Source organism: Canis lupus, chromosome 7 (assembly GCF_011100685.1).
Source record: "Canis lupus familiaris isolate Mischka breed German Shepherd chromosome 7, alternate assembly UU_Cfam_GSD_1.0, whole genome shotgun sequence".
Lineage (NCBI taxonomy): Eukaryota > Metazoa > Chordata > Mammalia > Carnivora > Canidae > Canis > Canis lupus.
This window is the reverse complement of record NC_049228.1, coordinates 51,448,162-51,592,340: the sequence shown is the minus strand read 5'-3', so window position 1 is coordinate 51,592,340 and position 144,179 is coordinate 51,448,162. Positions and strand designations below refer to the sequence as shown.

General features: G+C 36.9%; 2 long non-coding RNA genes across 2 annotated transcripts; one reads left to right on the top strand and one right to left on the bottom strand.

Moving 5' to 3' along the window:
- The first annotated feature begins 41,329 nt into the window (after positions 1-41,329).
- On the top strand, positions 41,330-137,094 carry LOC119872587. The gene is made up of 5 exons (XR_005362473.1): positions 41,330-41,362; positions 41,539-41,784; positions 131,972-132,072; positions 132,919-133,038; positions 136,455-137,094. It is a non-coding gene; the product is annotated as an uncharacterized LOC119872587 (long non-coding RNA).
- LOC102153737 lies at positions 82,305-127,882 on the bottom strand. The gene is made up of 5 exons (XR_005362474.1): positions 127,714-127,882; positions 114,567-114,718; positions 113,941-114,067; positions 106,432-106,514; positions 82,305-82,687 (listed from the first exon to the last, which is right to left on the bottom strand). It is a non-coding gene; the product is annotated as an uncharacterized LOC102153737 (long non-coding RNA).
- Positions 137,095-144,179: the final 7,085 nt, after the last annotated feature.

The window sequence follows — 144,179 nt, the reverse complement described above, 5'->3', positions numbered from 1 at the left end:
AGATGTCAGGGAGAAAAAAAAATTCAATGAAACTGAACGCATATTGGAAATGTACAGGTATTCTGTAGAACTAAACTGTTCAGGATTAATAATAAGAAAATTATCTTCTACTTGCAGTCATTCAATTACTGTGTGTGCAAATATTTTGGATTGGATGTTTCCTATTCAAATATATTATTATCTACCTAAGGAGTCCTGTTGGGAGTCAAGGCAGAACTAGGATATGAGTTGCACAATGCAGTCCAATCTGAAAACAATATCTTAAGTTGCTATAGAGCCTTTCATAAGCGAAACCACAGATGACTTGTGTCATTCAAATCTACAGCACTGTGATGGAGCAATGAAAAGGGAATATATAACTTAGTAATGGGCTCAGGCAGCTGAAAGAAGCCAAGTTTATGTAGAGCATTTGATTGAAAATAGATGAAATTCAAGAGTGTGTCAACTCAGCCAGCACCTACACAAACCAAAAAGCAAATAAGCCATTTGCCATTTTATTATGAGGCAGTATGAATGTGGATAGGGTAGTGCACCAGGGACAGGGGCCATACAACATTTTTATCATTTTCCAATGTTATTATATAAAATAATTCATTGTAATTACATGCAATGGAAGACAATTTGTCTCTTAGGACTAGTATTTTTTAAGTGGTGACTCTTGGCTTCATAACATACTAAAATGGTCAGAAGTGACCATGCCAGGGAAAATATCAATTTATCATAGAAAACTTGTAATTCACTTCTTAAAAATTGCCATGATGTAGGTCTACAAGCATTGTCTCACAAACATCCATAGTTCTGTAACTCCTGAAATTGCTTAAAGAATACAATCTCATTGTTTCTGTAATCTTCACACATATAGGAAAGGAATACAATATGTTAAACCAATTCACTTGCTTACATAAATGTTATATGTCAATTCTGTCTAGAAAATAAGAGAATGAAAAGAGGAAATGTGCTGTGGGATGGGGTTTAATATTGGATGAAATTACATAGGTAGAAGAAGATACAGAATAGAGAGGTTACCTTCCTAGAGAAAAAAAAAAAAAAAAAAAAAAACAAGAGAAAAACAAAACCTGTCATTTAGAAATAGATATATTAAAATAAATATTAAGACTTCTGACCAGAACACTGAAAAAGGAGCAGATGTATCAGTAATGTATCAGGCAAGAGGCAATGCAACATTTCAAAGTGATGAGCCACAGATTCAAGAGTAGAGATCAAGACAAAAAAAAACAGAAGGCTGAGGCATTGGGATAGGCATGATGCAAAAGTGGAATATGAAGACTAGACTACATTTTAAAAGTTACCCAAATGTGCACTTTTATTTTTCCTGAAGAATATCATGAGCAAAAGATTGGTAGATACAAGTAGATAGATGATGACATATGATAGCTGACAGATAGATAGAATTTTTAAAATATAAATCACTAAGAAAAATATACAAATAAAATAAATCAGCAGGGGGCAGTTTTAGGCATCCAACCATCCAATAAACATATGTAACAATACTCAACCTCATTAGTAAACAAAGAAATACTAAATAAACTATACTAAATTTTAATCCATCAAATTGGTTAATATATTTTTTTTAAAGTAGGCTCCAAGCCTAGCATGGAGCCCAATGTGGGACTCAAACTCATGACTATGAGATCAAGACCTGAGCAGAGATCAAGAGTCATATGCTTAACCAGCTGAGCCACCCTGGTGCTCTGGTTAATAGTAACACATTAAAAAAGACATATCACTGTAGCAAGCCTGTGATGATACAGGCACTTTTTCTATCAGTATGATGCTTTAAAAATTTTTAGGAGAAATCTTAGAATATTGCATTCCTATTAACAATTTCAAGAAATTCATTCTATATAAATAATTATGGGTTTATGCAAATATTTAATCATATATATTTATTTTAACATATACACAAACACACCCTAAGACATAAGCCCATTCACACATATTTATCAGAGTGGTTCAGAGAGGTTTAACCCAAGATTTAAGTCTTTTCTCAGGGAATTGGTGAAATAACATCTGTTCCTGATCATAGTCTTCACAGGGTTTTGAGGACATAGAGAAATAGGAGTTGGAGAATGTGGCCCCATGGGCCAGGTTGAAGAGCTGAGAGAAAGTAGTCTATAAAGAAATGTCAAGACATTGATTTGAAGGAGTTTGTGAGACCCTGACTTTACATGACACTGTTTTGGGTCCCTAGAGACAAAATCCAGTAAACATTTAGAGTGACTCTGAGAACTGCATGTAACACACTGGTGCTTTTGCACAGCTTGAAGTTTTAGAAATGTTGAGAGATCCAGGAGAAAGGCGGCCCCCAGAAAACAGGGGCCATGTTACAGCAGAGGACTGGTAGTAATGGCAGCACTAAGGCATTACCCCCATGAGGCCATCAAGAAATATATACCATTTGGAATGAAATCATGAAAGAACTTTCATGTGGCCATGTGCGATACACCTGGCAATCCAGGGACAACTGGAGAGACTTGAAGGTAATGGTGCTAAAAGACATTGGCCAAAAACATTGTCAAGATCAGCAAAGAAATCCCCTCATGGCAACCCCAAAGAAGGAGCACAGCCAAATAGCATTTAACTCCTAAACTGAGGCCTGGAAAGAAATGGAAGATTCTGGAATAAAGTAGAAGTAGTAACTTTGAGAATTCTCATGAATGTCCTTAATTATGGAGCACACTGACTATATGTTAATCTTTTCTCTCTTTTAACTGACATGTTGTAGCAACAGCTACTAGAAAAATTAGGGAGCATGAATGATAAGGCTGTGTCTCTAAAGGAAATGAATGCTTTGGCTCCAAACATTCAGTGGGAGAAACAACTCAGTCTGTAGAAATTGTGAGCTCCTACTAAGTAGGTGAAATGAATCTTCCTATAGGACAGATAAAGCCAGTCAAAAACATTAGCATCAAAGGCAGAGGAGGAGTTGAATCAGGAATGCTGGTAAACCTACTGAAGTTGGGTGCCTGGAATGGGGCCAGGGCTAGAATAAAATCCCAGTAAAGATTTTTAGCAAGTTTACTCCTGCTAATATTTACATTTTTCCCAGCTACAGGAACCAGGTATTAGTGCCCTGAAGAACAAACTGAACACCATTTTATCAGAACTCACACCCAACCCTAGATATATCCTCAAGGTATACAAAAGATAGGTAAGAAAATAAATACCCCCAATTCAAATTATAGCTCAGAAAGGAAAGCAACTAGATTTTAGATCTTATGGGAAGGCATAAGAAGTCCCTCCCTCTCTCTCCTTCTCACAAACACAGGCACATACACACACCATATGAGAGAAAAACAGAAAGTCTAGACATGCTGCCCAAGTAAGAGTTTATAAAAGAACAGAAGCAGAAGGAAAAGGGAGCTGGGGAATTAAGAAATAATACAAAATCAGTAAGGAGATGGATATGCATTTCAGAAGTTCATATTACAGACATGGAAAGAAAGATTGAGAAACTCCCAGTGATAGCAAGTAGGTAAAACAAAACATAAGGAGATTAAAGCAGAGCAAGAGGGAGTACTTGATATACAGGTGAGAAAGATGAGGATATTGTGTATCCTTAAGGTAGGGGACTCAACAAAAGTGACAAAGGACACTCTGAGATGACAGCAAACTACTTCCTCAGCATAAGAAATAAAGAAATCCTTAAATCGAAATATGCATTGAGTTGTAGGAAGAATTGAAATAGAGTATTCAACACTGAAAAATACTTTGAGTTAATAATTTTTGAAATTTAAGGATAAAGGTAGAAATATTTGAGCTATTCAGAGAAGAGAAGCAAATTGCAGGCTAGGAAGGCAGTGTGGGGCTGGTCTGACACAGCTCCACAGTCACACATTTGAGATGAGAAGTCCGTGAAACAGCACTTCCAAGTTGTGAAGGAAAGAAAGCAATATTAGATGCCAAGATCTGGTTTCAGTAGGAAAGCAACAGGCAGCTTTTAGAAAATGAAGGAATTCAGGGAGCTTAATGCTCAGGAGCCCTTCTTGAAAACGAAAAGAAGGACAGAAACAACAATGAAATTCCCTCAATATTAATTCCAACAAGAGACATATCAAGACAAATATTTCAGTATTTATAGTGGCTGTGATTTTTTTAAAAGTATGTTGGTTTGACTAAAGCTAGTTAACTATAGAAATAATACTAGAAGCTTTTTTGAATTATTTTTTTCAAAAACAAAGTAATTATTCTAAATCTTAATAAATATAAAATAATCAAAATTTAAAAAAACAAAATTAAAATAGTACATGCACGGGTACAAGCAGGTGAAGGGAAGTGTGATAAATGAGAATGTTAGTGCCCTTTTCTTTGTTGGCATGGAGCAAACCAATACTACCATAAAATGAAACATGGAATTCAAAAATCTCTGTTTTTTTTTTTAACCTTAATAGCACCTTTTAGAAAAATAGTATCTTTTCATTAAAGATTTTTTTTTAAAATCCAGCTATACTTGCAGTTCAAGTAAGTTCACTTGAACTGCAAGTATAGCTTCACTTCTGCTAAATTCTTGAAAAAGTGAGATTTAATCCTTTTAATTGAAAGAATTGTAGGTATTAGGGATGCCTGCGTGGCTCAGTAGGTTCAGTGTCTGCCCTCAGCTCAGGTCATGATCTCAGGGTCCTGGGACCAAGTCCTGCATCCAGCTGTCTGCTCAGCAGGGAGTCTACTTCTCCCTTTCTTTCTACCCCTCCCCTCACTGGTACTCTCTCTCTCTCTCTTTCTCATATAAAGAAATAACATCTTAATTTTTTTTAATTGTAGGTATTTATGAGGACCCAGATTAATGAAGCCAGTACTGTCTCATCTATTCTCTCTCTCTCTCTCTCTGTTTCTCTTGCCTTCTCCTTCCCTCACTGCCTGCCTGCCTTCCTCCCTCCATCACTGTACATATTAGGTGATTACTTTTAAGACAGTTGCTGTTATTTCTATTAATTTCTCATTTTTGTATTATTTGACATTTATAGTACATACATATTTATATATATATGTCTGCATGATACGTGTTTGAGTATTGTCAAATAAAAAACAGATTTGCCTAGGAATATAGTCAATAATATCATAGTAACATTGTATGGTGACAGATGGTGACTATGCTTATCATGATCAGCATGGAGTAATGTACAGACTTGTCAAATCACTATGTTGTACACCTGAAACTAATATAACAGTGTATGTCAACTACAATTAAAAACCCAGAAAACAAAAACTATACTTAGTAAGTAGAGACTTTATTCAAAATGATTATTGGTGGGTGGAGGGAGACCAAAGGAATGGAGACTATTGCAATGCAGAGAGCTCTGATGCTGAGATCTGAAAGTATCTCAAGGGTTAGGCCAAAATAGGTTTTCTTTTTTAAAGAGGCACAAACAGGGTAGAAAGAACTGGCTGTGAGCAAGTGGCTGGATTGGGCAGTGGATCAGAGAATGTTTTACCTTGAGAACAGCTTACTTCAGAACATATTGTACGTGCTGCTCACAGGGTGAGGGGGTGTTAAAGTTCAAGAGACTGGGAGGAAGGAGAAAATCTTAACCAAAGTTTGCTTAACAAGCAGTGTGTTCAGAATGATCAGTGGGTACAAGCAGTTCAGCTAAATCTTTTATGAGGCAAAGAATGGGAATTTGGAAGATCTATATCTGTCCTACTGATAGGTAAGCAAGTGGGGCCATCCATGAGTCTGATCAAGTCATATAAGGAAGGGTGGCCCATTGTAGTAAGCCATTTTTCTGAAGTACAAAAGGATGAGGGTATTTCTTGACCTTTCCTGTTTTCCTGGATCACCGAGCTCAAGAAAAATCCAACATTTTCTATGTATGTGTGTCTGTGCATGTGTGTGGTGGGGGTAGATGTGTATAATTTACATTTGTATATATATTTTTATATATATAAAATTTTATACTAGAACAAAGGTACAGGATATGAGGTACTTTAAAACAGCCAATATGAGAATAAATCAAACAAATAATCAGTCATTAAACCAAAGCAGACTCCTTTGTTTGGGGGCACATTTTGAGCGTTGTAATATCCAATCACCATTCTCACAGGTCGAATTCAAAGGAGTTAATATAGACATTGCTTCAATATTTCTAACTTCTTTGTGAAGGTATAACTAAAATAGTTGCAACATTAAGTTCTCAGTGTCCAAAACATGGGCTCTGGTGCAGTTGAGAAGTAGAGCCGTCCCCCCTCGCTGTTTCCATGTAGGTTACCTTGGGAGTTGAGCGCACATAGATAGAAGTTATCATCCTGCTCCATAGTGAAGAATGAAATATTTTCATTTCCTCATTTAGTCTTTCAGTCTTTGAAGAAATACTTATGAAATAACTTTTTTTTTTTTACAATACATGCTGTTTGCTCTAGGGCTCTCTTACCTCCCCGAAGACTATAAACTCCTGTGTGTTAATGATTTAAATAACAATACAAGAAAACAACATTAAAATGCCAGAAGATAATACAGGACACACTAAGTATGTAGAACGTATATACTATTAGGTAAGGGTAATAAAGAGAAGAGTGCAATGTGAGACAAGCCAAGATAGATTCTGTATCATTTACCTAAATGCATGGATGGATTTGGTTGATAGAAGAAATAGATATGTAACTCTAGGTTGGTGGGAGGTAGAGTAAAAAATCATGGTAAATGTAATAGTTAAGGGATCTCTCTTATGTACAAGAAGGGGTTTCAGACTATGACCCATCTCGGTTCACACGTTTCCTGACACCGTAGTGCCATTTCCTTTCTTTGACTCACACGTGCCTTCATGGCTCTCCATAGTTAGAGGCAACTGCCTGCCCATTCATCTCACCCAGTTATTTTCTTTCTCCTACTTCAAAGGTCCAGGATAGACTCATTATCAAGTGGTAGCCACAGATATTTTATCACAATATGGCCCTGCCAATTCCTGCCTGGCTCTAGGATGAAATAGCCATCATATTCATTGTGTAACTATCTTCATTTCAAGGCAAGTTGAAGCTGTTATTCTTTACTTTGTCATTTGGCTGAGTCTTGATGCCTTTTACCTTGGCGTTCCAACTAATCCATTCTTCACCTTCATGGTAAGACCTCTTACTTTCATTTATGGATGCAACTATGTGCATGCTCACAAGGCAAATTAGAGTTAACTGCAAATAGAAATACACAACTTCTATAAGGTCAGATAAAGGCTCTATAACTTAATCAATATCTAATTAAACATATCTCCTTACACTTGTTACTCATTTATATAGGATTTTATATCAACCAAAGTATTTACAATCATGCTTTTTTCTACTTTCCAGCATTGCCTCATGGGTAATTAACCCAAAGCACAGAGAGGTTTGATGACTGAGCCCAAGTCACACAGAAAAAAAAAAAATCATGTGTCATCCATCTTTCCAACAAATCTCTCTTTACCCTTTTACATTTTTACTACTCCTGTCTTGACCCCAGAATGTTTCTGCCCTACCAGCTTATGAATATACCAGTTTTCCTCAACTTTAAAACATTGTTGTTTAAATGCTGAATAAGTTTAAATATAGCTTTTTGAAGCTAATAGGAGATAGAAATATATTTCCTGAGTTAAATGTACACTCTTATTAGTCATGCACATGTGATCTAGATAACGTTAAATGTTGAAAACCCAACACAGAAAATGAAAAATATGGTATATATCCTCATCCCTCTAACTACCAATCTTTCAAGGCCAAGTTCAAATGTCAGCATATCCAGGAAGCATTTCCTATTTGCCTTACCTGGAAATAACTGCTCCCTCCCTAAAAATCCAATCATACTTGTTTGTTCATTCCTCACATGACATTTAAGTGTACTGCTTATCTAGCCAGGCTATGCTCTTTTCATAGGAACTTTGGCATAGAATATGTTAGAATTTCTTACATTCCCAAGCACTTTTATGTGAATGCAATAGGTACTCAATAAATAATTTCTTGCTTGTCTACCTAGAACCAAAATGACAGATGAATTTCCATCAGTTAAGTAAAAAACAATTACACAATGTCATAGATCTTTTCTACTAATGTGATTTTTTGGGGTGCTGTAAAGATTTGGTCATGCCAAAGTTTTTTTAATTGGTTATTGTTCATTATGTTCTCATAAGACTTCTGGATCCTCACAGGTAAGTGGGAATTATAAGCTTAGAGCTAGCTCTAATTAGATTCCTCTTCATCAGACAGTCTTTCTTTCAGATGGCCTCACTGTCCTCTAATCCCAAGGAATAGTGGACAGAGGGAAAGCTTTGGGCCTTCTGCAGCAGCCTCAGATGGGTAGTGAAAGTAGAGACATAAAGGTTCATAGTCCTGATTCACAGGACACTATCTGCGTGGGAAAAAAGTGCTTGGCACATCCTTTAGGAGGCTTATCTTACTTTAGCCCCACAAATGGCCCATACCAGTGATTTTCCAAGTGTTCACATCTGGTTTTAGTAGTTGTGTTGTATTTGTTTTCTCTTTCCATGATCCTACTGGTTGCCATTTCCTACAGGTGTAACTGTACCTTTCTCTAGCATTATCCTTTCACATACACAGTCTGCGTGGAAACAAGATAATCAAACTTTTTAAATGAGCAAAGTAAGAAGCAATCTAAGAGGATTCTGAAGCTTGAAGCGGGGAGATGGACTTCTCCCCTAAGGGTAGTAGTGCACTGAGATGATGACATTTGTAATATCTGGTAATTGCTTCCCCTCACCTTTTTTTTTTTTTTTTTGATACTTTTTGTACCACATCAGCCCAATCCCTACCATTCTGAGTGTTCCTACTGTACCTAACACTCTCAGCACCTCTGGTGACCCTGTTGTTTACTAATCTAAATGGGAATCTTCTGCTAAGTATCTTGGTCTGTTTTGGTTTACTGATTGTGATTTGTGTTTGTTACAGATTTTTATCCCCTTCTCATGAATCATTATGTCCCTACCCTGTGTCCCAGCCCTTTTGCAACCCTAGCTATCTGATATGATGAATATATTCTTGCAAACGATACTGATTTATTAATGCAATAACACATGGAATGCATCGTGGAAGGTCTTCAGTGCATTCACATAAGGATAGAATTCAGACTGAATCATTTTGGATAAGGAGTGAATTATCTGCCCTTTGGTTCCCACCTTATCCAGCAGTCCATGAATCCGTCCCGTTATGAATGTGATAGAAGAGAAACTCCAGATCAAACACAATCTAGGTGAACCAGCAGAGAAGCTGTTAACTTCATGCAATGACATGTGCACAAGTCTTTATGTGTAGAGAGGAAAATCAAGTTTATTATTTTTTGGCAAGTCTTTATTTTTTTACTTTTTAGATTTTATTTATTTATTCATGAGAGACTCAGACAGGCAGAGACACAGACAGAGGGAGAAGCAGGCTCCATGCAGGGAGCCCCATGTGGGACTCAATCCTGGACCCGGGATCATGCCCTGCGCTGAAGGCAGATGCTCAACCGCTAAGCCACCCAGGTGTCCCTTGGCAAGTCTTTAAAAGAGTTATTTATAAAGTTATAAATTTATTTTACCCTGTTAATTAAACACTGCCCTGTTCTCTCTTGGAACCACAGGTGCCCACTCCACAATCCTCTAGCACAAAATGCTCCCCATACAATCCCGATTTACTATTTTTTTTAAATGAATCCTGATTTCTGATTGCTGTCCTTTTAGTGTTTCATGGGTCTTACTTTCATTTGTATTCATTAACTCATGGAATTTTAAAGCTGAAAGGAACCTATAGACCATTTGGTTCAACATCTTTCTTTCACAAACCAGGAGAACAGACATATTAGGTGGTAATGTTAAGGTCACCTACTAATCAAATAACCAAATCGGGATGAAAACTAGTGGATACAGTACTGGGTCCTATAAATTACTGGATGTCATTTTCTTTTGAATTATGTTTTCCTTAAGCAGTTGCCTTTAATGATTCCATATACAACATTACCTCAAGTATTTGAATAACTCTCTGCTTCTTATCCTTCTAAAATTTACAGGTTATTGCAAATATTAATGGAAAAGAATTCCAAACTTGGGTACCAACTTTTTCGAAGGCAAAATCATCTACATATTCATGCTGACTTTGATAGCCTGGCATGTCTCCAGCACACAGTAAACAGACAGATAGAGAAGACCTTTATTCCAGATGCTGCATTTAGCAGGGTGGTATCTAATACATTAGAGATGTTTTCCCAAGTTTCTCCCTGTTAAAATAATTCATAATGATACCAAGGTCAGTGCAAGCTGAGGCTATTTGTTCTGTAGATACCAGACATGCAAGGTAAACCTCCTAGGAGACTATTACAAGCCATCAACAAAACACCCGCTAAGGATGTAAATTTTCATTCTCTCTGTAAATCTTCAGCTTACATCTCTCATGGCAACTTCTGCCCATTCATACCCAATACTTCCTGATTCAGTCCTTGCATGGACTTTAGCAAAGAACATTAACTATATAATTTACAAAGCTGTTTAGGACTCGGATCCGCCTAGGAATTTCTGCAAAGCTAGAAAATAAATGTTTCTTCCATTAAACAAGTATGAGATGCCAGACTCAAGGATTCTTTTCAATCAGAAGGTTCAAAGCAAAGGATATGCTAGTAATTGGAGTATATGTACTAACACTTGTTATCCATCCTCCTTGAGATTAATTTTATTGTGCCTATAAACTGGAGAGAATTAAACCCATTTGATAAACTTCATATGATATGCCTTTTCTCCAGAGTCTGATCCTCCAGAGCTGTACCTACTATAAAATTTTAAAATCAAATGTAACCAGTGGGAATTTAATAAGCATCTGACACTGAATGTGGCAGTATACATTTGGGGAATGAAAATATATGCATAGCTCCTTTAACTATCATATATGTATAGGCTGGCTATATATGGATTAAATGTATTATGCATATACGATAGCATTTTCTATCCAGTCATCTATTTACATGAGACCATATACATGGCACTAAGTTATCTGTGGGCTCTGAGAGGAGAGCCAGGAATGTTTGAACGGTGGTGAGGGTGGCCTAGTATCTAGTCCATGGCCAGCCTTTCTCAGAAAACAGGCCAGCTATAATTAACTATAAGTAGCAGGTAAAATAATTGTTTTTATGAGTTGTGTGAGACCAGAGGGACTCCAGGTGACAAAGTGTAGCATAAAGTTTCTGTTCCAGAAGGCTCTGCTGCCCCCTGGGTCTGTGGCATGATGACTACAGAATTAGTAGTGAGTGAACTGCCACACTGTTGGGGGGCAAAGATGCACCCCAGGCAGGAAAAAGGTAGACAAAGGCAGCCCTGCTGAGGCTCCGTCTCCAGCGAGGGGGGCAAGAAGATGCATACATAAGAATCAAAGGCAGAAATTTGAGGGAGAAGCTTGTGACTATATTTAAATCATCCCTGAGGACCTCCCAACATGGCTGAGGAACATTTCCACTTTGGTAGGCCATGTATCTATGATCTAATTCATAATCCACTGACAGTGCAAGAGTACTAGATAAATTATTTCCAATTATTTCAGTCTTCACTCTTCCTTCTCTTGATTAATGCCTGGATCTATAAGACTAGTGACATTTGACACACTCTGAGACGCCTCCCAGTTGTTTCCCCACAAATAAAACTTTACCCTTAAGTCATTTTTTAAGTTGTCGTTTTTAGTTTTGTTTTAAATTAGGTAAATCGGGCTCCTGGGTGGCTAAGTTGGCTAAGCATGCAGTCTTGGTTTCAACGCAGGTCATGATTTTAGGATTGTGAGATTGAGCTCCGTGTGGCGCTCTGCGCTCAGTGCAGAGTCTACTTGAGATTCTTTTCTCCTCCTTTTCCCTTCCCCTCTGCTCTTCAACAACCCCCTCACTCATGCTCTCACTTTCTGAAATAAATAAATGAAATAAATAAAAAAACAAAAAACAAACAAAATAGGTAAATCAATCACATGTACAAGTTCAAATGGTATCAAAAGATAAATAGTGAAAAGTAATCCTTTCCTTTTTCCCCTTTACCTCCTCAGAGGTATCTACTATCACCAGTTTCTTATGTTTCATTCCAGAGAAATCCTATGAATATCATAAGCTTTACAACCTCTCTTAAGAACATCAATCATATGTCATAGTCCTTAAAAACAGCCTGAACACATATATGGTGCTCAACAAATATGTATTATGTATTGATTAATTGAAAAGATACATTATTTCAGTGTTTGTCAGAATCCTAGAATCCCAAGGATGGATGAAAATGCACAGGTAGGCTCTCAGGGACTACACAATCATATGCTTTGATACACAGTTCCCATGCTACAGAATGTAAAGAGTTAACACTGCTGGGGAATTTAAGATAAATTATGCTATGGAGAGTAACAGACCCTGAAAAAGGAAGCTGAGCTCTGGCATTTTACACCTTGCAAAGACAAATGCTTTGCAATGTGTATTAAAAGCACTCTTTGCGATCAAAAGATTTGGCAAGTCACCCAGAATTCTTAACTTTCCCACCACGGCAGAAATCTCATTATGTATAACCTTTTAAATGGGACCAGAGAAACATTTTCAACTTGATTCTCATTGAGCACAACCTCTACCTGGAAGTACAGTCCAAATGGAGACAAAATGTGTATTATTTTTGCATTGGACATGTCGTGCCAAGCGCACTATTCCACTGTCTCCTTTTATTTAAGAGCCAAGTAGCTCTGTCTCTCTGCCTCAGTCCCTCCCTCATAGGTATGCACTTGCATACACACACACACACACACAACAGATCTAGAGGTTCTTTATACACTAGTTGGGCAATAGTTCTTACAAATTTGACCCTGGTAGAAGGGTCCACCACTCAGTCTGACTACCGTAGATGTGGTAAATTTTAGTTCTTATCTCCTGTGAGCCTAAAACATATTACTTAAAAATATACAAGGCCAGCCCCAAGATATTTTCTGGTGATAGTTTTTGTGATTGTTTGTGAATTTATACTGTCTATATCCTAGATCATCTCACACTCTTATGGTAATTTATAGATAGGCCTATACTTCTGTTCTAAAGTTGAGTTTGTTGTTGTATTCTTTCACTGTAATAGTCTTACAAACCACCACCGCTACTTTGTCCAGGCCTTTTTCTAGGTGTTGTGAATTAATGTTGAAATAATCACCACAAAAGTCCCAGATATGAGAGATAGGGTTATGGCCATTTTACAGATGGGGAAAACAAAAAAGATAAGACTACTTGATATGATGTAGCATTTGTTAGGATTTGCACACAATTCTTCTAATTCCTAGAAGGAAAAAGAACTAATGAAGTCAAACCCTTATTGTATAGAAAGCACTATATGTGTGAGTATATCTCTTTATGCACAAAGACAGGCGTGCACATGCTGCTTCATTTAATATATGTAAAATTAGGGATTCCTGGGTGGCTCAGCCTTCAGCTCAGGGCATGATCTTGGAGTCTTGGGATTGAGTCCCACATAGGGCTCCCTGCATGGAGCCTGCTTCTCCCTCTGCCTATGTCTCTGCTTCTCTCTCTCTGTGTCTTTCATGAATAAAAAAATAAAATATTTTTTAAAATAATATGTGTAAAATTAGTCCTCATCACACCTTACAATTTTGTACTGATTCACCATGAACAGATAATTAGATGTGTTTACTTGCTTGTTGTTTTCTTAGGTAACCATTTGAGTTAGTAGATAAAGAATTAAAGATTTCCTAGATTGGTTGATTTTAGAATTATTTAATCACTTCAGGAAATTTTTAATCAGTATGTACCATTTACTAGACAGTTAGTAGTGGGACGGGCTAGGGATTCAGTGATGAAAAAAGAAAAATATCCAGCCATCATCAAGCTTATGGTCAGGACTAGACCAGGAATTGGCAAACATTTTCTATAAAAGGCCAGATAAATATTTTTGGATTTGTTGACCATATGGTTTCTGCCACAAGTACTCAACTCTGCCCTTGTAGTATAAAAGCAGCCTTATACAACGTGGGAAGGAATGAGCATGGTTGGGTTCCAATAAAAAGGTAGTTATGAACATTGAATTTAATTTCATATAATGTTCATATGTCATAAAACATTATTTTCCTTTTGATTTTTTCAGACATTTTAAAATATAAAAAGCAAGGGCACTTTCTCAACATGATAAAGTCCATTTATGAAAACCTCATAGCTAATAACACCATTCTCAATGGTGAAAGAGGGAAAGATTTTCCACTAAGATCAGGAGCAAGACAGTGATGCTCATTTCACCACTGCTATTTAACATTGTACTGAAAGTTCTAGCCAGAACAATTAGGCAATGTAAAGAAATAGAAGGTATCCAAATTGGAAAGGAAGAGGTAAAACTATCTTTATTCCCAGATGCCATGATTCTATATATAGAAAATCCCAAAGAATACATATACAGAAAGCTACATATTCAGCTGTTTCAGGATACAAGATCAACACACTCAAACCAATAATGTTTCTACACATTAACAATCTGAATGGAACTAAAGGAAATAATTTCATTTATAATAGCATTCAAAAGAATAAAATACCTAAGAATAAATTTAACCAGGAGGGTTAAAGACTTGTGCAATGAAAACTGCTGACAGAAAGTAAAGAAGACCTAAATCAGTGGCAAGTTCACTGGCAAGTGGCAAGAGATCCTGTATTCATGGATTAGAAGACTTAATAGTAAGATGTCAAAACTACATAAAGTGATCTGTAGATTTGAAACTATTTATCCAAATTCCAATGACTGGGTGTTGTTGTTTTTTCAGAATTGGAAAACCCAGTCCTCAAATTCATATAGAATTGCAAGTGGCCCTGGATTGCCAAAACATTATTGAAAAAGAAGAACCAAATCACACTTCCCTGTTTCAAAACTTACCACAAACCATAGTAATCAGAACAGTGTGGTACTGGCTGTAGGATAGATATGTAGACCAGACCAATAAAATGGAAATGAGAGTTCAAAGATAAACCCACATATCTATGGCCAATTGCCCCAACACCTCAACAACAAAATGGTAAACAATCCAACCAAAAACAGGCAAAGAACTTGAAGAAGCAAAGCCTTCTTTATCCAAAAAAGGTATACAAAGGGCCAAGAAGCACATGAAAAAATGCCATCATCATTAGTCATTTGGGTAATGCAAAACAAAACCACAGTGAAGTACCCCTTCACACCTATAAAAATGGCTATCATATTTTTTTAATAAATCAGAAATATTGGAGAGTATGTGGAGAAATGAGAACTATTTTACTTTGCTGCTGGGAATATAAAATGGTTCAGCTACTGTGGAAAACAATTTGGCAGTTCCTCAAAAAGTTAAATATAGAATTACCATATGAGCCCATAATTCTACTGCTAGGCATGCGCGTGAAAAAATTAAAAACAGATATTCAAACAAATTTATTTATATAGATGTTTATAATAGCATTTTCACAATAGCTAAAAGGTGGAAACAACTCAAATATCTGTGAATGGATGAATGGGTAAATAGATTGTGACATTTATTTATTTATGCATATATATGATATTTTATTTAAATATATTTTATATTTAATATAAATATAAATATTATACATACATAAATAATATTCCAATGTGTGTGTGTGTATACACACATACACAGAGTGATAATTACAAAGGCACTGAAATGTACCAGATCACCTGGCCTTCTTGGAAAGAAGGGTCAGTGCAGCTCTCAGGCAGTGCTTTATCTTTTTTATTGATTGGTAAGCTTTTAGTGTATGGTAATCACAGTACAGGTATGTAATTAAATCACAGGCTTTCAAAATTAGAAAAAATGAGTTCCTTGTCAAGGAGAAAAAGAAAGTTTAAATATATCTGTGAGTATGAATGTATGTATGTGTGTGCATCTTAAATATATACACAAACATTATTAAAATCATCCCAACTTATAGATGGGTACAAAAACTTAGTATGGACCAATGGGTTTCAACCTCAGCCTTTATGCTCAATTGTGGCACGTTTAAAACATATTGAAACAGATATTCCAGGCAAATGCATTTGGGCCTAAGCTTGGTTTATTTTTTACACATTTGTCAGCTGATTCTCATGTGTCTTAGGTAGAGACTCCTGGTAAAGTCCAGGACACTCTCAGGAGTGTGAATGGACATGGTGAGGAAGGTGTACCAAAGCCCAGGAACAATGAGCTAACCTTCAAAGTCTGGGAAGTCACACAGAGCACAGGAAAGAAGAGAGAAACATGAGAGACTCCTAACTCTAAGAAACGAACTAGGGGTGGTGGAAGGGGAAGTGGGAGGAGGATGGGAGTGACTGGGTGACGGGCACTGAGGTGGGCACTTGACGGGGTGAGCACTGGGTGTTATTCTATATGTTGGCAAATTGAACACCAATAAAAAATAAATTTATAAAGAAAAAAATGAAAGAAGAGAGAATCTGAACAAAGGAACAGATCTGGCAATATACAAGATTAATTTGAAGGATGAAGTCAGTGGGTCTGACCAAAGGACAGCAATAGCATAGGGAAGAAACACAGGTTTTAAATGGGAAATAGGGGAGGTATATTTTAAACAGCACTTTGAGAATACAGTCATAATACAACTGTCTTCAAAGGCCTGTGCTATGAAATGTCTGTGGAACAACACTTCTGCCATTGGAACCTCTGATTTCCATTTTCTTCCGATGTTTTTGACAGAGCCAGGAGGCTGTAGATGACTTTCCTCCAGTCCCGTGGTGATTTAGGAACTTGAGATAAACACAGGGCTTTAGTTTCCCATCTAGCGCTTTTCATAGGCATGACACTCATTTTGAGATCTGAAAAGAAAAACAAAATAACAGAAGCTATAAATTAAACTCCCCAGAAAACCAGCTTGAAAGGAGCATATAACTGATAAATTGTCAAGACATAAACCCTTTTTTGCCTTCAAATTAAGTGAATATTACAGAATATTTTTCAGTAATTTCTAAAATTAGATTAATTCAATTTTTTTGTGTGTCATGGATTTCAGTAATCTAAGTAGCTCCCACAGAATTAAAATAGAAGAAGATATGATTTGGGATGTCTGGGTGTCTCAGTCAGTTGAACATCTGACTCTTGACCTCATACTTCTGAGTTTGACTCCCATGTTGGGCTCTGTACTGGGTATGGAGCCTACTTTAAAAAAAATAGTAATAGAATTTAAACAAAATTCACTCTTATTTTGTTAAGTGCTTATTGATTCTCTAAGTGAGAGCCTCTGGAGCCTTTTAGATATTTCTGTCATAAGGGACATGGGGAGGATCCTACTTTCAAAAAGTTTAACAGGTATCATACTCATGATGGAGCTACACAGAATTAGCATATTTTAGTTACTTTTATTTTAGGCTGAGATTTTATCATTTCATTGTCTAAGTAAATGCATTTGAGAGTTCAGAAATAAATCCATATATCTAAAGGGCAATTGTCTGAACAACAAAATGATAAATTGCAATTACAATGTGTATTTTTAAGCTAGACAGAAGATCTTGTTAGTTGTTGATGACATCTCAGATATAAGGGGTCATATGGAAATAAAATAAGGAGAGGTAGGTGTCCTTGCTATTTAAAATGTGTGGATAATGATATAAATCAATGTAGATTTCTTTGAAAAATTTTATATGTAAATGGTTAATTTATTTATTTTTTTATTATTTTTTATTTTTTTTTTAATTTATGATAGTCACACAGAGAGAGAGAGAGAGGCAAAGACATAGGCAGAGGGAGAAGCAGGCTCCATGCACTGGGAGCCCGACGTGGGATTCGATCCCGGGTCTCCAGGATCGCGCCCTGGGCCAAGGGCAGGCTCCAAACCGCTGCGCCACCCAGGGATCCCATATGTAAATGGTTAAATTTACAAAAAATAAATATTGACTCTATTTTTAAAATTTGATCCTTTTTGGAAATGGGGAGATGGCTTAATGACAACTCAGTGATCCTTTCAAATCTGAGAACCTATCTCCTAAATTTTCTAATAATGAATGCTGCTGAAAAATTATGTGCTAGTCACAGGATAATGGAATCATAGGAAATTTACCATTGAAGATACCCATGGACACAATGAGAATCACAGGAAATGTATGCCACAGAACTCCTTTCTTCAGTACTCACTCGTCCGCCCATCCATTCATTCCTAATGAATGCTCCCAGTGAGTACAAAGATTGCAAGACACGTTGAATTTACTTGGGTTCACAACCTGCTGGAAGCCTGATATTGTTCATTTAGTTTACACATAACGTGCTTCAAGTCTTATTGGCATCAATTACTAGAGCTTAAGGATGGTAAGATTAACTAGAGCAAAACAGGATTTGAGTCTTGAAGGAAATGGGGGAACTAGGAAACCAATTGGAGTACAACCTCCTACAGGAGGGTCAACAAGATGGGATTCACCAGAAAGAATGAACCAAGAATTTCCACATCCTAGAACTCACATATCATATCTGTATCTAACTAGCAATATCTCTGACACTGCTTAGATTTTGACTTTTGGTTTGTTGCTCTAAAGCTGTTTCTTGTTGGGGACAGCATTTATCTAGAATCTGGGGTGGAGTGAGTACTAACACCATTGGCTAACCAAAAAACAGGTCATTGCAAAGTTTGATATAGTAGGATACCGGGTAATAGAGGAGAGACATTTGCAGTGTTAGCTTTGTGCTGTGATCGGGTAACTTTACCCTGCATGGCTTGAATTGGAATTTAGTTTAACTAAGTGTTCTCTAAAATTGCATGTTATTTAGCCAGTAAAGATAGAAAACGGTGGGAAAAGTCGACTCATTATCACTAGCCCAAACCTGGTTGCACGGTGGATGTTAAAAAAATATGCGTCATCATCACGTAGTTGTGAATGTATTTAGAAGAATTGTATCAGATTCATTATGGAAGCTGTATGAACAAGATTTTCCAGTTCTGGCCCTCAAATCCAGTCAAAGTAAATAAACAATAAAATAACATTGTCCATCAAATTCTAGTAAGTCAGGAAAATGGCTTTGAATTCTTTAGAAATATTTGAAAGAGCGAAGATAAATTTTCGGTTTTGAGGCATAGTTATATTTGAATGTAATTAACCAGAAGTCCCATTTCTTGGACATTCTAATTATTTGCATTTCAGTTTATATAGGTAACTTACACTTAACTATGCCCTGATAAATAGGGAATATTAGTTCCCTTTTTAGTTAGTTACTGAGAGAAGTTTACTTTAGTTAGTTTACTGAGTTTAGTTTAGTTAAACTTTAGTAACTAAAGTTTACTTTAGTCAGTTACTGAGAGAAGGCAAAGTAGTTGATAGAAGTATGACTTGATGTCCTAATTGTATAAGCAAATTCTGCAGTAGAGAGTTCAACGTGTCTCCTGTTTGTCAAGGCAGATGAGGCATTTGGGTAAGTTATCAGTTCTCTATTTCATCAGGTATTTTTTTTAAAGCTAGGAACATTTTCTTTCATAGCTATGAGAATTCATAAGAGGTGCTGTGAATGTTTGCACTGGTTGGGAATGTATTTCTAAAGACCGCTCCAGTATGCCTCTCAATTCAGCAGCAGTTCCATCCTGCTTGAGGACCACAGGAGAAAAGAATGTCTTCTGCTGGCCTGGGGTTTAGAGGTACCAGAGCAGACAGACACAGGCGCCAGGCCTGTTCCCTTGCATCAGATCAGAAGAGTTGCCGGTCCCCCCCCCCATCTTTCACTTTGACAATGTAGAGGGCAGTTTTCACTTGAGCCTTGAAGAAAATTCAGTTGGCATATCCTCCCTCTGGTTCTCTCTCCTAGTGCTTTGCCCATGACCTCCAACATCCCGCAAATTGGAAGGACTAGAAGTGTGTCAGCTCACCTAACACATAGTGATGGAGAAACGTAAACAAACAAACAAAGAAAACCTTTCATCGCCATCCCAAGAAGTGAAGAGGAGAACAAAAGCTATAGGCATTTCCTACTATGGCAAGAGCAAAGCCAGGTGAAGGTCACTCCTCAGATCTTACTTTTGCTTTAAAAGCAGTGTTTAATTGTTAGTCATGATGCACTGTGGGCAGAACAATTAGTTGTATCTATATTAGATCTAAGCTGTAATTATTTGTTACATTAATCATGACTAGAGTGAGAATTTAATTAGTCACGAACATTAAGTGAATTTTTCTGAAGCAAGGAAAAAATGTTTTCTGTTGTTTGGTGCATCTGATTAAAGAGAGGGCACCACAGCTGGCTGGAAAGCTGGAAGGGGCAGGACCTTTAAGCTTTGCTATCTATGGACTAAGAAATCTGGATCCATCACCACGTTTGTGTTTTGTATCCAAATGGCAATACTGTGGGCAGGTTCCTCAACACATGTAAGGGAAGATTCTGGAAATTGACTGTCATCTAGTAATTCAGAAGGGCCATCTGATGTCAGTTTTACCTAATTCTTCTGTGTTTCCCTTATTTATTCTATATCTCTGTTTTCCTGATGGCAAAGATGTTACTAGAAAAATCCTAAGAGTTGGGGAAGGCAATGCCCAGGGAGAAGTTCACATAGAGTTAGATTAGTATTTATCTCTGTGTAGTGTTTTGAAAGGAGCAAGAGACATTTGGCATTCATCTAATCACATGCAGCTAACATCCAGTGCCTCAAAGCTCTGCAATCTGTACTCTTTTCAAATTAGAAATATAAAGATTTTGGGGGGTACTTGGGGGAGGAAACAAAGCATAAATGTGGTGGCTGCGATAGTGTGGGCCACAATGTTTGATAATGTGACACATTAAATGAGTCACATACGTAGAGCTGTTATCGCCCCAAACAGCTCTACCCTGCTGATTCGAGTGAAAACTTTTAGACAAACTCAGCGTTCTTTTGCTCATTACACTGACCTGTCAGAAATGACAACTTGGCCCAGTCTGGTTATTCCATGCTGACAAGGTACCATTCAGGCTTTGCGGCAATAATGTCAGCTTTTAAAGGTGCAATGTACTTAAGGAAGCTCATTTCTATGATTTGGCCAAAAAGAGCCATTTTCCTTGTCAGTGGTGAGGAATGCCTTAGTTTTCTTTAAATTAGGAGTCGTTTTCATGGAGATTGTTCCTAGGAAAACCTGCAGAAAGGAGAGAAGCTATTTTTTGAAAGGTTTAAAATAATTTAGCCTACTGAGCAATGGTGTGATTACCTGGTGTGTTGAAGACAGCCCGGGATGCTTTGCTCTGTCCAAAGCATACTTCAAAACTACCAATAATGCAACAAATAAAACTTCAATTCGGTCATGAACAGTATGCACCATCCCCTGCAAGCAAAGAGCAGTGAGTTGGAAAGTTTTTTTCTATGTAGTTTGGGACCACAATATGCAGAATCTGGGGTAAGGACAAAGTAACAATGTGACAAGGTACAATACCTGATCCAGAAGCAAATTTCTCCTTTGCCTAGGGTAGTGGAACAGAAAAAATACTAAAGCTAGCATTGGGCTTTACAATAGATTCTGCAGTAATGTAAATAAAACTAGTTATGAGCTAGTAAAATGGGACAGAAGACAGGAAAACAGGAATAAACTAACACTTCCTTCTTTGACTTTTCCTATTAATACAGTAGTATAGTTGAGTCCACTCAATACCATGTTCTTGGCAGGACTGGGATTACGTTTTGATGCTTAAATCTGAGTTTTCTACACTCCATTATTTTAATATACTACCTCCAAAATCAGATAAATTAGATAGATAGATGATAGATAGATGAAAATAGTTTTGTATCAACTATGAGGATGCCTAAGCTCTATTCACCAAGGCTAGAGGTTTCAAATCCAATCCTACTAGGCTCCTGGGTTTCTGCTCCCTGTTTCAAGCTCCCTGGTACATTCTAGTACTGACTATTGACAATATCTAATGAACTCCATAGCAAGCTACACTAAAAGCTCATAGAAGATCATGGAAACATGTTTTTATAATTTATTTATTATTATTTTTAAAATATTTACTCTCTATTTTAACATAAGAGCCCTTTGTATGGGCTTTAGATTAGATTCATGTCATACTGAGAGTCTAAGTTTCTGAGTATTGCCAATCAACTGTTTCCAAGTGAGGAAATGCAGGATGACCAAAAACACAGTTTGTCTATCCTTTTTTCTATTTTCTGTTCTTATGTTAAGGACCTAGAATCTTTCCAAAATATTCAACACCTAAATATAGGAGTTAAAATTTCCACAAATACACATCCCAAGGTTAAATTACCTGAGTAACTGAAGCTAGATTTAATTTGAAAAATAAGGTGCTGTGATTGTACTTCTAAAAGTTATCCTCTGGACCTAGTCATCAATTGACCAGTGGGTTTTGATTAAACAGTTAGGATACTTGTGCTATAGTAAAAGTATCTTATCCTCAAAGACCTTGCAAATGAGCAGTGAGGACACACTGAAACATCAAAATCTAAGGGATAACACAATATATGTTTTTTGTTTCTTTGTTTTAGAGAAAGAGGGGTAGAGAGCAGGGGGGAGGGGCAGAGAGAGAGAACCTTAAGCCGATTTCATGTGGGGCTTGATCTCACAGCCCTGAGATCATGACATGAGCTGAAATCAAGAGTAGAATGCTTGACCAACGGAGCCATCCAAACACCTCATGTTTTTGATAACACAATACTTGAAGAATATGTGTCTACATATGCTATAAACTTCTGAGAACCAGAGGAGGTTAAAAACAAACAAAAAGAAAAACGACCTAGGTAATCATAATGGTGTTAGTGACTGCCCTAGAAAGCAAAGAGATCTGAATACAGGTACTCAGGAAGCCATTATAAGAGTGAGTTTTCATGAGAAAAAAATTAAGCAAAAATGTTTGAGGAGAGAGTGAACTTTGGTTAAGAGGTCTACTGCAGTTGTGAAATAGATCATTTTGAGAGGAAAATTTGGAACCTCACCGTAAGGAGCTTTGAATGACAGGTGAAGGAGGTTAGTAGGGATATTTCCCTGTACTTATTCTCCATTTACCATCTCCTACATTGCTGAGAGTAATGAGAGTTTATGCTTAATTATTTTTAACACATCACCACTGCAAATTTATAATTCTTGTGGCTCAACACACAATAGCAACTTTCATTTTCTGTATTTGTTTCTGTTTAATTTCATTAATTTCAGTTCACTCTTTTTTCATTCAATATCGCTAAATGTTTAGTGTAGTGGAAGGCTGCAATAGTGATGCTGAAATAAATTTTATGTTTTCTATTTACTGGCTTTCTATTTACTAGCTTACAGTGTAAGTACCCTGGAAACCTTTGTCTCTATTAGTGTTTTCTTGGAGAACTGTCCTCAGACACACAAGTCAGGCCAGCAGTATCAAGAAACCAACTAGTGGGGGGCTCCTACGGGGCTCAGTTGGTTAATCATCTGCCCATCAGATTCCCTGCTCAGTGGTGGGAAGTCTATTTTTCTGTCTCCCTCTGCCCCTCCGCCCACTCCTGCACTCTCTCTTTCTCTTTCATATAAATGAATAAAATCTTAAAAAAAAAAAAAAAAAAAAAGCAACGTGATCTTCAGAAGGCACTCTCCCTGCTTTGTGGAGGATCATGAGATTAATACTACTTATTAGTTTCATCATTAATAGTAACAATGCTGCTTTTATGTGTGTAGAGATTTATGGATGAGGGGACGTTTTCACATATTTCACTTCTTTAGTTCCTATTAGTGTGGCCTTGTGGAGAGAAGGTCACTGTCTTCTCTAGGCCTTGTTCTTTTGGCTCTCTTGGGACACGTGTCTGTGTTGTGTATGTCTCACAGGTGTGAAAAAGAGTGTTTCAGTAGTTCACAAGAGAGTTTAGGGTTTCAGATCACAGTGCATCCCCTTTATGAATCATGCATTAAACTTATGCAGCACACTTCCACATTCTTTCTCTCATTTGATCCTCATAAGTTTATTTTTGTCATAAAGTATATTTACATATTATTCATATTTACAGTTCTTCTCTCATCAAATGAAACCAACAAAACTTCCACAGGCATTGCATACCAATTTCTTATAACCCAATACTGTCAAAATCATTGCTTCCCCTCACCTATCTCCCCTCTTATTTTGCAATAATAGTTCACTGTTCTGGTTCCTTCCTCTGACTCTTATGTATCTGCATCAGTGATTCTCAGATAATCTGTCCCAAAGATGGTACTTCCTCCTCTTCTCTTTTAGTGAGAAATATAAAGCTTTCTTTCTACTAGTAACCTGACCACTTTAATTTTTTTTTTTAATTTTTACTAGTTGATTTTAAGCTTAAAAAAAAAAAAAAAAAAGATCACTTAGAGACTGAGTATGGATTTATCTTCCAGTGGACAGGCCCGAATTTTTCTGGCACAGAACTTCCCTTGGCTAGATAGGATAGCTCTGCTTTGTTCAATTTCTTCTGCTTTCTTCAACCCTTAAAGAACTTTATATTTTTCAATATCTTTTCTCCCGGTGGGGAGGGTGGAGGCGTGTCCATTCTATCAGGGATAGAGGAAATCCTAGATATAATCCTTTTCCATCTTCAGATTAGGACCTGAAATATTAACTATTGAATAACTGAATCATATGCTTTGTCCTTTTTCTCCTGTAGATGATTCATACAATGTTGTCTAAATTTATCCTAGTGTTCCATACATATGAAATGTTCCCTTTATGACCTGCACTAAACCTAATAGTGAAAATCATAATATCCATTTTTTAAAAAGATAAATTCCATTCTTACCACACACAGTGATATTATATAGTATCCTTATACAGTTTTCTTTTTATGCTTTATTCTTTAAATTTCATGTCTCAATTTTTCTGTACAACTTTATATTTGAAAATATATCCGAGACGTTCTCGAATTTTACCTGAAGTCCCACATTTCTTCTAAAAGGCTCCTTGTATTCTATCCTCACCTCACTTTTCTCCTTTCTTTTTGCTTTTCTTTCTCCTTTCTCTGGTCCCCTCTTTTCTATTAATTTTCCTGTATGGAATTCTCCCCATTCACCACTGGTTTTTATTTTCTTCGTCACTCCATCATTGTTACCTGGTAGTGCCCTTTCCTCTACCCCAGTAAGTCTCAACTGGGATCAGTTTTGCCCCCAGATGGCATTTGACATATCAAGACATTTGTAGGTGTCATAGCTAGAAGTATGGGGTGCTGTTGGAATCTCATGCATAAAGACCAAAGAGCCCCACAACAGAGAATTACCTGGTTCAAATGTCAACAGTGCCAAGATTGAGAAATGCAACTTTACTCCCACTGCTGTTCTAATGCCTTACACACGAACTGCAGCTGGTTCTAATACCACACTGTTCTTAAACATCTCAGTGTAATTTTTCTCAAATGTAGTATTTCTGTGATGAGAGAGTCGACTACAGACCACACATAAAGTAAAAGGTCCCATGAAATGTTCAGATTGGCATAAAGATTTTATTTTTACATATCGTGTCTGCTCTCCTGTGAACCTATCCAGGTACTGTTTTCTAACGGGGATCAGGCCACTCGTCTGTATGGAATATAAAAGAGGACCTACCACACCATAAAATAAATTTGCCAAGTAAAATGAAGTTTAGAAAATTCATGCTTAGCCCTGATGACCTCCCCTTGCCTCCTGAATTGTGAGAGCTCATATGCTGGTATTATTTGGGGATAAACCTGTCTGTTTCTCTGACAGTAAGAATGCTTTGATCTCAGTGCTTTGAGATCTCATTTATCTTTTGATCCTCTAGCTCTGTGCCCAGCACAGGACTTTACAACAATAATTCTGAATAAATATATTTTTAAGTAGCATACCATGGTCACCTCTGGCTCATTCCTCTTATGACTTAATCTCTTTCCTAACCAACTACTGATTATGGTATGAAACATTTTACACATTACACACCATATATTTAGAAGGTTTTTTTTTAAAAAAAGATTTATTTTTATTTATTTATGATAGACACAGAGAGAGAGAAAGAGAGAGAGAGAGTCAGAGACACAGGCAGAGGGAGAAGCAGGCTCCATGCTGGGAGCCAGACGTGGGACTCGATCCCGGGACCCCAGGATTGTGCCCTGGGCCAAAGGCAGGTGCAAAACCACTGAGCCACCCAGGGATCCCCCCTATTTAGAAGGTTTTAATGAGGAAATTATCTATCCAAATAAAAGTTTGTCTTTTCCAAATAAATACTCATATCACCTCCATCTTTTATTGTCTTCCCTGGTTTATCTTGAAACCGATTAAAATTTTCCACCTCTTTCTGACTTACCACTGGGCCTTCTCAGCATTTCCAGAAATTTATCAGTATTTGTTGTCTCCAATCTCTAACATTCTCTTCACTATAAAATATTATTGTTAATCTATTTATTTTGATGTCCTGGTTATTCCATTTTTTTTCCACATGCAGCTGCAAAGAGTCTTCAAAATCTTTCTCTGTGTTCTTTCAAAGATTTTACAATGCCATTAAATCAGCAACACTTTCCCTTCATCAACAACATAATGTTTGATTTTCAAGGATGATTTTTAAATTTCTCAGATAGGTTTTCAATATGAGTCCATAAATTTATCCTTTTTCATATAGTCTTTCTTCCTACTATAAATAAATAATTTCAGCAATATTTTAACCTGGCAATTTCTTATCTCAAATCCAAAAATCCTTCATCATGGTTGCATTCTCTAAGCTACTCACAGATAGTGGCTTTGCCTTGTCTTTCTTTCCTTCCTTTCTTTAAAAAAAAAAAAAATGTGGCCCTATCTCCACAAGTTTCCTCATTTTTTTTCCTGTCCCTCCCCACCCCCCCACCTAGGTTTTATCTATGTTCTCTGTGTAACAGTTCCAAAGCTTGGAATATTTACTTTATTCAGTAAAACCTCAGTTTCAATCCCTCACCTTTGCAAGTTTCTTTCAAAATCAACACAAACTTATTTATACATCTTTTCAAATTCTTAAAAATTAACAATAGCTATTATAAAATACCAAGATTCATTTTCTGTTACAAAATACAGACGTCATTGCTTGTCAATTCAAAAATCAGTCCCATCCTTTTCCTCCTTAATGGCAGCGTCTGTCTCTAGAATGGTTCTGAAAATGCCAAATGCTTGCTGTTTCAATCTCCCTCGCAGCTCAGACTGCTTCATAAGTCTTTTCTAGCCCAAGAGAGATATGAAGGAGTTATCTGAGAAGTTTCTGGGAAAGATCATCTTCTCTAACAAGAGGGAGATTGTGAGGAAATCCTTCTCATTGTCACTCTTCTGATTCTGGACATCATCTTGGGTATAAATGAAGTTTGGGACTAGTGCTTCCTTGGCCACAGTGAGATTGTGTCGGTACTTGGGACCAGCAGGATAAATTGGTGTGAAAAACTTTGATCTGAGCGGCATCATTGTGCCTCAGAACGAGTAATGTAGGATGAGAGCTATGATGCTAAGAGTAATGTCAGACATTTTTGGAGGGTTTACTGAATGCCGAGCATTTTATACTCTTTACATGTATCATCACATTGTCAACATAACCCTAAGTGTTTTTGAGAGCTATTTCCCCTTTTACATCTGAAGAAAGCAAAGAACAAAGGAGTTAAGTGTCTTGCCCATGGTCACACAACTAGTCAGGGACACAGCTAGAATTGGAGTTCTGACAGGCTGGCTCCATATTCTTACTATTAAGTTATACTTTCTCATCAGCCCAGGGGTCACCTGCCCCAGACTTCATAGTGCGTGAGGTCATTGTGTCTGAGATGTGTAAGACACTGTCGCCTAACATCCTCCTACTTCTATGTGAAAACTCCTTATACACAGTCATTCTTCCGTCTGTTGTAGATATCAATTGTCCTGGCCCACTCACCTTCATTAATTCATTTAGTTGTTCGTAATCATATCCTCCTAATGTAGATTGTAAAAGTGAGCCATCAAAACAAAACAAAACAAAAACAAAAACAAAAACAAAACAAAACAAAACAAACAAACAAACAAATAAAAAGTGAGCCATCTTAAATCCTGTAGTCCTACCTCTTCCTGTCATGTCTACTGGCTGCTATTCACTCACTTCTCTCCTCTTCCTCTTTCTGGTTCCTGGTTTCACCTACTATAGTACAGCTGTTTTTATTCACTTTGTCCCTGCTACATCTTCATTTCTATGAATATTTCCCCTTATTTCTTCATCCTTAAAGTTCAGATCAACCACTCCTCTGAGAGGAAAGGAGGGCACTCTCTCTCCATCGCCAACTCTCTAGGCTCTTATATCTGTCTCTAGTTACTCTGCCTTTTCTCTCTTCATTTTACTTCTCGACTTCATCCTCATTACCCTCCCTCCTATTTTCTGAAACTCTAATCAGCTGTTCTTAGTAGCGTGTTATTACTGAACTGTGAGGTCCTTAAATGCAGGGACTATCTTATTTACTTACTTTTTTGTTATTTAGGGGAAAGAGTTTGCATCCCTAGAGGCTATCTCAGAACCCAACACCTGCTAGGAGCTTGAAAATGCCCATTAAAGAAAGGAACACGTAAGTGAATATGTTAACGAGACTTCGAGAAATTTTCCTGCATTAATTTGAGCAGATGCTACCAACTCCATGGCTCTTTTTTTTCTCCCGGCAAGAGTCCTGGAGTCTGTCTGTTGTCCTTGGTCCCTTTTAATTATTCAATTTTCTTGTGCAGTTTGGATAGATGTGTCCTTTTTGTCCCTAGAAGCTATCCAGAGTCCCCTTTACAAATGGTACTTATTCTCTGCACCTAAAACCTTCTACCTGATTGTACCTTTTACTTAAATGATTTCCTGAGCTTCATCAGTAGCTGATCTTTAGATGTCCTCTGTGCAGCTATAACTCATCACAGTTCTTAAACGAAAAGTGCCCATAGGCACTGCTTCATCCTCAAGTGAGTGAACAGGGTGTTTAGCCTTGGCCTATTCAGTGGAATCATCACAAAGTTCTCGAAACGGTATTGGTCCTTTTTACGTCTGACACCGTCTCTATAATAAATTCAATTTATCTTCTCATCTAATGCTCATATCAAATTTCTTGCGTCCTGGATTTTGAATTACAGCAAATATGTCCCTTGGTATATCTAGTAGAATTAATAATCAGGGTCCCCATGATGTGAGCTCTTGCCAGGCCTCTGCTCTCATCTCTGGGGTCACTGTTATCCCACAAATCTTCCCATGTAATGATTCCCCTCACTTCTGGAGATGTACATGTATGTTGATCCCTTCTTCCTCTTCCTCTTTTATAGGAATGTTCACAAAGCCTGCAAAACCTGTTTTCTCTTTCTCCACACTGACATCCTTTTTTTTCCTGTTCCCTCCCCACTTTTCTCTCTTATCCCAGTTATTTGTTTCCTTCTGCTTGTTTTCCTCTCACTATTATCAATAGCTCTGCTATGCAATGATAATTATTCATGTTATTATTGCTGTTGGTTAAACATCTATAAGTCCAGTTTTCTACCTGACATGTCTTGTGTGTTTGTGTGCATGCATGTGTCTGTATATTTTAATATTCATAATAGCTAAATGAATTTTTTAAATGAGAAAACAGACTTTGTTTTGAAGTGAGTAGCTCCAGATCACATATGATGATAATTGATATTAATGATAGCTAACTAACATGCTATGTAATCGGTGTGAACATATAGATCTCACTTCAGGCTTGTATGTATCTCATATGTATGTATCTCATAACTGCCCAATGAGATATGTTATTTTATGCTTTTTTTAAAATGAGAAGACTGAGATTTGGTGAGATTAAGAAGGTTGAATAGAATAAAGTCACATAGATAGTAAATTGCAGAAGAGAGATTGTAATTATTTTCAGAACTTATTTATATCATCTGACTCTTGATGCTTGTCCTAAACCTTAGCCAATACTTGGCATTGCTATTATTCCTGCAATATAGCCAAGTAGAGAAACAAACATAAGTCATGTGTAATATGTGTAATATGTCTTCACTCTCCAGCATTTTGCTCCTGCTGAGGCTGATTTTATAGTTTTATTGTGTGTGTTTCTTTCTCCATTATTTCTTTTTGGCATATGCTCATATGACACCCTCTCATATAAGTTCTTTTCTGTTCCATCATCATCAGCTTTACCCCTACACTCTTCCCATGCTCCAACATCTTTCCCAGAATGCATTGTTCATTCACATAAATATAGTACATTCATTATTGGCCATGTACCTACTTGGAGTCCAGACAAAGCTTTTCCCACAATGACTACTGAGCATTCAATGGCCCAGTGAGTGTTAGTGTCTTGCTAAAGGCTATATCATGAATTAATGGCATAGGCTGGTCTAGAAGTAGGTTTTATGATTCCCATTATGGGTTTGACTCCTTGGTCTCATGTTCCATTATACCCTACAGCCCATGGCTGTGAATTCATCTCAAGAGTTGGCTTTCCTATGTAATTCTGAGTTGCTTCAATTATTTTTCCCAAAATGGATTAAAACTTCCTTTCCTTTCCACTCCCCTTCACCCATAATAGAGTCAATGATATTATAATAGCGTTGTATGGTGACATATGGTAGCTACACTTGTGGTGAGAACAGCATAATGTGTAGAGAGATGTTGAATCACTGTTGCACACAAAACTAATATAATATTGTATGTGAACTATACTCAAAAAATAATTTTAAAAAACCCTTGCTTTTCCCAGAATAACCAGTGATGAACTTGTTCCTAAATCGTAGGATCATTCTTCAACTTCTATTTTAGTTAGTATTTGCTTCTTTTTCTTTGCAACCCTCTTTTCACTTGGCTTCATATCACTGAGCTCCCTTAGCTCATCTTTTCCACCTCTCTGGCTGTCTGTTGTCTTCCATGTCCTTTGGAGACTGCACTACTTACTTCACCTTATGGTTCTGTCCTAGAATCTCTTCTCTTCCTATTCTATCAAGTTACTAGGTTTCACTGACCACCATGTCTTCATTACAATCTATATATAGAGTAGATATACTGTCTATTTCTAGTTTAGATCTCTCTCCCAAGATTCAGACCCATATAGGTTACAGACTACAAGAATAACTTGAATATTCTCTGGGCAACTCAACATATGTAAAACACACTGATAATTTTCCCTTAAAATCATATTCCTTATCTTTGTGTATGGAATGGCATCCTTCTATGTGCCCTACTCATACCATTAGTCTTATCCTTAATACTTTTTTACTATTACCTTCATATCTAGTCAATTATGGAGTCTTATTGCATTCATCTGCCATTTGTCTCCCAGCTCTATCACTTCTCTCTATCCTCACCAGTGCTACCATAATTTAGGTCTACTGCTTTAAGAGTCCAACTCCTGACCAAAAAACTTACATGTGATTTTTCTAGCCTGTTCATAATTGTAAAGGCTTTCCTGGCAAACCTTATTGGGAAAGCTGTCCTTCCCATAGCAGACTTGGTGTGTGTGGATGAGGGAGTTGCAGTCAAGAACCCTCGACTGGCTGTGCTCTTTGCTTAGCCATGATTTTCAAAGCACTCGTGTTTTCTTTTCTTTCTTTTCTTGTTGCTAACATTCACACTTTAAATCTCAGTTTAGATATCGCTCCTTCATAAAATCTTTCTCTAAATCCCCAGTTTCAACTCAGAATCCCCTCCAGTCTACCCCTACATTGTTTGGTATTTATCCCATATTACCATCTGTTACCCATTATCATGATTGTCTTTTATATATTGTTAGTCCCCATTCACTGGTGGGCTTCACAAGATCAGGGAACCATTTATCTGGTTAGGGTATATTCCCAGTGTTCAACCTAATCCTGGCATGATACATGCCTGTAGAAAGGATACTGAACATGGGACAAATGGAAGAAAAATATATATGATCACATGGAGTCCATGAGATGTCCCATTTCATGCCCATCTCATGCCTCCCTCTACCTATTAGGAGTCTGAAAGGCAGATATGCAAACTTTTAGTTTGTGTTTTCTTGGACTTCTGAAAAGCAAAGAAATTCCAGTCAGCTCCCCAGGTGAGCCTTGAACTGATGGGGTCTGAATGGTACCATAATTACACAATGGTACCAAATTACAGAATAGTGTCTGTTTTCTTGGAAGAGACTGCAGTGATATCTTGCCTGCTTCTCACTCACTTGTTCTGGGGTTGCTGGGACAATATTTGTCAGATGATACTTCATGGACTTTATGTGCTTCTTCACAAATGGAAACAACAAAATTCCAAATGGCAACACACGGGAAAGGCCAGAGTAAAATAATAAAATTTGACATGTTCAATTGTCAAAGCAGTCCAGAAAAACAAGATGATATGAACAAAAGGTTGCAGAAAGGAAGATAGATCTGGAAATCAGCATGAAAGTTTCTGTATGGTTTACATTTTCATTATTAGAAGAGGTGAGTGTCTGGGTTTGAGAACTTATTTATGATCTATATGGGATCTCACCTCTACTTGATACTAGCTATCACTATATCAGCCCTTCATAACCATTTCCAAGATGAACTAAGCATTATATTATAAATCATTTGAAATTGTTGCATACTGACTTTTTTTTAAGTGTATATTGCTGAGATAGGAAAAATCTGGCTGCAGAATACATAGTCTCAAATAAAATGTTGAGTCTGAAATTCTAGAATCTATTGTGGTAATACCTGGGGCAAAGCCTTTCACCTGGACATTTGGCATACCATGCTTCAGTGCATTCTATACCATAACTTGTTTCTACTGGATTTGGAAATACTGGGTGCAACATTGACCTATAGGCAGAGCCTGAAAAACTTGTCCCGGGATCCCAAAATTAGAAAAGTAACTAGTGGAAGAACATCAATATTCCCCTTTCATGTTGGCTCCTCTGAAGGTTCCGACTACACTTGAGTTTATTTATATTGCCTTTTCAACCACAGAGTATCTCCTAAGTGAGTTTGTGTGTGATATTTCTGTAAGAGTTTATCTTAATAATTAGAATTTACATAATTGAAGTATATGGGAAGCTTTAACAATATTTAGTCCTCTCTATCTTATAGATTGGAAATTTAAATCCAGGGAGGAGAAATTTTTTTATGAAGAATCAAGCAAAATTTTGGTGGTGATCTTCTCAACCTGGTTAAAGGAGCTCTTTCTCCAGGTAGTCAAGCTTACCCTCATTTCTTGAACAGTTGAATGAGTTTAATTTTTCTCCTGAAGAAAAAAAAAATTTTTGTTTCTCCAAAGTCTTCTGAATTGGTGCCTGTCACAGAGATATGAGCAAAAGATGAAAACAAATAGTTACAAAGATACGATCATCATAGCTATCTGGGTTTCTCTGTGTACTAGGAATTCCTGGTTATGACATGGAATGACAGTAGTGATAATATTCAGTGTGGACATAGAAAGTTTGTACATCAAAGTTTATAGTAATAAGGCTACTAGTCAAAAACAATGTAAACTTTTGGAATAAAACTACCTCTTTATCTATCTACCTATCCCTCCACCCATTTAGCTACCTACCTATCTATATCTTTAATGCATTTATGATCTGACAAGCAAGCAAGGTATTCTTTGGAGTGTTGAGAGATAACAAGCCACAAATTTAAGAAACCCAAAGAATGTCAAGCACAATATATAATGAGAAATCCCCTGCTAGGCACTGTCTTAGAAAACCACACAGCACAAAGACAGAGGAGAAGATTTGAGGCAGAGAGAGAGAATGATTGCCTTTGTAAATGAGTGAGAATTACTGTTCCCTACCAAGTCCTTCTAGCTGGACCAAGAATCAAATTGAAATCAGGCAGATCAAAAGGGGAATCCACACAGACACGAAAATTCCAAAGGCAGTCAGCCAAAATGAGGTATGCATGTCATTCTAAACTAAAGAGATGGGGGTCTGGGTGGGAACTTCCAAGGGAAGAAATGCAATTCACAAGCAATAAGAAGAACAGCTATTTGGTAATTAGATGTTTGCCCTGCCACGTGGATGGGCCACTCAGATAATTTATCTCTGCCAATAACGCTTATTCTGGGAAAGACCCCCAATTTAGAATCTTCAATAATTTCTCTTGATCCCACGGGGTCTCTATTGTCTTTGGATCTAAGTAATCTTTTTGCCAAAATGGTTCACCTTGGGGTAGCCCACCCTTGGTACCTATACCTTCACAGGAACAAAAGTGGCAAATGACTTCTAGTACCACCAATACAAGTCAGAAAACAGGAGAGTGAGGTACTGAGAGAACATAACTTTCACATCTGACAAATGCAAAGATTTCAACAGAGGAAGTCTGAGTTCAAAGTCTGAGTTCAACCACATTACTATTATGCTTTTATTTCAGCCAGAGTCAACCAAATATCAAGCTGACTGATGGTCTAAGAAGTTAAAACTGCATTTATCATTTTTTTAAAAATAAAATTGACATTCTCCCACCTTCACTATTTCTACCTGTGCTATTTTCCTTCCCTGTCTCCCTTAGTTTTGGATTTTGAATGTTTGTTTACTTCTTCCTCTTTTTCACCATCTTCTTTATTTATCTCAGGACTTATTAGCAATTTTTTCTCCTTAACTTCAGAGATGACCTCTATTCTTCAAGTCAACAATTACATACCAGAATCACATTTATCATCTCATTTCTGGAAAAATAAACCCCAGGTAGCGTATTTTATATTTCTTAGGGTTCCCTCTACATGTTCTTCTAAATATTTAATCTAGTCCTTTAACATGCTGAAGTAAAATAAAAACATTTAATCAGTTTTTTGGGGGCAACAAATGCTTTCAAGTACATTACCTAATCTGATCTTCACCATGACCCTGTGAACTCGATATTACCTTTATTCCCATTTTATAGGTGAAAATGCTGGCTTAGTAGAGTTAAATGATCATCCCAATTCATATTACCTTTGAATTAAAGCTGAAACCTAAGCCACTTGAATAAAAATTCCATACTTGTTTTAATCTACCATTGAATCCCCTCCTATTGTACCTGATTTATTTTCAAGTGGTTTGTTTTCTATGAGACAGTCACTGCATGAAGCCTGATAACGATCCCAGGAGGTCACTGCAGTGTTTGGTGGATGTTCCAGAGATTTAGAAATGGAACTACTAAAGGTATTGCTACTTTGGCTCTCCCCTTCCTGAGTTATAAATGTAACAAGCTGATTATTATAATGATACTTCATTCCAATAAGAACTGAAATAGGACAATGAAATCATGATACTTAGCACTTATATAGCACTATTCATTTTCCAAGCTCTTTACAAACAGTAATTAATTAGAGGAGGGCAACAGAGAGTTCAGCTGATCGGGTGATGCACATGAAATAAACCAACTCCTTTAGAATTAAGATCCAGAAAGAAAGTGCCTACTTGAGATCCAGACCGAAATTGGGGGCAGGAGGGAGGTGGTGGTAGTAAGGGGTGAAAAGACGTTTTTTAGAAAATCAAAACTCTCTTCCTTCTGAGTTGTCAATATCATCAGCCTTTGAAAATAGGCTTCTGCCATTTGAATTATAAGGGGATTTCAAGTAGGACAGGAAATGGGAGTTAGTGGAGTGAAGGGAAAGACCAGATAAGAAAAGAAAAATAAACTATATGTTGAGAATTCCACTGTAAGCAGATAGTTCTTAAGAGTACAAAAGGGGGGGGGGGTGAGCACATGAGTGGCTTAGCCTGTTAAGCATCTGCCTTCAGCTCAGATCATCATCTCAGGGTCCTGAGATTGAGCATTCCCTGCCCCCACCCCCCACCCCCCGGCCCCTGCCCCGCCAGCTCAGGCTTGCTCTTTCTGTCTCAAATAAATTAAATCTTAAAAACAAAAAGGTACAAAGTACAAAAATAATGATTTGATTTTCAAGGAAAGAAAATGTGCCATTCATCCACCGTTGTTTTACCTCAAGTTTCTCCCTTGAATCTAAATGTGTCCTAGTGGCTGAATGGGCTGCTGATTACTCTTTTTTTTTTTTTATTCTTCCTATGATTTATATATTTATTTTTAGAGTGAGAGAGAGAGAGAGAGAGAGTGGGGGTGGGGAGGGTCAGAGGGAGAGAATCTCAAGCAAACTCCCCATTGAGCTCTGAGCCAGAGCGGGGCTCAATCCCGTGACCCATGAGATCATGACCTGAGCTGAAACCAAGAGTCAGATGGATACTTAACCAACTGAGCCACCTAGGTGCCCCTGATTACTCTTTTAAGGAAGAGCTATGGGAGAATGAGGAGACAAAGAAGTAAAAAATAATGCTAAAAGTAAATAAATAAATAAATAAAATAAACCTGAGCCTCATAAGATCGTCCCTTCCCTCTGCTTCAGACTCTGTTTCAAGAAGTAGCCATAAGGTCAAGTTACAGTTCCTGTGTCTTCAGGGTTACCAAATGGTACTCATTCTCCATCATGCTATAGGGAAATGTGAAAAATTAACATGACTGAAGCCATTTAAAAATATAGCTGGTAAAAAAATTAAAAAATATATATATATAGCTGGAGTGGTCACTGTAGAGAAGATGCCTTACTTTTCTTTGTTTGAACAGGGCCAAAATCTTTGGCTGGATATAATGGTAATTATTTTGATCAAATACTTGAGAAGTAACAGGAGAACACACATCTTCATCACAAGACTGATAGTTGTGGACTTTCTGAAGATAGCGTCAGTAGTCAATCAATTTGAACAATTTAAAAAAATAATAAAATACACAATATATAACAAAAATTCCATACAGCTCATTGATTCTTAAGGGTAGCAGAATTTACCACCCCAAAATATACCTCTTGAGCTGGTTATCTTGAGCTGGCTATTAAGAAACAGCAAACATAAGAAAAGATTTGAAAACAACTGAGTAGAAGTTACCCTTTTCTGTGGATTCTTTATATTTATAATGAATACGTCCATTTGTAAGGGTATTTGCCTTTCTGTACCAGAAAGGGGAGGATGAGTAAATCTCTAGAAACTCTTATTGGGGAAGGCAATGACAGCTCTGAATAACCACCTTAACCTTCTTGGGTATCTTCCATGCAAAGAGGGGTATATGTATTATTGAACTTCAGTTTATTTTTCTCCTGGTAATTGGTCTTTTATATTATGGGGGGATGGGGAGGTCTTTAGCCAAGAACCTAGAAATATAGAGGGAAAATTTTTTTCTTCCTCTACAATTTTCAGAGAATCTTGCTATTGATTTTTGTTGCATATTGTATGCTTTATATATATATATATAGAGAGAGAGAGAGAAGCAATTGATAAACTAGTGTAGTTGGGGCATGGATGTTGTTAGCATTTTCATTTATGTTAATGAGTATGATAAAAGTGAAACAAAAAGAGCTACATGTCCAAATTTCACTTATTCATCAGTGGTGTCAGTAACTTCTTTGACAAAGAAGCCAAATTGGATAATCAAATAATATTGAAAGTTTTTTTTGTTTTGTTTTGTTTTGTGTGCTATTCATAGACTTGGCACACTTTGAAGTTTATTCTGCACTATTAACAGTTTCTCAATTCATTTCTTACTGCATACAATCACCATATAAAGTTGTGATTTTTAGTATTTGGCAATGTCTTTCAACTTTGACTGATTTTCAGCTTCCAAAATGACATCACTGGATACAGAATTGGGAAGAGATGCAGCTTAGCACATTGTTATGATGTATTTACAAAAACATATATAATGGGCAGCCCAGGTGGCTCAGCGGTTTAGTGCTGCCTTCAGCCCAGGGCCTGATCCTGGAGACCAGAGATCGAGTCCCACATTGGGCTCCCTGCATGGAGCCTGCTTCTCCCTGCTTGTGTCTTGCCTCTCTCTGTCTGTGTGTCTCTTATGAATAAATTTTTAAAAATAAAAATAAAATAAAATAAAAATTCATTAAAAAACATATATAATGTCAATAATCTCAAAAGCATAGATAGTGGTGAAATGTAGTAAATTATTTATAAAATTATGAGTTTACATATTTACTACCATGATTTAAAATATAGTCTGTTTAACTTTAAGTTAAATTTTAATAATGGTTGTGCTTAACAATGGCTTGAGAGGCTCACAAATTTCTAAAGATGTAACAATTTCCTATCATGAGCCAGTATGGGTTGATTTCATCACACCATTGGGGATGAAACAAGTCTTTGAAGCATTCAGATAACTACTGAACAGCCCACACAAAGACGGCAGGAGGAATGTTCCTCTGATAGAGAAAAGTATGTACAAAGAAAGAAAGGTAAATAGAGTATGGAACCCATGGGCAGCAACAAACAACATAGTGCTTACTATGTGATACTCACTAGCACCAAGAAGGTTTAGTGATACTTGGTATGTGAAAGTTACTCCCCCACAAGTACTTGGAGTTTAAGGATGATGATAATTTTTAAAAATTACACCTGTGATATACAAAATACACAATATAAGATTGATTCCTACATTGATTTTTGTGCAAAGAAGGGCATGGTCACTTCAACTACATGACTCATTTAAACATAATCTGAAATGGAGACTATCTTCTATTTATGTCTGGTGAGGGTAGAGATTTTAGATATGCTGATTTTGCTGCTTTCAACTCTAGTGAAAGGAGGGGTTTGAGAATCACATATAATGTAGTTACATGGTACAGTTACTAGTATTCTAAGTCTGACTGAGAGGATCAATAGTGCTCCTGAGGGAAGGACTCAAACTGGAAATCCAGAAAAAAATCTCCTCCAGATAAATGGTGATTCCAGAGGATAGTAGGGACCATAGGGTGGGGAAAGGGAGGGACAACATAATGATTCATGCCAGTGATTTCATTCTTTGTGATCTTATAAAATGTCAAAAATTTGGGGTAAGTGAAAGTTTTGCAAAAGTTGGAAACACACACATATGCACACACATGTTTAAATATTTACATGGCATATAGATGTCCACAGTGTACTAGAATTTATATTAAGAAAATTCCTTTGATTGACTACCTAAACTTTATTCCTAATATTAGTCTCCTTTTTTTTCCTCCTCCCACTGTAGATGTTAGAATGCTTTTGCAGACTCTCTTGAAGATGGCAGCAGCTATGTGACCTAGTTCTGGGCCATAAGGCATAAATACTTAAATTAGCTCCCAAGGAAAGGAGCCTTCCTGAGTCAACCAGTCTGTCATTGAATCCAGAATAAGGAAGTTCAACCAGAATTTATTAATGTTTGGAACCAAGGGGCTTCTTTCCCCCGCCTCATCATTACCCATTTCTGCTTCTCTCTAAATGCCTGCTTTATTTCTCTTTCTCTCTCCCTCCAAACTTTCTTTCATCTGCCTCTTGATTCATGTCAATTAAAACAAAACAAACCAAAAAGATGAAAAAGTGTTGTCCCTGGATATCTTATGTGCCACCTTAGTATCAAAGCAAATATTATAACTTTAACTTATAAAAAAAAGATTCCTCAATATCTTAGTTTGGTAGGGCCACCATAACAAAATACCACAGACAGGTTAGCATTAAAAAAAAAAAAAAAAAAAAAAACAGATTTTAATTTTCTCACAGTTCTAAAGTTTAGAAGTCCAAGATTAATGGGTCCCAAGATTCTTTTTTTTTTCTTTTTTCTTTCTGAAGCCTCTCTCCTCAGTTTGTAGATGGCTGCCTTCTCTCTGTGTCCTCACATGGTCTTTCCTCTATGCCCTGATGTCTGTCTTCATGTCCACATTTCCTTGTCTTATAAAGACACCAGTTACATTAAATCAGAGCTCACCCATAACAGTATCATTTTAATTTGGTCACCTCTTCAAAGGCCATATTTCTAGTTACAGTCATATTCTGAGATACTGGGATTAGGACTTCAACTTGTAAATTCTGGGAGAACACAGTTCAGCTCATAACACCCAATTTTAGCTATGTTCTCTTTTGTCTATATAGCGCACCCTATGATTTATGTTCGAAGAGCTGTGGCTAATAGGCAGCAAAGAAGGGAAAATACCAAGGTATTTGGGTAACAATCAATGAAAGAATCAGCAACAGTTTCACCCATACTTCCTTCTATATGAAAATTGTTAACCTAGGCAGCAAGGTAAATCAAACTATAAATTAGTTTATTAGATGGTGAAGATGGATAAGTTTATCTAGCACATTCAAGATTATATTAAGTGTCCAATATGTGACACGGACATTAAGTACTATAGCATTTTGGTGGAGGAAATTATTTTGTCCAGCTGAATTTACAGATAATTTGTTAGGAATATCTTATAGAGAAAAATTCTAGAACGAGGTTGACCTGGAAAAATGATTATTAACTCAACAAGTGGCTAAGAGGAAGAGGGCTGTAGAGAAGTCTAGAACAGCATCAGTAAAGGCAAGGGACAGAAAGAAAGAATGACTTCTTCCAAGAATAGTGAGTATGTTTTTAACACACAAGGGAAGCTGTGCAGAGGAGAGTGACAAGCAAGGTTGGAAAGATTGGAAAGATAGCATGGGATAAGAATGCTGGGACTTTAGATATTGTAATGTGTGTCTGCTCATGCAGCCTTGCAAGAGTTAAGCTGAACACTTTTCTGTTGGAATTTTCTGATGTCTCTGAGTTGGCCATCTAAGCTCTCCTCCTGAATTAATACAGGGTTTGGGGTGACCTGGAAGGTCAACTCTTAAGATAATTAGTACCAAAGAGCTGCACTTTTGCCATGCTGCCATTTCAGCCTTCTCACAATCTAGCAATTTTTCATGATAAATTGAATCTAATAACATATTTTTTGCGGCCAAGATACATGGTGGATCATTGTCTTGTCACTTTGATAAAATGTTTGGGTTTTTTTCCTCCTGTCCAGACTTCATGATAGAGCAGGTGAAAAATCTACAGTTATGTCAAACCAAACACAAATATAACACTTTCCTGAAACAGGGACTTGAAAAAAATCATTAATTCTCTAAGCAAAATAATCCACAAATATTACTTGTGCCTCATGACTTGAAATTGATTTTGTTTGTATCATTGAGTTTTTAGGGTTCCTTAAAGCTGGTCGACTGGAGCTGTGGAGAGATGTAAATGAGGCAACAGTGTTTTATGCATGATGTGTCTACTCAAGTGTGTTGAATGAACACTTCTGGTATTCTTAACCTATATCTATCCCCTATATAAGTATAGGCTTTCTGTAATCCCAAAGAAAGGTTTGTGATGCGAAGTGTATCACAACATAGGGTTTGCAATTAAACAAACGGGATAAGTCTTGGCTCTGTCAATGAACTCTTGCAATCAGGGTTAAGTCATTGGGCCTCCCTACACCCAAATTCTGTATCTGTACGTGTAAAATGCAAAGTCTAACAGTGCTGAGAATATGAAATAAACACAAGGCATGAAAAGAACATAGCACAGTGCCTGGGACATAATAAGTGCTCACAAATAGCCGTATTTATAAAACGTCTCTAGATTTAAGATGCCCAGTTTAAAATGGATACTGATTTTTTTTTCATTGCACATGAGAAACTTTCATTTTTCCCTCTAAAGATAAATACTTTGAAATCATTAAAAGAAACAACAACAACAACAACAACAACAAAACCCCAAAACCAAAACTCTCGGTGACGCCACTTGGGCTGCGCCGCCTGCCGCATACTACTTCCGGTGTGTCATTTCCGGCGCGCCACGTCCCTCGTCGAGCCAGTCGGGCGGGAAGGCGCTAGGTGAGGCTTGCGGTGGGCCCTCGGGCCTCTCTTCCGCTAACCTTGAGCGGTCGGTCCTGTAAGCCCCCGCTCCAAGAATAGTTGTGCAGATCTGTTTCTGCGCCTTCTATACCAGTAAGGAAGGCCCTTGCGCCTCCATTGTGCAGTTTTGGAATGGGCCTTTCTCATTTTCGTAGGCTCCTCCCTGCTGGCGGCTGTAGCAGCGACGCAGGCCGCCTCGCTGGGCTTTTCTGGCCTGGGTCCTCGGCGTCGCGGAGTTTCTGGGCGGATTTTACCACGTGCGCCTTGCCGAATCTGCATGCAGTACCAGGGGTACTCCTACGGTGCCATTCCAGACTTTCATGCGAAGCTCCCGCTTCAGTCCGGAACACGGAGCCACCGGATGCCAGAGCCCGGCCTTAAGACATGGAGCAGAAACCAAGGTAAGGCCTAAGGAGTTGTGCAGTTTGCACTTGTTGGACACAACAGTGGCCAGATTTTACGGGTCCATCCTAGAGATGTCAACTGAGCTGACAGACGAGCTCGCCTTTTCATCTCCTGACCCCAGCTAAAGCTCCTGGTAAGTTTTTCAACCCGATTCTATCCACAATTCTATCCACAATTCCTGTGTTATCATGGAATTGTAGCATTGTTAATTGTATGGGAAAATGGGAGATTTATTTTGCAGAGGAAAACGTTGCCAGCCTTTGAGATTTCAGCGTCTCTTCTAAATAGTCCTCATTGCCGATTTGTTCTTGTGGCAGATGGGAAAATGCAGTATGTTGGATTTACGTTTCGAAGGAATTTATCTTGAAAATATCTAAGTATTTTGTCCTCCACACTCACCTCTAACTATGCGTGTTCTAGTGGAAGGCCTTGCGATCAAATATCAGTGTGGGCAAATTTGTAATACTTCCTGATTTGCATGATCAATGGCAACCAGGAGATTTTAGAACCTCAGAAGAAGTTTTCGAAATGTAAATACTTTGTTCATCAGTCCTTGACCAGCGCTGCTCTGGTTCACCAGTAGATGGGCCAACATTTAACTTGGGTTATTCTGTCTTTTGTAGATCAAGATGTTCTGTATATCATGTTTCTTGTTTTGTGTAGATTTCCCCACTATCCCTTTCATTTGCTGAATAACCTGGACCATGGCGCTGTAGAGTTTCCCCAGTTTAAATATTGCCAATTGCACGCAAATGGTGCCGTTCAACAAGTTCAGTGAGTTCTCTGTAGTTGCAGCAAATTGGCAGCTGGATTCAGATATTAGGTCAGACAACAATTCAATCCCTTTAGCAAAACTATAGGCAGTATTTGACAATGGCTTATGAAGTACATGATGTTTGGTTGTCTGTTTTTGTAATCTTAGCAACCATTGACTAATGCTTATATCTATTTATTAAATGAGAGTTGCAAAAATGGTAATATTCTAATTTTATCATACATGTTTTTGTTTATAAGTTGTTATGCTTTTAGAAAGAGCTAAGTCTGTTATTAATCTGTTACCCAACGTTGCAAGATGATATAGGGAATACAGAATAGCAGGTTGATTATTTCATGTTGTTTGCCAGTTTCGATGATAATGAATTGCTTTCTTATCATATGAAGGTGACCAATTTTAAAAATACAATTATGAAATCGTGGACTTAAAAGTATATGATGGATTTTATTGTAATTATTGGAATATACATTGTACCCTACTTGGCCAGTCGAGCCTCTTCAAGTGATATCTGGATCCTTTTGACATGACCTTTGTAGTGTTTGGTAGTTTACTTAACATTTAGTATTACAGAGTATATAAAACTCATCTGGTACGTTTGCTACCCCAGACTGGGGAACTGCTATGTCTCCAATAATCTCTGATAATTCCTTTTAGTGAGAAATGATATTTTAAGACTTCAATATGAACACTATGGGTGTTCACTTCTAATAGATTGATACACATGCACACACACAGAATATAAAATATACTTCAGTTTGGGTTCATACTGATATTTGCAATTAAAACTTCAGATTACAGAACTCACTATATTTGTCTCCTTTTTTTCCGTTCAAGGAAGAAAGGATTCTTCCTCACAAAGAATTCTGCTTCTCAATGACAGAGGAATTAAAATTAATCTATATCAGAATTACTGTTTTTTTGTGTGTGACATATTCCAGACACAACAATCTGAGAATAACAATACTAATACCACCTATATTATTATAAGAGCCATTAAAATTATTCTTGAATAAGCTCTCTTCATTCTCATTTTTTTCTGATAGCTGGACTTTATATATCAGAATATATAGTTATTAGACCTATGCTCTCTTTCTCTTAGACAATAATTATTATTAGTTCTACAAATAACCATATATTTTTGCTCACCATAAACCTGTGTCACTGTCTCTCTAGTTATTTTGGTTGCCTAATACTCATTCTTCTGTAGATTGTGCTCATGGGGGTAATACCTCTTTTTTTCATGCTGATAACAGTGCCTTTTATTTTTGAGTCATTTTTTTCTAGGTATAAAATCTTTGGCTCATGCTTTCTTTTCTCATGACTTAAATATGTTATTTTCTTTTACTATGGAATAAATAATTGCAAAAAATGCTAATAATAATCTATTTCTATTCTCCTTATAAATTATTTGTTATTTTTTTCTAGAAGCCCCCATTTATTCATTTATTTAACTTGAAATCTAGTACTTTTACTAGAATATGTTTTGATGTTAGGTTGATGTACTCAGATACATGGTATACTCTTTCAATATGGGATTTCAAATATATATACATCTGTGCACACAGAGAGATTGGTATTTGTTTTGTTTCCTTTATAATGTTTTTACAACTAATGTTTCCTAATACAATTGAGCTTTGAACAGTGTGGGGTTGGGGCCCTCTATGCAGTTGAAAATCCAGTAACTGTTGACTCCTCTCAAAAACTTTACTACCTCCTACTGTTGACTGAAGCCTTACTGAATAACATAAAGTTGTTTAACACGTATTTTGTATATAATACATATTATATGTTTGATTCTGAGTATGGATTAAGTTAAAGAAAAGAAAATGTTATCAAGGAAATCATGAGAGAAGTAAAATTACAACATTGTATTGAATCGAAAAAGATCTGCTTATAAGTGGACCCACATAATTCGAATCCTTGTAATTCAAGGATCAACTGTATATGTATGCTCAGTCATCTTTCTCAGTATTTGACACTTTTCACTTGAGTACTTTTTGTCACATTTTCATTTAAAAATTTGATTTTACTGCACAATAGCATGAGCTGGGACATATATATAGATTCCTTTAGTAGCCACCACAATCAGTATCTAGGTACTGGATGAGGTGATGCTACAAAACTCTTTTATGCTGCCCCTTTATAGGAAATACTCTCCATAACCCCAATCCCTAGAGCCCTGATTTGTTCTCATCATTTTTCCCCCAGAGTGTGATTCAGTGAAATCATATAACATGCAACTAATTGATACCTGTTTCCTTCATTCAATATAGTACCTTTGAGATCCTTTCAAAGTCTAGGCATTCTTGTATGTGTATATGAATGTATATGTGTGTGTGTGAGTGGATTCCATGAGTTTTTCTACAATGATCATGTCATCATGTCCCTATCTAATCTGTCATTTTTAAATTTCTTTTTCTTGTCTTATTACACTGGATAGGTTCCCATAGGAATCTGAATAGGATTGATGAGAGTTGACATCTTTGCTTTGACCCCAGTCTTAGGGGAAAATATTCAGTCTTTTACCTCTAAGTATAATATGTTAGCTATAGATTTTTGTAGATGATCATTTGTCAGGAAGTTCTCTTCCATCCTAGTTGGGAGGTTTTTTTTTTTTTTAAGATTTTATTTATTTATTCATAATAGACATAGAGAGAGAGGCAGAGACACAGGCAGAGGGAGAAGCAGGCTCCATGCCAGGAGCCTGACGTGGGACTCAATCCTGGGACTCCAGGATTGCGCCCTGGGCCAAAGGCAGGCGCTAAACTGCTGAGCCACCCAGGGATCCCCTAGTTGGAAGTTTTTATCATGATTTGATGTTGAATTTTATAAATTGCTTCAGTTAATATACATCTTGTTTTTCTTCTTTAGTCTTTTATTGTGGTGGATTTTACCTACTGATTTTTTTAATGTTAATTCAGACTCATATGATAAAACCCAATTGGGGTGTATTAATATTTTGTATATTACTGGGTATAATTTACTAAGTTTTTTTAGAATTTGTATATGTATACTCATGGAAGATATTGGTCTATAGCATCAAAAAAACTTTTTTCCCCCACTAATTAGTAGCTTAATCATAGTGTTCTTGTGTGTGTGTGTGTGTGTATTTATATTTACTTATTTATTTATGAGAGACACAGAGAGAGAGAGAGAGAGAGAGAGAGAGGAGAGAGAGAGAGAGACAGGCAGAGGGAGAAGCAGGTTCCATGCAGGAAGCCTGACATGGGACTCGATCCCCGGTCTCCAGGATCACGTCCTGGGCTGAAGGAAGCGCTAAACTGCTAAGCCTCTGGGGCTGCCCCTTGTGTGTGTTTAAAGACAAACGTGTACCACTCAAAAGTGAGCCTAAGTCATCAAAGCACTTAAGGAATTACATTACTGACATCTGTGTTCTCTCCAATCATCCAAATACTTTGTGCATACTGGAATCACCTTTTTCAGTCCACTGGCCAGAGGAATGATGGGCCTGCAGTTTCCCTTCCTATAACTGCCCTTGCAGTAAGACTCAAGAACCTTCCCTTTCCTTGGAAGTTCTTAGATTAAGGGCCAAGGTCAGTCAAGGCTTTTAAAAATTACAGTACAAAACAATTGACAAAAATAAATGTAAAGTGGCTGATGGTTATACAAAATTACTCTTACTGATTTGGAAAAGAGGAAGGAAGGGGAAGATTAATTCAGAACCACTTTGATTAAGACTGTATTTGGCTAAGGCTGAATTAAACTCCCCTAGACTTACTTCTCCAAGTGGGTACTTCCTTAGACCACTGCACATAAGTCTTCAGTCATTTCTTTAGTCACATGCAATTTACAGGATAAGTTTTAAGTTTTCAGGAGTAATACAAAAAGCATTAAATAGAAAACCATCACATTTTTATATTCCTATTTTCTCCATGTATGACAAGAATGTTTCAAGAGGTAGTCTGTTGAAACCATTTAGAGGCTCCTTAAGTGTGTTGTGCATCCATGCTAATTATAGAGCTTATCATACTTTCCAGTAAACATGTAATGTAGCAAACATTTTTACTTAAATACTCCTTTCTTTCTCTCTATTTTGTGATAGCTGGAGACTTTAGAAAGCATAAACACCTTATCCTGAATCTTGATATAGCCAAAATTGAGAGACGTAGGATTCTGTGAATGCTTCAAGATTTTTTCAGCATAAACACTGAAATGGCACAGGAAAAACTGTCATTAGGGTAGGGTTTCAGTCTTGACTTTGATTTTATTTTCTTTTATTATTTTTATATTTTATTTATTTATTTTTGGTCACTGGTCATTTTATCTGCACCTGTTTCATTATCTTTGAACTAGAAATAACCCATGTCAAAACATATCTTCCAGTTATAAAATAATGGATATAGATAACTTTAGATAACTATAAAAGTCATTTGGAATTTATGTGGAAATGTTTAAGGATTAAATTACACTAATTATGCACAATAGCACAACAAAAAAGACATAGAGAAAACTTGATCTTGATTTGCGTGTAGTGACCAATTCATTCAAGCTTGAGCCTTGTTTCTAGGTATAAACCTACACTATCTACTTAATTTAGAAGGTATAAGAGTGACTCTGTATATCTACTACATTTCAGATGAACACTGAGGGGGGCACTTGATGGGATGAGCACTGGGTGTTATGCTATATGTTGGCAAATCGAACTCCAGTAAAAAAAAAATATATATATATATATATATATATATATATATATATATATACCAAAAAAAAAAAAAAAAAAAAAGGAGAGATAACTCTCCCATACAATTTGCTGATAGTAGATCTTCAAGTAAGAATGAAAGACAGCACTCATAAGGTAGAGAAGAATGCTCATTCATACAACTTTTTTGTCTTTGGAATGCCTTGCCCTTTTTCATTATCAAATTTCTGTTCCTCCTTCAAAATAGTTCTCATATTCCACCCTTTTTAAAAAAAATCTAAAATCTAAATCTTTCATTGCTTCAGTTTGACTTTTTATGTGTATCTGGACTCCCCAGGTCAATATCCTATCATTTATAATATCATGTGATAAATATTAAATTGGTTATCTTTCATTTTTTTTAATACTCTACCCATGTTGAAAACATGTAGCATTTTTATTTCTCAGTAACTCTGCACATAACCCACTTCCTGGTTTGGAAGGCTTCCTGTCTGTCTACTTGGAAAATTTCTGTTTATCTCTTGTCTTATGTGCTTCTGTGAATTCTCCTCAGACTCATCTGAGCCTGCCATTAGTACTATTTTATCCTCCTGCCATTAGTACTATTCCTCAACTCTATGTTTCTTCAGCACAGGAAATAAGCATTTTCATCATATTCATGCCTTCAGCATATCAAATATGCTTGTACAATGAGCAGTTTATTGTAAAGCTGATGCCACATAGCAGGTGATCAGTACATACATTTAATTGCTTTATTAGGAATAATGAGTATATAATAAACTGTGCATATTTAAAGTGTATACTTCAGTGGGTTCTGATGTATACTTCCGTGAAACCATCACTACAATCAAGATCATCACCACATTCATCAAAGAAATATTTATTTAATGAAAAATATGGTTTAGTCTTAAGTGCTGATAACATTTATTCTCTTATATAAAACCAAATTCAGAAATGAATATGCTGAGTACGTACCTCATGCAAGTCACTGCAGAGATTGAAAGTATGCAGAGATGAATAGTGGCTACCCCACTTCTTAAGACACTTGCTCTCTGGTTCTGATTCTAGAATAGAAATGATTTTTTACATTCACCAAATATTGTCCATTGCCTGTCAAATCTTGCCTGTGTATGCAGTTTAGAACAGATGGAAGGTCATCCTCAGAAGCAGTTCATAGGATGAAGGGCTGGAGATCCCAGAGATCCTGAAGAGTGAGGATGATACGTTGCGGGAATGCAGTTGTCATGAATGCAGTTGTCACCAAGTGACAGAAATGAGGCCAGGAGTAGAACCAAGGTTAGAGCTGGAATCAGGATGAAGTAGTATGTGGGAGATTGATCAGTTAATGGAAAAAAATAGAAGAATGAAAATAATAGAATAAAAAAAGATGTATAGAATGGAATTGATTGAAAAACTTATGAAATTAAGTCCACAAATACTGGTCAAGAAATATAATGCATTTTTTTTATATATATAGTCTTCCATATACTTCTGGGTCAAGCCTTGGGTAGAGAAGATTCCATGAGGCTTCATAGAAGCATCTAAATGGTCTGGATGCCCCACATTTATGGTTAATTGATTTTGACTTCAACCTACAATTTGCCCCATTCTATTAGAATGTATCCAGACTTTCAACTTAAAATTCAGTGTAACCCAGAACACATATAGAAATTATTACTCTATGCTTCCATTCAACTGGTTGGTCTCCTTCCACTATATTTACTAATCTAAGTTCCATGATATTTCAATTCATTCTCAAATTGCTCTCTCATAATGTTCTCCCTATCCTGGTTACTTTTCTTACTGTTTATTTCTTTTTGCTGTCCTAGTTTTTATTTAAAGCATAACACTGGTCTGAACCCTTTGTCAATGCCTTCTACAAACCTTCTAACTGTCATCTCCCTCCATCTTCTTTCTGTTTATTCCTAGCACTGAGTATTTGGGCCATACATTTTGTATTTTTGTTTTTCATTTTATTCCAAAGGCTGTTTATTACAAACTATCTTGGCATTGGTTTCAGTTGAATTCATGCATATTAGTTTCCTTCTACAACAGGATTTATGAGCACCTCAAGTACAGAAGAAACATCTCAACAGTGTCTCACATAACAGTAGGGCTAGATATTTACAGAGTCCCAGTTAATTATAGATATTTGCAATCTCATATTCTTTCACATCTGGGTTGATAATAGGTTAGTGATGGGCTTCAAGCTTTCTTATGGCTTCCAAACAAGGAGTTCTCTCCCTCCTGAGAGAAGTGAATCATTGAAAGCAATGCGCAAGGAACGGAAGTTTAAAGCAAGGTGGATGGACCTTGAGTGAAAACAGGAAGATTTAGGATACCTGCAGAAAGACAAGTCAGCATTATATAGAGACGAATTAATACTTTGGGATTAAACTGTCTGTGAAGGATAGAAGCATGGCAGACTAAAAATAGGCATGGAGTAATTCAGAAGCTAATCAGCCTCTGTCACAGATAAAATTAATAAGTAAAAAAGTTTTAACAAGACATTAGCCGTCTGAACAGCCCAGAAGGCCTGGGGAGGGAGATGAGAGTATTATGGCTGCAGCATTAACATCACTGTTATTAGGTTGGTGATGATTAACAGGATGTGGTTCCACAGGGAGCAAGGTGAGTCTTCATAGGACAGCACTATGTCAGAAGATGATGGTCTCAAATTGGATAGCAAAGGTGAACTGTCTTTCAGGAGAGACATCAGGCCCAAGGACACAAAAATGAGGCTGGACCAGCCTGGGCAGTAGTAAGAGTAATACTAGGAAAAAAAATAAAAATGATGTAAAATTAAAGTTAGGCATAGATTTATGACAAATAGCCACACCTGTTAGCCTTTGATTTCCATTCCATTCATATTTTGGGACTGTTGGGCCTAAGTTTCTTTTGGGTTTACTCCTTTCAGATTTTATGATAATGAATAAATTAATCTATGAAGCAGAAAACCAAGGACTTCATAACTGCTTAACCCAGGTAACGATAAGAATGTTTTCTATCATTCATTATCAGGAGAAATTGTTTAAAAGCTCCTTGCATTAAAGTCTAGTGTTAGGTGCCCCGTGAAATGAAAAGAAAGGCTTAAGCCTAGCTTTTCATGGAAGTTGACAATGTAGTAGAAGAGGAAACACCACAGATAAAAAATACTCTGATAATTAATGTGTAACTGGTGACAGCTTTATGGAACTGTAATGGTATAATCCTTTGGGATATGAGTATGTCTAAAGTGGGATGAATATGTTGGTGTGTAAAACTTTTGCACAGATGAAGATTTTGATGAAGATTTTGAAGTACCAAGGGGAAGGGGTATAATTTGATGGGAAGAGAATGGTGAATTCAAAGGCTGGATTAAAGACTGAAAGTTCAGAGGAATTATGCTGGTTGATAAAATGTGTGTGTATTTAATCAGACATTGCCTTATACTTTGTAAAGTTGGACATATGCTCTTAGAAACAAAATACTATATTATTATGTCAGGTTTCTGTAACTTATATTAAAAAGTCTTTCTGATATAATACCTATTTTCCACCACCACAAACCCTCTGAACTTAGAGAAAGTTTTTAAATACAAGTTACAGAAATCTGTTTAAAAAGGACTTAAGGTATAAGGAATAGTACATTCTTACCTAACAAATTTAGGAAGTGGAGAGTTTTCAGATCTCATACAGTCAGGACTCCAACTCTGTTTCTCTGTTTCAGAAATGCCCCATTCTGTGCCTTCACTTAGTCTTCTTTCATGCTTTCAAAGATGAAGCCAAAAGCTCCTAGTGTAAGAGAGAACCTTACTTCCCAGTTATCTCTTGAATTAAAGGAAATATATTCTTAGAAGTACCCAGAAACCTTATTTTTTTAGAGAGCAAGTGGTTCGCATGCCCATTTCTACACCAAAAAATAGCATAGAGTACAGTATTAGTATGCTGTACTTCGACAAATAGCCTATCCCTGGAGCTAGGATGAAATCCGCAACCTCTCAATCAACTTGAGTAGTAGGGAAAAGGAAAGATTCTTGAATGCCATCAGGTTTCTGATAAGAAACATAAAGGAGGGAAAGCATACTGGTGGGCAGTCAACAGTGACCATAACAAATATCCAGAGTCAACTATTAGATTCCATCAAATAGATTCCTGTTCCGGTCTCTTATAGGAACATTGAGCTAGAAGTAAGGAGACCTTGAGGCCAAACCTTGTAGCAAACTAAGGAATTGTTTTTTATCTGTCTGACATTTCTCATCTTTTATGTATGTATGTGTGTATGTATGTATTTGTATTTGAAAGAGAGCAAGCGAGTACACATGAGTGAGGAGGAGAGAGAGGGGGAGAAGCAGACTCCCACTCCCCACTGAATAGGGAGTTTGGTGTGGGCTTGATCCCAGGACACTGGGATCATGACCTGAGCTGAAGGCAGATACTTAACCAGCTGAGCCACCCAGGCACCCCTGTTTATCATCTTTTAAACAAGAATAATTTTGGTAGCAGCAAAGTCTTTGGGTAGTTATGAAGGTGGAAGGTGGTAAAGTGTGAGGAGCACTTTAAAGTCTCTTTAGTCTGTGAGGCTCTGTTCTACTGCCTCTTTGTGCACTTTCATTACTGTGTGCTTTTAGAATTTTTAGAATTCTTAGGTGATCTTTCAGACACTGAATCGTTGATTGCACTTAGACTTGTCTGCCTTTATCCTTTACTTGCCATCCTTTTATGTAAGCTTTGGGTGCCCAAATAACTCCATCTTCATTGGGTGATTGTTCCAGGCCAAACCTATTTTGTTTTGGGAAAACTGCAATATGTGTGTTTTACACAACTTTTTATATCCATGTAAACATCTTGTACATGTGACATTTGCAGCTGTTTACATGTGTTACTCTGTTGAAGCAACAAAGAAAATACTGATGATGAAAGAAATACAGGCATCTCAATAGCAAAAAAACAATCCAATTTAAAAATGGGGGGGGATCCCTGGATGGCTCAGCGGTTTAGCGCCTGCCTTTGGCCCAGGGCGCGATCCTGGAGACCCGGGATCGAGTCCCACGTCGGGCTCCCGGCATAGAGCCTGTTTCTCCCTCCTCCTGTGTCTCTGCCTTTCTCTCTCTCTCTCTCTCTCTCTCTAAAATAAATAAATAAATAAATAAATAAATAAATAAATCTTTTTTTAAAAAATGGGCAGAAGATATGAACAGACATTTCTCCATACAGATGGCCAATCAACACTTGCAAAGATTCTCAATATCACTATCAGGGAAATACAAATCAAACTTCAATGAGATATCACCTCACAACTGTCAGAATGACTAAAATAAAAAACACAAAGAAGAAATGTTGGTGAGGATGTAGAGAAAAAGAAACCCTTGTGCACTGTTGGTGGAAATGCAAACTAGTGCAGCTACTATGGAAAACAATATAGCGATTCCTCATAAAGTAAGACATTGAACTATCCTATGATCCAGTAATCACACTACAGGTATTTACCCAAAACATACCAAGCACTAACTCAAAGGGATACATGCACCTCTGTGTTTATAGCAGCATTATTTACCATAGCCAAATTGTGGAAGCAGCCCAAGTGTCTGTTGACAGATGAATGGATAAAGGTGTGATACACACATACACACACACACACACACACACACACACACAGAGGAATGTTATTCAGCCATAAAAAAGAATGAAATCTTGCCATTTGCAACAACATGGAGCTAGATAGAATAGCAGCCTACCTAGCATGTTCAAACAAGGAAAACATTTTATTTAGATATTTACAGGATTTATAGAGATAGTCCATGCTAAGTAGAAAAGGTACATGTCCTAGAGGATGATATTTGTGTCCTGGGTTTTGACTTTATTGCTTGTAATTTCATCATATTTACATAATTTTAGATTCTTAGTTCAATGTTCTCCTCTGTCAACGACTCTAGAGATATATTCAATTTCTTAATAAAATCGAGCTTTGCTACTCGAAAATATTAGCAAAGTATTGAATTCTCCACGTGGTAGAAAAAGGAAATTGGGTGATGTGATCTCTCTTGGCAATTCTACTCTACTTTCGTGTTTGATGGTTTTGAGTTTCTCATAGCCAGTTTGGAACAATTTAATGTTCCTGAGAGAATATTTTGGAAAAATGTCACTCATTTTATTCTAATTTCAGTATGCCAACTTGGTTTTCAAAAAAGATAAATATTATGCTCTATAAAATACATCTGAAGATATGTGTTGCAGATTGGACTTTGTATAGCTTTGGGAAGGTGACACACATTTTCCTTGTAAAGGGAGAGGATATGATCAATGGCTATAACTTCAGATCTTGAAGAATGACAAAATAACAGAGTTTGTTGAGGTAGGGATAGCATATTTGCATCAATGTATTAGTTGAATAATTGAGATTACTGATAACAGCAAGGAATTGTTAAGGCTTATTTCAGGTATAAAAGAAAAAGAAAAATGGCACCCAAATAATCAATTTTTATAAAAGTGCTGATGATGCCTGGAGGAAAAAAAACAAATTAAGTAAAATTAATAATTAAAATAACTACTTGACACTAAATGTAAACTGATAAAGGATGAATTAAGCTATTTAACTTCTCAAGTGATGTTGTTTTGCATCCCATGGACAGAGGATACTTTAAAGGTATGAATGAAAGAGACCTCTACATTCAGATAAGCGCTTTCAGTTTCTGTGGGAATTGAATACTTATTACAATAATTTAAGCTCATTCAAGACATTTCTAGAACTTCCTATTGCACCTTTCCACTACAGCCAATTTGTTAACTAGAAAATAATCAGTGCATATGTGGATATCATTAAATTATAATCATGTTCCTTTTTTGTATTTTGTCCAGTGTATGCAAATGAAATTTTCTCTTTCCCTAAAGTTTTATACCAGATTTAGGATATATTTAGCTTCAGGAGAGTTTTTTTTTTATTAAAAATTCAAGTATCTTTAATTTAAAGATTATTCTTAACCTTATTTTGGTTCAGGCTTATACAAAAATATTCACACAAAATTGCCACCCATACTAAATTATAATATGATAAAAATTTCTAATGAGATTAAACCAACTATTTGAGTGTCTATTTTTTTTTCTTTTTAAGGAATCATGGTTTATTTAGAACATTTGCTTAGTCCACATTATTTGTGGAGCAACACTTTTGGCCTATAATCATATTCTGCCAAGGGGCAAGATTAAAAGTCTAGTATTATTTAATCTCTGGCATATAAAGAGCTTAGAAGTCATCCTTACAACAAGAAAAAAGCTGAAAAAAACTGAAATCAATGACTTTTCTTGGATGCATTCAACCTAAAGAGAATTGAGGTTGCAAGGCAAACTGCTACACCAAAACCTGAAGAGACAAGCAAATACAGAGAAATAGTTGAGATCAGCTTACCTCAGTGCAGAAACCACTGGAGACATAAACTGTAGAAGAAACACTTAAAAGGTAATTTTGAGGAACTACTGGAGGCTGAATGTGTAAATAGCTTAAGAGTGAAACTTCTGGGGGCTACAGACATAGGAAGGACTTACACTTTTGTGGGTTTTACCTCCCAGGTAGCTCACTATGTTATCATGGTGAAAAGTCAAGAAAAATCATCTCATGTTTTTTGCAAGGGAAGAGGAAAAGTAATCGCTTTGAAATATACTCATTATGTTTTTTATAACTATACATACTTTCTAGTGAAAAATACTCGATCGGAGCCTATTTAAAATAAGTGGAGAGTCCAGTTATCCAACTCCAGCTCCATATAGTTTTCCTGTTACACCTAAGGGTAAGAAAAAGAAAAACTTATGACAAGGGACATAGGTACACTAAAAGATTTAATCATAATATAGAAAGCCTCCCTCCCTCATTCCTTTTTACCATATTAACAGGACTTCAGTATAAAACAGTGAACTAGAGCTGATGTGACTGCAAAACTCAGACTCAACTAAGATGAGTCTCATGACTCATGAATATATAAAGGAAACAAGGGAACCAAAAGTGAGAATACTAAATGAATTTGAGGACTTTGACATGTACAACTGTAGTTAAAATTAAAGATAGTTCAGTTTCTAGCCAGATGACATAAAAGCTTATACTTTAATACCTATTTATTTCAATTCCTGTTATCCAAAATATTGTATATTATATATATCTTTCAACAAAAATGTACCAGGGATGTTATAGACGGTAAAGGTATACTATCTGAAAAGACCAGAAAAGATCAGAAACAATTTCAGCTTTGACAGAGATGCTGGAATTAGCAGACAGGGAATTTAAAATATCTCTAAATGATAGTTAAGGACACTAATTAGAAAGGGAGACAACACAGACAACAAATGGGTAATATATGCAGAGAGACTGAAACAGAAAGAAAAGGAAATGCTGAAAATCAAAAACACTACAACAGAAATAAAGAATACCTTTGGTGGGCATATCAATAGTCATGTAAGTAGTTCTTAGGTAAAGAATTAAAGAACTTAAAGGTATGTCAATAGAAACTTCCCAAACTGAAATGAATTAAAATAAATAAAAAGAAAAGATTGTATAACTGACAAGATTTCAAAAACATGACATCAGTATAACTGGTATACAAGAAGAAGAAACAAAGTGATAGAAATATTTAAAGCAATAATTGCTGAGAACTTTCTAAAACTGACAGAAACCAGGTTACCAATCAGCATGTTCATAGACCATCAAGATAAATACCAAAAAATGTACAACTGGGCATGTAATACTCAAACTGTAGAAGATCAAAGACAAAGAGAAGATATTGAAAGAGGCCAGAGGGAAAAACTACCTTATGTATAGAGGAAAAAGGATAAAATTTACAGTTTTGTTTTTTTTCCCAAATCATGCATACAAGAAGAGAGTGGAATAAAATATTTAAAGTTTTAAAAAGCACTCAAACAAATCTAGATTTCTGTATCCAGAAAAATATCCTTCAGAAGTGAAGGAAAATAAATATTTTCTCAAAAACTGAAAGGATTAATTCCTATCAGATGTGCCTTAAAAGAAATAATAAGATCTCCAGAGATAAAGAAAATTATAGAAATGAGACACTTGAATCTACATTTTAAAAAAGAAATAAAAGGAAAGAAAAATCATTAGAGAAGGAATAAAATCTTTATTTTTACTAATAATTGATCTATCATCTTAGTTAATTCCATCATTCTATCATCTTAGTTAATTAACATATCTTAGTTAATTAACACATCCATCATCTTACATATATTTTTATTTGTGAGAACATTTAAGTTTACTCCCTTAAAAATGCTTGTTTAAAGTAATAATAGTACTTTACCTAATAGTGCTTTCAAATATAAGGATAAATGAAATAAATGACTAGTATTTTATAAAGGATAGGAATTCTTCATTCTAAAATACCAGCACTACCCATAAGAAGTATAGTATTATTTGTAGGTAGACTTAGATTGGTTGCAAATGTATATTTCAAAATACAGGGCAGCCACTAAAAAAAAAAAAAAAAAAGTATATAAAATAAACACAACTGGTATGCCAAGGGAGAAGAGAAAATATATTTCTCAAAACCAGAAAAGGGAAACAAGAAGAGGAAAAAACCCACCAAAACAAGTGCAGTGAAGAGAAAGAGTTACATACTTGGTAGATTTAAATTCAAATACATCAACAAACACTTTCATTGTGAATAGTCTAAATCCATCAACTAAAAAAATTGGAGATTGTTAGAGTGGACTGAGGAAACAAGCCTTAACTCTAAGTCTATAAGAAACTCACTTTGAATGTAAAGACACATATTTACTGTCTAAGCAAAAAGTACAGAAGTCAGACAAAGCACTCTCCAGAACAAGGGAAAGTGTCAGAGTTAGCAATGGGCATTACAAATAGATAAGAGTCAGGTATCTAAGAATATTAAGTAATCCTTAATATGTATGCATGTAATAACATAACTTTAAAATACATGAGGCAAAAAATGTTATTACTATAAGGAGGAATAAACTCACTACTTTAGCTGGAGACATCTATATTTCTTGTTTAGTAATCGATAAACCAAGCAAAAACATCAGTAAGGATATAATTTATCTAAACAGCAGTGTTAATCAATTTATCTGATCGACATTTAAGAATACTCCATACAACAACAGCAGAACATTCTTCTCAAACTCACATGGAACATTCACCGATAGAGAGCATATCCTGTGTCAAAAAACACACCTTAACTTTAAAAAGAATAGATCATGTTCTCAGACCCCAATGGTAGTAAACTAGAAATCAATAACAGAAAGATGTCTGGGAAGTTCCGAAATAATTGAAGATTGAACAACACAATTCTAAACAATCCATGTGGATAAAGGAGTCTCTGCAGAAATCACATAGTTTTTTGAACTAAATGAGAATACAACTTATCAAAATTTGTGGAATTCAGAGGAAGCAGTGTTTAGAGGGAAATTGATAACATTAAATGCACATATTAGAACATAAGGAAGACTCAAATTCATTAAGATTCTTCTACCTTAGGAATCTAGAGAAAGCAGAAAAATGTAAGCATATAGCCAGCAGAAGAAAACAAATAATGTGGCATGGACAGAAAGCAACAAAATTAAAATCAGGAAAACGGTACAGGAAATCAGTGAAACCAAAGCCGGATTCATTTTAAAGATAAAACATTGAGTAAATCTCTAGTCAGACTAACAAAATTTTAAAAAGAGAGAAGTTGCAAATTAGTAATAAAAGAAAGAGACATAGTCAATACTGATGTCCTAAATAATAAAGGATGATAAAGTAATATTAGAAACAACCTTATGCCCACAAATCTGATGGCTTATATGAAATGGACCCATTTTTTGTAAGGCACAAGCTACCAAAACTTGAGAAATAATCTGAGTAGTCACACATCTATTAAAGATATTGCATCAATAATTAGGAACCTTCCAAATCAGAAAGCACCATGCCTAGATAGTTTCAGTGGTGGATTCTAACACATGCTTAAGGAAGAAATAATACCTTATTAACAGTCTCTTTCAGAAAACAGAGGCAAAGGGAATGCTTCCTAACTCATTCTATGTGGTCAGCATTACCCAACAGCAAAGCTATACAATGACATTACAAGGGAAACTGCAGACCATTATTTCTTAAAAATTAAAATGCAAAAGTTCTCAAAAGTATTGCAAATTAAATTCATTAATGTATTAAAAAATATATATGTAATATATATTTGTTGTGTGAGATATATCTACATATACTTATATATATATATTTACTGTGTGAGATATATCTATATATGTATCTATAGTATCTATAGTTGGATTTATTCTGTGGACACCATTTGAATTAATCCAAACCAATAGGCTAAAGCAGAAAATTCAGGTGTACATACCAATTAATACAAGAAGAGCCTGTGGTAATAGATTAGACTCTGAGACATCAGTATGAACTCATGTTTATATAGGTGGATACATATAGATACCTTTATAGAAATGTTTATATGTATATATTTTTTGCTATTTCAGATGAAAGGGCCTAGAAGCAGCAATACCCTGGTAGCAACAAGCACAGCTAATGTCCAGATCTTGGTTTCTATCTGTTAAAAGGAACCAGGACTCAAGAGAATGGTTGATTCTAGGAATGGGACAGAGCCTGGAGCATCTTGTAGTACCAGAAAGAAAGTGGGGGAAAAATGACATTATCTCCAAGGAGTTCAGGACCAAATTGAAAGACCTCCTAGTTGCCATACCTGAAAAAATTTGAGAAAATTAGGTATTATTTTATTATAACTCAAAGTATAATGTATGTATATTCAAAGTATAAAATAAATATCTGCAGTTCATAATTATATAAATAAATGATTGAATAAATGCGTAAATTATTAATGGGGGAGATGATATAAATCTCTCTTGCCTAAGAATCCCAAATAATTTATGTAACTACTACACCTTAAATGAAGGGAGCATAAATCCTCAGTCCTTAAGTGTGGGGTGTGCATAATGACTTTTTTCCAAAGAGTAAAGAATGTAAAGGTAGAGAAAAAGGTTTACAGTGGAGAAATCTGGTAATCACTACATCAACCTTGTGATCAAGATCAGTATTGACAGCAATAACTAGCATTGATGGTATGTATGTATATCTGATGTGATGAAAATGGCACTTCTATGTCTTACAAAAGCACATAATCTCAATCTAATAAGAATACCAGAAAAATGTCAAACGAGGGGCCTTCTACAAAATAACTAGCTATTACTCTTCAAAAATATCAAAGTCATGAAAACATAGAAAGTCTAAGAAACTATTCACAGCCAAGAAGCATGGATAAATGTTGCCTGGAAAGGAAAAGATATTAGGTAAAAAATAAGAAACTCAGAAAACATGTATGGACTTCAAATAATATATCAGTATTGGGTGATTAATGGTAGCAAATGTATCTTGCTAATGTATTACATCAATAATCTTTCATACTGTTACTGTCCATTAACACCTTTGTTTCTGTAGGGTCTTATAGGCCCTAAAGAACTTGTCCTTAACTGTTTGTTGTTAATTAGATATGATACAGAGATATCTCTTGTTCCTCAAGCCCCAAGTAGGAGGACATATAAGATTATCCACCTGTGATAGCATATGATTATGTTGAGCATGAGATATGAGGGGGGGAGTTCACTATTTTTTTCAAGCTTAAGTCTACATAATAGCAAATGGCCTACGTACAAGGAGAAACTCCACTGGTACCCTTAGGAATACTTCTTAATGCCTCTTTGCTCTTGTCTTTAAGTACTAGACTCTCTGCTTATCTACAAATTTATTTCAAGGTTGTCCAACATATTGTGATTGTGGGTTTCTTTTGACACAGACTATTATTGTTATCTGTCTAAATTAGCCCAAATCTCCCTGAGAAACTGAACCACTGACTAGAAGCCATGTTAGCAAATAATGAAATTGCCTGGCTTTTTTTCAGCTTGCTATTCTTCAGCTCCTAGCCTTCCCAACCACAAGCCTTTCTTCAGAACACTTTTCTGTATGCATTTAATTTTGTACTCAATGGTTTCATTGCTGAAACTGTAGTCTATAACCTTAATTACACTCATATTTACAACAGTGAGATTTTTGTGGAAACACCCAGTGGGAGGATATATTATAATAATTTTGTATATAGTTCACAAATTTAATGTTGCTGCCCCATCCTCTTCCTGCTGAAAAGGTTCACTATATCATGTTGCTTTAGGTGTATGAGAAAATATCTTGTCTTCTAAATATGGGCGGCCTTCATGTGGTAGGGAGGTCACAGATTTATCTCAACCTTATGAGATCTGGAGAACTTTGGTAGAAGAGGAAAATACCCCAAGTCTCCTCTTTATGAGTCTTCGAACCTAAGACAGGTCTTATTTGCATAAATCTAGATTATCTGTATTTTTAAGGAGTTTTCAAAGCAAGGCAGGAGAATGTAACTTTAAAGTAATATAAAATACCTGTATTGCAAAATATTGTAAATGTTAGTTGAATACAATGAGACATTTGCCTAGGAGCTGAGGAACCAGAAAATGGGAAGCATTTAAGAGAAATATCTCCTATTTTGAGCTCACTTGCAGTTCCTGGTGACTGAAGGCTGCTAAAAGAAAAGAAAATAATAGCAGCAACCAAATCTCTAGTAAGTTTAATAGCTGCTCACTGACTGTAAACGTGAAGAGGACCTCTCCAAACACAAAGCTGAAATGTAGAGGATCCTCTTTCATTCAAGCCCCTGACCTCCCGCCCATTAATGGGCAGCCTCTTAATACCATGTTTGTGGCAATGCTTTGCAGCGTTGTTTTGTAGAATTTTATTTTCACTTCCTGGAATCAAGTCTTTGTCCCCGCCCCAATTAAATTTACATTTTTCCCCTTAAGCCTGATTTCGTTGAGTCTAAATTATGCTATCTTTCAGAAAAAACAAACTCATAAAGAAATATTTGAAAACATAAGATTGAATGACTTTCTCCCCCAGCAACACTCTCTATGCATTTCTCTTCCTTCCTGGAGGAACCTGGGTTCTCAGATGTTAAAAGAACAAATGGACAGTATTTTACAGTGACACTAAGCAGAGAGCAGAGTTTATTTATTTATTTATTTTTTTATTTTTTGCAGAGTTTATTTTTGAAATGACTTTGCAATTGCAGCTTCATTTACAAAGGAACCTAGTTGAGTGTACACAGAAAATGAAGAGTCATGTCCAATAAATTTGGAGACTTAGTACCCATGACACCTGTTTCTAAAGACAAATAATTGAAGTTAATATTTAATTGGTTCATACATAGACCATGTGGGGAATCTCCTTCAGGGTTCTTTCTCTCTCTTTCTCTCTCTCCCTCTCTTTCCCTTTCTCTCTCTTTCTCTTCCATTCTCTCCCTCTCCCTCCTTCTCCCCCACTCAGTGCTTCTTCCCCCTACTTGTGTCCATGTGAGTGCCTGCTGTCTCTCTCTAAAAAAAATCCTAAAAGGTAAATGAGATCATAAGAGTGAAGCCCTATAGCAGCATGACTAGTGTCCTTATAAGAAGAGGAGATTAGGTTACAACCATGTGTGCACACACAGGAAAGACCATATGAGGTCACATAAAGTGGTCATCTGTAAGCAAAGGAGAAGAGGTCTCCTGAGAAACCAAACCTGCTGACACCTTAGACTTCAAGCCTCCAGAACTGTGGAAAAATAAATTTCTGTTGTGTAATCCACCCAGCCTGCATTATTTTTTTAATGGCAGCCTTAGCAAGTAAATACAATACCTAAGATAGTATTACAAGATAAAATATAGGATGTCTAATTAAATTTGAATTTTAGTGTTTTTTGTTTGTCTGAAATATTATGTCCCATGCAGTATTTGGGACATTCTTATACTACAGACAAAAGAAAACAAAAAACTTTATATTAAATTCAAATTTAGCTGGGTATCCTAAATTTTATTTGTTCAGTCTGGCAACCCAACCTATGAGAGATGAAGTCTTTACAGAGGAAGTTCCATTTGAACTGGATCACAAAAGATAAAAATTATTTTGGTGGTGGTTGCAGTGGCCAGAGAAGTCCATGTGAGCAGGCCCCAATGGAAATTTTCACCACTTTTGCTTACTATGTTTATACTATAGCAGCTATCACAGCCCACAGTCATTTTAACTATTCAGAAATGATAGTTTAATTAAAAATGGAAAGTCTAACTGCCATTGATTACTTGGTGGTTTCTAAACCACCAAGTTTAAGAAAAATATCAATTCTTGGGGACTCACCCAGACTAATGGGTCACTAATTTAAGGTGACTAAAAACAGCTAATCAGCTCAATGTAAAAACAGCCTACACCTATAAACCAAACTGGGCAGACCAGAATATGTTCCATGGATAGTTTCTCTACAATTGAACTTGAAACTTTGATAAACCTTCTTCTGAAGGGAAGGCTATTTTATAATGGCCTGCTAGGGATCATCTCTGCATCTCTATTTTATACAATATTGCATCAGAAACTTTTTAATATTTTCTAAACAAGCTAATTTATATTTGTATGTGTATGTATATAAATATGGTCATGTGTTTTCCCATAACGAAATGTTAAAATAATCACATAACACTATGTCTATTTTGTTAGAGAGGTTAAAATAAATAAAGCATGGATTTCATTTGTAAATTTAAAACTTGACCTTGGTAGCAGAGGAACCCTTTAGTCTTGATAATTAAAGCCACATGCTATTGACACAGAACACTATTCAAAATAAATGTTATGTAACCCAGTGTCTGTTCAACTACAGCTTGCGGAATTTAGTGAGTCTGGCAGACTATTTTATAACTTATATATTGAAATTCAAGGAGGTCAGTTAGTGAAAAAGAAAATGCCACTAACTGCTCTTGTTGGAAAATAAAGTAATTGGCCAGCAATGATGAATATATAAATATCTATGTCTGTTTTTCAAAGACACTGGGCTGATTCAGGGAAAAATTATGACTTAAAATCATGGAGGATAAGTAACAGCAGGAGTCACAAAATGAGACTAGGAAGAAAGGAATTAGGAGAAAATCAAGTTGAGAATAAAAGTTAAAGGGAATCCACATAGTCAGAAAGAAACATAAAGACTGGACATATCAGGGCCATTTATATTGGCCTGAAACTATTACTTAGAAGTACATTTTGTGGAACCAGACTCTTCTTTGCAGGTGGCAACTCAGTCTTATATAGGAGAATGGAGGAAATTTGCTTCTGTCTGCCCAGTTCCCTTTCTGTCTTTCTCTAGTGATGAACTATATATTTACTGTCTTTGAAAGAGACCTCTTGTCCCAGATGAGACTGCTGGGGCTTCTGATCACAGTGACATGATTCTTTGGCCAAAAGAATGAATGCAAGAACCAGACAAGTCAGAATAGACCATGTCTGTGGCCATTTAGTGGCTCAGGGATGGCAAAGGATATATGCCAGGTTAATCAGACATCTCCTGGGAATCTTTTATACAGTCCCTGGAAGAAAGAAATTATTTTTCCCTTGAATAACAAGCTGTAAAGCTATGACCTGGGAGCGGTTGGTGACTATGTTCCTTGTCATGTGTAGCCCAGAATGACTGAGGCTGACACACATGCAGAATATGGAAAGATGAGTATATATAATCTATATCATTTTCCTTCTCCCTCTGTCTTGCAGGTGCTCATATACACAGACATACATATATAGAACAATTGGTAAACCTTATTTGGTTGACCTTACTGCTGGCTCTCCTTCCATTGTGTGTGTGTGTGTGTGAGTGCATTTGTGGTTTGGTGAATGGGCCAGCTAATTCTGCTTCTTGCTTGATGGGTTTGTGTTTGATTCTGTCACAAATAACAGAAAAGTCTTAACAGAGTCTGAGCATTACCTTCACTTCCTGTGGCCATGAATTTATTTAAACTTTGCCATGTGACATTCTGTTTAACTTAAAATTATTACAAAGAAGGAGAAGCTTCATGTTTATTGTAATGCTATCCTTCTATATTTGGAATCATTTTTCCTTGAGCTTCTACCTTTTGCTCCAGTAAAACAACATAATGTTGCAGGGATCAGATGAGGAATGGATATTCAATGAATTGCAGATTGTGCTTTCTAAAACATTACCATGCACTACTAGGCCTGTCTGTTTGTGGTCTCTTAAGGGTGCTTGGAATATTTCCATATTTGGATCATTGCTCAAGCTCCGGTTACTACTCTGAAATCTGCTCTTTCCTCCTCTCTTGACTGAATTCTTCTGGCTTTCAACACTTTTCCTAAGACTCCTATAGCAAGGAATTCTTTGACTCAAGTTATTTCTGATTGCTTAACTTTGAAAGATCTTATGTCCTTATATATCTTCAATTAAGTTGAACACATACCATTTTTTCATAAACTGAGGAAAGGCTAAATTGTCTTTAGAACTAGCCTATAAGTTTTTTCTTTATTCCCCATGGACATTAGTGTGCACTTAAAATGTAAATGAAGATTTCATGGAGGAGGAATAATCCACATGGACCATAAAAGACAGTAATCCAAATGATTAGAAGTTCTAACTTTTTGATTTTCTTTTGGAATGACAGAGGCAGTTGAAGTGGAAGGTGAGATGGAGTGAGGGAAAATATGAATTTATTTTTAACCACTCCCTATATTCTACAAGACTTATAGGATGCCATACATCCTTTGGTCTTAGCTCCTAAGTTTGATCCCTGGATGAAATGCTGCCTTTTAATCTTTAATTTGATTTAACTTTTTAAAGGATTTCTGCCTTTTGGGAATGCAATTAGACTTTCTAGGACATCTGTCTGTCAAGAAAGATAATGGCATTTTCAGTGCACATTCACCGAACAGGAATCTTAATCTAAGGCAGGACCTTAGGGGTTCCCTGGAAACAACAGAAAGTCATGCTCATCTGGGCCTGGTAATTTAAGAGAAGTGGCCATCCAGCTGCAGTTAGAAGCAGCTTCTCACACAGCAGTCGGCAATTATCTCTTAGCCCAGGTGACAGATGGTAGGAAAGCATTCTCTTCTATACCTGGGAGCTTGGCTTCTACATCTGTGAAGACATTTCTCATCAGGCTTCCTTGCATATTTGTAGTATGACAGGCTTCAGTGTTATTGAGAGGACCAGATCTCTTCTGCCTCTGTCAGTCTTTGCTCCTCCCTTATTCCATGCATCTTCAATGTCGTTTTGCCAAGTTCCAGTTAAATCAAACAAATAGAATATAATCAAACATGTATATACGTATACTGTTTATATGATGCACACACATACACAAACATGTTTTTACAGTTAGCTCTGGAGGAATAATCTAGTGAAGAAAATCCTGAAAATTTTGGAAAAAAACAAAACAGAACAAGCATATAATTAAGCAGTCAAAAACCACTTTTACTTGGTTGACCTCTGGATATGGAAGTGGAATACTCCATTTATATTATTTTCACACTGGTCTTTGTCACTAAACTCCTAAGTTTCTTGAAGCCATGGACTTTCTTTTGTTAACATGGTCATTCTAAATAGCCATATAATATATGCTTGCCAAATAAATGGATGAATTAAGCAGTTAATGGATTACTGTACTGACATGCTCCGAAGAGACGTCTTGTGGTTGAAAGAAAAAGGAGTGTTTCAATTAGGACCCCCAGATCCTTAAAGGTAGCAGATAATGTTGAGAGTAATTCTGTGCTATTTCAGTGGAAAGAATTCATTAGGTGTCTGTTAGCCCAGCCCAAATATTTGCCTGGATCCCAGGTTCTATTCTGACCTAATGCCTGGAAGTTTTTTCCACACATTGTCAGCACCTATTCCCATCCACCTTTTGCAAACTCTTCATCTTAGAACATTTTGTCATCCTGACAGCTCTTATGCTGAGATTTAACTCCAAGGCTTTTTGCTGCTTTGTTGTGAGTCCTGTTTGAAATTATCCAGATTGAGCCCCCTCTCCAAAAACTACATTCTTACCTTGTTTGTGTATCAAGCCTGCCTTGTTACCTTGCTTTTCTAAGACCCTGGCTGTATGGTTGAACCCCACAATCTTTGACAACTGCATTTAACATAGCAGGAAGTTCTACACACATACATTGTATTTCTTCAATATTATTTTTAGGGGCTGCATGAAAAATATAATTTTGTTTATTAAATATACTCTTTCCACCCTGTAAAGAAGCTTTAGCAAAGATTTATCTATAAAATAGCATATGAGTTCCATGTAACAATCTCAATTTTAGTAGAAGCCTCTTGACATCAAAAGACTAAAGTGACTTGGGAGGTTGACATTTATGTACAGTATCACAGGGACATACAGCTTCTCATAACTCACAAGATTTGTGTTTGGCAGGTTTATGATGGACATAATTTTGAGGAACATAGAAACTAGTGCTTTATTTGCATTTCCTTTTTGATTAAACTCATTGTCAACTCCACCCCCCCCAAGTAATTAGAATACTTATCAGTAGTGGGGGTGGGGAAACCTTAATATCTTATCCCAAACCTCATGAAACATGTTGTTTGGTACCTAAGTAGTGGTCCTTCATGAAGTATTGTTCAGGCATACCCATTGCCTTTGGTTTAATGGAAACATGATGATATATTCCTGAGATTTTGTAGTTTCTACACCCTGAATTGTTTTGTTTGGTGTATGAGAGATTATGCTCTGTTCTATTACATACTTACATAATAAATTACTGTTTCAGAGCTACATCCACTATATGTCTTTTGAAAACAGACTGACATTTAGGCAATTATAAGTAGTTACCAATGTCAGTGACTTGGCTAACCTTGCAATAGATGGGTGGATACCATAAAGCTAGGCTAAGTTGGTAAAATCCCAGGCAATGATGAATTTATCTTAAATTGCTCCCCCTCCAGCAGCTGGCAAGAGTGTTTTGATACAGATTATAAGAAGCATTGTGATTTAAAAAGAAATTATGGGGGATCCCTGGGTGGCGCAGCGGTTTAGCGCCTGCCTTTGGCCCAGGGCGTGGTCCTGGAGACCCGGGATCGAGTCCCACGTCCGGCTTCCAGTGCATGGAGCCTGCTTCTCCCTTTGCCTGTGTCTCTGCCTCTCTCTCTCTCTCTGTGTGACTATCATAAAAAATAAAAATAAAAATAAAATAAAAATAAATTATGATGTAAAAAATAAAGCAGAAGTAGGTGTCACAGATTGAAAAAAATGGTAGATCAAGGAAATGTTCACATTATTAATATTAACCTAAGTGTTCCCATATCCTCCTAGTCTATACCTATTAACTGGGGGAATTTTGGTATGTATGACTTAGGAGATACCAAATCTGTCTTAGAATTGTCTCAATTATTTCTGGGAACTTCTATGTTTATCTTATGATCAGAAACTCAGTTACTCATATTCTTCTCCTCCCAGAACTGGCTGTATCCTCCTTTCTGTCTGCTCCATTAAGCATAGCTAGGTCAACCACTGGGCCACAGTTAGTGCCAAGGTTACTACTGCACCCCACAGCTCCTCAAGGGTGTGAGGAGAGAACCCACCTTGCCTTTATGTCTCTGGTCTTGAGTATCAAAAACCCCATTATCAATACAGTTATTTCAGTTTTTATCTGCCTGTAACTTACCTCTTTGTAAGAATTGAGATGTAGTCCTAAGGATTAGACCAGGAGTATAGACAAAATGTTTTCCTCTGTTCTTAAATCTAGCAATAGCCTGGATCTCAGATTATTCTTTTACCAGAAGGAAGTGGTCTTCTACAGTGTACCCTCCCTCCCTGTATCACTTCACATAGTTAGATGTCTGAGGCAGGACGTTCTAGTGTGACAGGTTCATCAACAGACTACATGATCATTATGTGTGAATATTTATTGAGGGCTTACCTATTGCAAGTTCTAGGAATTTCCAACACAGTGTGAAAAGTTACTAGAAGCCAGTCAGCACACTGAAACATAAAATTCAAGAAACAATTTTGATGAATATCATAAAGGTGAAAAATGTGCTTTGGGAGAAAGTAATAAGAGAAATGTTGTTCATACAGGATTAGGATGGTAAACAAAAGCAAAAGCATAGGTGAGAAAGTGATCTTCATGAGCTAAGTAGGATGCAGATAGAGAGAGACAGGGTATGTTTTAGGTGAAGATCATCAGGGGAAAATCCTCTGGGCTGGAAATGAATGTGGCATTTTCCAGAAGTAAAAGAGAGACCCTGTTTCTAGCGTTTCTGGAACAAAGATGAGGGTGACAGTAATTTAGGATAAAGAAAGAATTGTGATCTTGAAGGACATATTCTATGTATTCTAATTTGTGTAGGCAATTTTTTTAAAAGATTGTATTTATTCGTGAGAGACACAGAGAAGCAGACTCAGGCAGAGGGAGAAGCAGGCTCCCCAAAGGTAGCCTGGTGCAGGACTCAATCCTAAGACCCTGGGATCACAACCTGAGCCAAAGGCAGGCAGCCAAGCACTGTGCACCCAGGTGCTCCAGTGTAGGCAATATTGAACACAACATGCTTGATCAAATTTACTCTAAAAAAAATGATAATCCTCAGAGAAAGTTGGCAAGGCTGATGTCAAGATTTTTTTATGTGTGTGTGTTCTCTCTTCTCTGTTTCAGTACTCAAGTCCCAGAAAGGTACTTTTGTGAATGAGACCCAGAAGACACAAATAGATGATCTAGAATAAGCTCACTTTGTGAACCTGGGCTAATCCATGCAGTCTTTGACTGGAAGCGTCTTAAGTGAATGTGTATTTAAGTTTGATTTGGTCTCAGACCTTTTCTTTGAAATCATGAATATGTTATTGATAAGTATAAGCATGCTTTTGAATATCCTAAAAGAGAGCAACATGGACAAACATAATATCATATTTTGTGTGTCATTTCTACTTGAGGAATAAGGAACTAGCAGAGTTACTAGATGAGTTCTTTAGGAAGGCTTCAAATGATCCAGTCTGGAATGACTTGACTTGGGTGGTAGGCACTGTACAGCCAACTGGTCAATCAGTCTGAGTGTCAAGATTCAGTTGAACTCTCAGCTTTTGGGATATATATTGCAAGCTAGTGGGAAAATACATGAGGACTGCCTGACTTTGGTATGTCAAGGCTAATGTGCTCTTACTCAGAAAAGGACCTTATGCTTCCGTACATCTGGTTGCCAAGGTGAGGTGTCAACCTTGCAGTGCTCAGCCCTCAGTAACCCCACCTGTGAACTCAGTATCCTCATTTTTCTGATTTTTGAAAAATTCCAAGGCAATGATCCCATCCATACCTTGAATCCTAATTTTTTATTAAAATGTACTTCTTTCTTAATATATGGCACAAATCTACTTAGTGGTTATTAGCCTTTACTAACTTTTTTTTTTAAAGAAAGCTCATCTTGAGTCAAGATATAAAGAAATACAAATACCTAGGTACAATATAGTTTTTTTTTTCATTGAACTTCAATGTTTCTAATAACTTTTCAACTTAACCTTGATTTTCTTTCCAATGCTAAGGAGAAAAACACCTTCAACTACTTTTTCATGAGGACAATTATTCAGGATCTCTTAGTAACATGCTGCTGTAAGAAGAACATGAAGAGAGTTAAATAGGCACTCGCACTGACCTTGAGTAGTTTATGATCTAAGTAGAACATTATGATGCAGAAATATATCTTCAGGGAACGCATTAGAGACCTTACATTACTTATGTGTTTAAATTATGTGCAAGCAAAAAGGTAAGGGAATTTAATTCAGTGATGAAGAAGGGAAGAACTTCAGTTTGAGGGAAAGTATCAAAGATTAGCTATGAGCTTGGGAAGACTATTTGAAGTATAAGCTGCTTTAGAAGTATCTTTCTAGAAAGTAAAGCATTTCAGTGAATTGGGACTAGAAATTTCAAGCAGGAGGATTTATCTGAGGAGAAGTCTTGCTGGCAGATACCAGATATGTGAATGATGTCTGTGAATATATTTACCTATAAAACATGCTAGGTTGGATGATAAAATATACATGCTTTAGTTGTTAATGGAAAATAAGTAATGGACTTGAACTACATATTACAGGATATCTAGAAAATGGATCAATTTAGAAAGTAGGGAGGGGCCATCAAGCAATACAATAAAAGTATATTCAGAGAGATTTATTGGAATGTGTAAATTTGGGTTAGGTGTTGGAGAACCATAAATACTAAGCAGGTCAGCATAACTATCTCATTTTAAAGCAAAAAATTTGGAAAGGGGAGTATAAGTCTGTCCTGTGAGCTATTTCCTTTTTCTGGTCTGTGAGCCAATCTGCCTATAAGTCCTCATTATCTTCAACTTCTTTTCTGTCCTTAGTACTTCTCCTGCTCTCTGTGTAGTGTGTTTTTTTCAAGCTGATTTAATGCTCCCATGTTCTGGATAACAGAACATAACCTGGGTTGTATCTTGTTTCTAAAATACTGTGGTAACTCAACCAGTGAAATCATAAAGTAATACCCTGCAGATTCACCCAAATGAGGTTGGGTGAAAGAGCTAAGGGCAACCTGTTTTCACAATAATTGTTTTAGTTCTATTCAAAGGAAGATTCCTTGTGATTTGAATTTGAAATTCTTGCAGCTCACCCAGATTACCTAAACCTGAAGAACAAACACATTCAAATGCAATTTCCAGTTTTTCACATTACATAAATTATGTTTCTGTTTTGAAGATGAGCTCAACCCTTCCTCTTATACAAAGCTTCCTCTGAGTATTTTATCTGACAACTATAAATCTCTGCTCTGAATTCCTGAATTTATTCTGCTCAAAACTTTGAATTATATTCTGCTCAACAAATAGGTTGCCTGGGCCTTTAGAGGGGTAACTGAGCCCTAATCTTTTCTGTCTCTTCCTTAACTGTGGTTTACACATGAGAAGGATATCGTTAATGTGTTAATAATAAGACTTCATTCAGATTTATGACCTCTCTATCCCAGTTTTTGGTAATTGGAATCATCTTGACATGGGTCTCAAACCACAGTAGTCTGTGGGTGAAGTGCTGTTCACATCACTCCTCTATCCCATTGCCATTTAGGAAAATCACAACAAATTTTCTGCCTTGTGAAATAAGCTGACAATTTCTGCAACTTCTTCCCTGTTTCGCTCATTTAAGAAAAAGACAGACTAAGAAATGAAATTCTTTGATCTACCTCCAAGAAAAATCCCACTTAAATCTTCCATATTATTAACCAAACTCCAAACTGGAAAGGCTTAGTTTTGCTTTGAAACTTCAAATTCAAAAAAAAAAAAAAAAGAAACTTCAAATTCACATGTTCCTGAATAGTTGAACTTGATAGGTCATACCCTCCACCATTTCTCATTCTTGGCAACTCCTGATCCTACTGAAGTTGTAGGGAATATGATGGGGGCAGGACTGGAGAAGGAGATTGGTTGAGTGCTAGGGAGGGGAGAGTTCAAGTTTCTCAACTATTTACAACTTCAGGTTCACCCTAGGAAGAAAATGCATGAGTGATTGAAAAGGGAAAGTGATTGGTGTACTCTCCCAAAAATAAAACTATTACTAATACTTTATCAACTTGCCCTTAACTGTGGCTGTTTTATTCCCCTTATGGTACATCTTTAGAAAATGGGCAACCTCCAACCAGTTTCCACCTCTAATCATTGCATTTTAGGCTCTCTTCTCTGTAATGTGGCACTCAATGTGTCTCTATTCTAATATGGGTAATAATACATTTATATTATCTAAATCTAATGAAGGGGATCCCTGGGTGGCACAGTGGTTTGGCGCCTGCCTTTGGCCCAGGGCGCGATCCTGGAGACCCGAGATCGAATCCCACATCGGGCTCCTGGTGCATGGAGCCTGCTTCTCCCTCTGCCTATGTCTCTGCCTCTCTCTCTCTCTCTGTGACTATCATAAATAAATTTTAAAAATTAAAAAAAAATCTAATGAAGGAATTAAAAGGAAATACTAGTAAGAATGCAAAATTTTCTGGAGAAAATAAAAGCAAATTTGTATTATTTTGTTTAAGAAGTGATCAGTAATGTTGATTCCAACAATTAAAAGCAAATTCTATCATTTTAAAGTGTTGGCTTATGCTATGGTATTATCTTCCTACCTCTACCATTTCCTCTCAGAGATTTGAAAACCAGTGAAGGTGTCATTTACAGAAATGAAAATGAAAATTTTGTCCATCTTCCCCCCCTTCAGCCTACATATGGAGAAAGAGGCAAAATCACTTTGAAGGTTTACTCATGACAGGAGAAGAGACATATAAGTTTGATGACAAAGTAATTTCAAGAAATTAACTTTGGTTAATTTATCTGACCTTGCTTTAAGAGGTATAGCTGTGCTGAGTTCACAGATTGCTGCAGCCAAGCAATGCCTTGGCTAGTGAGTCTCTTTTCTTTGCTAACAGGGAAACTAAAATGATAACCAATTCAACCATAGAATTTCCCAGTCACTGAACTCATAACAATTTACTAGTCCAGGTGTTGTTTACTGGTGTGAATAAGGAATAAATATTGAGATATTAAGAATGGAATGACCATATAATCTCATCCTCTGACAAGAGTTGTTATGCCATGTTGCTGAGCAAGGCCCACGTAAGACCTTTCTTTGTTCTATCACATCGATGGAAATAATTTTCCTCCCCACTGGCAATCACTTTTCATATTTCCCAGTCACCCATATTACCATTCTGAATCCCTTTGTTGAATAGTATAGCCAAATTTATCAAATAAAAATATAGAGTGTAATTTTGCTCTGTAAAGATGAAATAGACATACTTTTCCCTATTCTTTCTGCCAAACACAGCTAAAAACCTTGATAATTACATATAAAACAAATATAAGGAGACTCTGAAAAGTAGAAGGCAGACTGGATAGGGACCTTAGGACCCAAAAAACAGCATGGTGGTTAGTTCTCTGGAGTTGTTTTTTTCCCTCATACATTCTATATTTGGAGCTGAAGAATGAGAAACCTGGGAAATGACAATGGCACAAACAATGAAAACTCAAGGAAAGCCTATTCTTACTAGCCAAAAGATCAGGGAAGACACTGACCAGGAAGGGGAAAACTCCTAGGAAATAATTGTTCTACGATAGCTGAATACTGCAAAAAAATTTGTGGTTCCATTCCCATTCATTCTAACAAGAGAAAGCTGAGTAAGGAGCCTAGACTTCTACTCGATTTTTAATTGCAAGAGGCTCTAATGAGATAGTTTAACATCTTTGCCAAGGTGGTGTCAGGGATGGCCAAATATGGATCTGGGATTTCCACCCCTGATGACTGGTAATAAGGTCACTCCTTATTAATGATAGGTCACTCCCCATCATTCCGTAGTATCAATAGAGATGATGTGGAAAGCCTGGACCTTTACCTTAACCCACCAGTAACAAAGTACACCTCCTACTGGGGTAGTGTCAGGTGAGGCCTATTAGAGAGTTAGAGATTTCATCACATCACCCAGCAGTATCAAGGCCACTTCTCACTATGGTGTCAGTGGAGGCCACATAAGAATTAAAAATTAGGGGCACCTTGGATCAGTGGTTGAGGGGCACCTGCCTTTGGCTCAGGTCATGATCCCTGGGTCCCGGGATTGAGTCCCACATCAGGTTCCCCACAGGGAGTCTGCTTCTCCCTTTGCCTATGTCTCTGCCTCTCTCTCTGTGTCTCTCATGAATAAATAAATAATCTTAAAAAAAGAAGAAAAGAAGTAAAAATTACCACAGTAATAAGGAAGCACTCCTTTGCTCAGCCATGTATCTTTGATAGCAGTGAAGAGAGAGTGGACTTCTGTCTGTATTGGGAGGTAATAAAGTAACAGTTCTTCTTCCCGTGCTGGTACAGTGTCACAGAAGTCAGTTAAAAAATAACAAAAAAAAAAAAAAAAAAAAAAAGTTTAAATATAATCCTGAGTCTCATAAAAAAAAAAAGTCCAAGTTTCATTTGAAAATTATTTGTCATACTAAGAACCAGGAAGATTTCAAAGTGAGTGAAAAAGACAATCAATAGATGCAAGCTCTTAAGAAGATGGAGTTAGGGTTACCTAATAAAGATTTTTAAAACAGCTGTGATAAAAAGGCTTTAATGAGTAATCATGAACACAAAACAAATGGAAAAATAGAATATCTCAGTAAAAAAATGACTCATCAAAAAAAAGAAAATAAAAAAATCAAATGGAAATTTTAGAATTGATACAATAACTGATAGATAATCCTCAGTGAATGGGCTTAATAGCAGAATCCAGGAGACAGAGTGGAAAAAAATAATGACCTGGAAGATAAATAATAAAAATGAAACAACAAAGAAACCCATGGAAAGACATGTGATTATTAAACTGAAAACTAAGGGAAAAAAGTTAAAAACTTGAAATTACCCAGGTAAAAATGACTTTACTATAGGATAAAAACAATTGGAATGATTGTATTTATTTCTCCTACCAGGAAACCAAGAAACCAGGAAGGAACTATCTACCCAGGATAAACTACCTAGCAAAATATCTTCCAGGAATGGAAGGGTAATTCAGGGTAAATTCAAGGTAGATGAAGGAAAACCAAGAAAACTGCAACAGACATACCCTAAGAAAATGTATAAAGGAAGTTCTCTATAGAGGAAGGAAACAATAAAAGACATAGCACTTGAACATCTGGGATGAAGATGGATCATGATAAGGAAAAATATGGGTGAATGCATTAAGCTTTCTTTCTCTTCTTGAGTTTTGTAAATTATGTTTGATTGTTGAAGCAAACAACCACAAAAAAAATGCTGTATGATGTTCTGAATATATATGGAGGAAATGTTTAAGGCTACATAAATAGTGAAGGGTAAGGGGTATAAACGGGGTAATATTTCCCTTCTCCATCAAACTGGGAAAATAACACCAAAAGACTATATAATAAGTTTCATGTGTATAACTTAATAACTGGAGCAAACTTAAACCTGACTCAAGATATACTCAAAAACACTACAAAGTGAAATCTAAATGTTTGAGCAACCTACACAAAAAGCAGGACAAAAGAAATCAGAGAACAAGAAACAGAGGACAAATAAAACACAAAAATATAATGTCAGACTGCATACAATTATATTAAATGTAAATGAATTAAATAATACATTAAAAGGTAGAGATTAACAGTCAATTCAAAATATGATGCAACTGTATGCTGTCTACACAAAAATCCTTCAAATATAAGGATAGAGGGAGGTTAAAATTAGAAGAGTAGACAAAGATATAAAATGAAGAATTTAATTTAAAAAAACAGGAGTGGCTATTTTCCTATCAGATAAAATAGAATTCAGAGCAACATAAATTGAGAGAGAGAAACATCATATAATGATAAAAGGTCAGTCTGTCAAGAAAGTATAGCAACTCTGTGTATGCACCAAACAACAGAGATGCCAAATATGTGAAACAGAAACTGATAGAATTGAAAAAATAGACCAACTGATAATTATACTTCGAGATCTCAACAATATTTTCTGAACAATTGATAAAACAACTAGATAGAAAATGAGTAAGGATATAGAAGAATTCAACAATTGCATTAACCACAGGGTCTATTTGACATTTATAGAACATGGAACAATAGCAGAAAACTTATTCAAGTGTCCGTGGAATATATATCAACACAGACTATTTCTTGAGTCATAAAACAAACCTCAACAAAAGTAAAAAATATGTGATTCTCTGATTACAATGGAATCAAAGTGGAAATTAATAAGAGGAAGATAACTGGAAAAATCTCCAAATATTTTTAATTAGATAGCCTGAAGTTCCAGGAAATCTCAAGGTAAATGAAAAAAAAATGAATTGAATGAAAATGAAATTACATATCTAAACTTGTAGAATACAACTAAAGCACTCCTATGAGGAAAATTTATAGAACTAAATGCACACATTGGGAAAGAGGGAAAGTAGCAAATCAGTAACTTAAGCACCTAGTTCAGAAACTTAGAAAAAGAAGAACAAAATAAGCAAGGCAAGGCAAATAAATAATAAATTTAAGAGTTACGGTAAATGAAAACAGAAAAATAATACAGAAAAACCAATGAAATGGTTGAAAAAAAAGAAATCAATAAAATTGTTAAACCCCTGATAAAACTGACAAAGGACAAAGAGAAGACACAAATTACCAGTGTTGAGAATGGACTGATACATCATTACTGACTATGCAGACATCAAAAGATAAATGGGAAAACTAAAAACAACTCTACACATTTATGTTAGGCAACTTAAATAGACATTTACTTTGAAAAACACAAAGTACCACAACTCACCCAATATGTAATAGATCATTTGAATGACCCTATACCTACTATTGAAATTGACTTCAGAATTTTACAACTTTCCAAAAAGAACTCCCCTGGTTCATATGGTTTCCACTGGAGAATTCTGCCAGATGTTTAAGGATGAAATGATAAGAACTTTGTAGTATCAACACTTCCTAAGTCAGTGTATAAGGCCCACATTACTCTGACACAAAAAAACAGGTAATGATAGTAGAGAAAACTATAGACCAGTATCTCTCATGAACATTGATGCAAAAATCCTCAAAAACATTAGCAAATTAAACCCAGCAGTGTGTAAAAATAATTATCCACTATGAGCAAGTGCAGTTCATACCATGGATACAAGGCTGGTTCAGTGTTCAAAAATAAATAAATGTAACCCACCATTTTTGACAGTCTGAAGAAGAAATATTCATGTTCATATCAATTTGTGCATGAAAAGCATTTGACAGCATTCAACACCCATTTATGATAAAAACCTCACAGAAGAGTAGGAATGGAAATGAATTTCCGCAGCTTAATAAATAACATTTACAGGATATCTGTAGTTAACTTACAATTATTGGAAAAAGATTGGAAACGTCCTAAGATCAAGAACAAGGCAAGGATATCTCCTTTTCCCATTCTTAACATAATGCTATAAGTTTTAGGCAGTCAATTAAAGCAAACATATTTTTTAAAAGACAAAAAAAAAAAACTGTCCATTTTTGCATACAACATGATTATATAGAAAATGTCAAAGCTTTAAAAAAAAGAAAAAAAAAAAAACAAACAGCAAAAGAGGGGGAGCCTGGGTGGCTCAGTCAGTGGAGCATCTGGCTCTTGATTTCTGCTCAGGTCATGATCCCAGGGTCATGGGATCAAGCCCTGTGTTGGGCTCTGCACTCAGAATGGCATCTACTTGTCTCTCTCCTCTTCCTGCTCTCTCTCTCTCACTCTCTCACTCTCAAAGAATTAAATCATTAAAAGATTTTTTAAAAATTAAAGAAAGCAAAAGAAAAAAAAAGATCTTAGAATTATTAAAGTGAGTTCAGTAAGGTAACAGGATATAAGAAACATGAAAATCAACTATATTTCTATATCCTAGCAATAAACCTGTGGAAACAAAATTTAGAATTTGATACCATTTCAAATTACTCAAAAATGAATTTTTTGGGGTGTCTGGGCGGCTCAGTTGATTGAGTGTCCAACTCTTTATTTTGGCTCAAATGGTGATCTCAGCCCACGTTGGGCTCTGTTCTCAGAGGAGAGTCTGCCTGGGATTCTCTCTCTCAAATAAATAATTAAATCTTTAAAAAATGAATTCCCTAAGTGTAAATCTAACAAAATGTGTACAGAATTTGTATGTTGAAAACTATACAGTGTTGATGAACAGAAAGATCCAAATAGGGAGACATGCTGTGTTCATGAATTGAAAGAAGGACTCAGCATACTAAAGATTTCACTTCTTCTCAAATATATATACAGGTTTAGCAAAATTGCTTTCAAAATTCCAGCAAGATTTTTTTTTTTTTGTAGATACACACAAGATTATTCTAAGATTTCTATGGAATGGCCAAGAAGTTGAAATAGTTAAAAATTTTTGATAATGAAGTACAAAGTAGGAGGAATCAATTTACTCAAGTACAAGTCTTCCATAGCTACAATAATCAATATTACATGGTATTATTAGAGAGATAAACATAGCAAAACAGTCAAGTGAAGAAAAAAATGGTACTGGAGAAACTGGACATCCATAGGCAAAAAAATAGTAAATCTCAATTGAGGTCTCATACTTCATACAAAAATTAACTAAAAATGGATCACAGACTTAAATATAAGTTGTAGAACTAAAAAAATTTTTCAAAAAAGAATGCATCTGCATGATTTAGAGCTAGGCAAAGAGTTCTTAGACTTGACACTAAAAGCATAAATTGTAAAAAGAAACATTTATTAATTTTACTTCATCAAAATTGAAATCCTTTGTTCTATGTAAGATCCTATTAAAAGGATGAAAAAGACAGGTTGTAGATTGGAGAAAATATTTGTAAACCAAATAATCTGATAAAGAGCTACCTACTATCTGGAATATATAAAGAACCCTCAAATTTCAACAGTGAATAAAGAATCCATCAGAAAATGGACAAAGAAACAGATATTTCATAAAGAGGACATGAAGATGGCAAATAAGCACATCAAAATAATTTCAGCATTAGAGAAATGCAACTGAAAACCCCCATGAGATATCACTACACACACACACACACACACACACACACACACACAAAGATATCACTACACACCTGTCAGAATGAAAAAAAAAATCACAACAAGGAATGTTGGGAAATATGCAGAGACACTGGATCATTCAAACATTACCTGATGAGAATGTAAAATGGTATAGCTGCTCTGAAAAACAGTTTGATACTTTCTAAAAAAAAAACCTGACTACCTTAAGACTAAGCAATTGTAATTGCGTTCATCGACATTTATCTAAGAGAAATGAGTATTTCCGTATAAAAACTTATGTGGAAATGTTTTTAACATGTTTATTTGTAATGTCTTAAAACTGAAGCGAACCCAAGTGTCTTTCAAGGAAAGAACAGTTACATATTACAGAATACTATTCAGCAATGAAAAGGAATGAGCTACTCATACACAAAGCAACCTGAATGAATCTCCAGAGAATTTTGCTGTTTGAAAAAAAAAAAAAAAAAAAGTTGCATAAAATAACATGCTGTGTGAACATTCATTTATTGAACTTTCATGAAATGACATAATTATAAAAGAACTGGTGATAGGTTTTTAGGAATCAAGGAAGGGGGTGGGGTGGGAGAAAGTGAGTGTGACTATAAGAAGGCAACATAATAGACACTCACTGTGATGGAAATGTTCTGTTTCTTGATTGTGTGGTTAATATCCTGGTTGTGATATTATAATAATTTTGCAGGATGTTATCATTAAAGGAAACTGAGTAAAGAGCACAAGAGCTCTTGCTGTATCATTTTTTACTCTTTCTTATATCTAAAGAAATGTCTGATTAAAAATATAGGGTGTCCAATTGAAAATGAAAATTGTATGGAACATACTTTTAATAAAAGTATATTGTTTATCTGAAATTTAAATTTAACTGGGAACTCTATATTTTCTCTGGCATCCTTGGGGCAGAAGAAATCTGTTCAGTGTTTCAGTGGCATGGAGACCATGGTATGTTAAGAAGTGAAAACGTGGACATGTCCAGGGTACAACAGACAAATAGGGTGTGTTTAGCTGAGTTGTTTAGTTTCACCTAAACGCAATATCTGTTTTGAGACTGGAGTATGTGAGTTAGAGCACATACCTAATAAATACTCTTTTTGTGACATTTCTTCACAGAAAAGTGCGATACCCGTGTAGGTTTGTGCGAAAGCATTTCTTTTAAAATTATTATATATTTATATTATAATGTATATATTTTATAGATTTATATGTTCCATACTTTTATATCGTAGTATGTATAATTTAATTTTTAATATTAAATTATTAAATTATTTCGTGCACAGACTTCTTGGTCATTTTTTATTTTGTTTCTTCCTAATAATTCTCTAAAGCACTACTGTATATGCCAGCAGAATGTAGAATTGAAGTAAAAGCTGGGTTAAAAAAATAATAATTTCTGTTTTATTCCAGCTTGTGCCTTATGAATTATATATTCCTGCTTTAATATTCCAAGAGTTTTCTCTTTCCCCAATTGTTTGTAAATCTCTTTCAGAACTTTAGCTTGACCCTAGCATTCTGGAAGATGAGTCATCTAAACTCATTTTCTAGCTGTTTGCACAGAGGTCTCCTGATCACAAACCTATCCTTGCAGTCTGGGAATTCTAGAAACGGTATAGTTGAGGGCAGCCAGCCCCTTGAAGGCCCTACAGCAATGGCTTTTACTTTGAGAAATGGAGCAAGTACGTCTTACCAGAGAGTGCTAAGGCACATGTGGGAATGAATGCAGAGGCATCTTCAGCTGCTGTTCATGTTGGAGGTGGTTGGAGTATTCCTGCCCTCCCAGAAGTGCAAGGCACAAAATGTCATGTAGACATCATCAGAATGAGACCTTGGTTTATCAGATATCTTTGACACTACCGAGTCTTCTGAGTACTCTGTGCATTGGGTATCTCTCCTATCTATTCAGCTGGGCCTTTCTTTTGTAAAAGCAACTTTCTTTTCTTTGAGCTATTGCTTGCGTAAAATTTTCATAATAAACTTGAATCAAAATGAACCGTCTGCAAAGAATAGAATGACAGTGCATTGTACCTTCTCATATTTGAGTCACACAAATAATGAAGAGTGGGCGATAACATAGTGCACATTGTTACAGAGGTGTACAAAGGAGCCTCATAGAACTTGTGAAGCAGGGGACCGGTGAGAGTTGTGAACACTTTGTGCTGTTCTGTACCGTGGCTATTATGAAAAATTTATAGCAGGATGACCAGATCCTATAGTATGTGCCTGCAAAGAAACAGAAAGTGAATAGAAACATGTTTCTCTCTTCACTTTGCTAGCTGGCCACAAGGAGCAAATCTTCTATCCTCATTACCTCTGTGGTATTTACCTTATGGAGTATATTTTTAACTGAGTAGAAAAGCCTTTACCTGGAAGTAGCAATTTTTTTATTAAACTAAAACTTCTGCATTAATTTATTATCTAGCGGGTAGAAGGCATTGATGGTAAAGAAATTGAGGGACACCCGGGTGGCTCAGCGGTTGAGCATCTGCCTTCTGCTCAGGGTGTGATCCTGAGCCCTGGTATCAAGTCCCATATCGATCTCCCTGCGGGGAGCCTGCTTCTCCCTCTGCTTATGTCTCTGCCTCTCTCTCTCTCTCTGTCTCTCATGAATAAATAAATAAAATCTTAAAAAAAAAAAAAAAACTTGAAAGAAAACTGAGTACATTTTGAGGCTTGGTCAGAAGAGCCAGTGCATTGCCAAAAATAATGAGGGTGATGTCTGATACTGGCATTGGCACATGGTATAGATCCTCAATGTTTGCTGAGTGAGTAAGTCAGAAAAAAGTATAACTCTGAAGATACACTTCCCTCACTCTGTGATTTTGCTGCCACCAAGCTTACATGAAATTGTAAACACTTCTGACTAAAAACAATGTTTTGCAGCATCTGTAACATTACATTATTAGCATCTGCATTATTGATACCTGAATTCCCTTATGTCCAATACCATATTATTTTTTATCTGCATGACTTGATAATTTCCTAGAAATGCCCCTCATTCCATTTTTCCATTTTTTTCCCCGTTTTGAGCTATTCATTCTGGAGTTGACTTTCACAAAGCCCAACTTTTTTACTTCTCATACAATTTTGCATAAACATCAATGACTTTCACAACTGCCTTGGGGACTCTGCTTCATAACTTTTTTGACTTTCACAAAGCCCAACTTTTTACTTCTCATAGAATTTTGCATAAACATCAATGACTCCTATTTGCCTACAGGAAATGGTCTTTAGGATAATCTTTATATGCCCTGTAAACATCGGACTCAAACTACACTACTAACTATACAATTGTTCACACATTGCTTCTAAAGCAAATTTACCTTTCCCATCCCTGTTTAAAATCCTAAACTTTCTATAAATTTCATCTCTCACTCATCTCTCTTCTCCATTAGATCTTTTCCACTTCCAGTTCTCAGTACTTTGTGATCACTTTCCTTTAGAACTTCTGTAGTGTTTACAGTTGCACTGCTGATGTGGCATATTTTACACCTTATCTTCCACTGCCATGTATCTTTAAAATTCTGAATTATGGTGCCTCAACTAATTTATAAGCACCTGCCTTGGGGATTCTGCTTCATAACTTTTTTTAGCTCAGCATAATTTTACTCATTTAATAGGGTCCCCTTTTCTTACCCCCTCCCCCTTTTTATAGCTCATGATTCAGTAAGACACATTCCCAGAAACATCATTGAAAATGCATGGCCCACTGGTGACAAGAAAATGATTTTATCTTTGGATGTGCTGACAGGTGGTCAGCTCTCTGGACCTGCCACATCTGTTACCAACTGATAGTCAGGAATCCCATTTCTTGTGCCTGCCTGCGCTTTAGGGACATGGAAGAAGAGGTACCAGCTCAGAGATGCCTAAGACTCCATGTGCCGAATCATATCTTAAGTGTTGCAGTGAGCAACAGGGCTCAGCAGGGGGATTTTGTTCCCAACTGAAAGCTTGACAGCAAAGAAATCCTTCATGCTTGTGCATGCGATGCAGACCAGTGAAGCCTCAGTCAAGGTATTTATTTTCCCCTTGGAAGCCACTGCCGCTAGATTGAATAATGTAGGAGCGTCTCGGTGGTCTCCATACTGATAGGAAAGTATGCTGTTGTCTGTATTCTGTAACAGAAAATAAGAAAAGGGTGTGGGAAAGTCGTGGCTAAAATCTCAGATTTTTTTTTTCTTTTCGTTACTATCGTTTTAGACTTTTACATGAATTACATAATTTTTTTATGTGCTGAGATATTCAGTAGACCAATATATGTCCCAGATAGTGTATATGTAGGGCTGTATGCTAGACAATAGGGATGGGGGAAGATCTGGAGGGAAGAAATATCTTCTACATTTAAAACAAACAAAAAACACTTGTCAATACATATAGAGAAGTATGAGACAGATTTTATAGAGAACTGAAATGGGAGCCCACAGTTCTATGCTCTAGAATCAAGAGTCTAAATTATGTTCTGCCTTGAACTTACTGGGAGGCCTTAGAAGAACCAATGACCTTTCCTGAGCTCAGTTTCCTTAGTTCTGAAACAGAAATGTTATTAACCTCCTTTACAAACACATAGGGTTGACAGAATTTGATGCAAGAATAGTTTTTGAACTATTACAAGTAATGTGAAAGTAAGATCTTATATTTGCTGCTGTTTTGCTAAGTACTAAGGGTCTAAACTAGGGGTTGTCCAAGCTGGGAAGCTTTAGAAATGAAAAGCTCTTTGAAGCAACAATATTTAGGAAGAATTTCTGAAAATACAAATGTTTACTATGTCCGTAAAGAAGAGGAAGAAAGACATTTTAAGCTGTAATTCCCATCACAGAATTGTCCTGAAATGGTACATTTAATTTAACGAAGGTTATGGTGATGATTCTTAGGTATCAGAAAACAATCAACAAATAACTTTATATGGTTTCAGTTTATTGCTGGGTGCTAACAAACATGCTGATGAACCAAGCATCATTTGGCCTCAAGGAGTTTACAGAGAGAAGGAAATCATTACACTAAATGAGATAGTTAGTCTAAGTTTGACCAGAGGGGTGAAAATTTGAGGATGTGCACATTTGAACTTCTCATTTCATCCTGCTTATATTTAAATACCAAATATTTCCAATTTAATTTAGATTTAGTTTAATTAATATATAATTATATTTAATGCATATTCTATATAACAATATATAATACATAATTCAATTTAATAATTTACTTGAATTCCAGTTGTATTTTTCTCAGTTTCCTTTTTTTTTTTTAAATCCATAGATCTCAAAGACTATTCAGGCAACGTGAATTTTTCTGATCAGTAAATGATTATTATAAAAAAGCCTTTACCAGAACCTGGAATCTAAAACGTAATTTTGAGTTTTATAAAATATACTCACAAATATTACTGCCAGACTTTGGATCATACCAGAGTGAACTTTAGCGCTATGGAGTAGATTGGAAAAGATCAAGATCTGAAATAAATGTGCCCCTGAGGTTAGAGAGGTTCTGCCAAAAAAGATATTCTATACTCAACATCTGAATGGTCTGTTAGAAGGCATGGGCATACCCAAATAAGTTAGTAGAGAACCATATTGGACATTCTGGCAGATTTTTCTCAACATTTTGAGAGTCAAATGGAATAGCAGTTTGGTACAGTGGGTAGAATCAATGTCTATCATTAGGAAACTCCACCAGGCAAGGCAGGCCCAAAAGCTGGAAGAGCCAAGGTGCCAGGCAGGTCATCTGGACCCAGGCCAGGGGATAAGTTAGAGTGAACTTTTTGCCTTTCAGATTAAAGTCTCATTCTGTGCCTTTTCTTGTGCTATTTTCTCTACTATCTGCCACACTGTTGTTGACCTTCTACTTCCGCCCTGCCCAAATCATTGTCCAAGAAGTTTCTCAGAGCATCTGCCAGGCTGACTCAAGGCCTCTTTTCTGTGGCCTCATAACATCTTGTAAATGTACCACTTTATTTTGTCTTTTTCACTTGACTATATCTCCCCCCTCTGCATCCCAGGACCTAACACAGTGTCTAGCACACAGTGCCACTTAACTTTTAAAGAATGAGATACATGAGTAGATGGGTGGATGAGGGGGTGGGAGGATGGACAGAGGAAACTAACTGAAGAGGACTGGAAAATAAAGCTGGGCATAAAGGCAAAATCAGAATTGGAATTCAAGGTTAAGCCCAGTAGTCCCCAAAAGTGGTGTTACAGTGACTTTCAAAATACTGTGGCAAGGCTCAGTAAATGTATTATTCTCAGATCAGGATGAGTCTAAAGGGCACAGCTGACAAAGTTAAGTGAGTTTTCAAGGTCCTAGAGCTGGTAGGTGGCAGAGAAGTATTCAAATGCAAGTCAACCTAACTCCACATATTCATATTATCCATTCCCATGCCATGTAATTTCTCTAGGACAGAGGAAGCATAGCACATTCATGATTATCAACACCAAAAACCTCAAATTATACAAATTTGTAATTTATAATGCCAAAAATCATCATTTTAAGGAATATTCCTTTTTGAAAATATTAAGGAAGCATACTAGTCAAAATAAGCCAAGTAACCAAAATATCCTTCACTAGATTAATGAGTAAATAAACTGATACATGAGACATGGGTGATACATGAGACATGAGACATATTATTCATTGGGGTGATAATGCTGGAAAATTTGATCAAATGAGACAGTTCAGGGCCAAGTATCTTGATATTGGAGAAGTTCTAATTATTGAAATAGAGAAGACATATGAATTCTAGTTACTAGACTTGGAGGTAACAGTGCAATATAAAGGAGATGAGAGAGAGATACAGTTAGGGGGAGTGGAGATGTGTGCACACAAGTGTGTGTAGGGGAGATGTATGTGAATTTCCTGGCTGTATCCAGTGAAATGACCTGGGAAAAGCAATAATGCCAGTATCATGGAGAGCCAGTATCTTGGCTTCTAACTACTATTCTCCAACCAAAAGAATCAGGAATCTTTGTAGAAATGCCTGATTCTAGGACTGGGGCAAGGGAAGTACAGAAGGAGGCTGAACAATCTTCTTGCACAAGGAGAAGATGTCCTCAAAGAATGATGACAGGTGAAAAAGGTAGAGAAGCCAACTCCAGTGAGCATCCACTGGGCAATCTGGGGCAAGTTAAGTATCAAAATAAGTGATAGTAAGAGATTATAATCTCTTAAGTAAAACCGATGACCATGAGTCTGTAGTGGTATAAATTAATTAATAAAAAGATTAGTGTAGGATGCGATACTAGTATAGTTTCAAATAATCTCCCTTCAAAATACTTATTTACAATGGGAGAATATTATCTTCATAGTGGAAAAGCTTGGCCTAGTCTAATTAAGGGGTCAACATGAATATCATCATTATTGGTACAAAGTATGCTACCTGATAGGTTGCTAAGAGAACACTGCATCACTTTCTTTTAGTCCAGTCAATGATACATAACCTCATCTAATCATGACATGAGGAAGCCTCACATCTACTCTGAGGAATATACTATAAAATACCTGCTCCTATAGTCTTAAAATTGTGAAGTTCACAAATGTCTGGGCTAAAGTAAGGAACTATTTCAGACACAAGTAGTTAAAGAGACATGAAAACTAATGCAGTGTGATTCTGGACTAGATCTTTTAGCTATGAAGGACATTAGGGCGATTCATGAAAGTTGAATGAGGTCAATATGAAATAGCATTGTATCAATGTTAATTCTCTGATTTTAATTGCTGTGTTTTGGTTATGTAGGAGAATTTCCTTGTTGGAGGAAATAAATACCGACATATTTGGGGCTGATGTATCGTCTGTTTGGCAACCCATTTTGAAATGGTTCGGGAAGAAAGTTCTTTGTACTCTACTTGCAAATTTCAGTTAGTTTGAAATTATCTTAAAAAAATTTTTTTTTAAATATTTTATTTATTTATTCATGAGAGACACAGAGAGAGAGAGAGAGGCAGAGTGGAGAAGCAGGCTCCACGCAGGGATCCTGACGTGGGACTCGATCCTGGGTTTCCAGGATCAGGCCCTGGGCTGAAGGTGGTGCTAAACCGCTGAGCCAAGCGGGCTGCCCTAAAAAAAATTTTTTTTAAAGCAAATTGCCTTCAGTCTCCAAACCCAGACACATTTAAAACCTTGATAGGTGTGAAAAGTTGATGAGCCTTTTAACTGGCTCTGGTCTACATTTCTAAAAGTTTGTGTTTTGATCTGGAACTTTGTATTAGTACCTGATATTTTAGGATTTTGGGAGAAATTATATGTTATCATATTTTTACATTCAAATAGTAAATCCAAAACTTAATAAATCCAAACAGAAATGGAAATCATTAAGCATTTTAAAATATCAATTTAGGCTTGATCAGTCACTTGTTGGACTTTTCCCTGGCAACTGTGTGTTCAATTTTGAGTTAATAGAACAAAATAAAGAATGTGTACAAAATACTGGGAATGTAGCATTAACTGATCAGTGCTCAGGGTGGTATTGTTAATCAGAATGCACAATCTGCTGAGTTTTTATACACACACACACATACACACACACACACACACACACCTGTGAAACTTATACCACAGTCAAGATAATGAATTTATCCATCTCCCCAAAATTTCTTCTTTCCCCTTTGTAATGCGTCCCTCCTACCCTTCCATACTCTCACTCTTTTTGGGTGGCTGTGACTTGAACACAAGAGAAGTGGAGGATAAAGTTAGGAAAATAATGAGCAATTAGCAGGTAAGGCAACAGGAGTTTTCTTGGCTGGTATGCTTGAGTGTGCCAGTCTCAAATTAATTTTTCCTCAGTTTTTGGGGGTGTGAGAAATGGAGTGAGGTGGAAAAGGTCCATCTTAGTTCTTAAATGTAAACCTTGAGGTCCAAAGTAACCATTGCCCATAGAGACCAGTGCTCAGAGTAGTGTTGTGATTCCCATTCTTCTACCCATCATTGTTCAGGAAACTTGATTGGGTTAATGGTGATTGAAACTGAATACAGGCATTTCTAGGTTCCAAGTAGTATCATCAGAACAAACATAAAACCTAAACTGTATTTCCTAGTATGTGTTGTACACCTGGAGAGCAAACTGATCACTAAATCAAAGTTCATTGATTTGGTTTTCAAGTTTTCATTTAGGATTATAAAACTTCAACATCAATCTATAGGTAGATTATAAAGGGATTACCCATTTATATATATATAACACATTATGATTATATACTTAAAATTTTTCTTTTGAACAAAAGATTGCCTGGTTTCATTGAAAAATTATATGCTTCTTGTGGTTCTTGCCAAAGGAGGAGACATCTTTAAATCATATAAACAAATGTATCTATATGCTGAGACATCTGGAAGGAAACAGCTTGAGAGTCGTTTTGCCCAGAAATCTAGTAGGGACTTTGGATATGTAGAATAGGCATTGGAGTCTTACAATTGCCTTTATTCTTGAAATGGGTCATGCTCTGGTATCTTTCTGGTATATTTTAGCACAGATGGGGAATTATGGAAACCCATATCATAACAGACATCACAGTGCCCAAACTGATATATTATGATATTGGCAGAAGAGTTTATGAATTGTTTTATTGTTTATTCCCATCTAGATAAATTTAAGTATATGTCACAAATTGTACTTTGCCTTTTCTAATTCTTATCAATATTGCTTTGCTTCGAAAACTCAATATTTTAGACTCCTAGCTTTTCCCATTAGATGAAACCTTAGAGACTACCAAGGCCCAGTTATTCATTTTATAGATGCTCTTTGCCTTGTATTTTGTAAATGAAGTTAAATTGCATGTTTGTTTCTTCCTAATCTTAATACAGCAAGTTTCTAAAGGGAGCAGCTAGGTCAGAGCTTGAAATTCCAGGTTGTTCCATAATGTGTATTATTGTCAGCAAGTCTTCTTACTCAACTATAGACCCCAACAGTAAACCAGAAAGGCAAGACCACTTAATTCTTGCTCTAAAACCTATTATGCTTATTTATCACACTTTCTTGAGGTGTTAAAGACTGTTTAGAATGACTGGAACATTCCAACCAGCAGAACAGAAGAGTCCTGATAACAGAATTCCTAGAAGACCATACCCCACATATCGCCTTCCTTGCCCAAGATCTTGGGCTGAGCACATACCAGCAACTCCTACTCTAGATCATGTGCTCTCTTGCTTCCCCCTCTGAACCTCTCCTTATAAAACTCTTAGGTGTCCATCTTGTGTGTGGACAGGTTGGTTGTTAAGGCTTGAGCCTGCCACCTTCCCCATCTGCTGTCACCTTAAATAAATTTCTCTTTCTCTTTTCCAAACCCTCATCTTACTGAGTTACTGGCTTCTCTTGTGATGAGTTTGTCCCAGGTTGTTCAGCAACAGCTTGAGCAAACCCAGCTATGAGGTATGCTTTCAATTTGCCCATCCCCCTGGGGATTCCCTGGGACGGAGCAGTTGGCTGTGGTAGCACACTGCCTGACCTGTTCCTTTCTGTAGTTAGTGACTATGGTTCTGATAGGTTGATCTATAACATTGTCAGGGAGCCAGAATATCCTGTCCCTTTTTTGCAGAGCAAGAATCCCTGTCTCCTTCAAGGTCCTTCTAACTGGGCTAAAAATAAGATTGACATGGCACTGATTAATAGGCAAAAGTCAAATTTAATAGTGTTCATACAGGGAACCCATACAGATGTGGAAATTCCAGACAATCAGGCAAACCGAGGTATATATGTCATTCTGAACTAAGGAAAAGGTAATAGGGATCTGGGACTTCAAAAGGAAGGATTGCAATTCACAGGAAGATTAAAAAAGTAATGTTGGTAAACAAATGTTTGCTCTGCCATATAGATGGCTTACTCAGATCAATTTTATCTCTTGTCATAAGCCTTATTTTGGAAAGACCCTCCAATTTAGATCCTTTCGTGTAGTTAAGGGAGGGACAAAAGTTTCTGTTGAGCCAGCAGGGTCTCAGTTGCCTTCAGTTCAAAATAATCCACATGCCAAAATGGCCCATCTCGGAGCAGCCTGCCCTTAGATGCTACAGTATAATATAGGAGATTGGAAGAATGACCTAAAGAAGGCTTAGCAATATGGCCGAGAAGTTTACAGAGATGATTCATAGTAAAATTCAGCTTGTAAGTGGTTTAACAGTTTTGCAGAAACTTCTCCCCATCCTTGGGTTAATATAGTTCCATGTCTTTTTATGATTCCTACTGTAACCAAACTAATGTGAGTTTGCCCCTTGTTGAGTCACAGATAGAAGCTAAACCAAGTTGAATCACACAAAGTAAACATTATTTGCAACAAATAAGGAGGTCATGGAGAATAGCTCACCAAGCAAGGGTGAACGGGTTCCTTTTATTTAGGATTAAGGGGAATGTTTAGATAGAGAAGCCTAGTCATCAAACAGGGGGGATGGGATAAGATTGCTCATGGTCTTAAGGAAACATGTTTATGCATATATTGCATATTATGTAAATAAGGCTTGTGCTCCTCCTTGGGTAGACATTTTAGATGATAATGAGGTAAAGGTAATTATTTACCTTTTTTTTTTTTTTTTTTTTTAATCTCAGTAAGATTATTCCAGAGGTTACTCTATGGTACATCTGTACAAGTGCAAGTTGAGGGTTGAGCTTAAACTGGGTTGTCTGGGCTGCAGGAGCTCTTCCTTTGGGCAGTCATTATTGCTTTAGGGGTAGTTTTGATTTCCATTATGGGATGTTATGCTCACAGGGTCTTTTGCCTGAGTTAAGGAACTTAGAGAAAAATGTGGGACTGAGGTCATTGGGTACAAGCAGGTGAGCAGTGCAAGTCAGCTCTTGAGGTCTAGCTAGTCACATTACCATTCAAGTTTGAGGAACCTTCAGTCCTTCAGTTATCTTTCAAAACAGTATGTCCAGGACTGAACCACACTATTGAAGTTTTAGAATATAGGTGAGGTCAGAGCCAACAACCAAGAAAGAATTCTTTGGTGCAAAATGGTGGTTTTATTAAAGCACAGGGGGACAGGAACTGCAGGCAGAAAGAGCTGCTGCCCCAGGCTTATGAGGGGTGGCTGAGTATATACCTGCAGAGTTGGGGGAGATAAGGAAAAGGGAGATTTCAAAAGGATTTTCATATGGTAAGGAGGACCTACAAGATATTGGAGGCCTTGCCATTGTCAAGTTAAAGATTGTTTCTCCCTCTGCAATGCACCCAACATTAAGACAATTGGAAACTTCCTGAGGAATGTCACACATATCCCACCCTGGGCAGGGGTCCTTTGTGGTTTATCAGCTTGTGCTTTGTCCCTTAGCTAGCCCTGTTCTGGCTTGATTGGGTCTAAAAGGAAAAGGTTGGTACTGTGCTTACTTACCTCCCTTCTAAGAAGCCTCTCCTTTTGTTCCCTGCCCCAGAATCATTAATAAACAACTCTACAAAAATTCACTTCTACTTGGAAAGGACCTCTCGTTCCTGGTATGATGGTCAAGGTCCAGAGTGACAGTGGTTAGAAGATTTGAAAATGGTTTTTTATTTTTTAGTGAAGTATGTTTCCTAGCTGGTTTGTTTTGCATGTATAGGGGAGCAAAATTTGCCACCCCAAAATATATCTTTTTGGCATAAGATTATGTTAGACTGATTATTTCTAAGAAACTGCAAGCATAGAATAAACTCAAAAAACAAGAAATTATTCTTTTGTAAGAGACATTTACAAGTATAAGGGCAATCTTTGTAAGGGTGGTTCCTTAGCTATACCAGGAAGAGGGAAGAGGGTGACTCTGAATCTCCAGAAATTCTTATCAAAGGAAAAGATAATAGCTTAAATCTGCATAACAACCTTATCCATGTTTACTGTCTTTTCTTAGTAACCTCCCTCAACTAACCTTCTACCCCCAACATATTTTGTCTTTAGCTGAAAGTGGTATTTAAGGCAATGACTTAGCCATTTTGGAAAGTGACTCAGTTTTCCCGGGATTCTTTCTTGTATACAGTATATATACATATTATTAGACTTTTGTTTGGTTTTCTTCTGTTAATCTGTCTTCTATTAATTTAAGTATTAGATCAGCCATAGAACCCTCCAAGGAAAGAAGAAAGAACTTTTGCACCCCTACATGTTTTTTTATAGATTGTTTCAGCAGCAGCAAAGGGGCTTGTCAACTTGGGTAGAAAATTTCATATAAGACAAAGACTTCCAAAAAAAAAAAAAAGACAAAGACTTCCAGAGCATTCTCATCTTCATTCTAGTCCGGAATTTGTTTATAAATTGATGTGATCAGCTTTTACAACTTTGTCCTCTTAGATATCAACATAAAATGATTAAGGCCCAAACCTCCAAAGGTACATCTTCCATTATCAACCCGGAGAGTGGCCATCATGACTGATTTTGTATGAATCTTTCTAGGAACTAAGTGTATTTTCCTTTGCCTGCCTTTCCCCAGTGTTGGAGTTTAGTGCCCCTTGAGTTTTTAACGTAGATCTTCATTTGATTTGACAAAAAAACAAAAAAAACAAAACAAAAAAAACTACTTCTTTCACATTTCAACAGGTTCCTCTGAGACCTAGTATTAGAGATTTGTTGAACAAGCCTGTGCTTAATCTTCTGCCCCTTTTCTGATATTTTAGATTTTAATTTTAGATTCTACTCCTTTTTCCAATTTTGCTTCCCACCCTTTCTTTCTGTTTCTCACTGTCTCTTTCGTTTTTTGTTTTTTTTGTTTTTTTGTTTTTTTTTAGCCCCTCTCTGTCTCTATTTCATTCCATCTAAAGGGCACTGCACATAACATTATAGGAGCAGACACACAGTTTTAATCCAACATATATTCACCTGCCCACTTCTGGATTAAGGAAGTTCCCTGGGTCTCAGACTCCCTCAGGCTGCCAGAAGTAGGGGACTTGTTTACTGCTTTCTGGCTCACGAGCATGGAGGGTTTGTTAAGTGAAATTGGAGTTGGACTCACTTTAAGCCTTGACAACTTCTTCACCTATGACCAAATATAATCTGTGATATTAAAAAGCATGCTCTATGGAATCTTGACAAAGATAATTTGAGAAATAAAAATCTTTGACAGCTTTCTCTTTGTCCTTGTGGTTATTTGCAATCTCTAAGACTTGTGAGTGAGTCAGATGAATCTATTGTCTTGTTTTTTAATAAGTGTACTCTGAGACCTTCCCCTCTTCCACACTTTTTTTTTTCAGCCCCACTCCTCATGCGTGCTTAATGTCTTCTCCTAGGGAGTATTTCTTGTCTTTCTCATGTTTCAGAGTTTCAGAGGGGAAAGTTCTTTTTCCCAAACCCCTAACACCACAGGTTCTAATATTTCCATGTGTACATGTTTATCGTCCTCTCGGCGAGCCACTGCTCTCAGCTAAGAATTTTTGCTCTTAAAAACCACAAAATACTAAGGTATTAGGAAGTATTCAAAAAACTGTATCTTTTGATATTTTCATCCTGCAGGAGCTTATATTCTTTCTATATATTGCTAAGATGAAATAAAAAGTGATTTTAGGGGTAGCTGGGGTAGCTAAGTTGTTGAGCATCTGCCTTTAGCTCAGGTGGTGCCCCCAAGGTTCTGGAATTGTCCTGCATTGGGCTCCCCACAGGGATCCTGCTTCTCCCTTTGCCTATGTCTCTGCTGCTCTCTGTGTGTCTCTCATGAATAAATAAACAAAATCTTTAAAAATAACTATTTTTGATTTTGTAATTTACAATCCTTAACGATTTTTAAGATCAATTTATAAATTAGAGTCTTTGTTATGAGTGGACCCTTTCCATTAATGTAGAAGTTTAGAAAGACTTTCAAGAGACTGAGAAATAAACATTTTCTCATTTCCATGTAAGGAATGGTAAACATGGACTCAAGTGTATGATCATCATTAGGAATTTCTGAAAAACTTCTATTTCTGTACTATTTGCTTTTGTTCTGTCCTCAACTAAAAGACAAAATTTCAGACTTCATTCCTAGAAGAAAAGGATAGTTAGACTAGAAGGAGCCTTAAAATTTAACTGAATTTCACAAGTGATAATGAGCCTGAGACCCCAAAGCACGTCCCCACCGCCCACCCCACCAAGGTCACATATCACTCTAACGAGGTCTCCTTTTTCCAGACTCCTGGGCTTCCATTCTGTACACTACTTTTCTGCCCTGGAGAAAGTGGCCTGGTGAAGGAAGAGTATCACTTTTCATTGTGACTTCAGCTAATTCTCTGCTTCTCGGCTACCTTTGTTTTGTAAAGGAAGGTGGAACAAATAAGCAAAGAGTTATCTCAGTATTTCAGAAGCTTATAAAAAGTTTGGGGTCAAGCATAGTTATAAAAATGGATTAACATTTGAGTGCTTTCTTATGTAAACCTTTCCTGTTTTTGCAGTCCTTGCCTGCTGACAGTGGTACAAAAGATGGGTTTTGCTTTGTGGTGGTGTTGTTCCAGCCCAGCAAAAGGTCTTATGCCTCAAAATTGCACAGACTAGATCTGTGCGTGGCATTTTTCATTGCCAGCAAAACAGCAGATCATGCTTGGGAGATGTCACTTGAAAGAGAAAAGGCACAATAGGTTTAACTTTTCCTATCAAAATTCCCTTGGAAATGAAAGCCGAGTTTTTAGAGACAGATCCAGTTTGTTTTGGGTAACGGTGAGACTGCTTAGTGTGAAGTCACACTGAGCATATGGCTTCGTACTTATTGGACATTTGGTCATTTCTTTTTAAGCTCCTTTGCTTGTCAGTCATCTCTCTCCAACCCTAACCTACCCCATTCCATTCTGCACAGGTGTATAATCAAGAGGGGATGAAGAAAGAGAGCTAGCAGGGCAGGATGAATAATGCAGTTTTGGGGAATAGGACAGAAAGGAGGGAGGATCTGAGTACTGAGGCAGTAACTGAGGAGGTCACATACACATAAGGTCAGAACAGGAAGAAGGGTGCCAGCAAGCAGCAGGATCTCAACACCCTTGTGGAAATGAAACTGATGGGAGTTCTGATTTATCTGCTTTAAAGCTTTTATTTTATTTTAGAGAGAGAGAGAGTGCTCATGGGATGGGGGAGGGTGAGGGTCAGAGGGAGAGAACCTCAGGCAGACTCCACACTGAGCATGGAGCCCAATGTGGGGCTCAATCTCAAGACCCTGAGATCATTACCTGAGCTGAAACCAAGGGTCAGATGCTTAACTGATGGAGTCATGCAGGTACCCGTACTCTGATTTATCTGCTTTATATTAGAGTACAGGTAGGGCTGAATGACTCATACAGATAAGCTTGAGCCAGTGTAATGGACAAAATTAAATAATGCAGAGGTGATTCAGTTGCTCACAATCATGTGGCTTTTCATCTAGAACACAGGTGCTTTTTTTCATTAGATTGCTTAGCAGGGGAGGAAAAATTTTTTGTCTACCCTTATAGGTTCTTTGGCTGATCTAATAATTAAATTGACATAAGACAGATTAATAGGAGAAAAATTTAATTTCATATGTTTGAAAATATGAGACCCAGGGGCAAGTCAGGCATTTGAGGGTTATATGCCATTTTGAATTAAGGAATAGCTTAACTGGGGGATTCAAAGTTTGGGTGGTGGTGGTGGTGTTAATTTATAGGACAATAAGAAGAGTAGATGTTGGTAATTAGATGTTTGTCCTGCCATACAAATAGGTCATTCTAGTAATAGTTCTTTTTCTAGCCCTGGCCACCTACCTAAATTCTTTTAGGTAATTTAGGGAGAGGTAATTTTTTTTTTTTTTTTTTTTTTTGTCTACTGGGTTTTGTTTACCTTAAGCTCAAAATAATGCACATGCTAAGGTGGTATATTTTGAGGTCACCTATTCTGATCCTTTCAGTTTTCATACATTTAAACATCTGTAAATGCATATGAAAATGGCTTTGCTAAAGAAAGAGTTTTAAAATATTTTCTTTAGTATGTTGTATGAAGTGTATTGTATTATGCAATGAGGTGGACAATTGTTTATGATAACTCTGCAGGCATAATTGGATATGAACAAACAAAACTTAATAAAAAATACACACATCTAAGCAATTTTTATATGCAAGAAAAATACCATTTATTTTGGATTACCTCGCAATCATAATGTCTGCATAATTAGAGGGACTTGTTATAAAGTGAGAATAAAATAATAAGGGAGATGCAGCCAAGGGAAATTGAAATAAATAATGGATAGTTTATATAACTTGTAGTTCATGGACTAGCAGCATTGACATAATTTGGGAACTTCTTAGAATCTTTGGCTTCACTTCAGACTCAGTGAATAGGAATCTGCATTTTAACAAGATCCCAACTCATGCATATGCACATTAAAGCTTAAGAAGCATTTGTCTAAATGGCCAAGTGAATCAAAGAAATGCTGAGGTGATAAAGTTATTTGGTCTTTTTTAATAAGAGAATTTTATTATGACTCTATTCTAGCTGCATTATGTCCCTGAGGTTAGAGAGCTATGTATAGATCCACCCTGGATAAAGTGTTAAGGATAGACAGTGCCACTGGGAGTTGGGGTAGTGATGACATGGGGAAGGGATTGTCTGAAAAGCTGTTCATAGTATCATGATAAACAATGACTATATTAAAAAAAAAAAAGAATTTTAGATTGGTGGTCAGTAGTACTAAGCAAATCACAGGCTAAAATGGAGGGGTTCAGGAATGCAGTAGGTGGTAGTTGTACAGTTGATTATTCAGGGGGATCCTAGAATTAACATGAAGTTTAGGGTGGATAAATTTAGTCTAGGTTGCTATGCTCATCTTTGAAATCCAGACACATGGTGGGGTCTTTACTGGTAAAAGACTGGTTCCAGAATGTGGCCAAATAGATAGATCCAAGATCATCAGACAGTTGTCTAATTCCCATCTATGGATGCTGTGTTCTATGTCTGTGGGATAAGAATAAGTAACATTTGTGATTCAGGTCAACAAATAATATTGTCCAGCTTTGTGATTCAAAGCTGAATCTAAAGTTCATGCTGCAAAGTCTGTGGTAGAAAATTTATTTGGAGACCAAATTGCTTATTCCAGAACTAGAGTTTTGAGGTAGAATTTATTATGGTAGAAATTTACACAGTAAAGCCTTTCTAGGTCTCACTGTTTATACCAAAAAACCCAGAATGACAAGGTTGCGGGAAACAGAAGAATAGTAGGGAGTTAAGAACTCTTCCTGGGATGGGCTGTAAAAGTTGGTGAGGCTTAGAATGAAGTGGAAAATAAGAGGGAGAGTTTAGAGAACCATGGGATTAATACTGAGGGATTAACCCTTCTTTCTGAGACTATCAAGGAGAAAGCATCAGGGAAGAGCCTTACATTAAAAATGAAACAGGCAAACAGATTGGAAGGGCATGTGGGCTGTCTTGGGAGAGAGAGAAGGAAAGAGGAAAGAGGAGGAAGGTGAGAGAGAGACAAAGAGAGAGAGGGAGATACAGATTTGGTTATCAAAGCTGAGTCATCTTTGGCACTTGAGAGCATGGAGAATATGTACGGAAGTATCAGTGAACCTATCATGAGAGTTTAAGGAAGCTGAGACCTGAGTCTCTGCCATGATATATGGGGAGAGGGCTTCTTAGAATGGACTGAAGGAAGAAGCCAGGCCTCAGAAGATGAGCAGCAAGAGACAAACTATATGGATAAATCAGCTGCCCCAAGCTTCACTCTTAAGAAATTCCCAGGTATGACACATGCTGAAAAACCAGTGCATATGCATAGGACTCTTAGCAGTACCAACCAGTATAGCAGTGATCAGAGGTACATGGCCCTCCCCGTAAAACACCTACCCTCCAATCTAAGAAAAAGGGAAGTGAAGGAATAAGCAAAATTGAGCTGGAAAATGAAAATTTCCACCATTTTCATGGATGAGGCTCAAGAGCAAAATTAGTGTTGATTGTAGAGAAATAAATAAATTTTAATTTTTATACCAATGACTTTTATTACTATATATATATGTATATGTATTGAGCCTGCTACAAGTGTATTTTGGGGATATAAAAGTTATTACAATTCTATATTAGTGAGGTTCTCCAGAAAAACAGAACTGATATAATACATGAGAAGATTTTATTATAGAAATTGGCTCATGTGCTTATGGAGGACAAAAAATCCCACAATCTGCCATCTACAATCTGGAGAACCAGGAAATCTGGTAGTAAAATTCAGTCTAAGTGCAAAGTCCTATAAACCAAGAGCTCCACTATGTCAGACCAGGAAAAAAGGGACATTCTAACTCAAGAGAAAAGAGAATTTGCCCTTTCTCTGTATTTTTCTTTTTTTTCCCATTTGGGCCCTAGATACACTGAAGGATGCCTACCCACATTGGTGAGAGCAGATCTCTTTAGTCAGTCTACTGAATCAAATGCTAATCTCTTCCAGAAATACCCTCACAGACATACTCAGAAATAATGTTTTCTCAGATAGTGGGGCATCCCTTAACCCAGTAAAGTTGACACATAAAATTAGCCATCACAGACCTCTTGAACACTCTGTAATCTTTTGATTTTCAAGCTATGTTCATGGACATTTAGAGCTCCATGGGATGATCACCGTAAGCAAAGAGGTAGGCCAAACAATTGGGATGCTGCCCAATCTTCTTCCTCAAATCTTATAATAACTCTACTTCCTAATACTGGAAAACTTCTAATCTTCCATAAGTACTAGCTTGTTTGAAGATAGTGTGTTCACCCATGGCTGATAGTTCTTAAGTGTCAGAAGTGTACCCAATAGCTGTGTTTCTCTCCCCTTTAGCCAGTGCTCTCCTTACTTTACTCTTTGCTAGACTTGGCTCCTGTTGGAAATGCCTAGGACACCACCATTTTTCAGAGCTATTCTTGAGAGTCTTACATCTTCATATAGATAACTCCACATGTTGCAAGCTGACTATGTTCCTTATTCTGACCCAGTCCTCTGACCCATACCACCACCATTCTAAGTGTGTGACTGCTTGGCTGACCCCCTTCGCCCAGGATCTAAATTCTGGTTCTCCCAGGGATATAGGCTTATTGGAAATCAACTTACTCTGAACTGCTGAGTATCTCTACCCCTCAAAAAAGGAACCAGTGACAGTTCAAAAATAGAGCCCAATGACATTGAAAGGAATGTGTCCAGATAATTTAAAATTCTTTCATTGACTCTAATGCATCATCTTCTGCTCCTTAAGACCTTAGGTCTCTATGGAGTCTGCAAAGACAATAGGTCTGTTTGTCTTGGTGACTAGAATGGAAGTTAAAACGCAAATTGTAAAGGGATAGAGGGGTATATACAGGGAATGAGTAAAAGAAAGAACAAGATGAAGTTGAAGTCATGGGAATTAATTTTATAGGAAGGTTGTTATTGCCCCCTTTAGCAGCTAAAATTCACATACAGGCACATCTTAAGTAATGTGTCGAGCTGTCCGAAAGATAATTTGAATCCTGTCAAGGCAAACAAGAATATGCTCACAAATTCAAGAGCAATATATGTGCAATTTGCACAACATCAATTTCTTTGGTTGTTTTTGGATGGAGCCATCACCATCAATTAAGTTAGTGACTCTTTGATTCAAATTACTTTTTGACATGTAGTCAACTAAATGGCTCACACAAGCATTATTTTCTGCAGGGTTCCCTAGGCAGCCATATAGTAAATGTAAACAGGTGGGAAGGCAAAAAAACACTGCTGCAAAAGCAGCCTCCTCCCACTGCAGCAGGGAGAATAATAACATGAAAAAATATAGGGACATTATTAGATGGCCTGGAATAAGGCTTCTGAAAGGAGAGTTTTGCATATTTACTATATTTTGCTTCTGATTTAATATTTCTCCAATTGAGTTTGTGTCCTTAGCCTTGCACTGGACTGTCATAATCAGGTATCAGAGGTTAAGAAAGGGTAAGGTCACCTCTTGGACCATAGCAGGATGGCATTCCATGGTATAGACTTGGATTTGGTAGGAGTGTTGATGGAGAAGAGTGATATTATTGACAGTATCACTGAAACAGCTTCAGGAGTCAACATGTTTTTAGGGACGCGGCAGTTAGAGAGCATTCTTTTAGAGGATAATGATATTTAATGTTCAATGAAGAAATATACAGAATTGGAAATTGGCCTCCACCATGATTTTCATTATTACAGTCAATATCAGCATCGTAATCAAGGCCAGTTTTATCCATATTTTGGACAGGCCTGGTTGAGGATTCTAAAAGATGGAACAAGTTCTCAGATATTTGGAATTACTCAGTCCCATGCTAAGCTGTCTCCATATTGAGATGAGGGCAGGAATTCGTTTATTTCGTTCATAGCGCTATTCCCACAACCTATAACATATCTGGCACGTACAGATGAGAAAGTATACCACAAACAAAACTGTTGCATAAGTGTATGAAAGAATCAAGTAATGAAATAACTTTACATCTGGTGATCAGCATGAACGAAACCTAAATTCTGGTTATGGCTTCCTATTAACCAGCTGCATGACCTTTGGAATCGCTTCAGTTCTGTGGGAACTCTTTTGTACCTCTCTATAATATGATATCTAACACAAACCTTGACCACTGTGGACCACTGGAAAGATAACATGATAGAATCCATGATAGAATCCATAGCTAGTTGGCTGGACAATCGGGACACTAAACAAAGTAAATCACTGTTTTTGTTTTATCATCACTTTCCACAGACATTGGTTCTTAAATAAGAACATTTCTAAAGGGAGGAAACAGCACAAATCCCTTAGCTGCCTATGCCACAGTCCAATTTGATATTTCTTATGCACAAGATAAAATGTTTCATGCTAAGATATACAATTCCAATACCTTTGTGTTTACTGGTTTATAAAATTCAGGAGCATAAAATCCCAAGTTTCCCTGGGTTTTTGCCAAGCACAGAATACAGATGGAAAGCTGAACATTAAGCCTGTTATGCCAAACTTAAATTTGGCCATAAATTGCCAGATAGTTTCAGTTCAAAGAAACATGGCAGTATTATCTTTAGAGCAAATTACAGCTGAAAACCAGAAACCAGGGCAGGAAAAAACTGACAGGAAGGAGAGAAGTGTTTTCAAAGGAAACAAGGACAAAGCAGGGTCCATTTTCAGCTCAATCTGAATGCTCATTTATGTTATCTTATCTGTCCTCTTCTACTAAAATCACTTTTATTCATTCACTCATTAAATAAACATTTATACAATGCTCCGTAGGCCCAAGGCCTGTAGAGGTCATAATTAAAAAGGCATACTTCTCGCTTTGTATCAGTTAGAGTCTCTTTGTTGTGAGCAAACAAAAATAAGGAACACAACCCAGCTAACTTACACAAGAAGAGAACTTGCTGTTAGGCTACACGAAAGTTCTAGAATTTGCTTAAAGACTATAAGGAAACTCTAGATTTTAGAGAGGATACAGAATGTGTGTAAAACAGATGAGAATCTGGAAGTCAAGTCTAGTAGTTGCTCTCCATTTGCATCCAGATCCTATTGGAATGAACAAACATGTCACAACCATGGCCTGCCTCCATTTTTGTGGTATTCTTTTTAAGATCTAAGATCATGAATAAAAGAGACCAACTAAAAGCTTCAATGTCTTTACTCCTTGACTAAACCTGGACAATGAGCAGGGTGGGATCTGGTGGAAGGGTGCAGTAGGAATATCAGCTTTTATAGCTGAAAGGTAGCCTTTGGATGGACACATGTGCTGAGTGTTCACATGAAAGCAAAATGGTGATTCCTTAAGAAAACTAATGTGCGGGATCCCTGGATGGCGCAGCGGTTTGGCGCCTGCCTTTGGCCCAGGGCGCGATCCTGGAGACCCGGGATCGAATCCCACGTCGGGCTCCTGGTACATGGAGCCTGCCTCTCCCTCTGCCTGTGTCTCTGCCTCTCTCTCTCTCTGTGTGACTATCATAAATAATAAATAAAAATTAAAAAAAAAAAAAGAAAACTAATGTGCTGTCAGGACAAGGGGAGGTGCCTACGCAGTGAAGGTACTGCCTGCCCTCACAGACCCTGTGCCTTCCTCAAACAGGTGACTCCAATAACATAGACAGGTATAGGCATGAGTAGAACAGATCAAAAACAGTGAGTCTTAGAGCAGAATGGGATGCTGGAGTTTAGAGAATAGAGAAAGAAAGCTTCATTGTGAAGGGTGATATTTAACATCAGAAAATTTTAGTCTCAACATTAAAAATCATCATTGTTTATTCTCATTTTGTTGGTTTTGTGTGTTCTGACAGTCTGTGGAGATGATTTTATTCACAGTCAGAAGCAACTCATTCCTAACCTGTCAGATGGAAAACAGGCCCCTTTTGGTGCTGTGTCCTAGACAGCTCTCCCCTTACAGATTGCTTTTGTTGGGGTTCTAGAGTGGGACTGCTGTCCAGTCGAGTCTAACATGCTAAAAAGTAGTCTCAGAATTGAAGTACATGAGGTGATGAGAAATGCTCATGTTATTTTAATTTTACTTTGTTTTCCCTTAAATTTGAGGACAAATGTTACATACCTTCAGAGCATTTTAAAATTCAGGATGTTTAGTTGGACCAGTGCCCTTTGAGATATGTGAGGTAGAAATAGACTGGAAGTGATGGCCTTTAAAAGCCAGTGAAATCAAATAATATAGCTAAGGAGTAAAGAGGAGTCCCTAATATAAATTCTGATACCACCCAAAATGAACTCAAAGACTTTAAATAATATTAAGATCCATTTATTCAGCAAATGTGTAGTGACCGCCTGCTAGTGCAAAGCCTGTGAGGAAAAATGAAGGGGGGCAATTGATAACATCTAGAGTCACTCTACTTAGGGATAAAGATTTAATGTGCTGAATGAAGGCATTAATGAAAGTGGTAGTGGCTTCTGGGGGTTGCTGGCCAGCAGCAAAGAATGTTGGGAATGTGAGGTGTCCTGAAGTAAATTCTTTTTTTTTTTTTTTTTTTTTTTTTTAAGATTTTATTTATTTATTCATGAGAGACACAGAGAGAGAGAGAGGCAGAGAGGCAGAGACACAGAAGGAGAAGCAGGTTCCATGCAGGGAGCCCGATGCGGGACTCCATCCCAGGACCCCGGGGTCATGACCTGAGTCAAAGGCAGATGCTCAACCCTTGAGCCACCCAGGCGTCCCCTGAAGTAAATTCTTAAGAAATGATGATTACTTCAGAATAAGTGATAGACTGAATCCCTTTTGTTTGGGGGACTGCAAAAGAGTGATGTGGATTACAGAATGGCTCTAGAGAAGTGGCAGTATCAGAGGCAGGCCTGGTTTCACATGTAGCAGGGAAGCAGAGAGAGAGTCTGCATGCAGAACTTAGAAGTGGGTAAGCAAAGCATAGAGATTGGGGGTACTGCTCCAGATAGGTGTGGGAGATGGAAAGGGTATGGAGGGGTGAGGAAAAAATGCATTTCTGAGAATAGGCAGAAGTGAGAGGATGAGTGATGGGTGTTATAAGCATGTAAGATTTTTTTTTTAAATGTTATTTTTTACATTTTACAAATGAGAAAACTGAGACTCAGAAGTTTATTAAAATGTCTAGGCTCCTCCTACCTAGAGTGGATAAATAGTATTTGCTCATTTGGGGCTATGTGGCATCTTTTTTTCATTCTACTGTCATTGCATTTTTATTCTCCCCTAATAGATATGATCTCCTTAAGGAAACTATTTATGTTTTACTGTTACTCATGTATTTAGAATATAGTATAACATTTTGGATTTTTCCCAAGAGTTGTTTTTGTAATGGTGTAAGAGAGCTCTGAGTTTTCTTCCGAACTTATTCTGAAACTTTTGCCCTACATTTTACCCTTAACCATCTGTAGCCATCTTTACCTTTCTTGGTCTTACCATACTCGGTCAGTCCATCATGGCCTCTATCACCGTCTGGTACAATTTATTACCACCATCCTCCCAGAGCTTCCAAACTGGTCTCCTATTGTCTCTGTATAGTCTAGTCTCAACTCAGCATCATTCATTAGGAATGATCAAATGAAATATGTCAGAAAAATATGTCAGATACCTCTCTGCTCAAAATCCTTCAGTGTCTCCTCAAGTCCCTTAGGTTCAAAGCCCAATCATTGGCTTAGAAGGCCTTATATCATTGACCCCATTTCCAGCTTTTCTTTCTCATCATTAAGTGTTTCCTCATGCTAAAAGGTAAATACCCACAAGGAAGGAATTTTTATTTTATTTTTTTTCCTACTATAATCCAAGTGCCTAGATTTTGCTTGGTGCATATTAGGTGATCACGAATTTCAAATGAATGAATGAATGGGTTCTTTCTTTGGAATAAATTAAAATAAATTTCTACTCTCTTCCAAATGACAATTTATGGATTCTAAAGAAGGCATCATAGACTTATCACTGTCTAAGCACTTCTCTCTTCTCCCTTATTCTTCATATGAGTTGGTTTTCAGGCATTCTTGTCTGAAGATTCACTCCACATTTCTCATGCCCCCTCAAAGAGTGGCTCTTCAAACTGAACACAGCAGGTATGACATAACCATTTTAGAACTGATCAGAGTTTGGCAAAGTGACTTAAAAAAATCAGTTGTGGGGATCCCTTGGTGGCTCAGCAGTTTAGTGCCTGCCTTCGGCCCAGGGCATGGTCCTGGAGTCCCCGGTATTGAGTCCCGCCTTGGGCTCCCTGCATGAAGCCTGCTTCTCCCTCTGCCTGTGTCTCTGCCTCTCTCTCTCTCTCTCTCTCTGTGTCTCATGAATAAATAAATAAAATCTTTTTTTTTTTTTTATGATAGTCACAGAGAGAGAGAGAGAGAGAGGGAGAGAGAGGCAGAGACACAGGCATAGGGAGAAGCAGGCTCCATGCACCGGGAGCCCGACGTGGGATTCGATCCCGGGTCTCCAGGATCACGACCTGGGCCAAAGGCAGGCGCCAAACTGCTGCGCCACCCAGGGATCCCAAGTAAATAAAATCTTAAAAAAAAAAAAAAAATCAGTTGTATGCCAGAGTAATCATCACCTGGATTAAAAATTGAAATTGTTAACTAATTTTTGAATCCATTGTTTATTAATTCTACATGATTATTATTGTAATTTTTTAGAAATTGTTTAATTGCCTCCAAATGCTGACTAGAGCCTGTTTGCTGTAAAGGTTTTACCTCTGACTCTGTGAGGAGGAAGGCCTTATATATAGATACCTATTCACATATATCAGTCTTTTACTCCTCATTGCAATGTGCTGTATTTATCACTAACATACTTCAACAAAGCAGTATCTGCATGAGGATCCAGGACAGGCTTGGTGGGGTTAGTGTAAATATTTGAAGATTCTGTGGAGTAAAGGTGTGGAGGCTGAGAAAAATTAAGGCCATCCCACCTAAAGTTTAGCATTAGCACAAGTACAGCCATCTTAAGTCCCTGTGAATAAGAGCTGAACTTTAAAGGGAAAAACTGCAGAATGTCCTCAATGTCCTCGGCAGGTAATCCCATATCAGAAAGACAACAAAGCTCAGAATTGTCCTCGGCAGAGAATCCCATATCAGGAAGACAACAGAGCCCACGCCCATGGTAGAAAATCCCCTAGACCAGCCTAATTCTTCCATCCCTTCTGGAAATCCCCTAGACCAGCCTATAAAAAACCCAGCTGTAACCCACTTCGGGGTCCAAGTCCCTGCTCTGCTGTGTCAGGTATACTTGGACCCAAGCTCGAGCTTGTAAATAAACCCTTGTGTGTTTGCATCGGTGTCGACTCCTCGGTGGTTTCTCGGATTCGCAATCTTGGGCACAAAAAAGGCCCTTAGGGAAACCTAGACACTGTTAGAGGGTCCACTCAGCAACCAAACCTTTTGACAGGTGACTGACAGGTCATGTTACTAAAAGGAAGATACATACGGTACACAAATGTGTGCTGATTGATTAGAATCAAATGGATGAGAAAGGGCATGATGTCTGTAAAGCAAAAATGCAGTTCTACCCCTCCCCCAAAGATGGCCTTGATTAAAGTAAATGATAGGTATGGAAATGATAAGTGATCATAGACCATTGACATGAGGCTGTGTACCTGAGATTTAGATGAGATGAAAACCTTTTTAGTTTTTTCCCCAGCCAAGATGAATTAATCAAAGCAGAGAACATTAATTAAAAAAGAAATGTAAATTGCCTTCATAAGGACAGCGCACCACATATGGAATCACTGGGGCACAGTACACACATGTGAAAGAATACCTGCTTTTATATCTGGCTCTTTTTTTTTTTTTTTAAGATTTTATTTTTTTAATTCATGAGAGACACTGAGACAGAGAGAGGCAGAGACATAGGCAGAGAGAGAAGTACGCTCCCCATGGGGATCCCAATATGGCCTTGATCCCGGGCCCCAGGATCACACCTTGAGCCAGAAGCAAATTGCTCAACCATTGAGCCCCCGAGGCATCCCTACATCTAATTCTTAATAATCACAGAAGGCAGAAATTATTCCAGACCTTGTTGGGGATGGATCTAAGTCTTAACGTGTGCGAAAGAAACTGGCAAATGTCAAAGATGGGTTGATCATAATATATTCAGATAAGAAATGTCATTTAAGGTATATGTGGATAAACGGCATCTCAAAAAGTTAGTGCACTTCTTAAAAAGTTTAGTTTTAAGAATGCAAAATATGCCATAAGTTGAAGCAAGTAGAACAATAGCAACAGTCATGAAAACCTACTACCATGAAAAACTAGAAAATATTGCAGCTGTGAGAAATGCATGCTAACTAAAATCATCCTATTAAAATTACAGAATTCAAAATCACACAAAGACAGGAGATGGCAGAGTGCGAAGAAGGGGTACTCTCAAGTACTTGAAAAGTTCAAAGGATGTGGGTGGGCTGGAAATACAAGAAAAGTATCTAATGCTTGCAGAAATAAATGGAATGAAATTACTTAAAAAATAATTCTCCCATTACCACACTTCTTGATGTCTTTACACAATTGAAAATCATATGATGAAGTTGATAATGAACATGATGTATATTCTCTATGGTTTCAATGGTAATGCAGATAGATTATGGTTTATTACCTAAATATATTCTCCTTTGGTAGAAGTTTGGTCTCTTCCAGAGGAATCACATCACGGAAACATGGAGTGACTAAATTTCTTGACTATGATGTGTTTCATATTAAATGGGAAAGAAAGAGAATGACATTAAGGATTTATGTTTAACAATGAGTCTGTTATCTTGCCTTGTCTTATCCCTCTATTCAAATTATAATTCAAATACACATCCAAAACTTTACTTCCTTTGAAAAGCCTTCCTAATATAACTCTTGTGGTTTATGTTCATAGACATATGTGTGTATACAATACAATGCATCCACACATACTAATAAGTATACTCCTTATGTGTTTCTCATCCCCATCATTCACTTACTGTTCATTTTTCATGCCTCATGTAATAATGCATTCTCATGAGAACTTCTGCTGACATCGTTAAAACATAATTTTTTCCACATAACCCCTCCAGTGGTTTCTCATTTCACTCAGAGGAAAACTCTTCCAGTGACTCACAACACCCTATTCAATCTTCACACTTATCATTCTGTGTCCCCTTATCCTTTCTGATCTTCTCTGTTTCCTACTCTGGCCTTTGTATTTGTCAAATGTCCTAGACATGTACTTGTCTCAGCTTCTGCCAGTAGCACTCTTTTCCCAGATATTTACAAATTTTCTTCTCTTTTTTTTAGGTCTTTGTTCAAATGTCACCTTCTCAGTGATAGCATTCCTGACAAAATAATTTAATGTATTCTTTCTCCCAACACTCTAACTCTGGCTTTGTTGCCTCATCTCTCTCCTTAGCTCTTACCTAATATTCCATATATGTTTCTTATATATAGTTGTAGTTTATTTTTTGCTTATTCTCTTTTCTTATCTTCTCTCACCCACCCTTTCCCCTTTGTGCCACTAGAATGCACCTCCATAATGACATGCATTTTTGTCTACTGTGCTGACTATGTATCTCCACTGCCTAGATGAGTACATATTCATTGAGTTAGTTAAACCCATCTCCCTGCTCATACACACATACAACATTGTAAGAAGGTGGTATAACCTGCTTTTCACAGATTAAGAAAGGCGACCTAGAATATAAATAACTGGCCTCAGATCACAAGGGGGTGAATTGAGATTGAAGCCAGGAAAGTCTAACTTAGAAATTGTACTTACATGTTTGCCAACATACATATTCTAGAATGCTCATAATGATGATATTTGTAGTAACTCCAAACTGGATATTCAAGTGCTTATCAACAGTAGAGTGAAAATATTCATACAATAGAATACTATAACAGTGATGAGCTTATTTTGAAGAGAAGAAGCTAGAAACAGAGCCCATATTGAATGATTCAAATTATATATGTATTTATATGTATAAATCTAAAAAAAAAAAAAAAAGCAAGAGAGAGGGAAAAGGCAAAGCCAGTTTCTTTTATTAGAGGTCAGGATGGCAGTTACTTACCTTGGAAGGAGGGTAGTGCTGCTAGAGAACAAAAGGAAACAAGAGACAAGTTTCTGGGGGTGCTGCTCCTTTTTTGAAGTGGATGTCAGTACATGTGTGTTTAGTTTGTAAAATTTATTGATTTGTGCCCTTATGATATATGCACAGTACTGTGTGTATTTGTCACAGGAAGAATTCTAAGATGTTTCCCAAGATTCCAGACCCTTGTTGCACACACCCTGTATAACTTTCTCCCCTTGAGTTTCGTGGGACCTGTGATTATGAAAAGATAGTCATTCACTTGTTTGGGTTAAGCTAGGTTAAGATACCTGACAAAGATGATGGGATAGTTAATCTCATGATTGTGTTTCCTTATATAAGACTTTGTTGTATCTGATTGGAGAAAGATTCTTCAGCAGACTTTGAAGAAGTAGCTGTAGCTGCCATACTGTTGCTAGTACCTAGGAACTGAGAATGGTATCAAAGAGCTAAGAGTGAGTCCTAGCCACTAGTCAGCAAGAAATTGGGATTCTCAGTCCTCTAGCTATAAGTAACTTAATCTTGCCAACAACCAGAATGAGTGATAATAGTAGGAGCTCAGGCCTATGAGAGTCAGGTACTAATGCTGGGAAAACAAACATCACTGATCCTTTCTCTCCCACATTGGAATTTTTTGCATAAGATCTTTGTATTTAGATAAAATGAGTCACCTGAATATGAGAGTGTAAGTGAAGCTGATTCATGGAGAAAAAAAAATAGGGATTTTTCCTGATAAATAAAATTGGATTTGATGTTATTACTTAAGACTTACTAAGAATTCTGACTTTATTTTGTATTCCAGATTATTGAATGGAAACACATATAGATTATTAAATTATATTCATTAATATAATACCTCCATGACCCAATAAAACATTCTGAGAATTCTATGTAGTTGATGAGAGTCTGATTTAAACTTTGAATTAAGAAATGGTATGGCCCATTACAAGCTTCATGGATCCAGTGACAAATTAATGAGGTCATTAATGTGAGCCAGTTGGGCTTTATCCTGATGTTCAGAATCATGAAAATTTAGACTAGGACTGATAAGAGCCCTAGCTAGTTAAAGAGAGAGATGTGTATGTTCTTTCCTGACCCCTCAAACTGAAATTTTGGGTCTTTCTACTTCACATTGCCCTGTGTTAATTCTCTAACTATGTAACATTATCTAAGATTATTTGTGCATCTTTCCTTCCTTTCCCTTCCCTTTCTTTTCTTTTCCTGTTTCATTTTTTTCTTATTTGCTCTTTTTTTTTTTCTCTTTCCTCAGCATTTCTTATCAAACCCAGTAGAATGGGGGTGTTGCAAGGGAAGCTCCTAATGCATGGATTCCTTTTCTGTCTCATCCTCTGTTGTATGGTTAGGACCTGACACTTGGCTATCTGTGGAAGAGACAAAGGAAGCGGTGAATAAATGAATGAATGTATGACCTATCTCCTCTGCTAGTAAGACTTGGGCCTGTTTAGAGGGATAGCAGCTCCATCCAGTGCTGCCCATCTGTTCAGATTCCAGGTGGCTGACAGGTCTCCCTTCCTGATTGCCTTACCTCAGCCCCCCTGGTGACAGTGATAGAGTTGACAAGATGTCAGCCGACCCTTATTGATTATGCATGATCTCATTAGTAAAACCTCGGCCCAGTGTGACCTAATCCTTGCTGGGAAAGACTGTGATATATGAGGACCAGCACTTTGTCACTTGAGGTTAGGCAAACGGGAAGATCACTTACTACCAGTGGTACCCAAAGACATATGCCCTCATGCTTTGGGAAAGCAGCTAGGAGAGCAAAGCACACTGAAGCTATGTGGGTCAGAGAAGTCACTGAGAGCCCATCCTGGCTGTGAAGCTAGTTATTTATTTATGTTTTGTTGGCTGAAAATGCATCTGCTCTGGTAGTCCTGGGACACTTGTCCCAGTAAATAGCAAAGTTAGAATTGGGGCAGAAAGAGGCATGCTTGGACCAATCCTGATGATTTCCTTGAGGTCTGAGACTTTTATTCTCTTCAATAAAAAAAAGCATGTTCTAACCTGCCCTTTTCCTGCTCCTGTTCTCTGCCCCTCAGAAAAGCAACCTTGCCACCATGGGCTGGTGAGAGAAATCACTTAACACATGAGACCTCTGAGGACTATGGAACAGGAGGAGTAGCATAGAGGTCTCTGACTGACCAGATATCAGAGCCACTGCTAGCACCTACAGTGCCATTGTATGAATTATAAAAAGGAAATCCTTCTTCCTCCATCTGGAAGATCTGTAAAAAGATACTCCTTTCTCTAGACTGAAGCAACTCATTGGTCTGCCCCATTTGCACTATTTTGTGGAGCAGCTTTGTGCATTGCATAGACTGTGCAACCGTGGTCTTGAGTTCTGAGTTCTGAGCACAGTGTGCCTGGTCCAATCTTATCCTGGGGAACTTAGAGTTCCCCATCTGAATGAATGGCAGGGCATGCTGATCCACTGTAGACAGTGACTATGGAAACATAGTGTCTTGAAACTGGAATATTTCATCTGGAAGCAGACATTTGGTGCCATCCCTGCTGTTTGAGGCAACAGTCTTGGGGGGAAACAGTCTTAGAGAAAGCAATTGCCCCATTTAAGTTATTCAAAGAGGAATAGGGTAGCCTGAACAAAACAAATTCACCTCGAAAGTGCTTAGCTAAAGAAAAAAAAAGTGTGTCCAGGAATAAGGTGGCTTTCCCACTCTAACCACAATCATTTAATGTTATTAGAAAAAAACATTCCTCCCTTGTTTCTGTCATCCTCTTTATTAGTACTCTTCCCTAACTGACTCAGGGAAGAATCATAACTAAATATTGCTTATTAAATGCTTGGGTCAGATTGTCTGCATGTCAAGTGGAAGGGGTGGGCGTGCATTGGGGCCATTGTTGCTGAGTGAGCATTCTTGACTTTTCTGTGTATACCTCTGCAACACCCAGCCTTTAATAAGCATTGTGTTTGGTGCGCTTTTTAAAATGATTGAATTATGGCTTTTTATGGCTCTATAAAAGCCTTTATTAATTTTGGGAAGCTGCTGTATCTTCTGATCCTGTCCAGTCCCTGCCGGGAGGTTAAATTATTCATGTGGCTTCCAATTGGCTATGTTGATTGTGTTCTGAAAGGACCAACAAGCAGGACTCTTTGTTTTCCATGAAGGCTGGTGGGGAGGGTTATAGGGGGATGCAAGAAGAGTATGGGTATCCTGAAGGGCTTCACTGGAAGGGCCTCCTGGGGTGAGATGAGGAAGAGACCTCATGGTGGTCAAGGGGATTTTTGGATCAACTTCTCAGCCTATGGGAAAGGGACAATGAACTTCAACAGTGTCCCTTCTGGAGATGTGTCCACATGTGTATACTCATGTATATGCATGTGTGCTAGTTTTTCCTCTGTGGTTTTCTGTTGATGGTTCTGAATATGAGAATAAAATCTTGTTTTTATAGTGTTCTTTCTAACTTATAGTATGCTTTCAAAACATACTATCTCATTTTCATATTGAACCCCCTTAAATTATATGCACTGCCGAAATAACTATTTTTTCAATATTTATATCATAGATCATACAGTCTGTCAAGACAGTGGTATGGCCAAATGCTGCATAGCTTCTAAGAGGCTACTCTGAAAAGCAACTAGATCTTTGGTTCCAATGCTAGTGCTATTTCCATGATAGCTCTGTCCTCTTTGCTGCCAATTGAAGAGTTTGTGGAAAGAATGCTGTTTTGGGACACTTCCCAATGTCATTCCTCACTAAATTCTCCCCCACTTCCTATACATGTGCACACACACATGCACAAATGCACTTAGAGGTTAAATTTATCCATCTTCATCTCTTCTCACTTCTCTTACAATCCCAAACTCCTAAAAGGTTGCCCTGCCCTCATACATGTTATTCTTAGACCCTGTATCATGCTAATTACTCCCTTTTCTTTCTGTGCTGCAATCCTGCTGTTCTATTGATTCCTTCAAGGACCTGCTTGAAAGTCACCTCTCCCATGTTCCTTCCCTAAGTAACCTCATCTCATGCTGTGACCCTTCTTGAATCAGAAGAGATAGAGTAGAGCAGGATCAGAAAACCCATGTGTTAAAGTTGACTAAGTCTCTTCCCCACTATGAGGCTATAATCCATGAATCAGGACTACCCAGTCTGCTTCCCAACATTGTTATTAGGGGCAAATGAGATTACATTGAGAAAGGACTATAGGAACTACAAACCATTATGTACATTTTATACAATTATGACCCTTTGCTATGAGAAATAGAAAATAAATAACAGGGAGATCTAGAAGTTAGATTGTGTCATCAAAGACCCTAATAGTTCTGCTGGCTTTGGAAGAATGAAGGGCTGTGAAGATATTCTAGACAAGGGGAAGGCTGTGAGGGAAAGAGCAGAGGTGGGGGCTAGCATGGGAGATTGGTTTTGCTGAGAGACTGGCAGTTAACAGGAGATGCAGTGATGAGTTTCAAGACTGTTGGGAAGCTACAGGTGACTCTTCAGAGAAGCTTCTGAGTATAGGGTTTGAGTAAGAACAAAAAAACAAGGATCTAGGTAGAGTAAATTGGAAGAGCCCTTGGCTGGGGGACTAGGAGAAATCTTCTTATCAGGACTAACATAAAGCAGGTAAGGCTGGTTTGGTGCTGAGTTGAGCATCCTGATAATTTAGGGCTCCTCAGATATTCTACCAAGCTAGGAGGAGGGTTGGTTTTAGATGGGAGCAAAGCCGTATAAGTGGGGTAGTTCTATAATGTATGGGCTGCAGAATGACCATGGGGCAAAGCCAGGCCCTCCATCAGTGCAGTTCCATGAAGATCACAGTACAGAGAGAGCCATTTTCCCTGAGTGTGGTCTCCCTAACTCTCCACAAGCACATGCACATGCACATACACACACTGAATAGAGATAGCTCCATAGAGTGAAAGGAAACCTGGAGACAGGGCTTTGGAGAACACAAGGTCAGTTTAAAAATGACATTTTCAGTGCTTACTAGGTGCTAGTTCTAAAAATTTCCAGCTTTATTTTCAGCTACTCTATAGAACAACTGCTTTAGAGAGACTGTAGTTTCTTCCAATACTGCCAAGCCCTGTGTTTCTTCCTCCTGTTTCCATTTTGTCTCCTCTCACTCTTTCCCCACTTAGTTCTTGGTTATACTTGCTCTGTTACTTCCTATGTATAACATTTCAATTGGGCTACCTGCTTTTTAACCCCTAACCCTTTATGTGACCCAAATACTACTCAAAAGCTACTGCCTTCCTTAGTAACACTGAGAAGCTGGTCACTCTATCTCTGCAATCTGTCACTTGCTTGTGACCCATAGCCCTTTTCCCAGCATCCAACTTTATCCTGTGGCAACAGCCCTGGTTTTACCTGCAGAAATGAAAGATATGGAACACACCTTTTCACATTAGAATATTTGGTACAAATGAGTGTTGTTCAGGAATAATTAACATATGAAAAAAGAACCTAAATTTTTTTCCCTCCAGTACTCACTGAAGTCTAAATTATGCCAGGCAATAGGGACACGGAAATGTTGCAAAGCTCACATTTTCCTGGTGTTTAGATTCTAGTATGAGAAGACAGACAGTAAAATGACAAATATATCAGTTCTCAAATGATGGTATTTGTGACATCAGGGCAGAAATCAAATATTTCTAGCTTGGGTAGAAATCCTTTTTGTTTGGTTATAGCATTCTTCGCATGGGCAAGGTTGAGTGAGAAAGTGAAGGGATTATTGGGCAAGGAACTTTTCTGAGATTGAGAACATAAATTACACCATCATCTTCTTGCTCCTTACCCAGTTCTGCTGGTTACTCGTTTATAGATGTGTTTTATGTCAAATTGAGCCCTGAGAGAAAGCTAAAGCTTCAGCATAAAATGTGTATGTCAAATCGCAGTAAAAAGGTGCTTTGAGATTATGAATTCTAGAATGACTGTATGTAGAACTGGTCAGGTACAGGGTAAAGTTGTCTAGTCAGTGACTGCTTAGAGGGTTCCCTTTACGTCCTTCCCATGTTTCTGAAATTTAGAAAATAATAGGGTGTTTGGCAAGTCAAATATTTTGAGTCTGCTTACCAAATTCTTGTTCTAGGTCCTTTTATGAGGCAGTCATGCAGGAGAACATGGAACTGTAAAGGTCAGTTTGAGACTTGAAGGACAAGGAGGCCGCGCTGGCTCTACATGAACACTGAACATCTGCCAACTAAAACCAAAAGAAAATATTTCTTTCTAAAATGATCTAAGTCCTTAGGGGAAAAGGAGATTCATTTAAAGTCATTTCATTCAAAATACTCAATTTCAAAATTAATAGACACTGTGAGATAACACTTCTCAGTCACTCTCTTCGTCCTCTAGAAAGTCTTAGTGTGGACACAACAGAGCCAGTGAGAGCTGTTCTGCAAGTGCAGAAGTCCAGAGCTGGACAAGGTCTACTGGCAACACCTTTCAGAAGAGACACCAGAAGGAAAGGCACATTGAGAGAGAGCAAAGGACACAACCCCTTTTTCTTTACGCATGGCAAATCAATTCAGTGTCTTTCATTACCACCTGAAAACCGAATGCACATGCGAACAATAAACTTTAATCTGGTTGACAACAGTTTTTTAAAAAACGCACTGAAAGCAAGTTTCAGCAGCCTGACATACTTTATGACACTTATTAAAAAGACACACTTGTAAGTCAATTAACCTGGCCAATGGTACCTTTTAACTTGTTTTCTAAGAGGAAAGGCAGCAGCAAAAGGGCAAAGTTTCCATCTAGAAGGTTCTAAGTTGATTTCTTTCCTCTTAAAGTAAAGCCGGCTGGCCTGAGTTCCAACTAATATATAGGTCTGCAGTTCATCTGCCTCCAACACCTAAAAAGTTAAAAGGAAAAGCTTATGGGTACTTTTCTTGGTGTTCACATTTTATTCAAAGAAAAATTGAGGCCTTACCAAGAAAGAAAGAAATGTATGGTAAAATAGGTAAAATATGGGAGTTAAAATAGAAGTATGATGTACATTAGTCAGGAAACATTTGTACTAGAGTTTACAAATGTTTATATTGTATTAGAAATGCTTATATTGGGATGGGGGAAATCTATGTACTTTTAAAAATTGCTTCTAAAAACATGACCCGCCTCCTCCCAACCCCTAAAAAGTAACTAAATAAGATCTTTTCTGATTTCTTGTACTTTTTTGTTTTGTTTTTCACTTCCTTAAATTTTATGACACATGAAATATTACAAATTTATTGCTTCATGCTTTCTGAAAATGATTTTAAGTGCCATTATCTTAAAAGACCAATTTATTAAATTATTTAAATTCCATAGATCTGGCACCACAAAAGTAGTAGCTTCCCAGAAATGCTTGCTAAGAGTATTTTAGTTGCATGCAGTTTTTAAACACAAAATCAAATAAATTTTGGCCTTAGGGGAGCACTGTCTATATCTATCTGTCTAGCTAGGTAGCTACCTAGCTATCTAATTTTTTTTTTTTTTTGTACAAAAATGAGAACAAGGGTTTCAGTATATTCTTTGTAGTGAACTTCATGTTCTTGACTTTCGATCTAGTCTTGTCCTTCTGACTAAACTTTTAGGAGTTGGAATTGGAAAGGCTCTGGCAGAAGTGGCTTATTCCTACAGAGATTAAAAACAAGGGGAGGATTGGCCTATTTATTTAATAGGCCTAAAGGAGGACTAAAAAAGGATAAGAATGAGTTTAAAGAATTGAGCATTTAAAGATGAATTGGGTGCTACCTCATGGCCCTGTGATCAGAAACAGATGTCAAAATACACACTAGTTGACCATAGGCCATTGTGTCTATAAGCCCGGACCCCCAGCTACATTTACATTTATCTGAATTGAGGATGTAAAACACAAACATTCACATTTTTTTTTTCACATAGCCTTTGTAAACTATAATTGAATTCTTACTAATATAAGGTTTTGTGACAAAATCAGTTGCCTGCTGGGATGCAGTGTGGTGGACAGTTAACCCTGAAGAGTAGCCAACACTAAATGTGTTCATCTCATAGCCTAATGTTTATATTCCAGCCAGCCACTGAACCAGGTTTCCCTTTTCTCTCCTCCTATCAGCAAAATAGTGGAATTGTTGCTGGGTCAAGCAGTATTTCAGTTACAAGTTATTTTCAGTTTTTAGTGTATAGAAATACATTCTTGTAGACTTCAAGTTATCGTGGAAAAGAAAAAAAAAAAAGCAATTCTCAAAATCCTGCCTATTGAAATGTATATTTTTAACTATTGCTAGGATGACCTCTATTTCTAAGTTGTCTACAGAAGCCATAAAGGAAAAGATTGACAAATACAAATAGAAACTTTAGAATGGCAACAGTAAAAGCAAAGTTCAACAACAAATGACAGATTTGGAAAAAATGCATGCAACAGTTTTCAATAGTTTTAAATGATGAATATCTCTAATATGCACAAGCTTACACAAATGAATTATAAAAAAGGAAAAAACTTAAGGAATAAAAGTAATATGAAGAGATAGAAGTACCAACGTGCATTAAGTGCATGGCTAAGATAATCACAAAACAAAAATAATAAGATAGGATTTTAAATCTTATATTGGCAAAAATTAAAAGAACAATAATATTTAATCTCACCAAATAAACCTCTTTTCCATTATCGGCAGGACAGTAAGTTGTCAAACTTTTTTTGAAAGCCATTTGTAGTGTCTGTAAAAGTCTTAAATACATGTAAAAATTGGCCATATAATTGTACTTTCAGATGCCTGTCTTATATAAATTATCTGTAGAAATGGGTAAGATTTTTCAACTTCACATTCTTTGAAATAATGCACAATTAGAGACAACCTATTTGTCCATCAGTATGGGAAAGGAAAGCTGCATTAGAGCACATCTCTAGATGTGCTAGATGGTCTAGAGCCACCTAACAAAAGGAGGACAGTTCCATGTGCCATAGTGAAAGATTTTCATTATATTCTGCCAATTCTGAAGGTTAAAAAGACATTTTTCTCAATAGTATGCATTATATGAGCTCTTTCTTTTGGAAAACTATGAGTGAATAAGTGTATCTGTCTTTTCAAATAATCAGGGTTGTAAATGGGAATTTCTGCAGGGTGATGGGAGATTACTTTTTCTTTATCGTTTGAATGTTTTCTTGAGTCCCTACTACATTTGTAATTTAAAAAAAACACTATTAAACTTCTCTTTTCTCAGGGATATGTAAACTACTGTGAAAAAAAATCCAAATTACTAACTCCATTGTTCTTAAATCCAGATATCTCTTTCTAAAACTGCTTTTATTTTAGCAGCACAAATATCTACTCAGTCAACACTCTCCAATGCTCAGATATCATCCAATATGCTCTTGGTAGATCTCTCATTATTTTCGTATAGAGAAAATATGATACCTGAAGATGAAAATAAAAAACTCATACAGCTCTTGGAGTACTGTAGGTTTTGGAATATCCCAATAAATAACTGAGTTATAAACTAAACAAGTTTCTATAACTCTATGAGCATTCTTACCATTTTCTAGCAGACACACTGTACGTCATGCTCTTTTAGATACAAAATATGAATAGGTTAAGGAATCTGCACGAGAAACACAGTACAGTACTGCATCCTATACTCTTTAAGGATGGATGAACAGATGTCCAGTGAAAAAAAATTATAACCTGGGATAAATGTCCCCTGAGGTTTTAACAGAAAAATTGACTCAGGAGAGAGTGAAAATTCTGTAATGTTGTAATGAAATTCTGCTCCAACATCTGATATATTTTCATCAAAATATCTGGTGTTTTATTGAATAGTGATAGTGATAAAACATTTGTTTTGCTGACTAACTCAGGCAAAGAAGCATGAAAGAACTCTCATAGATAATAATAAATGTCTGTGTGCTTTTACGAAAAAAGAGTTTACAAGTACTTCTTTGTGATATTCCATTAGACACCTTTTCAAGGAGTTGCAGGAAAGTTAAAAAGCAAGGCATCTAGTATTGAAGCTGCTACTTTAAAGAAGCAGACAGAAACTAAGGATAGTGAAGTTGAAACTATAGAAATACTGGATAGGATGGAGTGATGTCTTTTGAAAATTTATTTTTAAAAAATCTACAGAATTGATTGTTAACAAAAGAAATGAAAAATGTCCAGAGTTTTAGATAACATTATACATACCCTACAGAAATCCCCAATAATGAAAAGCCAAGTTCTGGTTCAGACAATATATAAACTCTTTCTCCCCCCTCAGAATGTTTACTTACAACTACAGAAGAAAATAAATTGGAAATCTTTACTTTAAAATAGAAAGAATTTTGTTGTCAGTCAGTTCATGCTGCTGCATATATTCAGATCAGAAAGCAAAAAAAGTCTACGAGCTAGGGGCACTATTACAGTATTTGACTAAACTGAAAAATAAAGTGCTCAGTTAGAATTGGATGTCAGGAAAGATTTCAGAAATGCTGCAGCATGCAGACTGTTAATAGGATTGGGTCCAAGCAGCCACTGTTTTAAGGCTCCCTGTGTAGCTCCCAGTAAGAGGTCATTTATTTTGACCTACTCTATGTTTCTTTTTATAAAGTTTTGATTTCTCTGTTTGTTTTAATTTTACTTGTGTATCTTTTTTGCTATATTGATTAAAGTTGAATTGAGAGCTTTTTACTGATTGTGAGGCTGTGGTCCCTCCATGCCTGGATAGTGTTAGTGTCACTAGTCATTCTCTGATGCTGATGGGTCCTGTCTTCCTGCTCTAATGATGCTGGAACTGCATGTTTTGTGAGATCATCTAGTGAGCCAGAGGCAGATGGTGGGCTTTGAATCACTTTGAAAGGGTAGGGGTGACTCTCTATGACAGTCTTTCCAAGAGCAGAAACTTAAAACACATTAACAAATGAATTTGTATACATATTTAAATACTTTTGTTTGAGTCTCAACACTAACTACTTGCCAGATGCTAAATTAGCCTATAGTGACTGGAACCTCTGACCTTTGGGAACAGGAAAATCAGGGATCACACAGTTTCAGAAGCACTTCAACTAAATTTATTGCTGGAAAAAATAAGTGGTGATGTCATTCAGAACCAAACAAGGCCACTGAAGAAGAATGGTTGGAGCAGGCCTGGAGCAGGTGTGAAGAAAAAATGACAGTTCTGATTTCTAACTCCTAAGCTTAGAGAGCTGAATTTCTCCCTTTAGAAACAAGAAACAGCTCACCAGGTGGATTTTCTAAGCCCTAGTTTAAGGGGGGAAATAACCACAAACAAATAGCACCAAGCATTTCTGACAAATGGATGGCTCTGGCGCCTGAGGTACACAGGAAGGGAAGGGAAGGATAAAAATGGACACAAAAGTAGAAAGGGACCCAAAATGAATAATGAAGAATGAAAGCAATCTGAAAAGAACACCTGCTAGACTGACAACAGAAGAGGAACAGGAGAGCAAAGTAAGATAAATGCTCATCTTGGAGATATGTAAGATCGAAGGAAGGGAAGAAGAGGCAGGTATGAGCCAGTGATATAAATGAATTACACAGTAGCAGCCTTGTTTCAACACACACTTGAATCAATGCTATGCAAAGATCTATGATAACAGCCCCACCGTTTTGTCGATGTTCAAAATAAGCAAGAGTAATCAGGAGGAGTGATGGTAAGGCCTAGAAGTTGGGTCCATCTGTCTTTTCCTTTGCCAGCACTGTGGTTATTATTATTTCAGTAAAGCTGTCACTATTCAAAGTCCACAGACATGTGTCATTCTGTATAGCTGAGTTTCCTGATAGATGAATGTTCATCAATTTAAGGACTGAGACTTTATGTTAAATCTTTAAACTGATCCTTTGTTTTTAATAGATTACACGGTACTTTCTGGTTACTTATACTAATCACTTTTCTTCGGGCCCTGGCCAAATTAGACCCCAAAGTAGACCCCTAATATGTAGGTCTGTTTTAGACGCTCACTATATTGCTGTAGATTCTGTGCCTTTTTGTTTTATCTTTCATTCAATGCTAACTCAAGACTCTTCTGTTCTCATTTTTATTTTTCTTCTTTTTTTTATGGCATTTTAAAAAAGATTCTACTTATTTAAAGAGAGTGAGAGCATGATTGGGGGGGTGGGTTGCAGAGGGAGAGGGTGAGAGAGAATCTCAAGCAGATGCCCCAGTGAGCGCAAAGTCTGACTCAGGGCTCCATTGCATGGCCCTGAGATCATGACCTGAGCCGGAATCAAGAATCAGACGCCCAACCCACTGAGCCACACAGGCACCCTTCATTTTTATTTTTCAAATCACTTCACTTATCCTAGATCTCTCTGTGATTTTAGTTTCAAAAGCTCTTTTTTTTTTTTTTTTTTTTAGTTTCAAAAGCTCTTATTAGCCCTTTTTTATATAGTAAATTGTTATTGTTATTTCTTTGCTATCTTTGCTAAGCCATCCATCTCTTAATAGTTCATTGCATCTTTGAGGAGAGAGATCACTAATTCATGGAATTTTACTAAAAAAGAGGAATTTAGCAGTTGTCTAATAGAACTGGATTGTTTTACAAATGAGGAAAATGGGCTCATTTGCTAATTTGCTGAATGCCACACAGCTAATTAAAGGCAGACCAGAAACTAATATATAGATATCCTGAAAGCTTCTGTAGTGGGTACTTTCTACTGTAAAATATCAGTTGATAACCTGCAACTTTTCTGTTTTACTTTAGAAGAAAGGCAGTATACAGTATAAGAATGATCTTAAGCTGTGGAGATATATTCAGAGACTTAATTATCCCTATTTGTAAGATGAAGACTATAGTATATGACTCCTGAGATTTGTTATGATTGTGTCGTGAGCTTATTTTGAGCCTAATACATATTTGCCCTTAAGACTTTTCTAGAGGTTTGGAAAGGGACACAGTTGCTTTAAAAGGAGTGAGAATTTTTTTTTTTTTCTTTTTAAAGTAGGCTCCACACCCAGTATGGAGCCCAACACAGAGCTTGAACTCAGGACTGTGAGATCAAGACCTAAACTGAGAGGGAGAGTCAGATGCTTAACCAACTGAGCCACCTAGGCACTCCTGATAGGAGTGAGAATTTATTTCCACTTGGTAATAAATCTGGTATCTTCAAAGTAAAAACTCATTTTTGGAAGAAAAAGATGAGGCCTTCAAGAGAGATACAAGTATTACCAAGAAGAGAAATGATCTGCAAATTAATTATTTTATATCTGTCACTCTGCTGTTCTCTATTCCACCTTCCATTGACCCATTTCTGAATGATAAGGAGAAGGGGAAAAAGAAATAAAATTTAAAAGTTCTGTTTAAAGTTCTTCTGAGGCAGGTCTGGGGTGTGCTAGGCAATGTGAGCAGATTCCCAGCTCAGTGTTCACCACAGTGGTGGTGAGGACATCAGCTGCTCTTGCAAGTGATGCACATTCAACTTTGGGTATCAGTGTTCCTAGTGCCATTAGGAACTAATGTTGTGGCATTATTGCCCTCTATAGAAACATCATTTCCATTGGTAGAGGCACTGGCAGCCTTGGTCACAGATACCACTACTTTATATCGCTCATTCATTCTTCTGAAATCAACTGAGTATCCTTTATAGGCCAGGCACTCTCAAGATATTAATGATGACTTCTGCCTCATTATTTTATGTGAGGTACACAGAGCCAAGTAAGCAGTTGCTGATGGTGCAGTGCAGGTACTGGTAATGGATGTACCAGGTGCCATGGAGGCCCATCTTATAGGCTTGGGAGTGGGCTATAAGGGTAGAGCATCTTCAGTGAGGTGAAATAACCTCATTGAAGGTGAACCTTAGGATGGTTGGAGACAGTCCATAGGGAAGGCTATTCTGATGGAGGAAAGAAATGTATACTGATGCAAAAAAAAAAAAATAGAATATAGCATCTGTAGATAACTTAAGGAAGCATAGTATGCTTAGCAAATGGTGGTATGATGAAAGATAAGGCTAGAATAGTCAAGGGCAAATTTTTGAACTCTATTCTGAGAAAAACCAGGGCATCACTAAAAAGCTTTAAGGGAAAGCAAGGCATAATCAGATTTATGTTTTTTAAAAATTAGTACTAATATCATGTGGCTAAAATAGATTGGAAAACTATATATTAGGAACTGCTCTAGTCATCAAATTGAGAGATGCCCATTTAGGAAGCCTTAGCTGTGATTCAGAACATAGAAAATGGTGATGTGGGGCACAGTTGTGGTAGTGAGGTTTTGAGGAGATAGTTATGTATATATTTTAAAGTCATAGTAAGATTGGTTGATCCATTGGATGCAGAGTATGAAGGGAAGCTAGGAGTCAAAGAAGATACTGAAGATGGAATTGACCTCTTAGATAAGGTTATTGAGAAGATAAGACGTGGAATGATGGACTAAGAGTATAAACCAGATAAAGAGGGAAGTAATGTCAAGAGAGTGATTGTAGATAAAGAGCTTAAAATAATCAGAAGTCTTATTGTGAAGAGGCATTTAAAAGTAGAAAAGAAACTGAGAAGACAGAAGGCTGTGACCTTCTGGTTTGTGGGGCCAAAGTGGGGTGATAGGCAAAGTGAAAGGTGATTGCCCAGGAGACAAGTCACTATGAGAAATTCTCAAAACTACCTGGGAGTACAATTTAAGGGAAGAGATTTGAGTTCTTCTGCTTATGTACTGAGGTAGGGCCAGAGAAAATTGATGTGTGTTATCATGGCCTTATCTTAACCCTCTTCTAGAATGGCCCATAGGACAGTTAACCAAAAGTAAACTTTCTGGTGTAAGTGTTTAATAACTGTTAGCCTCTTTCCTCTCTTCCCACTCCTTACCTCAAGAAACAAAGTTCAAGGCTAAAATTTCAATAGACAGTCAATAGATTGTTTTGATTTATGATTCATTGGTTGATTTAGAGACAGAAATGAATCTATGCTTCTATGGCTTAAAAAAAGTGATGAATTTTCTTAGTCTGGAATTTTGGTTGGTTATTTTGTGTCAAAGTAGTTTGATAAATTTTTTTTAGTCTTTTCTGGAAGTCTCACTTTTTTGGGGGTGAGTTAAAAACAGTCTTGGTAAGATATAGAAAGCTGAATAGATCTTGATTCTTCATTTGGAGATTTTCATGTCAAAGGTGTTTGTGTAGATTAAATGATAAGGCATTTGGAACAGAAGCCAACTCAAACTTCCTCCTGCTACACCTTAAGTAATACAGAATGATTAAGAAAACAATTCAAAACAAATAAAACAAGGAGAAAACACTAAGCCATGTTTTAAGATTCTAGGAAGCAAAAGAAATGCTGACACACGTGCATACACCATACACATGCGTATGCGCATATCCTTTCTGAAATGCGTAAGAGAAAACTTTATATAGAACTCCAATCTCAAATGCTCTTTGGAAGTTCAGCAAAAAGGGAATCCATTTTCATCTCCAGTCTTTTTGTCAGATTCACTAGGGGTGGGAGTTGAACACAGATATAGACTCTGAGGTGTTGTTCAGTAGTTTTTAAATTTTTGTTTTCTATGCCTGGGTCTTTCACTCTCAGATCCTCCAGCAAACACTGCCATGCCACTTTATGACATTTCTTCCTTATAGAAAAGTTATTGAGGGATAGATGATGGCCTATTAAATTTCTCCATTGCATAAAGAATGGGAATGTCTCCAAAGGCCAGAGAATGATGATAATAGTTAATATTTTTGATCACTTATCTGTCAGTCACGGTTCTAGGTGCTTCACATAAATCTTCCCATTTAATCCTCATAACAAAAATAATAGGCATTATTATTTTATCCATTTTATAGATGAAAATCTGAGGCATGGAACATGTAAATCCCTTACCCAAAGTCTTATAATTGCAATGGGATAGAGTCAGAGTTGGACTCAGATTGTCAGCGTTTAGAGCCAGAGAGTACTCTCTGATTCACTAAAAGAACATCTCTAGTTTAAGAAGCCACTAACCTAGCTCAGATGTGTTTGAAGTATGGTTTCTTAAAGTCCCAGTTACTTCTGGGTGGACTAATGATAGAGTTATTCATTATAAGATTCAGTTGTCAAATTCAAACTCAGTCACTCTGAGGAGTACCAACATATAAGAGGCATTGACTCTAACATCAAAGGATTCACAATCTAGCTGTGGAGGCTCCAGAGCTCAGTAGTTCCGAACACATACTTTTGAACTCATGGATATATTACCTTTAAGCTTGTTGAGCCCATTCCTTTTACTTATTAAGCCAGGTTTTTTTGTTTTGGCTTTTTAAGATTTATTTATTTATTTTAAGGGGGAGGGAGGGACAGAGAATCTCAAGCAGACTCCTCACTGAGCACAGAGCTCAATCCCACAACCCTGAGTTCATGACCTGAGCTGAAACCAAGAGTTGGGGCTTTTAAGTGACTGAGCCACTCAGTCTTACTAAGCCAAATTTCTTTTAAGGTTTGAGAAAAACAAACCTCAAAATATTGATGCAAGATTAAATGAGATGATATATAAAGAACCTTTTGCATAATGTCCGGCTTTTATAAACTATAGCTATTATTAGCTATTATTGTTGCTGTTGTATTATTTACACTTCTAAAAATATAAGCAATAGCACAAGGCATTCTATGATAAATTGCAAGCTGGTGGTTTGTACAGTACATGTTCTAGGGATCTGAGCTCTAATCCTCTCTCTTCCATAAAGTTTTCCCCCAGGGAGTACATGGAATAATTTTAAGAAATACTTGCAAAGGGTGAATGGATTGAACATTCTCCATCTGAAATGATTTTTCAAACCTCTACACTTGCATCTGTTTAGTGCCCATAGTGTCTTGTTCTCTACGCCTTAGAGTCATATTGTGCTTTGTAACTTATCTTTTATAGGTAATCTTTTGATACTATTTAACTGTTAACCAATTTAGGTCCAGTCTCCCAAGTGATTTATTCATTCCCAATGAAAAGGACTGTAAATTCATATTTTGTATATTTTACAATGTTTATTACATGGCACTGCACATTGTAGGTACTAAAAATATATTTGTTACTTTTTTCTATTTAATTAATTTGCCTGAATTTGATTTTATAATAGATCTAGGAGGATTTTCATAGGCAGATAATGCCTTCATTCTTTTATGAATATAATTATACAATTCCATCATAATTTTCCCAATGGAGATTTAGAGGGAGCGAATTGTTCTAGAATGGATGAGCTGCCCTTTAAAATAGAAATGTGCAACTTAACATAGGTGATTACTTACTACTAAAAGAAAAAGAAAAAAAAACTTAGAAAAATCTAACATTTAAAAATCTTTACTTTTTCTCTAAAATAGCGTAAGATACTATTAAGAGAAACCGTTTTTAAGCATTTTTTTTTTTTTTAAGATTTATTTATTAGAGAGTGAGTGCGTGCATGCAGTGGAGGGACAGAGAGAGAATCTTCAGACTCTCTGCTGAGTGCAGAGCCTGATGCTTTCCTCCATCTCATGACCCATGAGATCATGGCCTGAGCTGAAATCAAGAGGCAGGTGCTTAGCTGACTGAGCCACCCAGGTGTCCCTAATTTTGAAGACTTAAAACTTCTTATATAAAATCAGTGGTAGAAGTAAATGTTTTATGCTTTGTTCACCATTAAACCTTTGAAATTGGCTGTTCTGGGAGAAAAAGCATATCAGTATGTTTATATATTGAATGGAAAAGTCTTGAGGCTCTGTCTCTATAAGGAAGAAACAATGAAAAAGAAATTAGCCAGCAAGATAATAGTGCAGACTGCTCATCTCTATCAGTTAAGCCCAGATAAACTTAGTTTTATTTTATTGTTTTTATAACTAGTATTATTTTGGCGTTAGCAATCATTTAACAAATATTTTTCATCATTAATATCTATAATAACTCTATCAAAGACAGTGAAGTGGAGAGTGGCAGAGAGTAGCTATAGGAGACATGGAACCCTGAACTGACTCTTGAGTTTACAGGCATATCGGAAAGGTGACTTTTGGGATAGAGCCATGTATGCTTATGATTGATGAGGAAATAGTGCTGGTGTGGATTAAGCAAGCAGTGGTTTATTGGAATATCTACTTAGAACAGCTAAAACATAAACTGAGCTTCACTAAATAATTTGTCAGCTTGTTTGACTAATTTCTTTACTTGATTTGTCAAAAGAGACTGAAATCAAACAAACCAGACCAAAAGATTGCTCCATTTCCTATATAGTCCATGGGCAGAGCTTTTGCCATTTATTTGCCATTAACACAGCCTACAACAAATTGGATAGAAAGGAAATTTTAATTCTTTACCTAATTTATCCAAACTATATAGACACTTAGCTTTTCAGAGTAATAGTTTCTTAGTCTATTTCATTAATTCCAAAGGGTGCTGAACTGTTTCAGGATAAACCTGGGGAGAAATTGTGCTGCTTATGGGGATTTTCTGTTGTTCTGTAAACAGAATACACAAGAGGGACCAAACTCAATGGTGATTGATGATATCAGAGATACCACAGGTCCATGCTAGTGAAAGTGCTTTGTGGCAAGGGTTCTAGTGTCTTTGCTATACATAATCATACTACAAAGGGTTTAGATATTTCCCACTCTGTTAGTAAGGAAAGTTTTCCAAGAATTAGTGTTTTGAATGGGAACAACATATTCAATCGTAGAGAATGCATCCATGTACGCAAATATGCAAAAGATGATTTATTTAAAATTACACTTTTTGAGACACTTGGGTGGCTCAGTGTGTTAAGTGTCTGCCTTTAGCTTAGTTTGTGATCCTGAGTCCTGGGATCAAGCCCCATGTTAGGATCTCTGCTCAGCTTCTGCTCTACCTCTGCCCCTCCATCCTGCTTATGCACTCTGTGTTGCTCTCTTTCTCTCTAATATATTTTAAAAATCTTAAAAAATAGGGGAACCTGGGTGGCTCAGTGGTTGAATGTCTCTCTTTGGCTTAGGTTGTGATCCTGGGGTCCTAGGATTGAATCCCACATCAGGCTCCCTACAGGGAACCTGCTTCTCCTTCTGCCTATGTCTCTGCCTCTCTCTGTGTGTCTTTCATGAATAAATAAAATCTTAAAAAAAATCTCAAAAAAATTAAAAAAATACATATATATTTTTAGAGAGAACATACTTGGGTGTGGGGGTTAGGGGTGGGGTGGGGTTACATTGGGCCAGAGGGAGCAGGAGAGAGAGAATTCTTAAGCAGGCTCCATGCCCAGTGCAGAGCCTGAGATGGGGCTTGATTTCACAACCCTGAGATCATGACCTGAGCTGAAACCAAGAGTCAGACACTTAACCAAATGAGACACCCAAGTGCCCCCAGATACAAGTTTTTTTTTTTTCTTCTTTAAAGGTATCATTTATTTTTTTGAGAGAGAGAGTGAGAGAGCATGAGGAGGGGGAAGGGGCAGAGGGAGAGGGAGAAGCAGATTCCCTGCTGAGCAGGGAGCCCAATTCCGGACTTGATTCTAGCACCCTGGGGTCATAACCTGAGCCAAAGGCAAATGCTTAACCTACCAAGGCACCCAGGTGCCCCAGATGTAAGTTTTAATGAGCATTTACCTTATGGTGATTCTAAGATACTAACTCTGGCTCTGGAGATAAATTTCCATGCTTGTTTTAGACTCAGCCAAGAACTAACTAGCATCTTAGCATCTTAGTATTAGATTTGAAGTTTGGACCTAACTGATCCGTACTCTTTCTATATTTCTCAGATTACTTAGAATTAAAGTGAGGAGGTTAAATGCAATCAAAATACAAATAACAATAAATCATGTCATGACTTAGTCTGTTAAAAAGCAAGAGAAGGGTATATAATTTGATACAGAGGTGTTTAAGTGTGTGATGAAGGCTTAGATTTTTAAACCAGATCCTACAATAGGCAAGAATACCAGAAAATGTAATTTTTTGTCTCTTCTCACTTTTTTGGGCATGATTAGCAATTGTAGAATTTATCGTACATACCATAAGTGCTTGGCCATTAAGTGGATTACTTGTGGAAAAGACAAATGTGAATATAAATTAGGATAGGAGAAGTCAATGGGAATTTGGAAACTGGAATCAGCATTTTATCCTTTCTCCATTGAGATCACATAAAAATGAGTAAGCACATCCTACTTTCCCCTTTCTCTGCATCCTGTCTTAGCAACATAAATACTAATTGGTTGCTATGGTGATCTCAAGCTTGTAACTAAAACTGAGGTATCTAGGTAACAGTGTCTGAAGGTGAGAATGATGAATGCTTCAACTCTGGAGTTTTGTAGGGAGATGGTGCTGAAGTATAAAAACTGGCAAATGTAGCCTCAGCTCCAAAAGATTGGTAAATTTGTTAATTTTATCCCCATCATTTCTGACTACATCAATTCATCTACCTACAGAGGCTGGATTGCCTTCATATAAGTTGGTCTCTGAAGTTGACAACTTCCATAAACTTGCAGTCAATGAGAAATACCAGTTATGGGCAGAATTTAGCACTTAATACACTTTTTATTTTATTGCTGAAAAGGGTTCAGCAGCACTAAGATGATTTAAGCCATCAATGAGATGCAGTGGAAACAGCCTAGTAAAATCATAGTCAGTCTGTGCCTCTTCTCCATGACTCATGGGCTTATTAAGAAATCTCATTCTTTAGGGCCCAAAGGATGAACAACATTCCTGCAAGTCACGACCTCTGTGCTCTAAGCAGTGGCTGCCACCAATCAGTTGCATACGATGCCATGCAACCTTTCCAGGTTTCTGCTTCCTCTTTCATGAAGGGGATGATAACTGGGTCCTCCTACTAGGGCTGTTATGGAGATTAGGGGTTGAATTTTTCTAAAGCATTTTGCAAATACAAGTGTTCTATCAATTCTAAATGCTAACCATGGCTTTTTTATTTCATTAGCTCTTCACATTTGAAAGTTATAAGGACAGCTCAATAGTTTGAACAGCTCAAAAGAGAACTTGCAAAAAAAATGTATATGCCTAAGTATAGGTGTGTATATATATATATATATATATATATATATATATATATGATGTAATGTTTACTTGTTTATTTAGTGAGCATCAGAATGTTGAGTAAGACTTTCTATGATTTTAGAATTGGCAGGCAGTTTAAAGAGGACTGACACAGTCACCATGTAACAATTATGTGGCTGGAAAATTTTTTAGATCTGTTTAGAAGCAGAACAAGTTCAGCTACCCCCATCATGCTGCCTCCCCTCTCCTCCCTTAGCCTATGAGAGGAAGACATGGGGATTATCTCAGACATAAGGAAGAGAGTGCCGTCATTCTTCTGTTTTTACCTGAAATCAAGGGAAATGGGGAGGACATGCATCTGCCCCAATGGAATTTTAGTATGAAGCTCAGTAGCTCAAAGGGAATTGCTTCCAGTGGCACACAATGGGAAAAGACTGCCCTTTCTTTTTAACTTGTTGGACATATGTGTGAGCTGGGTCTTCTATGACTATTTTAACAAGGAAAAATAGAATTGGAGAGGACAGAAAGGAGAAAAGGGCCTCAGTGAACAGTCTCTATCTCTCGTCCTACTGTTTGACTTGACAAAGGTATAGAAGTTTACCTTGGCAAAACTGGAGGAATGAAAGCTACTTATATTTCAGCTATTCTGCCAGTAAAAGAGCTGACCACTGGGCAGGGGGGTTCTAGCAGCAAGAGGCTGTGCGGTAGACTTACATGGCTTATACAAGAGAGGTCTGGTGAGGGGCACCTGGGTGGCTCAGTCAGTTAAGTGGCTGCCTTAGGCTCAGGTCATGATCTCAGGGTCCTGGGATCCAGCCCTGCTTTGGGCTCCCTTCTCCTCCCTCTGCCTCCTTTTCCTCTCATGCTCTGTCTCTCTGTCTCTTTCTCTCTTAAGTAAATAAATAAAATCTTTAAAAAAAGACAGAGGAGGTCTGGTGATATTACATCACCCTGGCTCATTTATAGCAGAGATCTCTACAGTGAGGAGTTCAAATGGGATCCCCCAGAGATAGAAGGAGAAAACTCCAAATAAAAAGTTGATCCCATTTTTCAAATCAGAATATACATTACAGGACACAAGAAACAAACATGTATATATGCTGTGATAGCTAGGATATAGTTATCAGTTGGACTTAGGTAAAGTAAGGGATGGTCAAAATGATAAGAAGTCAGAGTGCAATATGACCCGGAAACTTAAAAGACTGACTTAACTGAGTTTAGCAAAGAAATGTCAAAACTCAGTAAATCAGCTATATATTCCTAGTACAATGAATATTTTGCAATGGATATTTTGAACATGCTTCTGACCCAGTTATTTAAACTGGCACTCTCATCTTTTAGTGTTTAACCAGTTTGATAATCTTCATTGTATCTCTGAGAAATAAAACAGCCAGTGGTCTGTGTGTAAATAAAAAAATTTCTTCTGAAAAGTGGTAATGATACATGCTTAATATATAAGAGGTACCACAGTCAGACGTTTACAGAGTTTATGTTATTTAATGCTCACAGAAATCATATGAGATTAGTACTATTGTTCCCATGTCATACTGAAAGAAACTGAAGCCCTGAAAATTTAAGTGACTCCTTAAGATCACGGTTAGAATGATAGATTTACTTGTTTTGTTGTCTAATTGAATAGATCTTTTTGAATTCCATTGTTTAAGAGCAGATCATTAAAATGGAGATATCATTTTGCTTTTTCCTAAGATGTATGCCTGTGGAACTTGCTCACAATATGTGGCTTATCTTGTTTCCTTAATTTTGAGGCAACTGATGCTACCAATTAAGACAAAAATAACAGGGATGCCTGGATGGCTCAGTGGTTGAGCATCTGCCTTTGGTTCAGGTCATGACCCTGGGGTCCTGGGATTGAGTCCTGCATCAGGCTCCCTGCAGGGAGCCTACTCCTCTGTTTGCCTATGTCTCTGCCTCTCTCTTGTCTCTCATGAATAAATAAAATCTTAAAAAAAAAATCAAAATAACACATCAAGGTAGATTGATACCATTATAAATTTGTGCTCATGGAACCTCATCCAGGCTTTCAATGCTGCCAGAAAGTCCTATTTCTTTTTTTTTCTGAATAACTTTATAATCCTTAGAAAAATACTATCTTTTTTTAAAACTGATATGTAGCGTTTAACGTTTTTTAAAAATTTTCTGCCCTGCAGAACTTGAAAAGATCTGACCAGTTGGTTTGCCAAAGGGGTAATCATTTGCTATGTGCTGATATCTCTTTGTATCAATGTTAGGGATTGTGAGCAGGGTTATTCAAGAGAGATGGATACAAGGCACGGGAAAAAGCTATGTAGCACCATCCTTCTAGGATTGGAGTCATTCTACTCTTTTGTATGCCATATAATGTGTATGGATAACTCTAAATCCACAGCCTTAATTTATTATATACATAAAGGTAGAAGATACTCACTTGGTGTTTAATGATTTTAAAAAAGTGTATATTAATTGTGGAGAATAAAACAAAAACATGTAAAACAATAAAAACTACTTTTATAAGCCTTGTATGGAGATGACCATTATTGGAGCTATAGAGAGCAAGTGTCTCTTCCTTTAAGGAGAGACATTCGGTAGTAAATGGATCATGGGGCTAATAGAAAGCCACATGGGCAAACAACTATAATCGACACTTTCAACTTTGTGATTGATATAAGCATTGTGTTTCAAATGATCATAAGATAAGTAAATTTCTTCTTTAGTATGTGTGTGTTTGTGTATTATGTGTCCAAAGATATTTCAGACTATGAAAATCTGTCCGTAGGTGTACCCTTTCCTAGGAACAGGGCTTTATTAAAGTACTGCTTCTAGTGTCAATAGAGGGAGAAAGCCATATGAATAGTGAAGGCAATATCTAAAGCATTTGCAAAGGGCCTAGTTCTGAGGAATCACCAACTAGATAACTCATGATATCCTAAACATGCCAATTTGGACTATAACTTTTCTTATTGGAAAAAAATTATATATGTAAATCTATATATAAATATTCCAAGTGAATAGAAGCAATTTTTTCAGGAAACCAAAATAATATCATACCACAACTGAAAAAATACTCTTAAGATTTTTTCCAGTGTGCTTCCCTGAAGTACAATCAGAAAAAATTCATTTGGTCATACCAAGTTTAGGCAAACTAAGTAGGCTCCTTTACTGCAGGCCTTCTCAGGGCATTTAAAATGCTAATGTGAATTTCAAGTCTTCTACAAAGGATATGATGCTTTTCAATGTGCTTCTTGTTCTGTTATTATTCATTCAGCAGACATGTGGAATGCCCATTACACGCTACGTGCCACTCTGTGCTTTGGGGTACAGCATGATACAAGACAGACGGACTGCCTCATGAAACCCACTCTAGTGGTAAGAAAGATGCCTGACCTACAGAAAAGGGAATTGGACAGCTGCTTATCTTTCTGTATTGTTTCAAGCCAAGGAAAATGTTAACTAGAGAAACATTTGTGAGATGAAGAGTGGGATTATCAGCAGGAAGCCAGGCATCTGCCTACCTTTCTCCTTTCTGATAATTAACCATCATCTCTGCACTTTCTCATCTTCTTTGTATTGATCTTTCATCATATAATGGCCACAAATAGCAAAAGGAAGGCTTAATAACAAACATTAAAATGAATAAATAATTACAGCCACTTATCTTCCTCAACCAACTGATTATTTGTTCAGTGACACTATTACATAAAATGAGGTTTACATAATTTAAAAGGACATTGTCATGCCGTTTTTATAGCTTTTTTTCTATTTGTCTTTGCTTCGGATATCCTTTAAGAGCAATATAAAGATATAATTATTGCTGCATATGTAGGGACAGAGGTAATGGTTTTACCCAGACAGAGGAATAATTTAAACCAAAATACACATCAATTCAGACTATCAGATGTAATTTTTACACTTTAAATGTCAATATTTTAACCCATTTTATAGTGAGTGTGATACTGTTTCATTAATAAGTCTCATCATAAAACACCTCATTTTTGTCTACATTTGATGCTACTTTATAATTTATTCTTAGTCATTTTATGGATGCTTGATACCCATTCACTGTACACTTCATCTCTAATGTTATCTATTATTATTATTATTTTTTTTTTTGGTATTGTGAGGTCTAAATTTTTTACCATGTTATTGCAGTCTATTTTCAAAAAATAATTTCTGACCATTGTCCTTCAAGGATTGTTTGTGTTTCTAATGTAGAACCTGAGTGGACAGAAATGTAGCCCTGTAACTCCTACACTCAGATTGAACTGGTCATGATTACCTAAGGAGGATCAAGAAGACTACTGCTAATCTGGGGACTACTTTTAAAAATACTTGGTAAGGCAAAATAGGAATCAAATCATTGAAACAGCTGTCTTAAGATTCCAGAGTTCACTTTTGTAATATACATATCATGGACTGTGAAAAAAGGGGTAAACCAGTGACATTCGACATTAAAAATCAACACATCTGTTGAGTACCTACAATGTGCCAGGCACTTTTTCTATGTCATATGTTTCTCTCCCTGTGTGTTCCCTCTATTTTACTCTCTCTCCCTCTATTGGCTAGCCACCATTGATTTTTCAGTCTATAATTTCATGTAACTTTAGTGTGAATGAAGGCCATTTCACTCTCTTAACCCCAAATTTGCATGACATTTCAGCTGAAACTCATAGCCCAACATCCTGATTTTCCCAATTCTAAGTTCCTAGAGGAATTTGGTTGGAAGAACACATTTTTTAAAATTCTGTTCACCATCACTGAGGATGGTGCCATATATATATGACCACTGATGATGGCTGGGGAGCTCTGAGCAGGAATTCTCCCAGAGAATGATGGGAGGAGAATTAACAGGAGTCAACTAGGATGCTTAGACTGCAAATAACAAAAAGACTAGTGGCAAATTAGCTATGCCCTTAGGCACATAGCAAAATGGCTTATCCAGCCTTTAAAGCTAGAACCAATAAGGAGAGAGATTATGTTTTTTTATATAACTCTATTTTAGGAGCAAGGACAACTTTGCCAATTTCTTGTCCGGGGGTCATTGGATTTCCTCTCATGTGTCATTGACCAGAGGTGGGTCAGAAGCACATTTTCCCCCTGACCACTGATATGAAAATATCAGTTAAGTTGCCAAATAACAAGTCAGTGTGTATGTTCTTGGGCTGACAAAGAGGTTCCATTCCCCTTGTTACTTTAGGAAGGGATGGATATAAATAGTAGTGGAATGCTGTTAGAATACACAGGTTAGGGATCCCTGGGTGGCGCAGCGGTTTGGCGTCTGCCTTTGGCCCAGGGCACGATCCTGGAGACCCGGGATCGAATCCCACATCGGGCTCCCTGCATGGAGCCTGCTTCTCCCTCTGCCTGTGTCTCTGCCTCTCTCTCTCTCTGTGTGACTATCATGAATAAATAAATAAAATCTTTAAAAAAAAAAAAAAAAGAATACACAGGTTAAAGTAAATCTAGTGCATCTTCACTATGTTATTTTACTATCAGCTTTTCTCTTTCTAGGACTTTTTTTTTTTTTTTAAGATTTTATTTACTTATTCATGAGAGACACAGAGAGAGACGGAGAGAGGCAGAGACACAGGCAGAGGCAGAAGCAGGCTCCATGCAGGGAGCACGACGTGGGCCTCAATCCCCGGTCTCCAGGATCACCCCCTGGGCTGAAGGCAGCGCTAAATTGATGAGCCACCCAGGCTGCCCTCTTCCTAGGACTTAACACAAAATACTACTTGAATTCCTCAAGTGGACTGACAGCTATGGAAAGCTGGCCCAATAAGAGATAGCCCAAGCTTCCTAATATTTAGCTAATATTCTAGTAAATAGATTCATAACTAGATTCATAGTAAATAGTACTTTTTGGGAGTGTGTGTGAATTTGTGTATGCATAAGTGCATGTACTTATTTAACAACCGGGAGACCTTGGGAAGCTCACTTTATCCCTTTTGAAAGACTCAGTGGCCAAATGGGGAGGGAAAGGTCACAGGATTTATCTAGTACCCTCACTGGACTCTTATAGGAGAAATGAAACTTGTAGAAGGATTTTGAAGCTGTGAAGGAGTATGCAAATACAGGGCATTATCATGCCCCTTTCTCATTAACACTCTAAAATCCCTCATGCGGCTACAAAATATCCACAGGAAAAATATTTTCATATAAATAAATAAAAATATGTAAAAGAATGGTTTGCATAAAAACTAGATGGCTTGAGATTTGGTCTTATTTTGAAATGAGGTCAGCCTGGTTGGGTTTTGAATTTCAATAGAGAAATTTTGCATGGCTCTCTGAGTTATACAAAGATATTTTAAATGTTGGGAAGAAGAAAGCCCCTTACAGATAGCAGCAGGAATCACACTGGTAGAGTTGAAGGAAGTAGAGAAACAAATGCAAAATGAAGAGAACAAATACATATTTTCTCTCAGTGTGTTCAAAGAGCAAGGAGAATAAAAGAAACAAAGGGAGATGGCCATAGAAGGCGGCTAATATGGCACCTCCAGAGACAGCAGGGCTCCTGTTGAAATGTAAGAGAAGGGAGCAGGCATAGGAAGGGTGCTCAGGTGCTCATGGGGACCATGTGGAGCAGTGACAAGGACAAAGTGCTGAGAATCTGATCTCCTGGGGTTTTGTCCTGGCCTGATTATCTATGACTCTTTTGACTTTCGAGTATGTTATGGTATATATAGTAGGACTCAGGTTTTTTCAGTTGTGAAATGAGGTATTTGAGTGAGAGTAGGATGTCTCAGAGCAAGCCTGGTTCATGACACAGATTGGGTCAAGGATTATGTATGCCTCACTCACCATGCATACCAGAGTTGCCACTGAGGTTTTAACAATACATATAATGTGGTCATGCATGTGAAGTTGTCTTACTGATAGGAGTGTCCACAAAAAAATATCTATATTTGGAAACCAAGGTCTTTGATAAGCAAATAGAGCATCATACCGTAACACACATACAAAGTTTATATGTTCACACTCAATGGCAGCTGGAGAGAAATATGTACTTTTATAACTACTTTATTGGAAAGCGGGTCTTCAGAAATGCCTAGAAAGATTCATGAAGTTGCAGAAGCATGACCCTTACTAAAAGTTGTGATTCAGTGGGGTCTAGACTAGAGCCCTGAATTTACAAAGATCTCCCCATTCAAGTTTTCTCTTTTTATTTTATTTTTTTAAGTATAGACTCCACACTCAGCAAGGAGCACAACATGGGGCTTGAACTCAGGACCCTGAGATCAAGACCTGAACTGAGATTGAGAGTTGAACACTTAACCAACTAAGCCACTGAGGTGCCCCTCTCCATGCAGTTCTTAAGTGCTCCTCAGATGAGAATCACATCCTAAAGCAAGAGAGGATTAGTGTGATCAGTTCTCCAAACATTTGTCATCATCGATATTTTATCACTTTGCTCTGTAAAGGCACAGTGAAGATTCTTTTAAAATTCAAGACTATGTTACCAAGCATTCACTGTAACTTTAACTATTACCCTATCTACTATACAGAGTTAGACATTATATAGTTAAAAAACAGACACCAGTATTTTAAAACTGCGTTTCATTGGTATTATGAGTGATGTAATTTTTTTTCATATGTACGTTAGTATCTCAAAGTCAAATTTGACCTCAGCCATGGCAACTATATAGAAAAGTTTGGCTTCATATTTTGTCTTTCATCTTTGAGACTGATTTGTTATTAGGATATTATTATTTCACATTTACATTTTACTATATATTTCTTTGTTGCCTTAGTGACAAACGTGGGGGAGAAAAGGAAGAAGAAAAGGCGTAAGGGCAATGCATGAAGTGAAAGATGCATTCAAAAAGGAGAGGGAGAAGGAAAGAGGAGAGGAAGATAGAAGAGGAAGAAGAAATAGATAGGTAAACTCATTTGAAGAGAAATTCCTCTAAGCCTGGTGCTCCAGTGAATTTGGAAACACATCTGTTTGGAAGGAAAGGGACAAGTCATTTTTGGGAAAATGAAAGGAGCTTCATGGATGAGAACTGCAGAATATGGGGTCAGAGGATCTTTCATGTTCTAAGTTATGAAATTACCAACACAGTTTTTCATAATGTTTATTGAACAGGCATGCTCAGATTTCTCTAGAGTAAGCATTCCAATCAATTGCGATAGCTACTAATTCCAGATAAGGCAAAGCTTAAGAAATACATAGGTTGGTATGACTGAGCAGTTGTTAGCTAGAAATGTACCTTCCATTTACTGAAATGATTATGAATTAAGCCTGGCAGCTGCTTATCAACTAAATTTTTTGAAGTACCACATCAGTATTGCTTTATTCATTAAAAAAAAATTAGGGAGATAAAAGTCAAAAATCAGATTTTCTGCTATTATGTAAGTAATGAGTGCAAAGCAGCCTGAATTGTAAGATGGCAAACCATGGAAACTTTTCTAACACCTCTCACTTGTGTAGTTTCCCCAAACCAATTTTACATAAAGATATGAAATCCACTAGTTAATATTAATGTGCTCATTTGTGGGTGTGTTGAAATAATATGACACATATGGGACTGGCCTCATTGACCCCTTTGGTAGTAGTGATTCATTAAGTGGTCACTTCTTGAGACAGCAATATCTGCTTGAACAACTATTAACATTTTGAGACCTTACCTAGGTATTTATTGCTTTTGAGTAGAAATCTGCATCATGGTTAATGAAAGACAGGTTGTGTGCGTGTGCGTGTGTGTGTGAAGTGTATAAATGTGGTGACGAGCTGAAATAAGTAAATCTGGAATCATCCAGCTTATGTAAGAATGTAGGAGGGTTTGATTTGAGGGTAAGGTAGGTTTTTAGATAAATTGTTAATGGCATCCTTGTGGAGAGTTTAAAATCTACCCCACATTCACTCTGTTCAACACATTTTGGGGATCACACACCATATTCCAAGTACTATTTTAGATATTGGTACAATAATGCAGAAAACAAAAGAAAACAATCTCTGTTGTCTTAGAGGCAGACGTTAAAGAGGTGAGACAGTAAGTGCATAGAGTACCAAGGCATGACCATGTGTTGAATAAAGGGGGATAGAATGAGACAAAGGTGACTTGGGTACTTTAGACAGGGTGGTCAAGGTGGATACCTGATCAGGGAATTCTGAGAGAGACCTAAGAAAGTGAGATAATAAGTGATGCACTTATCTGAGGAAGAAAATTCCTGGAGAAAAAGCTGTAAGGGAGTAGCCCTGGAGGAAGAATGTATTATACTCTTTTCTTGAGGAAAAGCAAGAAGGCCCAGCTTAGGGTAGAGAAAAGTATGTGTGTGCATGTGTGTTGGGGGTGGGAGGGTGAAAAGATTGGGAGGGAATCTCCTAGGCCCTGATAGACTACTGTAAGTACCTTGGCATTGTCCCTTTAGGCAGTTTTGAGAGGAAAATGGACCAATTCTGAGTTTTGTTTTTGGAAGGCCACTTTGCTGTTGTGCGAAGGACAGTTTTAGGGGTCAAAGAAAAACATGCACAGGGCAATTAGAGAAAGCATTAAAATAAAATACTGGTATTGGAGAAGAGTGGAGGTAGGGAGCATGGATGGGTTTTGGACATATTTTAAGGATAATGCCAAAAGATTTTCTGATAGATTAGATTGAAGATATGAGATAAAAAGAGAAGACAAGAGTAATTGGATAACTCTCAAATTTTTGCCTTTATTTTTCCTGCCTCAACTGCTAAATAAACAATAATAGATCAAAACTTCCTCCTGTTAGGCTGTTGTTTTAGAATCGGCATATAGGTAACTTTTCATGTTCTATGTGAGCATTGTTTTCCTTATGAAATATCTTGATGATCTTTTGAATACATTTCTACCCAACACAGGAATCCTCATTCACACACTCCTGATAGATGTTCATCCAAGCATGTCTTTGACTACAACAGCAGGTTTAATAATTAATGAAGGAAGTCTAGATTTTACCCATCTTTTAGCTGGTACCTTAACTCACCTCTTTTCCCCTTTTATTTTCACAAATATGAAATACTCAAAAGCATGGAGTATTTGCCATGTGTCAGGTAATTTATCTCATTCGCATCTCCTAAAAACCATAGTAGTAGTCCTTATTACCACCGTATTATGTAGGAGAAATCCAAGGTTTACAGAGCCTTCTACCATATAGAGGTTTTAGATTTTTTCTTCTTCTTGTGTTTGTGTAAATTATAATAGATACACAGAAAGTCACTCAAAACATGAATAGTTTTATCACAATGATAGATTTATCATGATGTAAACATCCATGGGACTACCGCACAGATCAAGTCAAGAAATAAAACAGTACTTGTACCCCAGAGCCCCTATATCCCTCCCAGTCACCTTGCCTTTCCTCTTCTGAGGTTACCGTTAGTCTGATATCACATAGTCATTTTATCTTTATCATTTTAATCACACGAGCTTAGACCAGTAAACACTAAAGCTAAGTTCTGTATGTTTATGTTTTAATATTTCCATGGATCATATCTTACAATATGAACTCTTTTGTGTCTGGTGTCTGTGCTTCAGCATTATATTTGTTAGGTTCACTCATGTTGTTGGATGTAGCTATGGTCCGTTTATCTTCTGTGCTGCCTATTATTCCATTGTGTGACTTTATCACCAGATAATTGTCCATTAACCATTAAAGAATGTTTGGGTTCTTTCCTGTTTTCAACTATTGTGAAAATGCTCCTCCAAACATGTTTTATACATGTATTTTGTTGCAAGCATGAACTGATTTCTGCTGGGCTAATAGCTAGTAGTGGAATTGCCAAGTTGCAGGGAATGTGCATTTTCAGTTTTACTAAATGATGCCAGAAAATTTGACAAAGGATTTGTACTAATTTACACTCTCCCACTAGTGCTATAGGAGAATTCTATGTGCATTAGATCTCTTTTTCATTTTAGATATTATGTAAGAGCATGGTAGTATTTCATTTTGATTTTAATGCTTATTTTCCTGACATTAATGAGTTCAGCCCTTTTTAAAAAAAATTCTATATTCTCTTTTCTGAAATATCAATTTAAATCCCTAGTAACCTTTCTTTTAGGTTGTTAGTATTTTTCTTACTGATTTGTAGAATATATTTTGGATTTTTGAATATATTAGTATTTTTCTTACTGATCTGTAGAATATATTTTGGATTTTTTAATATATTCTAAAAGTCAAGATCTTCAGTTAACATCTTCCATGCAGCAACTTGCCTTTTAAACTTTTAATAATGTCTTTTAATCAAATTTATCGATAGTTTCCTTTAGGGTAGAGCTTTTTGAATCCTGTTAAGAAGTCAGACATTATTTCTTTATTAAGTGTTTGGTAGAATTAAATTATGAGGCAATCTGAATTTTGAGTTTTCTTTCTTTTTTTTAAAATATTTTATTTATTTATTCATGAGAGACCAGGCAAAGAGAGAGGCAGAGAAACAGGCAGAGGGAGAAGCAGGTTCCATGCAGGGGGTCTGATGTGGGACTTGATCCCAGGTCTCCAGAATCAGGCCCTGGGCCAAAGCAGTGCTAAACTGCTGAGCCACCGGGCTGCCCTGAATTTTGAGTTTTCTTAAAGTACTTCTTGTATCCATTGGATCAGTTGTATTTTTCTGATTTTTTTTCTATTTCGTCTAAATTTTAAAATATATTGTCATAAATGTATTTGTAATATTTTAATATTTTTGGAATCTATATTAGTGGTCTCTTTTATTTCTGATATTGATTATTGATTTTTTCCCTCTTTTTTTTCCTTGATCAAATTCTCAAGATATTTTTAGGTTAGTTTTGTCCTTTACACACACGCATATAGATAGTCCTGCTTTTTGCTCTCCTGAGAAGTTGTCAGAAGTTTAGCTTTACTTCTCAACCTTTTTGTCATTCCTTCCAGAACTGGAAAATGGCTTTACTGGAAGAAGGTATCTAAATGCCAGGACTAGCACACTCCTTATTCTGTCTGGTAATTCTGCAATTTCTTATTCACATCCCACTACTTTCAAACACACACACACACACAGTTGAAGTAATATAGTTATTCTTGTGCTTCCCAGAACAACTATTGAGAGCAAATATTTAATTCTAAATTTGTTTATTCCAAAACTTGTTCACTTTCTATCCTCTACCCCACACACTCAACCAATGCCAAGAACAAATCAATATTTATTTTATTTTATTATTTATGTTATTATTTTATCTCCCAATGTGTTCCTTGTAATCCTGTGGGTGATGTCAGTCTTATTTTGTAGGACCACTCCCAAACCCTTGAGCTCAAACCAACAGACACTGATGCAGAGCTGCACATAGTAGTCAGTAGCCCTTACTGAATAAAAATGGATCAAACTTAATAAAGAAGGAAATATTTTAAAGATTTTTTTTTCTAGTTTAGGAAGCCATTCAACTGTTTCATAGCCTGGGTCTCCAATAGTCAACTGATTTTTATACTGTGTGAACACTGCTTCAAATCCAGAGTCTGAGGAAATCCTTTACATTGGACATTGGAAAATTGCGTCTAGCCTAAATCCACAGCATCCCCCCCAAACATCAGTCTGAACAACCCCGAATGAATGGAAAATGCAGATTGGGAGAGAGCCCCATTCTGCTCTGTAATATTCTTTGCAAAAGTTGTGTGAATATTATCAGTTAAGAGCAGTCCTAAATGTCCTCCTTTTAATAAACAGTTCCTTTTTTACCCCCATATTACATCCTTTCTGACTAGGTTTCTAAGCTACAGCTTTGGCTTCTGATGATTATTCATATCATCATTATTCCAGACTAAAAGCCTTTAAGTAAATAACCAAGACTTGAAACATTGTAGAGGATAATTCTTACATAACACCAACTTCATTATGTGGTTCTGTCATCCTCCCCTCCCTCCTCCAATCCCTTTTACTCTTTTTTTTTTCTTTTTTGTCTACTTAGTAACATTATTTTTTGTGTACTTTTACACCATGTTCAGTATAAATGGTATAATTAGTGGTGGAAAATATTTTGTTGTCTTCCTGCATTTATTTATGTTCAAAGGATCATGTAAAGTTCTGCTACATTAAAATTTAATTCGAAAGAAAACGAGTTTTGTTCATTTCTCAATGTAATGCCCATTTCTGTTCAGCTTGTATGAATGATAAAATATTATCAGCCCATGTTTTTCTATTTGGTTTCTAGGCATTTGTGTAAACTAGTTAGGAAAAGCAAGTGTTGCTTTGTTAGGCATGTGTTCAAAGGAGTATTGTAGAGACATATTTTATTCTGGGCACCCTGTCACCATGTCGACAGGGTCCAATCTATTATTTAGCAGTTAATTTGTTAATCGATTGACCAATTGGTTCAGAGATTTTTTTTTACTCTTAGATTACCAAAAAGAAAAAAAAAAAAAAAAGAAAAGGAAAGAAGGAAACAACAACAAAAAAGCCTCTTTTGTAGGGTAAATTTAAGGAAATTGCATCAGAATCGAAAATGTACTGGTGTTTACAGATCTAGATTAAATCTGACACAGATTGGCAAACAATGAAAAAGGTTCTCTTGCTTGGAGCATAAACATTTTGAATCTCACCAGCCTGATGTTAAATCTCAGAAAATAAGTAAACTGAATTGCCCTTCTGGGGTGGATGTAGGGGCACTAGGAGGGAGGGAGATGTAACCCTAGGTTTGCTGAAAGTCCAGATTTTTCTCTCCAAAGCCAAGGAAAGGGCAGGATGGTTTTTACTCTTTTGTCTCAGTTCCCTCTTCTTTTTCCCAGTCTGTAGCTTGGAAGTAGAAACAAGGGGAGAAATGCACTATGAATATATACACGCTGATAAACAAGGGTGTCCATAGTATCTTAAAAAGGGGGGAGGATTGTGAAATTCACAATTACAATTAATTTCTATGGGTAATCAGATGATTGTGTATGCAAAGCAATAAATCAATTGATTGCAATTGCCATTAATGAATATTTTAATAGAGAAATATGAGCCAAGCCAATTAATTTTTAGGTAGCAAGTTCACTTTTCTCTCTAGGTTAACCTATATTTATTTTCAACTATATTGTTTCAAGTATGTATTAGGGATATGTGTGCATGTGTACGTGTGTGTATGTGTGTGTATGTGTGTGTAAGAGAGAATACTGTTCTTTTCTTCCCTCATTTATTTTTCCATCAATTCTTCCTGATACATTGTGTCTTTTATATTCCATTTCTTCCTTGTCTGCCTTGGTAGTTGGAGGGAGTCTTATTTGTAAAATACACTGTTACCTTTTCTCAAGGTTGTGATCTCATATCATGCCAAAGATAAAATTTGAAACCTAACTACTTGAAAAAATCTCATATGTTCTATTCGCCCATGGTGCTTTTCTAGATAGTCACCTCTGTGCTGATTTGTTCTTCACCCATTTCTCTCTATAAAGACATCGGTAAGCCTGAGTCCACCTCCACATTCAGACTCCATCTGCAATACTGCCTGCAGGGGATGCCTGCAGAAAGCTTTTCCAGAAATATAAGAGTTCAGTACTTGCCTCCTCTCTCTTAAATCATAATTCACCCAAGGGAATAGAAGTTACTGAGTTTATGCTAAGTGGAAGCACACATTTACTCATTGTTCCATTGAGTTCTAAATACCCTCAGGGCCAAGAACAGTCCCTTCTCCTGCAGTTGCACTACTAATCTCTGTTAAGAATGGTGCCGAGTAAATACTTTAAGAAGTATGACTGGTATGGCAGTGCAGGGCATCCTGTCCAAGAGAAAAGCAAAAGCATGCTTAGCATAATCATCTAAGGGTGATGGGGGCAAGCCCTTTGTCATTTGAGCCCAAGAATGTCAGCAGTTTCCTCTCTTGAAACATTATTTGCCCTAGCTCTCAAATGCCATTTTAAAACTTGTATTCCTCTGTTCACTCTGTTCGGTTTTCCAACATGCAGCTCTCTCCCTGACATCATTTTGACCTCTGCTCACTGCTCTCTACTGCTCAGATGCCAACTCTTATGGGAAGACTTTCTGAACTGCTTCTTTGTTATAAGCATTTCTAATATTGCCAGAATTATGCTGTAATTTAGTTGTTATTATCTAGGTCTCTTGTTCCGTCTCTTTATCATTTGTCTCACAACACCAAACTTAGGAGCTCTTTGAGGCTAGGCCTCCAATATTTTATCCTTTTAGCTCCAGCCTCTCTGAATTCCTGGTACACAGTAGAGACAAATGTCTGCAGAGAGAAATGATGAAGTTCAGAATTATTTCAGGAATTCCATGAAATCAGTAAAGAATACATACATTTGCAAATGCCCTGTGACCAAAGTTGCCCTCTTCCCCCAAGTTCAGGACATCCATTTAAACCCTGCTCTTTTCTTGGTACTATTCACATTTCTTTAGTTAACTTGCATTTCAGGACCAAGTTGAAAAAGCAAAGAAACAAATAAACAATACTCTAGATTCTAGACTCTAGAGGAGTGGTGATCAAAGTTCTGCGTGTATCAGAGTCTCCTAAAAAGCTTGCTATATAAATAAAGCACAGGTCGCTGGGTCCAGCACCAGAGATTCTCATTCTGTA